The following is a 144,179-nucleotide window of genomic DNA, read 5'->3' on the forward strand; positions in this document are numbered from 1 at the left end:
TTTTTTTAGATTTCTGTCAGTATTCTTCTTATTTTAACATTATTATTTTTTTATTCTTTTCCTTTTAACATTATTAATTTTTTTTTTCTTTTCGTTTTTTTATTCAATATTTTTTTTCCATTATGTTCGTTTTAATTTTGGTTTTTTCTTTTCCTTTTTTAGTCAATAATTTTTTTTATTCTTTTCCTTTTTTTTTATTTTCCTTTTAACATTTTCATTTTATTTTTTACTCTTTTAACATTATTAATTTTGGTTTATTGTTTTCCTTTTTTTGTCATTTTTTGGTATTCTTTTCATTTGTCGTGGATCTTTTTCCGTTGTTTTCCTCTTTGTATTCATTATTTTTTTTTTCAAGCAGAGGTTGCAATTGTTCCATTATTGTTCGAAAATTGGAAACGAGTGGAACTGGTCTGCTCTGTATTTTCGAGAATACGTATTATAACATGTGAATAAAAAAAGATAAACCACGTACATGCCCAGTCATGCAAATTTCCTTTTTTTTTTTTTATGTTTTGTTTTTTTTCTGACCAATGGCTAGAAATTATTTTTTGGCATAGCCAAGTTGAGAACAAATTATTATAAAAGATATTGCAAAAACTTCCCCCATGTTTGCAAAAGGTAATTAGTGGACATACTTCCTTTAAAAATACACTACTATGAAAATGTCTACGCTCCGAAACACATGAGACTATTAAAACCAAACGTGTTTACAAATATGAATCTCCAGTTACTGATATTAACAACCTTCAATCAATATTCTTGTATTTCCAATTCGCCCCTACCGGTGTGCTTGCCGTAACAGTGCGTTAGTAATGTTCACCCTTACTGCGGCCATTGCAGGGTCCGAGTCCTCTTCCTCCATCACATCAGCAACCCGTGTGTATTCGTCGTGGTCGGGCATTTGGGGGGCCACATAATCGTCACGGTCTGGGTTACGCATCATGACCTCATCAAGTTCACTATGTCGGCGTATGAAGTTATGTAACGCCATCGATGCACATACAAATGTAACTTGATTAGAAAAACTTAACTTCTGCATATTCCGCAATGCCCCCCACCTAGCCTTCCAGGCACCGAATGTCCGCTCAATACAACTACGCAGTGACGAATGTGCCTTGTTGAACATTTCGAACTGATTCTGCGGTGTTCGATTTCGATGGGCATTTTGGTGATACCTATACCCCTTGTAGGGGGCTAGGTACCCTGTCTTGTTGCTGTAACCACTATCCACCAAATAGTATTTTCCTGCAAAATTTGTTTCATTTCATTTTCAATTTGACAGTATTCTGTACCACTTAAATTATTCTTCAATTAACTTGCATTGGTTCGTAATGTTTTTTTTTAATAACTAATTCTTTTGTTGAATAATTTCTCCATTTCTAAATTAATTTTATCCCAATTTTGTTTTCAATTACTCCTTCTCCCAATTCCTTTTGTTCTCAAAAATTATATTCCCAATTACAGCATTGTTTGTGAATTATAATAATTTTTTTAATGACAATTACATTTTCATTATAAAAATTGTTCTCATCCCAATTTTGTTTTTAATTATAATTTCATTGTGAAGTTCTTTTGTTCTGAACAACTATAATTCCAATTACGCAAACATATTTCTAATTACTTTCTAATTCATTAACAACATTTCTATTTTGAGTACTTTTGAAAGAAATTCTAAATAATAAATTATCACATCTCATTTTCATTTTCACATTCTTATGTACCAGTTCATTATTTTAGAAAACTTTTCATTTTCATTTGTTTCATTTTTTAAAGTTGTTTGCAAAAATTTTGAATTTTGGGAAATAAACTACATTAGACAACTGCGTTTGTTGACAATATAAAAAAAAGACAATAATTTTCACAATTTTGTAGCCAACAAAATACTTTATTGAAATTTTTTATATTTATAGTTTGTACATATTCATATTTCGATTTAATATTTTGTACCTGGTGCGGGGTGCGGGAAGCTATGTTTATCTTCGGTTGTCACGTAGTGCAAAACCCGGCTGTCGTGCATGCTCCTATCCCAACCGGCAGAGACAAATGTGAAGCACAAATCAAAGTCGCATACAACAATTATATTCTATGTCGGCACGCCTTTCTGGCCATAGTATGATGTGTCGTAATCCTGTGAGACACGAACCATCACGTGCGTCCCGTCCAATGCACTGATGCAGTCCTACTCAACGCACCAAAAAATAACAAATTTGAAATGTAAGTACTCAACATGCGCTATATATTCACTAGTTTGCACAATCAATGTAAGCTCTCCATGATTAGTCTATAGATGCCCAACATTATTCTGTACTTGGTTTTTGACTTGAGAAAAACCTCTCCCAATAAAAAGACAAACAATTATTAATCTTTCAACTTTATAAAATTATATTGTTCTGTTTTAAAAATATAAAAGTTAGTTAGTTGATAATACCATTGCACATCTGTTACTTAAACAGTTTATTAATAAAATATAATACCATCAGGTATATTTATAATTTACCTAACTTGTAACTATTGTTAAACAAAGTTTGAAATGTAAAATATGTAACCATAATATAATAAGGTGAACATCTATTAATACCATCAAAATTACAACTACTGTGAAGAAAAGAAAATAATTCTTTAAAGTTGACACGTTTAACGGTAATTTGTTCATTATTTGACAGATGTTAATATAATTTATCTTAAAATCAAATATACAAGCTAACTTCAACTCTTTTTGAATAAATTATTTTGGCCTCATCATGCTTTTTTTGTAAGCTTTAAAAAATTTGGTAAAAAATGAAAATTGTCACCTTGAATGGCCGGTACCACAGCTGTGACCGTAAATGTGGATGGCCCCCTTGTTGTACTTGTTCGGGCATAAGACTCCTACTATGAACCGATGTAAACGGTATCATAACTTGCATTACCTCATGAAAATTGCGTGACAATGTCTCCTTTGAGTGTTGGAACCGTTCTTGCAAATGTTTCCAGGATAGACCCTGCAACGCACAAATAAAAATGGCTACCTTCTCTTCCAGCGAAACGCTATGCTCCCGCTCTGGTAACGTCAATCCGAAACTATGAGGCGCATCACATAACAACAGCAACATTGGTTGTGACATATGGACATTATCTTCAAACCGGCCCTTGTAACGCCCCCAAAATTAACCCATTAAATATATCATTGACATGCATTAATTAAAGAAGACAATTAATTAATTCATTCATCAGAGTATTACTAAATGAAGCATTACATGTAACATCGAATCAAACGCCCTACAGGCTTACATCTTTCCAAGCCAACACTTGGATTCAAAAATATGAGTTCTAATCTCAATACAAGAAAAGCCCTAGGCTTGAATGTTTACATGTACCAATAAATAACAACTAGTAACTAAAGGTAGTCTTCTTCAATCCAAAAGCCAAACCCTCCCAAGCTAAGTCTTTGGAGGTAGTTTATCACCTGAACCTGAAAATGATGTTCCCATAAAGGGTGAGCCACAGCCCAGTAGAAATATACTAAACCACATATAAGCAATGAATAAAGCAATAGCATTCAACAGATGGTCAACCAAAATAATCAATTACTTCATTTTACAGTCTTATGACACTATTGCCAAAGATACGTTTTACTTTCCAATTTTATCAACATGGCTCAGAACCTGGCCAAACTTACAACAGTGAATCACATATATAATATTCACATCCTTCCAATATCAACAGACAAATGAGACTCAAGCTCAAATCAAACACTTCATACTTCCAGATTGATACACATTTTAGTGCTGTATCAATAAAACACTTCTATATAAATAAGCACACATAAAAGTGATGCTAATGGAGTCCCTATCTCCTCCCAAACAAAATCCGGTTTAGAGGTCCATCCCCTATCTTCCCCTAAACCGTGGAGTACATCCCCTATCTCCTCCCACACACAAAACAATGTATGCAAATGCAATGCTCAATCAATACACGTATTTTCTGTATCAATGCCATAGTCAAAATTAATGACTTAACCAATGTGATTAGTTTCAGTTATTCCTAATCCACATGCAATGTCTACAACAATCACGACTATCCTCCACCGATAGCCCAAAACAGTTATTTCTAAACTGAAAATAACTATGCCAACAGTTCAATAGACAAATGATACCAATTACCCAATTACGCCATTTAATCAATGAATTCCATGAGTTTAACCCTCTTTTCCCAATTCCATGATTTACTTATACAAATTAATTCAGTAATACAACTAGGGTTTTTCCCAAAATTTACCACAGTATTCCCAACATATCAAAATACCAAAACTTAGGACAAAACCTATAAAATGGAGTAGGAAATCCCTACCTCAAAGAAAACAACCCAAATGATGAAGACAGAGATGAGTGCCCAAATTCCAATGTGCTCCAAATCACCAAATGTTCAGATTAGAATGAAGCCCAAGCCGCCCTCTATCTTTCTTACAAAGAACTTAGGATGGATTCACACTAGAAGTAGATGAACACCTAAAGAGAAGATGAGTTTTGAGGGAGAGAAGTCGGACCTAGGGTTTAGAACCAAAAAAAATAAGAAAAGACTGATCAAAACCCGCTGCTGAAAATATATACTGGACAGGCTCGCTCGAGCGAAGACTTGGTCGCTCGAGCGACCAGACACAGAGAAACTACGCTCGAGCCAAGGAAGCCTTGCTCGAGCCAACAACCCAAAAGCTCGCTCGAGCGAAAGAATGCTCGATCGAGCGAAGAACTCAAACCCTCAGGTCTGTAACCAGACACACGCTCGAGCGAAGGAACTATAGCTCGAGGGAAGGATGAACTAACTCGCTCGAGCGAAGAAAAGCTCGCTCGAGCCAAGAATGCAAGGCTACAGGTCCAAACCAGACGCAAACTCTCGCTTGAGCAACCAAACCCCGGCTCGAGCGAAGAACCAAAAACAACAGCTCGCTCGAGCGACAAACTCCTCGCTCGAGCGAAGAACCAAAATACTGGACAGCAACACTTGATTTCTAAACCCAACCAACCTGAAACAAACCTGCCCAACACATCCTATAATTCCAAATGAGAAAATAAAGGACAACAACAACCATTATACAATGACAGAATCTACGGAACCTAAGTCCGGATACAATAATCAAATGGAAAAAGACCGGGGTCGCTATAGCCCTGGTGGCCGTTAAATAACTCAAACATCCATAAACATCCCGAAAGTATTGACGTATTTCGAGGGACTCTGTAATAATTGTTGTAATAATATCTTGCCACACTGTTATAGGCTTCTACCAAGTTGTGATCAGTTTCGACCACCATTTCCCTCACAATTTCATCGATAACTTCCTAGGTGGCAACGGAAAGTGCAACGCGGTGACTCGGGCCTACATCATTTGCCATTTGTTTTTTGAGTTTGGCAAAAAATGTGAACAACTTCAAAAACTTCCAAGCAAATAAAATAATTCAACTTTGATGGCGAGAGTGGGACAGACAGATGACCACATTGTGAACTCTTGAAGGCAAAAAATAGGCAAAAGGGGAAGAAATAAATAGCCAAGGTTGTGGGGGTCATGTTTACATAAATGCGTAGCTTTTTATGTAGGTCCATGACATTGTTGAAATATGTGCCATCACGTTTGATTTACTTTTTTGTGGGAACCAAAAAACATTTTAATAATGTCCACAAAATAATATTTTGTGCAGCCATGCTAATAAACTGAATAGCTTGCCTAATTAACAAAAACCTATTTTTCATATTAATTTTTGCCATGATAATAAACTGGACATTTTAATAATGTAAAAAAACAGAAGTATCCATCACATACAGGGTACGCACATATTTACTAAAAATGTAATTTTTACACGTTCATATTCCCATGAGCACAACAGTGTTCACGTGAACTAAAAAGACAACCTGCCATGAAAAAAAAAGGGGTACATCCATTACCAAAAAATAAAGGACAACCTGCCATGAAAAACCTATGGTCTACAATTGGAATTGGGATCCTCTCCATCAATCCTCTCCTTCACTCCCTCCTTGCAGGGCCTTCGGGCCCACTTTGAGGCCCAATTTTGATAATCCGAACCTGTCATATTTCAAGATTTATTCAGTATATCATACCTGTAAAAATTCAAGTTGATCGGATATCAGAAAGCATGTGTTCAGAGAACTATTTATTAAAAAATAGTTTCTAGTTCGTTTTTTCTAAACACATACTTTCTGATATCCGACCAACTTGATTATTTACAGGTATGATATACTGAATAAACCTTCAAATATGAACGATTCGGATTATCAAAACTGGGCCTCAAAGTGGGCCCGAAGTCCCTGCAAGGAGGGAGTGAATGAGAGAATTGATGTAGAGGATCCTTGCTCCTACAATTGTAGCATCTGTCCACAAATGGACAATATTGAAGGAAGTCCACAACAATCTTTGGGTAAATCTTTAGGTACAATTTTAGCACCAGTCCATTTGCCTACGCATTACCTCTTTCAGTTCCATTATTGTCCGAAAATGTATGTATATTTTTTACGCTTTACATCCATTATTATCATCTTTTTTACATTATTCTTTAAATTTGTGAACACACCAAATACACTTTAAAAATATAATATTTGTCAATTTTTCTACAAAAAAATTAACTAATACTAAACATATCACCTTTTTTTTTCTTACTTTGCTTTATTTTCTTTATTTTTTTTCTTTGCTTTACCTTTTTTTTAAATATAATTTCATATTTTTTTTATTAGGAATTGTTGATTTTTATATAAAACAAAAGTTTATAAAATGAACTTATAAATCACACAGATGAAATATGATTTATAAAATATTAAAAAATTGAGATGTAATCTAACCAAATTTTAAAAGATTTCAGTGTAATTTATATCAACCCCATGACAAGCACAACAACTTTAACACACAGCTGCATTCCCTTGTCCTTGGTAGCTGGGTGGGTGGGTGAGACCTTTTTAAAGCATTTATATACTCTCATTACTTTCTTTCTCCTTTCCCTGTTCTCATTGGACCCTTGACCGTGACATTATTCTAAATTGGAGCGGATTTGGCAAAAAATATCGGTATTGTTACATATAATAACTAACCTATCACCGTGTTACACAAAAATCAGACATCTCCGGAACACAGCATCACATATTGGACAGCTGAAAGTTACAAAACTTGACGAGTTCACAAAACAAGTGTTCTTGTCAAATTCCAATGCAAAAATCAGATCAAAATGTAGACAGAATATGGATTCGTAGGTTAATCTGAGAGCACCATCGCAAAATTTCCCCAATGCTGTGTTGTTAATCTGTAAAGTCCTGTAAGATCAATAGTCTTGACAGTTGGGGCAAATGACATCTCTTAAACATGAAGTTAGAATCCTCATTTATAGCTCTACATAGCCATGTTCTTTCAGCTGCTCTGCTCATGAATGTGTATTCAATACAATTTACACTTCAAACCATAACTGCAAACCAACTCATGCATAGACCACAGATACGAACAGAAAACGTCCAACACATTTATAAATAACGTGCCTGCTGCATACAAAGTAAAATAACGTCCAACACATCACACACCGATTCCGTAATTTTAAAAAAGATCCAACAACCACTGTCAAACATAGGGGAAATAATAAACATAAAACAAACATAGGAGGTAGCAACAATTAAGAAAACTCCATCTGGACATTAATGAAACATGAGCCCTTTCCGGTGACTGAGGCCGTCAAAACCAAGGGCCGTGAGTTGGCACTGATGGGCCACCCATATTCTGGCACTTCTTGATTCGCAGCCAAGTAATGACGTCTGCGTTCGTCGGAAGCTGCAACAGTATTGCCTGATTTGCCGGATTCTCCATTAGCGACATACCGTAAAGGATTAGTGGGTCTTGCCGGTCCAAGCCTTCTAGGGAGTACAACCTTGCCATACACTTGCGAATGCAGTCCGAGGCCGAATCGCCATATTCATGATGCACGCGGACTTCTCGTTGTTGTAATTTAATTGAAGACACAAGGTTTTCCATGCTACTCACCAAGAGCAATGCTCCGACACTCTGCCCTTTTTTCCGCTGCGAGTGTGTTGTACGACTGAATTTGCGTTTGCTTCGGCCACTCGTAGGTGTGTCATCAGCGTGAATTGCCGATGCCACAGCATGTACACTGACCGGGATGTCCTCATCTTGCGCAGAACTGTGGGGGACAGTTTGTCCACGCTGTGCGGATGGCTGAAAAGGGGGCAAACCACTGCTGTCTTTGCTGTCTTCTTCGTCTACCAGCAACGGATTGTCCTCCGTGGCCACAGGTTCGAACGCTGCCCCTGGTGTCCATGCGAATTTCCTGGTTGCAGTTGCACCTTCGTACACCTTTCGCATCAGCTCCATATGCTCCAATGGTTTAATTTTGAACTTCAATACATTCTTGTCAATCTGGGGAAAACCAAAACACGCAAACATAATGAAGTGAATCATGGAAGGAGGAGAAACATAACAGCAGCCATGGAAGAGATGTTTATGTTACAGGTTACTAGATTGCATGAATATTCAGCAAGTGGTTACCACATTCCAGCAAATATTCAGCAATATGTGCAACTCTTAGATAAAATTGGGGAACATACAATATGTGCATGAATATTCCAGCAAATATTCAGCAATATGTGCATGAATATTTAGCAAGTTGTTACCACATTCCAACAATATATTCAGCAATATGTGCAACTATTCAGCAACATATATCCATTCAATATGAACATACAGCAATTACCTGTATGTAATTCATTCAGAAAAGCAAATGAAGTAAATTAAAGTTGATGGAGACCAATTAAACTTTTCAGATTTTGTTTTAGATCTTGAAGAAATACAGCACAGCTGCCAATAGACGTCAACCTAACCCAACACCCAGTCTCCTCCACAGCATCATTTGTCTTCTTCCAACTCTTTGGTTTGCCCATATCCCAAGACTCTCCCTTTCCTAATCCCATATTTCACAAACCCTATCATCAAACCCAGAAATCATCAAAGGTGTCCAAATTCCCCCCTCCTCCCTCTTTCACCCTCCACAACCCAACTCACAGAAATTTTTATAACTCTCCCACAGCTACATAATCTCAATATTTATATAGAAGAAATGATGTAAGCAAAAATACTTTCTTCAACAAAATGACAATGGTGGAACCCACGTTTTCGTATGCAGAAAAGGAAAATAGTTTTCATTTTCGTATTTCTTTCATTTCCTATCAATTAAACGCAGCCAAGAGCCTTATAGAAAAGAAGATTGTTTGGAAAGCTAGAGGTGGCACCAATAAGGGAAATACAAATTGAAAGTTAAGATTGTTTGAAGAACTTTTATAAATCTGTATTGTAACATATGAATAATTTTCACGTTGGATTTTACAAAGAAGAATATGGAATTGTTACCTTTTCATAATGGGCCCACCAGTCGTCGGATGCTTGTATCAAACCAGTTGCTTCATTGTAACTTATGTCGGTTGGCCCATGCCTGCTGTCCATCAGGCGTGACCACGACTGCCAATCCTTTTTCAGTGACGCATACTTGTTTTGCAGTTGCTTCACCTCATGGACCTTATGTGTACTCTCCTCGAAGGCCTTGGCGATAGCCCTGTATCTGTGCATTGTCATTGTATGGAAGCTGCCCTTAAAACCTGAGTCCAACTCTTTGATAACAAGTTGCAAGAACATGCGCACCGTGTCGGAGTCCCAATTTGCTTTGTGAGCTAGTCTGGACTGTGGTTGAGACTGTTTACCACCACGCTTACGCAAATGTCTCGAAGGTGTGGATGGCGATTGTGAGTGCTCCATTGCGGTACTACAATGCAACAGTAATTGTGAAAATGTAAAAAAGCAACATTGTCACATATCGAAAATGGTAAATAACAATATGTACTTAAGAAATTCCCATCCATCGCCTTCTAGTTAAAACAATTGAATCAGCAAATAATTTCGTATCTGGATTTCATAGTTTCATGTTCATTCTTGATGCGGTTTTTCTTGTTCATGCCTTCTATATTGTTGGATTACTGTTCTGAAAAAGGATTTTCATATATAAACATGCATAGATATATATTCACTGCAGTGATACATCAAATGTAGCCTCTGTAGCATGATCCCAGTTAGGTAGTTCAATAGTATGGAGTTCTGCCCATTAAAATTGATTAAACGGAATCTGATCACCCAACGTACTTGTTCTGTATTTGTACATATTTTTGAATCATTCGATATTGGATTTCTACTACTATAGTGTCTGGTATTTATGCAACTTGCCTGTGAGAAAATATAGATGCATCATGAATATCCATGTATTCATTTGTCCATTCCAAACCAACTCATCCTTGTGGCTTCCATTTAGAAGAAGTTGCTAGCTACCATTACCAAAAGCTGTCAATTGTTTAATCCTAAATCTGAAATGCTATTCACCTGGAAGATCTTTTAAGCTTTGAACTGTTTATAAAATTGTACTGAATATAACTCTGTATGAAATGCAAAATCTATTATGTTTAGAGCATGAACCTAAATTTTGTCTCGAAATTGGTTTCAGAGAATTGCTTGTCATGTGCTTATTACTCGAGATAATTGGATAAGGAAAAACAGTTGTTTCTCCTGTTACTATGATCATTCATGTTTTAAGCAATGTGCACAGTTGTTTCTCCTTTTATGAAATCCACATAAGGTCTCATTCATAAAAATTATTGTCATACACAACACGATGCTGGAAACACTAATCTTCATTTTGTTTTGTAGATGTTAGAAAAAGCAAAAAAGAAACAAACCTAACAAGTTGTAAGACACATCAAGTGAGAAATTAAAATATTAGAAAAGATCAGAACGAAACATATAATAAACCCTTCTACTAAAAAAAAGAAGACATATAACAAATCCTACGAAAGAGTGTATTATAGAATTTCTTAATAATAACACGAGATGAATTATATAACATTACTCCATTTCTTTAACAAATCAAGTTAGAGGATTTTTTTAATACCATTCTTATGATTTTTTGTTTTGACCATATGAGATAATTTATAAATATGAGAAGAATTATATTATGAGTTGGACAACACTATCTATAAGCTGAACAAGTAACAGTTAACACCAATAATTTATACTCCACCTAGAACATCTATAAGGTGAACAACTAACACTTAAGACCAATAACAAATTCAATTCTAGTCAAGAAAAGGAAATTTTGAGCAACTAACAGTCTTACATGAGGGCGGAATTTTTCCACAATATGCTTTGGATGCTAGAAAAGTTTAACATCATTGAACAATTAAAGACCCAACAAACTCAAGCAACTATGAAATATTCAAACCGCAAAATTGTGAACATTACAATCATAAAGCCCGACATTACCAGGAGAAAAGAAACAAGAAAAAAATTGTCAAAATGTAAAATATTTTGTCAATGGGTATCTGAGAAAACAAAAGCTTTACAGAAGAAAAAATCCCTAACACTATCACACACCCAGAAGAAAAAATCTACAATTTTTTTGAAGGGCGGTGTGGGTCATCTTCACCGACCAAAAAGAGAGAGACCCATAAGGGTAAAACATCAAACCACGCATATTGTATGATAGAGGGGTTAGGTTATGGGGCAGCCATTAAAGACAAAAAGGAAAGTGGAGGAACAGAGAAGAGAGTGATGAAGAAGGTAAAGAAAAGAAAAGGTTGGAAAGTGGAAGTGTGAGAGTGGAGAGAGTACAGGGCGATTCAGGAAAAGTCATTGATTTTCTTCGCAACTACCAAATCGCCGAAAATGGGGAAATGCACAGATTTGGTTCACAGGCCCAAAATCAGTGACGTGGAAGAGATGTTACCCTGTTCTTTGGAGGATACGGGCCAAAGTAGTGTAGATCTGGTCGGCGGTGGTGCAAATCTGGATGAGGGATGGTCCTTCCTGTCGGTTACAGTTTTCAGGTGATCGCGTCGAGGTCTGCCTTTGGCACGGCTGTGGCGGTGGTGCAAGGTGAAGGGTGTGACGGATCTCCGGCAGTGGGCGGTGTGTCTTCGACGGACTAGACTTGTTCAACCGACTGAGGGATTTGTGAGGTTGGAGAAGGAAAGGGGTTTTCTGATCGCGTATATTCTGTGATATATTCGACTCAGATGCAATTTCAAAAAGGAAGGACAGCAACGTAATTTTACCCTCTGCAGAGTCAGACAGGGTTTTGTCGCCCAAACTTCCAAAATAAGGTAACTTTTTGGCTTTTTTGATAACTTTTTGGCTTTTTATCTTATCTAGTAGATGCCAAACCAGCCCTAAAATTTAATATTTTGATAGTAATCATATATGTTGGATTTTTTAAGGAATTTTTTAATGTTTCTTTTTAATGTATTAAAGTTTTATTATGAGGGGATTTTGACCAAATTTCTCAAAAGGTTTGGGGGTTAGAAGAAGTTAATAAATTTTTTATATACTTGTTCTTAATGTATTAAATTTTTATTATGAGAGGATTTTGACCAAAGAAAAATGTTTTGTGCCTCGAATTGGCGTCTCCCGAATGCCCCGAATTGTTGAAACGACGTCGTTTCAGCAATTCAATTTTTTTTTTCTTCCTCCAGTCTGAAACGGGGTGAGGGTGAGGGAGAGAAAGAGAAAGAGAGGGAGAGGGAGAGAAAGAGAGAGAGGGAAAGTAGATCGCGTCGCCTCCGTCGCCGATGGCGTCGCCTCCGCCGATCGTCGCACCTCCGCCTCCGTCGCCGATTGCCATGCCTCTGCCTCGCCTCTGCCCCCCGCCTCCGCCTCTAGCCCCATTTTTTAGGCCACCTCCAGTCCTTCCTCCTCCTTCTCCTTCTCCTCCTCCTTCCTCCCCCGTCTTTTTCTTCCTTCTGCTGTCTTCTTCTTCATTCTGCTGAAAAAAAAAACAAAACAAAAGCAAAAACAACGTCGTTTTTGTTTTTAGGGGCATTCGGGGGAGCTCAAATTCGAGCTCCCAATCGCGGTTGTTTGACCAAATCCTTCAAAAGGTTTGGGAGTTGGGAGAAATTAATAAATGTTGAGATCCTTTTGCTTTTAAATTAGAAAATTAAAAAATTAATATTGAGATATTAAAACTCTTACAAAATTTTTGAATTAAAAGCTGTCATTTTATATATAATGAATAGTGTTATATGCACTAATTAGTGTACATATTAGTGTACCAACAGATGATGTGACATAATTTTAGAAGTTTTAAATATTTGTAATTTGTATAATAAATAAAATTATTAATAATATTATAACACTAGTTAGTACATTAATATGTATACTAATTAGTACATGTAGCACTACGGTATATAATATATTGATAGATGAGGCATGTAAATACATTTTTTAATAGGTTCCTTGCCCGAATAAAAAGAACTGGGGCCTAACAAATACATTTTTCCAGTCAGTATGGGGTTTATAAACTTCTCTCTAGACTCTGATCCGAGTCCAAGGATTCATCCGACATTGGATTTGTAATTAATGAGTTTGGAAAAAAAAATTAAATTAAATGGGCCCAGTGAGTACAATTTTTCCAATCACTAACATATATGGGTAACGAAGGGTTCATAGACAAAAGCATAAGGTTCAACAGTTCAAAGAGTCATATTAGGCTTGAGGTTCAATGAATTTTCAAATCACGTTTGTGGTCACGCCTCCTTTTACAAGTTTGTGAGGATTTATTTGGTGTTGCTAGGCAACTATTTCGTACTATTTATTCAATCTGTGGATCGTAGAAGACAATGGAAAAATGAGTTGTGAATTAAAACTAAAATGAATAGAGAATTATATGACAATTATGAGTAATTTTTAGATACTTAAGTATGAATTTATAATATTATTATTAGAATTGAAACAAGTTATAATTTGTTGGTGATGTCAAATTTTAGAATTTTTTATGTAATTTCCTTATTCCAAATTTTCCAACCACTACGGGTTCATTAGAGATGGCAATTTGAACCCGGCTCGACGGGGACCCGACCCCCTAACCCCGAATTAAGTGGTTATTCCCCGAAAAATATTTTCAACGGGTCGGAGATGGTATTAAAAAATAAATCTCCGATGATATTCGGGCTGGGGACGGGAATACATATCTCAACCCAGACCCCGCCCCATTTGTTCCCCCGAGGTGTTATATATATACACTTTTTTATTCAATGTTCCTCTCTCTCTCTCTTTCATCATCATCTTTTATTATATAAATATATACTTTCATTCAATGTTCCAGTCTCTCTCGCTTTCATCATCTTTTATTATTATATACATACTTTTTTGATTCAATGTTCCTATCTCTCTCTCCCTTTCATCACCATCTTTTATTCATTTCTATCTACTCTCTCTTTCTCTCTATCTTCGTTAGATCTCTCTCAGACCTCAAACCAACGTTGATCTAAGCAAAGAATGAACAAACCATGGAGATAGAGTCCACCATCGCCTCTACCATTCGACGACGAGAGTCGATCGCAGCTCATCTCCTCTCCCTCCCTCACCGCTGCTCCACCACCGCCTCTACCATTCCACTACCGCCTCACCTTCGCAAATCTATCTCTCTCTTTCTCTTTCTCGCCATTTTAAATGGCAGATCTGAAGCCTTTTTTAAATATCAGATCAGATCTGGAGTTTTTGTTGTTGTTGAATATTAAATCTGTTGTTGTGGTTGAATATCAAATATGTTGTTGTTGTTGAATATCATATATGTTGTTGTTGTTTTGTTTAGTTTATTTTTTGGCTGGGGAATTTTCAGGGTCAGGGAAACCCGATCCCCGTTAGGGTGCGGCGGCGGGGGTGGGGGCGGTGATAGGTTCACCGTCGGGGATCGGGGCAGGGGACAGGGATGAGGGAATTTCCACTGTCGGGGATCGGGGACGAGGAGTGTGATCCCCGACCCCGCTCCGACCCGTTGCCATTCCTAGGGTTCATTGAGTTTTCCCTAGGGATGACAACTTAAACCCGGCCCGACGGGGACCCGACCCCCCAACCCCGACTAGAATGGTTTTTCTCTTAAAAATACCCCTGTGGGGACGGGGATGGTATTCAAAATTAAATCCCTGATTAATTTTGGGCCGGGGACGGTGATAAGTTTCCCTTCCCCGGCCCTGGCCCCGGCCCGGCCCGGCCCCGCAATTTCCCCGAAACATCCCCGTATGTATATATACGTGTCTATGTTAAATTATATCTGTCTATATAATATTATTATATGTGTTTTAGGCTTTCTGTTTAGGTTATATGATATTATATTATATTTATATATCTATCCCAGCTAGCTCTCTCTCTTGCTTCCTCTCTCTCTCTCTCATCTCTTCACTCACTTATACCTCCCACTGCTCTAAAACTATCTCCTCTCTCTCATCTCGTCCCTGATCGCACCATCCATCTCCACCGTGATGTCTTCGACTTCATCCTTTCTCTCAACCGCCGGAGTTGCTCAACCACACGATCCAGATCCACCACCACCACTGGTCGTGAGATCAGATCTGATCCGTGTGTGCAAAACCCAGATCCACCACCACCACCGCCCTACCTCATCTCTCTCTCCGTGATCTGATCTGTGTTTTTTTGTTTTTAAGTTGATGACTGTTGATGATGATGATGATGATAAAACATAATTAAAAAAAATTACTGATTTAATTTTTCTTCATCAAACATAATTTTTTTTAATTTGCTTTCATTATACACATATTTGTTGTTCTACATATTTGATTTGTTTCATTATAAACAAATTTAATTTGTTTGCATTATACACATGTTTTCAAAATTCATATTTAATCTGATTTACGCATATATGATGAAGATGATGAACATTGTTGTTGTTGATGAATATATAAGATCTGCTGTTGTTGAATATGGATGTTTTTTTTTTTTTTTTTTTTTTTTTTTGGCTGGGGAATTTTCGGGGTCGGGGAAACCCGATCCCCGTTAGGGGATGGGGATGGGGGCGGTGATAGGCTCCCCGTCGGGGATCGGGGCCGGAGACGGAGAAATTTCTACCATCGGGGATCGGGGACGGGGAGTATGACCCCCGGCCCCGCCCCGGCCCGTTGCGATTCCTAGTTTTCCCTACTCTTCAAGATTTGAATTTGGTGTCTAGAGGGTTCAATGACAAGCCCCATTATTGAGGTTCAATAGGTTCTATGTAAAGTTTGGCCGAATAAAATAAAGTGGGGCCAGCAAATACATTTTTCCCACCACTATGGGGTCTATAAAGTTCTCTGTAGACTCTGATTGGAGTCTAAAGGGTTCATTCGAGATTGAATCTGGGTTAGAAAAAAATTTAAATAAATGGGCCTAGTGAATACAATTTTTCCAACCACTTACGAAGGGTCATACGACAAAGCATTATGTTCAACAGCTCAAAGAGCTCTAATAAATGGTTCATGTTAGGCTTAAGGTTCAATGAATTTTCAAATCAGGTAACTTTCAAATCACATTTATGTTCACACTTCCTTTTTCAAGTTTCCTTCGTGAGGATTTATTTGGTGTTCTTAGGTATTCGTGATGTTTGTCTTTTTATTTTTTAAAATTAACATAAAAATAATATATTTTTTATTATTTTAATTTATAAAATACAATTAAAACATTACATACACATGTCTAATGTCGTAAATAATTTACCGTTGTGGGGTGTATATACTTGTGGATTCATATATTTAAACTCTCAACGATTCAAACAGTTAGATTGAATGTTCTAAGGTTCAAATTAGGATTAAATGTTTCTAATATGTTCTTTTCAAGTTGAGAAATGCCAAAATATCAAATGTTTATTGTAATGATTATTAATTTTTTTTAACATTTTAGAAATTAATCATCATTTAAAAATAGGGATAAATTACAAATGCGCTAAATTATTGGTAGAAATAAAATTTTGACATTATTAAAAATTGTTAATTAAATTGATAATTTATTAATAAAGATGTCACTTGTTATGATATTAGTGTGATGTAATTTTTAAAACTACAAGAAACAATTCACATTTTAAACAATCTCAACAGATATATTTATAATTTATCCTAACTCATCCACTGAAGATATCTTCATCGTCATCATCATCATCATCCTCTACTGGACAGCGGTTGAGTTGAGTATCCACATATTGCTTGAAATCGTCAGGGATATATGCTGCTAGTCTTCCCTCTTCATGGCTATTGTAGAATGTGATATTTTATCTTATTATTTATTTTTTAACTTTTTATTTTTATTTTTATTAACTTATTTTAATAAAAAAAATTAAAAAACTAATCCTGAAACGAGGCCTAAATCCAATTTTTTTTTTTTGAGGAAATAACTGTTCAGTGCAACAATAAAAAAAAGAATTACAAATCAATAAAAGAACATATACATTTTAATAATTAAAACACTATACTTTTTATGATTTTTTTTTTCTGTTCACTGGACAGTTTATTTCCCCATTTATTTTTCCGAGCCACTATATTTTATCCATTGGGGTCGGAAGGGTCAAATAAGGTTCAAATGGTTAATCCCAAACTGCGGGTTGGAAGGGTTCTAACATGGTTCAAATGGTTATCCCATATCCTGTTCAAACCCCAACGGCCTCAATCTCTCCTTACAAACCACATTGACGAAATGTACAAACTTCACAAGGACTGTTTATTTGGTTTTTAAAATTTGTGTCCGATAATTTGTTGTAACTTTTGCTTCTAATTTATTTGGTAAAAAATAACTTAAATCAATTATAATAAGTTGATTATCTAAAAGTTTAAAAAAAAAAAAGAAGTGCATTTAGCATGTTTTCAAGTTACTAACTTTTTACTTATAATAAGTTGCCTCAAATAGTTTAAAAAGACTATTTCTTCCCTATCAACTCTTTTCCACTTTCCTCGTAAATAGTATAGTAATGCTTTATCCATCAAATTTGTTTAAACTGAATTCGTCTAAATGAGTCTTTTTTGGGGAAGAATCTTGTTTAGCTTGGATTAGTCCAAATGGATTTTTTTTTTTTGAAAAGAATCAATACTTCCCGAAAAAAGACTTATTTGAATGGGCTGAACAAATTCAATAGATGTAAAGGTGTTGTAAATAATATTTGGGTTAATTTCACTAATTTCTTTTCTTTTTGGTTTTTTTTAAAAAAACTACATTAAATCTTTTAAATTCAACATAGTTATATTTTACTCCTTCCTTAGTTTTTAATTTTTATTAGGGTAATTACTCGGAGATTTTTCATTATTAGTGAATATCATTTTATTCCATTAGTTTATAAATTCATATATATTAACCACCTATAATAACTATAATATTATCTGATCAAAATATAACAGTTATCGGACTTCACAGGGCAATGATTAACAATCCGTCATCATAATCATTTAACAGATCTAGTTGCAACTCTAGAAATTTTTATAAATGAGCCACCTTACATGTACGTTAAACAAATTCTATTACAAAAATAAATAAACTAAACAACATTTAAAATTTTCAAACTTTAATTAAAACAAACTGTAAAACTGTTATATTATTGTTTTGAAAAAAGAACATAAACTTTTACAATTGCATTGGATGATATTTTATTGTTAGAATCATTATATAATAATTTCATTGTCAATGATATCAAATACATCATTTTTTTATGTATGAACTCATTCATCTATTAATCAGTCATTCAATTACATAACTGACTCTTTGTTATTAAATAAAAAGTTAGGCTTTGAACTTGAGGTTCTGTTTAATTATTTCGAACCATTCATTTTGTAATACCTTTGATTTTTATCATCTATAAAAATATTTATATTGATTTGATAATCGTAACATATTTATTTTATCTCGTTTGTCTTAAAAATAATAGACGATAAATATATATATATATATATATTTTTAAATAAATCATTCACTTTTGATATACGAACGTGATAAAATAAAATGGTTACGATTATTGGTTCGATATCTCCTTTTTTCATAGATGATAAACACTGAAAGTCTTACAAAATAAACAATTAAGATTTTTAAAATGAAACACTTGATGAGTCCCACAGGCCCTTTAAGTTCTCTCAAATTCAAATTAAACTTAAGAAAAACTCAATCTTAAATAAAATATTTAGTGAGACCCTTAGTTTTTTTTTTTAATGAGAGAGAGCCGTTGATTTTTGGTGGTGGTGTAGAGTTCTATTTGGAAGTTCTTTAAATTTTTAATAGGATTAAACTATTTTAAATGAAATATTAACAAATGAATAAATAAATAATAGCTTGATGGACATGGGACCCATGAGTCCCCACGGGCGGATTCTTAAAGGAAAATACTAAAAGAAATATCAAAAAATATTTATGAATCTTTAAAAATAATTTAATGTGATAGGCACAAAATAAGAAAAAAAAAAAAGCTTATCTTATTGTAAATGTGCTTTAATTTAAAAATCTTAATTTGCAAATGGTCATTGTTAAATAACTCAAAACATTTAAGATTTACACAACCATTGTTGGGCTAGCATTAAATTGATCTAAGTTTGTGTGAAGCTAATTTCAATTTATACGGTAATACATACACAAAACGTGTGAGTTCTACAATCAAGTCCACTCATTGTTGGTTACACTCCTAACAACCAAGCAGTCTTGGAAAAAATCAATGCATAGTTCAGTTCATTTCTAAGTTTTAAATACGAAAATTTAGGACCACGTAATAATCGGTACACAAGAAAGAAATCCCAAGTTGTAAAACACATAATATAATTTTAATCAAGTGAAGTTGGTTATTACTAAAACTTAATCACGCAAAAAATTGAAACTGAACTCACAAACATTGCATCACTAACACTACTTTGACAATGTGCTACATACATAGTAAGAGTTGTGTTGTGTGTGCACGTGTGCGCACAAGAGAGAGAGAGAGAGAGAGAGAGAGAGAGAGAGAGAGAGAGAGAGAGAGAGAAAGGATTCTTAATCCAATCAGCCATCCAGTTTAATTTTCTTGTTCTCCTTACACAAAGATTGCAATTAAAATAAATGGTGTTCCGTAAATGATAAGAAAGAAAAAGAAATAAAGTATTCAATTAAAGGGAAGCCAAAACAAAATGCTGTGAATGCACACTGCGAATAGTGAACAAATTTAACTACATTATGTGATCCTAGCATCAAGAAAAAAATTCAGCAAAACACAAGTTCAGCATCAGGAAGTTGGACCATAGAATGGTAGTAGCATTGACAACATCGAGCAACATATCTTTCACACTATTCGCTCCAACTCCCTTGGATAACTGAGTGTCTGATTCATGAGTTCCAGAGATGGTATCTGCTTGCAAGGTGCAGATTCTTTTGCCTTTTGGAAAATCACAAACCCGTTCTTTATCTCACACTCAGGATGTTCCTGGAAATAGCATATAGAACGAAGCATATCAAAGAACCCTTGCATTGGACACCAAATCAAGAACAAGGCTTCCATGTTGGTGGATTTTGGTATTATCATTAATACAAGGTTAATATGCTATCATTTAAGTATAGAATGATAAACCATAAATAATGCATATATTACAACTCCACAAAGCCCTTGCATCTACGCTCTATTTGATTCATTGATTTGGTGATTAAGAAAAAGGGAACAGGAAAATAGAAAGGAAGTCATTTTTCTTCATTTGGTTACCTTGGAAAATAGTGTAGAAAAGAAAACATGGTGAAAAAAAGGGAGAAATGTCATGTGTGTTTGATTTTTGTTTTGAAATAAACTTTAAAAAAAAATTTGGGAAAAGAGTTTGAAATTGTTTTGGTTTGTTTGGTTGAATATTTTGAAAATAGTTTTGAAATTTGGAATGATTTGATATTTTGTTATAATTGAGTAAATGTTTGTGAAAAAAAAAGTGATTGAGAAGGAGAGATGAGACAAAAAAAAAAAAGTGAATGATTGATGTGTAGAGAGAAAGCGATTTTGGAAATTTTTTTTTCAAAATATTTGAACAAAACAAAATTTTGAATTTTTTTTTTCAAAAATTATATCTTAAGATACAAACCAAACAAACCCGTCAACTTTTAATATCATTTTTTTCCCTCTTATTTTTGATTTCTTACCTTTTCTTATGATTTTTTTAATTTAATATTTATTTATGTACGACAAAATAAGGAAGAAAAATTTTAAAAACTTTTCTTTGTTAATTATTTCTCCTTTCTTTCTGCTTTCCCTCACCATTTCCAAGCACCAGACTAGGACCTAACAGACTATTAAGAGGCAAATAAAGGAAAAACAAATATTAAAACAGGATGTAGAATCCAATTTTTATTGTGTAGACACTGTAATATTCCATATCATATTACCCAACAAAATTTTGCTCAATACAGCTCTTGGCCTAGAGGGGGCAAGTAAAAATGATGGGTAATAAAGAAAAACAGAAAACAAGAAAAATAAGAATTGACTTCTAATGGTTAACAATAAGAATGAAAATGGGCTTAGCAGCAAGAATTTTGCCTCTTTGACATATTCAAAAAGTTTTTGTCAGAAGAGAACAACAATAATTTCCGGGCATCATTAATTGAAAGTGAATCGTAGGCCTTTTTGCTGCATTCAGCTATTTCATCTCTGCGAAAGACAATGAACTACTAAAGGCACAAAACTAATGTAATGCCCCTCTTTTTGTTACTCAAATTCTATTACCAAACCATTATTATAGATTCAATTTCAGAGATAACATGCGAAAACTCTTTACATTAACAAGAACACATGAATAAAGATTCTCTCATTCGAATACAATATGAATGCAACAAGAGTTATAATCAAATAAATTGTCCGTAGGCTTATATCTTTTAAATTAAAAGAAAGAGTTTAACCCTTTTACATCAATGGCATTCCGCCCACAAATAAAAGGCCCCATGGCCAACAGATAATGAGATCCTCAATCTTGAAACACATCTTGACGTTCACTTGAAAAATGATTAGCAACGTAGGATGAGCATAAAGTCCAGTAGGGATCCCAACATGATCCTAAACAATAACATATATATAGCTATGATCATGAATGCTTTATATCATATCATATACATAATGTGACGGTTTATACATAGGTACCTTTCTCAAAATCTACAAACAATTCACTTTTCTTTCTCATTTCTCATTTATAAATAACACATCACAACTGGTTATTTTTTTTTAAAAAATACTTTCACAAAACCCGATTACTTCTCATTATTTACACCCAATACGAAACATATGTTCATTTCTGATACATTCATCACATTCCCTTGGTCCTAAGTCCCTGGTCAAGAAACACTTTCAACAACTCATCCAATACAGTTATGTACATACATGTGTCCTAACACAATTACGAAATCAATATACGTACAATGATTACTACAGTATTACATAAAACAACCTGGCCTCACCCAACTATAACCATCACCTACTCATGATATACAAGGATACATCGAGACAAAATGAGAAACGAAACAATGTTCTACCTGCCTTAAGCACAGTAAGCCAAAGATACACCTTTCCATAACAAAATGTCAATTTACCAGACACAATCTGGAAGATAATGATACCTCTGCAAATTTACCAGACACCGGCTGTAAGGTAATGGTACCTTTGCCAAGTTCTCTAGGCGCTAGCTGGAAGGTACTGGTACCTCTCATTCTAAGCATGACCAATTCTCCAAGCGCTATCTGGAAGGTAATGGTACCTCATTCTCAGCGTGTGAACATTTCCAACCATCTCAACATACTATAATGCATAATAACACAAGTGTACTACACACAATATTATTCAACACAACAATGCCATCCTCTACCGATAACCATGGACAAAACTTCTAAGAATATGTATTAAATACACGTAATACAAAAATCTAATTCTCACGAGACCTTAAGTCCAATAACAAGAAGAATATGTAAAGGTTTCAAAATCCAACCTCAAATTCATTATTAATTTACAAAGGGTTATGATTTCATTTTCTTTCTAAAAACCAATTTTCCTTATTTTTCAATCCACACTACTCCAATCATTTTCTAAAAATTCATTCTCTTCATTTAAATAAAAAAAACATCCTTGATGCCAAAGCCACAACCCAACCCCACTCAACATGATTAATCCAAACAATTCCAATACCATTATTACTTCTTCATTTTAGATAAACACAATTACACAATCCATATTAACAAAATACAAAAGATTATTCAACTTCCTCCCTTTTAAATCCATTAAGTCAATAATATTAAATGAGGGCTTTCCTCCCTCTCAACATAAACATGTTAAACAACTTTCTAATTAACCTAAATAACAACTAACTTAACAACTTCAATCACAAATATCAAACCCTAGATCCCTTTTCATTACTTCCAAGAAAATTGATAATGAATATGGTTTTTATGCAATAAAATCTACCACATGTCTATCTATAGACGATGTATTACAAATGAGCAAAGAAATCCTTACTTCTTGAAGCGAAGAGGAGACAACCTAAAAATCACCAGTGACGAAACCACAAACTACTTGGATCAAAAGAAAGCCCTTGACGAGATCTACAATATTTCTCAAAGGACCAAGGTGAAAAAATAGCTCTAAGTGAGTAGATCTAAAGATCTAAGTGAAAAAGTTGAATTTAGAAAGAGAGAGAAGACATAACCACGGTGTTGAGATGAAAAAGAGAGAGAGAGAAAAGAAATAATGAGGAAAGTGCGTTTGGAGCCTATTTATAGTAGTAGAATAATAGCCCCAAAGTCATTGAAAAGAATAGGTCAAAACCCCCCAAAAGTAAGGCCCAAACCGTACCCAAAAATCTAAAATTTACTCACAGTGGTCGACCCTCAAGACAGTAGTGTCGACCTTCAAAAAGAAAATACTGCGACACTAATGTGTGCAGTGGACAAGGGTCGACCTTAGGAACTAGTGGTGTTGACCCTATATTTCAGTAGCAACACCCAGAACACAGGGCAGACAAGGGTCGACCCTGGAACCCGTGGTGTCGACCCTATAAACCAACAAAGACACTAAGAGCAAGGCAACAAGGTGGTGTCGACCCCCAGGAAGACTAGGGTCGACACCAAAACAAAATTTTCAAGTTCCCAAGGAACTTTTCAACGGAAACAAGTGCGAACGAATAATCCCAACAAGTCTAAATTGAATTGTACTCCTTCGAACCAATATACAACAACTCCAAAGACTCCCAAAATGAAGTTAAAGGAATTAAATACGCTCTCCAATAGTTTAAAGGACACAAGTGCTACAACTAATCACAATTTCTACCAAGTAGACAATGTGTGTATCTAAAGTAGTAACATACCAACCCACACTTTCCAAAGTGCTCATGCTACTAGAGTTGGAATGAACAAAATAAGAAACAAGAAGAGTGAGCGATCTCTCCGCAGTGCATATGTATACATAGAGAATGTATGCATAAATCCCACTTCTCAGGTCGCTAACTTGATATTATGAACAAATGTAGCAAAAGAGATATAAAAACGTGATAACCAAAACAAACTAACATTGGTCTCACTTAATACAATTCAAATTTAGTAGGAAAGTCAATGTTGCTACCACGCAGATAATGTGCATATGTAAAAGCAGTAATACCAACCAACACTTTCCAAAGTGCACATGCTACCCTAGTTGGAATGAAAAAAATAAGAAAAGACGAGTGATTGATCAGTCCGCAGTGCATATGTATAAAGAGAATTTACGTGTAAATCCCTGCTCTCAGGTACTAACTTGATATTATGAACAAACACAGCAAAAGGGATAGAAAAACATGCTAACCAAAACAAATCAACATAGACCTCACCATAATTCAAATGTAGTGGGATAGTCTTTGTTGCTACCAAGTAGACAATGTGCGTATGTAAAAGTAGTAATATCAACCAACGTGCATTTAATTTGCATCATTATTTTTGCCCAAATGAAATTTAACTATTGTCTGTGACTGTCCACTAGCAAACTCTCATAAATGCCCCCATTTTCCTCTAGTTAAAAGAATACTTGATATTATATGAACAGAATGAACAACTATTATCAAATAAAACACCTAAAAAATCAGCTATTATTTCAACTCTTGCCTCTCCTTTTAATCTTTGCCATAAGTAAAGTCACATGGTTTACCTGACTGTCTTTGCCAACAGAGCCATGAAATAAATTTAAGTTTCATGGGGTAAAGTTTGTCTCGCACTCAAGACACGGTTGTAAGCCCCCTCCATGAACGATTGCTCCAGTTCTACAGCATGCTTGATACAATTATTCTCCATAGCACTGGCTGAAAGCAATTCCAATTCAATGTGGAATTCAGCAATTCTATTCTGCACAAGGAGTCTCAAAAGGTTGAGACCTAAGATAGGATACTCCTGAGGAGGTGGTGGAAGGTGGCCACTACTCCATCAAAGAAAAAAAAAAGTCATGACCATTACCTTTCAAATTCAAAAGGTAAACAAGATAAATAAGATAAGTCAGCAGTAAGCTTACTCTTAGAACTAGATAGAAATCAACAATGGCCATGCTTGTCCCAATTGCATTATTGAACACTGATTACCCAATTTATCAACACATCGTCAACCACATTACCTGTAATAACCCAACCCTCGGATACGATTCTGATATATTTCCAATCCCTATTTTGTGCTTTCAAATGCTTAATGTGAAACCTCATGAGAAACTAAGTTTAAACCCATGGATCTTATGATTTGAAATCGTATCTGTTTAATAAGAAAAGTATCTGCCATGTTTAGAGTGTTGAATTCGAAATTGAGGACCATAGAGACTTGATAATCCAAAATTGAGTTTATATTTCGAATCAACGTAATTTTTTAGTAATAATAAGCATTTCTATGAAATTTCAAGTTAGGATGGTTAAACGATTGATTTTGTCCTATTTACTTTATATATATATATATATATATATGTGCTCTTAACCATTTGACTTAAGTAAAACCTAGTTCACATATTTCCTAGGAGAGGATAGAGGGAGTAGAGAGAAAGCTAGAAGGGAACTTGAACGAAGATTAAAGATTGAATAGCCTAGAGAGAATTTGAAAGATCTAAGCTCATAAGTAAGTTTATTTATCTCCTCTAACTCCTCTCTTGAATTTGAGTGTGATTCCATCATAATTGTGTAACCTAGGACTTGGAATTGAACCTAGGGTATAATTATTGCTAGACTTGGATCATGTTTTATCAATTGGATGATTGTGAACTAAGTTGATTATGCACATATGTGGAGAAACTATCTTTTGCTCCTTACTTTCTCATGAGGATCATGAAGAACTTACTTAGTATATATATATATATATGTGATGTTGATTGCGAAAGAAAATTATGTTATATTGAGGAATGAAAGAGTTAATTTATATCTAGATTGATGTGTGTGTTTGAAGATCCTATTAGCATGAATTTTAGACCATGTTCTATCAATTAAGGAAGCTAATTTGAGCCTTGTTAATGTTCACCAAAAGTTGAGGTTTTGCTTGAATTTTTGGACAGAAAATATGCAGAATCGCCGCGCGTGCGGGGGTCATGGCCACACGTGCGGGAACCACAGCCGCACGTGCGGGAGTCATGGCCGCACGTGCGGGAAATGAAGGATTTTGGCACTTTGGGTACTGTCTAAAAAGAACGTGCGGGGCATCATTGCCGCACGTGCGGGAGTCTTTGCCGCACGTACGGGAGTCTTTGCCGCACGTGCGGGGCTCACAGCCGCATGTGCGGCCCATGCTGAGAAAAACTGTTTGCTCCGTTTTGCATGCTGGACCCTCGAATATTTTAGAATTTGTATTTTATACCTATTACTGTGTGTAAAAGTCATTTGAAGTGAAATGAATCCGGAAATGATTCAATAAAGAGAATAAACTAATTTGCAAGTTATGAATGTGTGCAGGACACACTCCGGGAGGAACTAGTACGTCGGCACAACACTGTGAGTAGTAGTACGCTTTACTCTAGCTAATGTCTGTCATTAGCATTCTGTTAACTTTGTTAATTATGTAACCATGTGAATGATTTTAAAAATGAGAATGACTAATGGAAAGGATGAAACGACTTTCACATGACTATGGAATGTTGTAAGACGCTGAAATCAGTTTGCTTTGAAGATATCTGGGCCTATGGCCATTCCGTTTAAGTTGTTATGGTATGAAACAAAGTGCTACACGGAACTAAGTGCTACGATGTGAGTCACCTCTAGAATCCGTGTGAGACACCTCTTGGGTTCGTACATGTATTTTCAAGGGCTTAATGCCAACATGTTTAAGGGCTCAATGCCAACATGCTTAAGGGCTTAATGCCAATATGTTCAAGGGCTTATTGCCACTCCGTTCAAGGGCTTAAAGCCATCATGTTTCAAGATTAGGCCAAGGCCATTCTGCAATAAATACAGAATCAGATTAAACATGTAATCTTTTCATTTACGTATGCATTGATTTGTATTATAATTTAAGTTGAGCATCAAATTATAAAAGTATTACTATTCACTAAGCCTGGCTCACCCCGTGTTATGTCTGTTTCTGTAGGTAACCAACCAAGTGGTCAGTCCTAAGCCATGACGCTCGTCCTCTTTTGTCAACCTTTATGTGTCTAGGCCCTAGATGAAGCCACTCACATTTTTGTGAAGTTTGGCGAACTTTTGGCATTGCACTTTAATTATTGGCCTAAGGTTGAAATGTGTATAATACTTTCTTCCACAATGTTTTTTGTTATACGCCCAATCATAGGGCTGGGCCTATATATGTACGTGTATATAACCGATGCCCAGGTGTAGGTTTTGGATTTTATTTGCTTGTTTTGATGTTTGTGATCCTGGCATAGTAGTAGTAGTAGCTCAATGGAGTTTGTTTCTATTATTCTATGTTATCTAATGCTTCCGTTAAGGCCCCGTACGTTATGTATATCAGGTTAAATGTTTGTTTCTGAATAGATCATGCCCAAACTTTTAGGGGTGAGTTTGGGGGGTGATAAGTGGTATCAGAGCACGAGTTGCTATCTCACACACGAATCCATTGAGCTTTAGGGTGTCTAGAAAAGATTTAGGCATTGTGCATGACATCCTGGAAGTGGAAGAAAAGATCGATAGCAACATTACATGTACTCTGCTAATGCTAACAATTTTGAACTATGTCTATGTTATATAATTGATTGTTGTGTAGACTATGGTGAGAACAAGGACAAAAGACCCAGAAGATGCTACCTCTGCACGGTTGGACATGATGGAAAGAATGATTATGGAGATGGTGGAAACCTTACGGCAACAACAGCAGCAACAACAACAACCGCCACCACCACCGATACCTCCACCTGTAGTACAAGATTTTCATGTTGAAGACCAGACCATTACCCTTACCAAGGAGCTTAACAAGATGAAACCGCCGTCATTTAAAGGAGGGATAGAACCAATGAAAGCTGAGGCGTGGGTGTTGGGAATAGAAAAGTTATTTGAAGTTTTTCCTTGCGCTGAAGCCCAAAAAATGCAACTGGCTGCCTTCACTCTCGAGGATGAGGCGCGGAGATGGTGGATGCTTACAAGGACCATACACCCAGGATTAACATGGGATAGATTCCTAAAACTGTTTTATGATAAGTATTTCCCTCAAAGTATGCGAGATAAGAAGGTGACAAAATTCGACACTCTCAGACAAGGGAACAAAACCGTTGCCGAATATGAAGCCCAATTTGCAGAACTAGCCCGGTTTGCACCTCATATGGTGGACACAGATTACAAGAAGGCGCGCAAATTTGAAGGGGGATTACGGAGTGCTATCCTGGACAAGGTCAACATGTTGAAGTTGCCTACTTATGTCGATGTGTTGGAGAGGGCTGTTATAGCAGAAGGAAACCTCGTTACTCAGAACCGAATTTCTAAATGGAAAGGGAAGGGGCAGAATACTGAATGGTCAAAGGGGACAACTACTCCACCAAACAAGAAACAAAATTTAGGGACTTCAAATACTTCTACGCCTAGTCAGGATTCAATTCCTGTTTGTCCGAAATGTGGAAAGAAGCATCATGGGACGTGTTATCGGAAGTCTGGAGCCTGTTTTCATTGTGGCAAACCAGGTCATTTGATAAGGGATTGCCCTCAAAGGAATCAACAAAACATCAATAGGGCTGCTACCAGTTCAGCAGGGTCTACCCCAACTCCCAACATTAAGACAACTGCTAAACCTACTAACAATAAAGACACTGCGAGGCAAGGCAGGGTGTTCGCATTGGTTCCAGGAGATGTGCAAAATGCGGCAACAGTGGTGTCAGGTACATTTATTGTTCACGGTCATTCTGCTTATGTATTGTTTGATTTTGGCTCCACCCACTCTTTTGTGTCGAAATTATTTGCTCCTAATTTAGATAAAACTGAAGAAAAATTGTCTTATCTGTTGTGTGTGTCTTCACCTTTGGGAGACTCTATGATCTGTGCTTCTGTATATTTAGCTTGTGAACTCCAACTTGGGGATAGTCGGGTGTATGCTAATCTGTTACCTCTCGCCATGACCTATTTTGATGTTATTCTGGGAATGGACTGGCTAAGTGAATATGGTGCGACTATAGACTGTTTGACTAAGCAAATCAGTTTCCACCCTCCGGGACAATCAGAGTCTGTGTTTCAGGGACAAGAAGTGACTTCTCCACCTTATTTGATTTCTGCAGTAAAGACTTGTAAATTAATTCAGAAAAGGTGTCAGGGGTATTTGTGTAGTGTTTTGGAAGGGCAAGTGATGAATGGGAGTACCGATATAATTCCAGTTGTTCGTGAATTTTCAGATGTCTTTCCGGATGAATTACCAGGGCAATTAATAGACCGTGAAATTGAGTTTACAATTGAAGTGGCACCAAGAACTCAACCCATTTCTAAGACTCCGTATAGAATGTCGCCAGTTGAGATAAAGGAATTGAAGGTTCAGTTGCAGGATTTACTTGATAAAGGGTTCATCCACCCGAGTGTGTCTCCTTGGGGTGCACCAGTTCTATTTGTGAAAAAGAATGATGGAACACTTCGTTTGTGTATTGATTACCGGGAACTCAATAAAGTGACAATTAAGAATAAGTACCCTTTGCCACGGATTAACAATTTATTTGACCAGCTTCAAGGGGCGCAAATTTTTTCCAAAATCGATCAACGGTCTGGGTATCATCAATTGAAGGTCAAAACTGATGATGTTGAGAAGACAACTTTTCAAACCCAGTACGGTCATTATGAATTTCTGGTTATGCGCTTTGGAGTAACTAACGCACCAGCAGCATTTATGGATTTAATAAACCGTGTTTTCAAGCCCTATTTGGACGAGTTTGTGGTAGTCTTTATTGATGATATCCTTATTTACTCGAAGAATGTGGAAGCTCATGAGAACCATCTTCGCTTGATCCTTCAGACCCTCAGGGAAAAGAAACTGTATGCAAATTTGAAGAAATGTGAATTTTGGCTACAGGAGGTGGCATTTCTGGGCCATATTATAACAAAGGAAGGAGTTTCTGTTGATCCACACAAAATTGAGGTGATCGTGAACTGGCCAACTCCCACTAATGTGACTGAGGTGTGAAGCTTTATGGGATTAGCCGAATATTACAGAAGGTTTGCTCAAGATTTTTCCAAAATTGTTGTGCCGCTTACACAACTGACTCGAAAGGGAGTTGCATTGGAATGGTCAGAAGAGCGGGAATCTACTTTCCAGGAGTTGAAAACAAAGTTAAATACAGCACCAGTACTGGCCTTACCATCCGGTACTGAAGGGTTTGTAATCTACAATGATGCTTTGCCTAAAGGGCTTGGCTGTGTACTTATGCAAAATGGAAGGGTTATTGCTTATGCCTCTCGATAGCTGAAACCCCATGAGAAGAATTATCCCACGCATGATCTTGAGCTAGCAGCAGTAGTCTTTGCATTAAAGATATGGAGACACTATCTGTACGGCACTACTTGCAAAGTGTACACTGACCATAAGAGTCTCAAGTATCTTTTTACTCAGAAGGAATTGAATATGCGACAATGACGGTGGTTAGAACTGATTAAGGATTATGATTTACAGATCCATTACCATCCTGGTAAAGCCAATACTGTTGCAGATGCACTTAGTCGGAAAAATATGGGAGGTTTGGGAAATTTATTTATGAAGCAAAAGGAGTTAGTGATTGAATTGGATAAAATGAACGTGGATCTTGTGATATGTAGGCAGGAGGCCGTAATAGCAGCAGTGATGGCCCAACCGACCTTACTTGAAGAGATCAAGTTACATCAAATGGAAGATGAAACTCTACGGAAAGTATGTGATGAGTTAGAAACAAAACCAAAACCGGGGTTCAGTTTAGTGGATTCGGTGCTCAAATTTCACAACAGGGTATGTGTCCCTAATGTGTTGGAACTTAAGTGGAAACTCATGGAAGAAGCACATGCTTCAAGATTTTCGATGCATCCGGGAAGTACTAAAATGTAATGGGATTTAAAACAGAATTTTTGGTGGCCGAATATGAAGAAGGAAATTGCAGAGTTCATCTCTAAATGTTTACAATGTCAGCAAGTAAAAGCAGAGCATCAGAGACCAGTAGGACTATTGCAACCCCTTCCAATTCTGAAATGGAAGTGGGAACATCTTACCATGGACTTTGTTGTAGGGTTACCACGGACTTCGCGGGGTATGAATTCTATATGGGTCATTGTGGATCGACTGAGTAAGTCCGCTCATTTTCTACCTGTGAAGACTCCATATAATGCGGATAAACTGTTGTGATCTATGTGAATGAAATTGTAAGGCTTCACGGTGTTTCGGTCTCAATCGTGTCGGACAGGGACCCAAAGTTTGTTTCCAGATTCTAGCAAAGTCTGCAGGAAGCAATGGGTACAGAATTAAAGTTCAGCACAGCTTTCCACCTTCAGACTGACGGTCAATCCGAGAGAACGATACAGACTTTGGAGGATATGCTCTGAATGTGTGTGCTAGATTTTCAAGAAAGTTGGGAAACCCATCTACCGTTGGTAGAATTTGCGTACAATAATAGTTACCATTCGAGTATTGAAATGGCACCCTATGAAGCTCTGTATGGAAAACCGTGTCGTTCACCCGTGTGTTGGGCTAAAGTTGGAGATAAATCCTTGTTAGGGCCTGAAATTGTTCAGTTGACAACTAAAAAGGTTAAAATTATTCGGGAAAGGTTGAAAACTGCTCAAAGTAGGCAGAAAAATTATGCAGATAACCGACGAAGGGATTTGGAATTTGAAGTGGATAGTCATGTCTTTGTAAAGGTCACTCCGATGAAAGGACATCCAAGATTCGGGAAAAATGGTAAGTTAACACCGCGATATGTTGGTACCTTTCAAATTTTGGAAAGAGTGGGTCCGGTAGCTTACCGAGTTGCCCTTCCGCTAAATATGAGTCAAGTACATAATGTGTTTCATGTTTCTATGCTTCGAGGATACCTTCCGAATCCATCACATGTCATTGATTACCACCAAATTGAGTTGGATGACAGGCTAACCTATGAAGAAAAACCAATTCGAATCCTGGATCGGCAAGTGAAACAGTTACGAAATCATGAAATTTCAATGGTAAAGATTGAATGGCAAGAACATTACGGGACTGAAGCTACTTGGGAAAAAGAAGAGGAAATGCAACACCGATACCCATATCTGTTTCTGTTTTAAGGTAAAACAAGTTTGAGGGACCAAACTTATTTAAGGGGGGAGAGTATAATAACCCGACCCTCAGATATGATTCTGATATATTTCCAGTCCCTATTTTGTGCTTTCAAAAGCTTAATCTGAAAGCTCATGAGAAATTAAGTTTAAACCCATGGATCTTATGATTTGAAACCGTATCAGTTTAATAAGAAAAGTATCTGTCATGTTTAGAGTGTTGAATCCGAAATTGAGGATCTTAGAGACTTTATAATCCAAAATTGAGTTTATATTTGGAATCAGCGTAATTTTTTAGTAATAATAAGCATTTCTGTGAAATTTCAATTTAGGATAGTTAAATGATTGATTTTTGTCCTATTCACTTTATATATATATATATATATATATGTGTGTGTGTGTGTGTGTTCTTAACCATTTGACTTAAGAAAAACCTAGTTCATATATTTCCTAGGAGAGGATAGAGGGAGCCGAGAGAAAGCTAGAAGGGAACTTCAACAAAGATTAAAGATTGAATAACCTAGAGAGAATTTGAAAGATCTAAGCTCACAAGTTTATTTATCTCCTCTAACTCCTTTTTTGAATTTGAGTGTGATTCCATCATAATTGTGTAACCTAGGACTTGAAATTGAACCTAGGGTATAATTATTGCTAGACTTGGATCAGGTTTTATCAATCGGATGATTGTGAACTAAGTTGATTATGCACATATGTGGTGAAACTATCTTTTATTCCTTACTTTCTCATGAGGATCATGAAGAACTTACTTAGTATATATATGTGTGATGTTGAATGCAAAACAAAATTACGTTATATTGAGGAATGAAAGAGTTAATTTATATCCAGATTGATGTGTGTGTGTTTGAAGATTCTATTAGCATGAATTTTAGACCATGTTCTATCAATTAAGGAAGCTAATTTGAGCCTTGTTAATGTTCACCAAAAGTTGAGGTTTTGCTTGAATTTTCAGACAGAAAATATGCAGAATCGCCGTACGTGTAGGGGTCATGGCCGCACGTGCGGGAACCCCAGCCGCACGTGCGGGAGTCATGGCTGCACGTGCGGGAAATGAAGGATTTTGGCACTTTGGGTTATGATGACCCAGAATTCTTCCCTCCGCTCGAGCGGAGGAGTTTACGCTCGAGCGGACTTTTAGGGTTCTCAGCAATTTTGCAGACTACCCGAGATTCTGAGAGTGGTAGATTTCCGCTCGAGCGTAGAAGTGGACGCTCGAGCGGACGTCTTTGTTCCTCTGAGCGCTCGAGCGCAAGGTGGGGCGCTCGAGCGGGTCGCCTGGTGAGCTTGAATTTTGAGGCACGTGGGGCCGTCTGAGGCATTTTTTATTAATGTATTTGGAACCTCATTATTTTATTTTGGGGTCTTGATTGTGGTGGTAATATGATGGTAGAGTAAGATTGGATCAAAAACTTTAGTTTGAATATTTTGTCTACGATCAGCCGTCACTCTTTTGCCCTTTTCTTTTTCCACACTTTGAATTTGGATGTGAGGTTGGAACCATTGGAAAGCTTATTTTTGGGGCTTCAATTTGAGCACAAGAACGACTTAAAACGGAGTTCGGATGGGAGAGTTATGCCTATTTGAAGTTTTGACATCTGTGCTGAATGCATGTACGCTCGAGCGTGAAGATGTGCGCTCGAGCGGGTTTTTCGGACCAGCAGCTTCAAAAACGGGATTTTGGATCATTTTAGATGTTTTTCTTCTTTCATCTTCCTTCCTCTCTCCCATGTCCGAAACCCTAGTCCCCAAACCCTTGAATTCCTTTACTTTGATCACGATCCACCATGGTTTTGGCATCAAGGATGAAGAACAAAGGAGGATCAATGTTTTTACCCGATTGGAACTTGGATTTGCGAAGGCTTCTTTCCAAGCTCACTCTTTTGCTTGATTATTGAGGTAGGGGTTCTATTTCTCTTCAATACTTACATCCATGGTTAGATTTGAGGTATTTTCATTGTATAAATGTATAAATTTTCATTTTGAGCATATAGAGGAAATTATGAGATTTTGGGAATTTTGAGTTTAAAACATTAAAGGTTCAATTGATGGGTTAAAGTGATGGAGTATGATCCCTAGGTGTATAATCAAGGAGGGAATTGGGATGTAAGGTCATGATATGAGAAGTATGAATTTTTTTATGGAAAACTTTATGTTCTTGAAACCCTAGATTAATTTGTGATGATAAAGAATGATTTTGCTCAAATTGGAAATAGAATCATGGAATTGGTGGGTTGAGTTATACGTGTACAAGTTTAATTGGATTTCTGAGATGTTTTGAAATAATGTTAAAAATTTACGAATGAACCTTGTTATGGGCATTATAAATCATGTTAAATTGAGAAAGGAAATTAGGGGAAATTATTTAAAGAATTAATGTGTGACTTCATATGTGTGTAGGGCACGCTTCGGGAGGAATAAATGCTTCACCAATGCACTGTGAGTAATAGTACGGAGATGTACATTTTATTTATTATTGATGATTATTATCACTAACGCTCTGTTTCTTGTAAGTGTTACACGAACATGTTACATGAACAATTATGATGAGTAAAAGTCAATGTGAACGTTGAAAGATTGGCATATATCGGTATGACTTTGGAATGACTTCGTTCTATCAATGGAGAATAATAATTCTCTATTATCTATAAGCAAACTACGTCGTTTCTTATTGAATAAATAGAATTATGTTCATCTTTAAGCCAAGTATCTGTATGAAACTGAGATTATTCTATTGTGTTACTTATGGACCCGAGGTCATCAAGAACCTATGACACGCATGCAATGTTTAATATTATTATGTGGCCTCAGTTAATAATTGTTATGATTATTATTATTCAGTTGTTCGCGAGACACCTGTATTAATTTGTAATCAGGCCATGGGAAACTTATGTGCATTATTGCATACTGATACTTTAAGAAGACTGAAATCATTCTCATTACAAGGGCTTTGTGCCATTACAAGTTTCATGGGCTTATGCCATTACAAGTTACATGGGCTTTATGCCATTACAAGTTTCATGGGCTTTATGCCATCACAAGTTACAAGGGCTTTATGCCACTCCAAGGGCTTTATGCCATTACAAGGGCTTTATGCCATCACATGGGCTTAATGCCAATCTATGTTCAAGGGCTTCTTGCCATCTTTCAAGGGCTATTTATGCCATATGTTTCAAGGGGCTATTGTGCCAGATGTTCCAAGGGCTTTTATGCCATATGTTTCAGGGCTTTAATGCCAATGTGTTTCAAGGGCTTTATGCCGTTTTGATAAGAGCTTCATGCCACTTTGTTAAGGATTTCAAGCCGTTCTGTTAAGGGCTTAATGCCATTGTGTTTAAGATCGCCGTTCCGTAAAAGATACTTAAAATATAAATGATTTTGATGAAATCCGTATTTGGAGTTACGAAATGTTTCATATGGTAAGTAATTTCTGAAATGAGAAAAATGCTATGAACTTATGATATGTTTATAATATGATATGCTTGCTGGATAATTTTCCCCAAAATGCCGAGATGCACTATGAAACCCCGAAAGTTCAAGATATGACAAGTTTTCTGCAAAGGATACTTAGCTATGCCTACAGAAACAAATAAACCATATGTCCTCTTTATTGATAAACACACGGATATGGATTATAATTCACGTTGAGCATTGAATTGTTATGTGTTATTATTCACTGAGCTTGACTCACTCTATTTTATGTTTGTTTCTGTAGGCACTCAACCTGGAGATCAACCTTCACCTGTGGCTTTTGTTACCCAGTTGTCAAACCCTGAGTATATAAGCTCTTAGCTGTTGATCGTTCAAGTTATGGAGTTTTGCTAAGTTTTATTTTGTACCCTAAATGTCTGTTAAGATTGGCGTATATGTATATGTACATAGCTATCTTCAGGTGCTCGTCACTGTATATTTAACTGCATTATGTTCTGTTTGTGATCCTGGCATGGTAGTGGTAGCTCAATGGATATATTGTTATTATTATTATTATTATTTTTGTTTGCTATTATATACTATTAAATGCTTCCGTTCAGGCCCCGTAGATTATATTCATCAGGTTTTATGTCCGTTTTCTGATGTGGTCATGCCCAAACTTTTATGGGCGAGGTAGGGGCGTGACAAGTGGTATAAGAGCACGAGTTGCTATCTCACACACGGATCCATTGAGCTGTAGGATGTCTAGAAAAGACTTAGGCTTCATGCATGACATCCTTAGTACATACAAAAAGACGGATAGCAACGGTAAATGTAATTTGTTCACGTTAACGATTATGAGTCTTGTTTATTGTACATTCCTTGTGTGTATATTTTGATTGATTGTTGTGTAGAGCATGGCGGAAAAAAGAATAGAGGATCACCTCGGGTTGGTTAGACAAAATAAAAAGGGAAAGTGATTGGTAAGTAATGCACATGCAATTTTTGGTTGATTTTAAACTGATAGTTACCTATCATTTATTTAGATAACTTGCAAATTGCTTAAACACTAAGTATGGAATATTTATGATACAGTTATGTCTTCCTTGTCATGGTACTGTTTGGACCTATGATGTGAAAAAAATAAAATAATATTGTGATACGTACTTTGATTATCCTATTTTGTTAAGCGCATGACAATGACATGATATGACAAGCAATGCTTTATTTCCTGTTATGTTATGTTACGAATTAAGGAATGATGATCCATATATGAAAAAAATATTCATGGCATCCTTAGTATAAGGCCCTTGCCCGGGGGTAATGATACCGTGGTTTCAGTATGTTACAAGATATGTTTTGCCATCGACGGTCTTGTACGGATGGTGCCACCGACGGTCTTGTACGGGTGGATTATGATCAAGCATAAACTCCGATTTCTGTTTTTGATTCAAGTATAACTAAGAATATGTATAAATATGTTTCTATTTATCTGTTTCGTTTATGTGCAATCGGGATTGATTATGGGATTCGTGATTTGTGATTTGAAGTCTGTAATCTGGTTTGTTTACGTGTATCCTGTAATTTGCGATCATGATTTCTTGTAAAAATGATTGAATGATATAAAGGACCTCACCCACATCGCGTGTCTACTTACACGAGACAAAAAAAAAAAAAAAAAAGAGGAGTAGCTATTGACTACTTCAACGTCAAACTAAGTGATCGGTAAATAGCTGAGCTACCGCAAGAATTCAAATTCTGCATTTGTATATTAAGTGATTTAAGATTGAGAAAATCATTCCTGTGAACTATCTGTGTAACTATGCAAATGTTAGCAATTATGACATTGTCCTATATCACTTATATGGCAGTTATGATGTGAATACGAAACCTTGTGATTGACCTCGTGTCTTCCAGTAAGAAAAAGAAGAATCATTTGAAAGATAGAAAACAAAAAAAAAAAGCAGAGAAGAGGCCAAATTAATTTGTGCCATGACAAGAAAAAGTGCTAGTAAAGGAAAATATCATACCTTATGGTTATGATTGATTAATCAAGTAAGATTTTGAATTCGATTTCTAGCCTTGTTTTGATAACTGTATATATTATCCAGATTTGAACTTATGATGGCATGATCAGGTGTTTATAATGGGGATTCTTCTTCCCACCGTTCCGATCTTGTCAACAATTAGTAAATGTGGTTTTGACTCCACATAACGATATGATTTTGATATGTTTTCGGAAATGAAATATGACTTTGAGCTTATCACTGTATTGGGGACTGGTGAAATGGAATATATCGTGCCTCTTAGGCAGAACCTTACTTGATAGGTTCTAAGATCTGATTCAATGACGCAAAATCAGATTTTAATTTGACCACGTAATTAAGTTATTTTGAGAACTATATGTAACCGTAATGATCATGTACCACCGAGTAAATTGCCTTATAAGATTCACTCAAGGAATTAATGTATGCTGTAGGAATTTATAAATCATGTTTTTCAATCCTTGTTTTGTACTTTTAAATGTTTACGGTGAAATCCCCTGAGCAGTTAAGACTAAATAGTGAAACCATGTTTAAGGATGCCTATCTGTTTAACAAGAAACGTATCTGTTATACTTAGAATAATCGAATAAGGAATTGGAAGCCTTAAAGGTTTAATTATCTAAATTGATTATGTATCTGTGATCAACCTAATTTTTATGAAATCTTAAGTATGTTTACGAGATTTCAATTTCGGAATGATTTAACGATTGGATTTTGTCCTATATGTTTTTATATATGACTATCTATATGTATACCTAAGTCTTCTTACGCATGGAAAGGAATAAGGGTTAAAAAGAAGAGCATAGATCTTCTAGGGAGCAAATGAGAAAGTAAAAGAGGGTATAGAAATCCTAAAGCTTAAGGTATGTTGTTTGGCCTCTCTTGAAGTTAAGTAGGAACTCCTCTACGTAATTGTTTTTAAGGAGTAATTGTATGATGGTCATCACTGTTTTTGTTTTTTTTTAAATGTCAAGTGGACTAAAGAATTGGTGATGCCATTAAGTGAAGTGTAATTGAAAATTTGTTGTTAATTGAGAAGTTGTTATGGACTTTGGGATTATAAATGGTTAGTGTTGCTCCTTATCTGTTGAAATTCTGATGCGTGTATGTTGATCGAAAGTATTTATGATCCTTTCCTATCCCCAGTGTGGATCTAGTTTTGGAACATTACAGGGTGTGTTTCCGTTTATGTTTGAACTGTCTTCTATTTGGTTTCTTCAATTTCGAGGACGAAATTTCTTAAGGCGGGAAGGATGTGACGACCCAGAATTCTTCCCTCCGCTCGAGCGGAGGAGTTTACGCTCGAGCGGACTTTTAGGGTTCTCAGCAATTTTGCAGACTACCCAAGATTCTGAGAGTGGTAGATTTCCGCTCGAGCGTAGAAGTGGACGCTCGAACGGATGTCTTTGTTCCTCTGAGCGCTCGAGCGCAAGGTGGGGCGCTCGAGCGGGTCGCCTGGTGAGCTTGAATTTTGAGGCACGTGGGGCCGTCTGAGGCATTTTTTATTAATGTATTTGGAACCTCGTTATTTTATTTTGGGGTCTTGATTGTGGTGGTAATATGATGGTAGAGTAAGATTGGATCAAAAACTTTAGTTTGAATATTTTGTCTACGATCAGCCGTCACTCTTTTGCCCTTTTCTTTTTCCACACTTTGAATTTGGATGTGAGGTTGGAACCATTGGAAAACTTATTTTCGGGGCTTCAATTTGAGCACAAGAACGACTTAAAACGGAGTTCGGATGGGAGAGTTATGCCTATTTGAAGTTTTGACATCTGTGCTGAATGCATGTACGCTCGAGTGTGAAGATGTGCGCTCGAGCGGGTTTTTCGGACCAGCAGCTTCAAAAACGGGATTTTGGATCATTTTAGATGTTTTTCTTCTTTCCTCTTCCTTTCTCTCTTCCATGTCCGAAACCCTAGCCCCCAAACCCTTGAATTCCTTTACTTTGATCACGATCCACCATGGTTTTGGCATCAAGGATGAAGAACAAGGGAGGATCAATGTTTTTACCCGATTGGAACTTGGATTTGCGAAGACTTCTTTCCAAGCTCACTCTTTTGCTTGATTATTGAGGTAGGGGTTCTATTTCTCTTCAATACTTACATCCATGGTTAGATTTGAGGTATTTTCATTGTATAAATGTATAAATTTTCATTTTGAGCATATAGAGGAAATTATGAGATTTTGGGAATTTTGAGTTTAAAACATTGAAGGTTCAATTGATGGGTTAAAGTGATGGAGTATGATCCCTAGATGTATAATCAAGGAGGGAATTGGGATGTAAGGTCATGATATGAGAAGTATGAATTTTTTTATGGAAAACTTTATGTTCTTGAAACCCTAGATTAATTTGTGATGATAAAGAATGATTTTGCTCAAATTGGAAATAGAATCATGGAATTGGTGGGTTGAGTTATACGTGTACAAGTTTAATTGGATTTCTGAGATGTTTTGAAATAATGTTAAAAATTTACGAATGAACCTTGTTATGGGCATTATAAATCATGTTAAATTGAGAAAGGAAATTAGGGGAAATGATTTAAAGAATTAATGTGTGACTTCATATGTGTGTAGGGCACGCTTCGGGAGGAATAAATGCTTCACCAATGCACTGTGAGTAATAGTACGGAGATGTACATTTTATTTATTATTGATGATTATTATCACTAACGCTCTGTTTCTTGTAAGTGTTACACGAACATGTTACATGAACAATTATGATGAGTAAAAGTCAATGTGAACGTTGAAAGATTGGCATATATCGGTATGACTTTGGAATGACTTCGTTCTATCAATAGCGAATAAGAATTCTCTATTATCTATAAGCAAACTACGACGTTTCTTAATGAATAAATAGAATTATGTTCATCTTTAAGCCAAGTATTTGTATGAAACTGAGATTATTCTATTGTGTTACTTATGGACCCAAGGTCATCAAGAACCTATGACACGCATGCAATGTTTAATATTATTATGTGGCCTCAGTTAATAATTGTTATGATTATTATTATTCAGTTGTTCGCGAGACACCTGTATTAATTTGTAATCAGGCCATGGGAAATATAGCGATCCCGGGTTTACCCTTGTTGTACAGTGATCCGGACATGTGTCCGTGGATGAGGGTAGTTGTTTATTATCTTGTTTGCATCCTTTTTACTTCGTATTTGAGTTATAGGATGTGTTGGGCAGGTTTGTTACAGGTTGGTTGAGTTTAGAAACCAAAACTAGTTGCCCAGATTTTGACCTGTCCGCTCGAGCGGGGTTGTTGGCGCTCGAGCGGGGATTGCACCCATCCAGTGTTTTCTGTGCAGTGTTGGACGCTCGAGCGTGGTATTGGCCGCTCGAGCGGGGAGTTGGGAGCTCGAGCGGAGACCTGGTTCTGCAGAAGTTCTGGGAGTGTGTATTCGCCGCTCGAGCGGGATTGTTGGCGCTCGAGCAGGAGTCTGTGAGTTACGCTCGAGCGGAGTGTTTTACGCTCGAGCGGGGCGACTGGGTTTAAGTCCCGTGTTGTGACTTTTCAAATCACTTTTTCACTTTCTCTTCTCTCTCCTACTTTTCCAAAAACACTATTGTTGAGCCTCTCACTCTAGAACTCTACCTTCTCTCTAGGTTTTGATCTAGTAGGAGTGATTTGCTCACCTTTGGCCTTTACAAAAAAGTTGTTGATCATCGAGGGCTACTTTTTAATCTGAAAATTTCGGGTTTTGGAGCACGTTGGGTTTTGTCATCTTCTTCTTTGAGGCTCCGAATTTGAGGTAGGGATATCCTACTCCTCTCTATGGATTTTGTCTTTAAATTTTAGTATTTTTGAGATGTTGGGGTTGGTTTGGTAATTTTGTGTAATGTTACAAAAGTTGGGGTTTTATTTGTAATAAACCTAAATGCATGTTTGGCATAGAGAAATGGAATAAATGTTGAATCATTGATGAAAATGGGACCTAAGGGTTGAAATGTTAATTATGGATAATGACCTAATTACATTGTTTGATTAATTGGGATAATTAATTGTGAGAAATGAGGAAATGAAATGGAATTGTCGAGATTGGGAATGTATGGGGTTAAAGGGTGTAGTTGAATTGTTTATCACACACCGAAATGAAATGTTGATTGAATATCCATTGTGCATTTATTTTCTATTTAGAAATAATTGCTTTGGGCTATCGGTGGAGGATAGTCGTGATTGTTGTAGACAATGCATGATGATTAGGCAAACGGAAACTAATCAATGAAATGTGTCATGGAATTTGACGGTTGATAGAATACATTAACTGTATGTATTGAGTAATTGTATATAGAACCAATGTGTTTGTATACGTTATGTATAGAGGAGGAGATGGGGGATGTACTCCGCGGTTTAGGGGAAGATGGGGGATGTACCTCTAAACCGGATAGTGTTGGGAGAAGATAGGGGATGAACTCCGTAGATACAGCTCATATGCTTGTCTAGTAAAGTGAAGATAGAGCTCATATGCTTATCTTTGTGAAGTGTGGATATAGCTTATATGCTTATCTGTGGATATTGTTGTTATACATATCTGTTGTAGAATGTGGATATAGCTTATTTGCTTATCTGAGAATGTGGATATTGTTGTTATACATATCTGTTGAGAATGTGGCTAGTGCTTATATGCCTATCCGTTGAAAAAGGGAAAATGAAAAGTAACTTGGACTCATTAGTCGTATGACATAAATATGTGATTTATGTGAATGTATCAGTGTTGGCCATCTATCAATTGCTAATCTTTTAGTCATTGTTCATGGTTGGTTTAGTGTATTTCTACTGGGCTGTGGCTCACCCTATATGGGAATATCATTTTCAGGTACAGGTAGCATGCCACCTCCAAGGACATAGCTTGGGAGGTTAGAGGCGGACATACTTTTGTCGTTTTCTTTTTGATGTATTACATGTAATTTCAAGCAAAGGGCTTTATGTGTAAACGAGTTAGAACTCTATTGTTGTAACCAAGTGTTAACTTGGAAAGCTGTAAGCCTGTAAGGCATTTTGCTTTTGTTGTTAACATGTAATACCTTTGTATGAAACTCTGATGTATAAAAGAATGTGGTTATTTTAATATGTCTTATTTGATGGGTTTAATGTTATTATTTTGAGGACGTTACAACTTGGTATCAGAGCGTACCGGGTTCGAATACTTTGGGTACGTGGGAAGTGATTAGGATCACAATGGGTTTGTCTCGCTTGATAGAGACTTAGCTGTAGTATCATATGCTATGTGCTTAATTGATAACATGCTTATGTGACTATGTGGGTATGGGATTTAATTTCTAGGATGTTGATCGGATCCTTGGGTTTCTGGGAGTCTTGTTGGAAAAGCACTTGATCAATGCTGTTTCTAACCGGAACTCTAGTAACACCTCGGGACTATCATTATCCGGAAATGAAATTCATAAGTGCTTATGTGTTTATGTGCTTACGTGGAGTGAATTACAGTTGCCCATGCATTAGGACGCGAGTGTTTAGTTTTGGCACAGTTGTGAATGTGCTAATGTTCTGTTTTACCTTTATTAGGATGTCAGGACGAGGAAGAGGTGCTAGGCATGGTAGACCTGCGAGGCAGGAAGTACCGTTACCGGGTGAGATTCCGGCAGTGCAGGAGGGAGTTGGCCAGGCCAATGTGGCCGAGCCAGTGTGTCAGCAGGCCATGGGTGCCTTGGCCAGAGAGATAGCAGGAGCTTTGGGTATTCTTAGAGCTGGGAATCAGGCAGCTGAGGCAGGGCCTTCTTTCTTGAAGAGGGAGTTTTTCCGGTCAAATCCGGATGAGTTTATCGGGGATCCGAAGGAGCCACTGAAGGCTGATGAGTGGCTAGAGCAAATGAGTAAGACGTTCGAGATGCTTGGCATCGAGGACGGAGCACTGAAAGTGACCTTGGCATCCTTCCAACTGAAGGGAGATGCGGGTCAATGGTGGAAGTACGAGAAGGCTCGTGTTGGTGGTACTTGGGAGGCGTTTGTGAATGCTTTTCAGGAGAGGTTTCTGTCTGCAGCAGCTAGGGAGAAGCTGAGGGATCAGTTTAGCTGGCTTAAACAGCAGGGCTTGTCAGTGGCCGAGTTTGAGGCTACTTTTACCAGTCTGTCCAGGTTTGCACCTGAACTGGTGGCGTCCGAAGAACGCCGTTGCTATGAGTTTGAGCGGAAGTTGAGGCGTGGCCTCAAGCTGAGAGTTGGTGGGTCTTACATCCGAGAGTATAGACACCTGGTAGATGCTGCAGCTCATATGGAAATTATGATGCAGGAAGAGGAGGAAGAACAGAGGGGCTCCAAGAGGAGCCAAGATGGTCAGGGTGATGGTAGGAGGCAGAGGGGTTCTAACCCTCAGCAGTCGCAGGGTGGTGTTGCTAGATCGACCTTCCCAGTGCCGAGTGCAGGCTCGGGGAGTGGCAATCAGGGGGAGTTTGCTTGTTACAAGTGTGGCCAGCTGGGTCACAAGGTTTCTGTTTGCCCGCAGAAGGGTGGGGGTCAGAGAGCTGCTTCTTCTTCAGCTAGACCGCAGAGTCAGAGTTTGGGCAGGGGGCAGCCCTTGTCTTGTTATCAGTGTGGACAGCCTGGGCACCTGAAGAGGTTTTGCCCACAGTTGAGTGCCACTTCGGGAGCGTCTGGTTCCAGGCAGACGCAGGGTTTTCAGCCAGCTCAGTCTGTGCAGGCCTCGAGGGCCAATCCGGGAGCTTCGTCATCCCAGTCTGTACAGCAGTCTTTTGCTCCGAGAGGTGAGCAGGTAGACCAGGGGCCTACGGGGCGCATGTATGCTGTTACCGCGCAGGATTTGGTACCGGCTCCATCGGTAGTGAGAGGTACTTTTCTGTTTTGCAACTCGGTTGCTAATGTATTGGTAGACACGGGTGCATCTCATTCTTTTGTATCTGCTGCATTTGCATCTGTTTTGGAATTGGAGTTAGCACAGTTAGCATCTCCTATTTGTGTGGTATGACCTTTGGGTGGTGAGTTGATCCTGAAACAGGGTGTTAGAGGATGTGATATAGAGGTCGCCGACTATAGGCTTCCTTTTCCGTTTGTTGTCATGCCCATGAAGGGTTTTGATGTTATTTTGGGTATGGACTGGCTATCGTCATACCGGGCTGTTATCGATTGCTACCGCTAGAGGGTCACGTTATGTACCTTGAGCGGGGAGTGGTTCCATTTCTTGGGAGACCGGGTTGGTAGTTGTCACGACCCGAACCCGCCCCCGTGGGTTAAGGACGTAACCGGCCAGTAATCATGAGATTACCTACGGCCTCAAACTGTTCTAAACGTATTCTAACAGAGTTAATGGGGGCCAAACGGAAGCAAAATTAAAAACTTTGTCCATAGAGCCGTGCTTATATGCACATCAAACAAACCATACTCAGATACGTTAATAACTCACATCAAAAGTACAGTTTCACAAAATTCATTACAGACAGGATCGTCCAAAACGAGTCAACCTATAACAGACTATGTACAGACATGCACTAGGTCCTTGCCAACAAGACAAAACATAGGTACATAGAAAAAGGGCAAGGATGGTCTCATGCGCGAGGCACAAGGCTGACTCTCCCAAAACTCCTGTTGTTCCTAGCAGACTTCACTGGGGCTGGGTTTGGACTTCCCTTGGCTCACCTACAAATACATGAATGAGCGTGAGCGATAGCCCAGTGAATAATATCAAATATAACAGTTACATAACAATATGTAGAACAACATGCTCCAAACGGCCTTGGGCCCAATTCATACTTCTGTTTAACAGCAAAATATATATAACTATACGAAATGCAAGTCAAGTAACTGTAGTTCCAAACATTCTGGCCTTTGGCCCATCCGGGTTTCCATTCATGGCAAAACGGCCTTCGGCCCATTCATTCATGTCAAACGGCCTTTGGCCCATTCATTCATGTCAAACGGCCTTTGGCCCATTCATTCATGTCAAACGGCCTTTGGCCCATTCATTCATGTCAAACGGCCTTTGGCCCATTCATTCATGTCAAACGGCCTTTGGCCCATTCATTCATGTCAAACGGCCTTTGGCCCATTCATTCACGTCAAACGGCCTTTGGCCCATTCATTCATGTCAAACGGCCTTTGGCCCGTTTATTCATGTCAAACGGCCTTTGGCCCATTCATTCATGTCAAACGGCCTTTGGCCCATTCATTCATGTCAAACGGCCTTTGGCCCGTTCATTCATGTCAAACGGCCTTTGGCCCATTCATTCATGTCAAACGGCCTTTGGCCCATTCATTCATGTCAAACGGCCTTTGGCCCATTCATTCATGTCAAACGGCCTTTGGCCCATTCATTCATGTCAAACGGCCTTTGGCCCATTCATTCATGTCAAACTTTTGTCCACAATCCCAATTAACAACTCATAATATTTATAGGGGAATAACAATTGGACATTGACAAGTTTTCAAATATTGATATTACTCACAGTGATCGGCTTGTGGATGCGCCCTGGAGCTTGACCCTACACATTTCATGAATACAAAAGGGTCACTAACAGTTCAATCCGTTCTTTAATTCACATATTCCTCTTTAGGCTTTGTTCTTATCTCATTAACTCATTTACAATGCTTAACACATGCCTAAGAGTGCTTACAAGTGAAAGAGAACGGAAAACGAATCACAGAATGCATGAACAAAATTCCAGGAAACAGGGTCCCCGCTCGAGCGTAAGATTCTCCGCTCGAGCGGACCCTTAAGGCCTGCAAGGTACTGGTTGCACAAAAGATGCGCTCGAGCTGAAGGTCCGTCTACAAAGATCCACGCTCGAGCGTGAAATGTCCCGCTCGAGCGGGCATCCAACTCTGCAAAAATGCTGGGAGCACGATTTTCCCGCTCGAGCGGCCATTACCCCGCTCGAGCGGACCTCAAAAATCTGGGTTTCCCAGATCGTGTTCTTGAGCTCCAAATCAATTTTCCATCTACATTTCTTGCATGCAATGGTTCAAATTACACATTTACACATGCTAACATGTTACTAATGCAGATTACAACATTAGGAAGCTCAATTACATGAATTATCTACATGCATGTCCCAAATTGTCTCAAACCCATCATCAACATGCTCAAATTCAAACATTCAAGACTTATACTCCCATGATTTGTACATGCATGTGGGAGATGCTCATCATTCTCAACTTAGATGGTACAAATGGTGACTACAACATGAGCTTTACCCAAAACTCCACATGAATCATGTGTTTCAAGCTCAAACATGCAAATTCAAAGTAATTTCTTACATGCATGAGTTCTAAGACTTCAATCTCAACAAAATCGACTCATTACATGTTCTTGATCACAAACAACCCTTGAACTTACAAATTACAAGTAAGAGTTCAAGAAATCACTTACCTAAGAGCTTCAACACTCAAGCTCTAGCCAAATCTTGAGCTAGATCTTCAAATTCCCAAGTCTTGAGCCCAAATTACACAAATCTCTCCCTTTTTCTCTCCCTGGCCGGCCTCTCTCTCCCTCTCAATTGTCTAACTCAGATTTTGAGTTTTAAGAGAGCTAAAGGGGAGTGCAATGCAAATATACAACAAGCCCCACTAACAAATATTTTAATATAAAATAATGGGGTACTTAATTTATCAATTTAATCAGTTTAAATTGACCAGAATCAAATTTCAATTAAATTTCACCGTAGGCCCTAAAAATTATGCCAACCACAATGGCGTAGTCAATTTCGGGTTCCGTGGCCGATAAGGCCCTCAATTAAATTTCCAAAACAGACTACTCAAACAGATATTCCTACGATGAACAGATAAAATTTCAAACCACATATTTTCACATAGTGGAACACAAAATCATATCAAAATACATAATCACATCATGTTAAGGACCAATTAACATACTACGGAACAGGGGTGTCACAGTCTTCCCCCCTTTAGGAAGTTTGGTCCTCCAAACTTAACTTACCTTCGTCGGGAAACAAATGTGGATAGCGTAGACGCATTTCCTCCTCTTTTTCCCATGTAGCATCTGTCCCATAGTGTTCCTTCCATTCCACTTTCACCATTGGAATGGATTTGTTTCTCAATTCTTTCACTTGTCGGTCAACAATTCTTTCCGGCCATTCAGCATATTCCATATTTTCATCAATAGCAATCCGGTGATAATCAATCACATGCAACGGGTCTCGGAGGTAACCCCTCAACATTGACACATGAAACACATTGTGGATTTGCTCAAATCCCGGTGGCAAAGCAACTCTATAAGCAACTGGACCAAGTTTCTCCAAAATTTGAAACGGCCCAATATAACGGGGCGTCAACTTGCCCTTTTTCCCAAACCTGACTTGGCCTTTCATTGGAGAAACACGGATGAACACATGGTCGCCGACCTCATACTCAAGAGGTCTTCTCCGGACATCTGCATAACTCTTCTGTCGGTCTTGAGCTGTTTTGAGCCTTTGCCGAATAGTCTTGATCTTTTCAGAGGTGTCTTGTACAATTTCAGGCCCGAGCAAAGCTCTGTCCCCGACCTCTGTCCAACAAATAGGTGATCTACACCTCCTACCATACAAAGCCTCGTATGGTGCCATACCGATGCTGGAGTGGAAGCTATTATTATAGGCAAATTCTGCAAGTGGCAGGTAATCTTCCCAACTCCCCTGAAAATCCAAAGCACACATGCGAAGCATATCTTCCAAAGTCTGTATTGTTCGTTCTGACTGCCCATCTGTCTGTGGGTGGAATGCAGTACTGAACCTTAGTTCTGTTCCCATAGCTTCCTGCAAACTCTTCCACAATCTAGATACAAACTTCGGATCTCTATCCGACACAATGGTTACTGGAACTCCATGTAAGCGGACAATTTCATCAACATAAATAGTAGCCAACCTGTAAGCAGTAAATGTAGTTTTGACAGGCAGAAAATGTGCAGATTTAGTCAGTCTATCAACTACAACCCAAACAGAATCCATACCGCGGGAAGTCCGAGGTAGGCCAACAACGAAATCCATAGTCACATGTTCCCACTTCCACTCAGGAATGGGGAGAGGTTGAAGTAGACCGCCTGGTTTCTGATGTTCAGCCTTAACTTGCTGACACTGAAGGCACTTGGACACATGTTCTGCAATCTCTTTCTTCATTTTAGGCCACCAATAGGTTTGTTTCAAATCCCGATACATTTTATTGTTACCCGGATGCATAGCAAATACGGATCTGTGGGCTTCATCTAAGACCCTCTTCTTTAGCTCCGGAATAACTGGAACACATATTCGGTTTCGAAATTTCAACATTCCATTCTCGATACTGAACTCTGCTTTTGGGCTGACTTCAAATTCATCAATTACCTTTCTGAGGAACTCATCCTCTTTCTGTTTTTGCTTGATTTCATCAACAATTGCCGGCTCGGTTGTAATAGCGGCTATCAATCCGCCCTGTTCACACACTACCACTTCAATTTCAGACTTTTCAAAGTCTTGCAAAATCTCCCTTTGTTCAGTAAGCAAGCAAGCCACACTCCCTGTTGATTTCCTGCTCAAGGCATCAGCCACTGTATTAGCTTTTCCGGGGTGATACTGAATTTCTAGGTCGTAATCTTTTATCAATTCCAGCCATCTTCTCTGACGCATATTCAACTCTTTCTGCGTGAAGAAGTATTTTAGGCTTTTATGATCTGTGTAGACTTCACACTTTGCCCCATACAAATAATGCCGCCAGATTTTCAAAGCAAAAACAACTGCGGCCAATTCTAGGTCATGTGTTGGATAATTCTTCTCATGTGGCCTCAACTGTCGGGAGGCGTAAGCAATAACCTTTCCGTTCTGCATTAACACACAACCCAAACCCTTATAAGATGCGTCACTGAAAATCACAAAATTTTCCGTACCTGAAGGTAGTGTCAAAATTGGTGCAGTGGTCAATCTTGTCTTCAATTCATGAAAGGCTGATTCTCTTTCACTATTCCACTCAAATGGTTGTCCTTTACGTGTCAATTGGGTAAGAGGCACAGCTAATTTCGAAAAGTCCTTTACAAACCTTCTGTAGTACCCAGCTAAGCCCATGAAACTGCGAACTTCTGTCACATTAGTTGGTGTAGGCCAATTTACAATTGCTTCTATTTTCTGCGGGTCCACTGAAATTCCTTCCTTGTTGACCACGTGCCCTAAGAAAATAACTTCATCCTTTTTCTTTACAAATAACACTGGTGCGCCCCAAGGCGAAGTACTGGGCCGGATAAACCCTTTATCAAGAAGGTCTTGCAACTGTTCTTTTAATTCTTTCATTTCGGCTGTAGCCATCCTGTAGGGAGTTTTAGAAATAGGTTGGGTGCCTGGCACAGTTTCAATAGTAAACTCTATCTCCCTGTCTACCAATTCCCCTGGTAATTCATTTGGAAACACATCTGGGAATTCTCTAACGATGGGAATATCATTCAATTCAACATTCACGGATTGTTCAGTCAATACATAACACAAATAACCCTGGCATCCCTTCCTGATCAATTTACATGCTTTCATTGCAGATATCAAATATGGTGGAGGTACTACCCCATTTCCCACAAACACAATTTCTTTCTGTTCTGGTGGTTTAAATACAACCCTCTTTGTCACACAATCTATAGTGGCACAATATTTGGTCAACCAATCCATGCCCAAAATTACATCAAAGTGTCTAAAGTTTAAGGGCAACAAATCTACATACAGGGTAGCATCCTCAATATGCATGTCACAAAACCGATATATATAGTCACATAACACAGATTCCCCCGATGGAGCAGACACACATAACAAATATGGCAACAATTCTAGGGGTCTTTTCAGTCTAGATGCAAATGCATATGTCACAAATGAATGCGTTGATCCAGAATCAATTAACACAAAAGCATCCTGATTACATATCGAGATAGTACCTGAGACAACGGCATTGGCATTCCGTGTATCACCCGGAACGAGTGCAAAGACTCTCCCTTGTCTCACTGTATCCCCAGTAGTAGCAGATCTCAAAGTGTTTCCCGGCTTCGGGATCGATGCAGTGGAGCTAGCAGCTATCTTCCCACTATTCTGATTACAATCTCGGGCTATATGCCCTTGTTTCCCACACTTAAAACAGGCTCCCGATGCACGGTAACAAACTCCACGGTGCCTTTTGCTACAAGTGTTGCACATGGGAGTCGTGTCTCGGGAAGAACTTGAGGTAGTTGAGGAGCCCGTGTTCTGCTTTTTCAGAAATTTCTTCTTCAAAAAGAAGCCTTGTCTTTTGTTGCCTCTCCATTCGGTTGTTGGCTTAGCTTGTCTAGCTATATTAGCCTCTGATATGATGGCCCGGTCAAGCACCCCAATGTAGGTCTCCAATTTCAGGACATTCACCCGCTCTAGGATGTCACTTCGGAGCCCACCTTCAAAATGCCTTGCCTTCTTATAATCAGTGTCAATTACGTGTGGTGCAAACCTGGCCAACTCAGTAAATTTGGCCTCATACTCAGCTACAGTCATACTGTCTTGTTTGAGTTCCATGAACTCTGCCACTTTCCTGTCCCGGACACACTGCGGGAAGTACTTGTCATAGAAGATTTCCAAAAATTTCGCCCAATCAATATCTCTGTGGTTTTCCCTCATCAACATCCACCATCTTCTCGCTTCATCTTCTAGCATAAAGGTGGCTAGAAGCACTTTCTGTGTATCCGAGCACGGAAACACCTCAAACAGTTTTTCAATCCCAAGTACCCAAGCTTCGGCTTTTAAGGGATCTAGTCCACCATGGAACTGTGGTGGTTTCATTTTCTTGAATTCCTTGGTGAGGGCGATTATCCGATCATCATTTTGATTATCTGGCACAGGTGGTGCCGGAGGTGGAGGTGGCGGATGTGGTTGCTGCCACTGTTGTTGCCACTCCTGTTGTTGTCTCAAAGCTTCTGCCATTTCCTGAATCAGTCTTTCCATTCTGTCCAGTCTGGCAGCAGAGGATTCCTCTAACTCATCACCTCTGGTTCTCACCATCTAATTAAACTTGCATTATATTCCATACCAAAGGTACACAAGTACACATACACTAAGGAGCACATATTTCCAGATAATTCGTAATGCAAGTAGTTCACAACTTACACATATAATTATTCATAACAAAACATTTAAGCACATAATCAATGCTTCCAAACTCGTATTTATCACATGAATGCATCCTAGATCTTATCTAGACGCTTATTGCTGTTTTTGGACAAGTGTGTGAGTTATTAACTCGTGCTCTGATACCACTCTGTCACGACCCGAACCCGCCCCCGTGGGTTAAGGACGTAACCGGCCAGTAATCATGAGATTACCTACGGCCTCAAACTGTTCTAAACGTATTCTAACAGAGTTAATGGGGGCCAAACGGAAGCAAAATTAAAAACTTTGTCCATAGAGCCGTGCTTATATGCACATCAAACAAACCATACTCAGATACGTTAATAACTCACATCAAAAGTACAGTTTCACAAAATTCATTACAGACAGGATCGTCCAAAACGAGTCAACCTATAACAGACTATGTACAGACATGCACTAGGTCCTTGCCAACAAGACAAAACATAGGTACATAGAAAAAGGGCAAGGATGGTCTCATGCGCGAGGCACAAGGCTGACTCTCCCAAAACTCCTGTTGTTCCTAGCAGACTTCACTGGGGCTGGGTTTGGACTTCCCTTGGCTCACCTACAAATACATGAATGAGCGTGAGCGATAGCCCAGTGAATAATATCAAATATAACAGTTACATAACAATATGTAGAACAACATGCTCCAAACGGCCTTGGGCCCAATTCATACTTCTGTTTAACAGCAAAATATATATAACTATACGAAATGCAAGTCAAGTAACTGTAGTTCCAAACATTCTGGCCTTTGGCCCATCCAGGTTTCCATTCATGGCAAAACGGCCTTCGGCCCATTCATTCATGTCAAACGGCCTTTGGCCCATTCATTCATGTCAAACGGCCTTTGGCCCATTCATTCATGTCAAACGGCCTTTGGCCCATTCATTCATGTCAAACGGCCTTTGGCCCATTCATTCATGTCAAACGGCCTTTGGCCCATTCATTCATGTCAAACGGCCTTTGGCCCATTCATTCACGTCAAACGGCCTTTGGCCCATTCATTCATGTCAAACGGCCTTTGGCCCGTTTATTCATGTCAAACGGCCTTTGGCCCATTCATTCATGTCAAACGGCCTTTGGCCCATTCATTCATGTCAAACGGCCTTTGGCCCATTCATTCATGTCAAACGGCCTTTGGCCCATTCATTCATGTCAAACGGCCTTTGGCCCGTTCATTCATGTCAAACGGCCTTTGGCCCATTCATTCATGTCAAACGGCCTTTGGCCCATTCATTCATGTCAAACGGCCTTTGGCCCATTCATTCATGTCAAACGGCCTTTGGCCCATTCATTCATGTCAAACTTTTGTCCACAATCCCAATTAACAACTCATAATATTTATAGGGGAATAACAATTGGACATTGACAAGTTTTCAAATATTGATATTACTCACAGTGATCGGCTTGTGGATGCGCCCTGGAGCTTGACCCTACACATTTCATGAATACAAAAGGGTCACTAACAGTTCAATCCGTTCTTTAATTCACATATTCCTCTTTAGGCTTTGTTCTTATCTCATTAACTCATTTACAATGCTTAACACATGCCTAAGAGTGCTTACAAGTGAAAGAGAACGGAAAACGAATCACAGAATGCATGAACAAAATTCCAGGAAACAGGGTCCCCGCTCGAGCGTAAGATTCTCCGCTCGAGCGGACCCTTAAGGCCTGCAAGGTACTGGTTGCACAAAAGATGCGCTCGAGCTGAAGGTCCGTCTACAAAGATCCACGCTCGAGCGTGAAATGTCCCGCTCGAGCGGGCATCCAACTCTGCAAAAATGCTGGGAGCACGATTTTCCCGCTCGAGCGGCCATTACCCCGCTCGAGCGGACCTCAAAAATCTGGGTTTCCCAGATCGTGTTCTTGAGCTCCAAATCAATTTTCCATCTACATTTCTTGCATGCAATGGTTCAAATTACACATTTACACATGCTAACATGCTACTAATGCAGATTACAACATTAGGAAGCTCAATTACATGAATTATCTACATGCATGTCCCAAATTGTCTCAAACCCATCATCAACATGCTCAAATTCAAACATTCAAGACTTATACTCCCATGATTTGTACATGCATGTGGGAGATGCTCATCATTCTCAACTTAGATGGTACAAATGGTGACTACAACATGAGCTTTACCCAAAACTCCACATGAATCATGTGTTTCAAGCTCAAACATGCAAATTCAAAGTAATTTCTTACATGCATGAGTTCTAAGACTTCAATCTCAACAAAATCGACTCATTACATGTTCTTGATCACAAACAACCCTTGAACTTACAAATTACAAGTAAGAGTTCAAGAAATCACTTACCTAAGAGCTTCAACACTCAAGCTCTAGCCAAATCTTGAGCTAGATCTTCAAATTCCCAAGTCTTGAGCCCAAATTACACAAATCTCTCCCTTTTTCTCTCCCTGGCCGGCCTCTCTCTCCCTCTCAATTGTCTAACTCAGATTTTGAGTTTTAAGAGAGCTAAAGGGGAGTGCAATGCAAATATACAACAAGCCCCACTAACAAATATTTTAATATAAAATAATGGGGTACTTAATTTATCAATTTAATCAGTTTAAATTGACCAGAATCAAATTTCAATTAAATTTCACCGTAGGCCCTAAAAATTATGCCAACCACAATGGCGTAGTCAATTTCGGGTTCCGTGGCCGATAAGGCCCTCAATTAAATTTCCAAAACAGACTACTCAAACAGATATTCCTACGATGAACAGATAAAATTTCAAACCACATATTTTCACATAGTGGAACACAAAATCATATCAAAATACATAATCACATCATGTTAAGGACCAATTAACATACTACGGAACAGGGGTGTCACAGTAGTGTTTTGCCACCGGGGTATGATTCGCGAGGGCGAAGTGAGCTTAGTAGTCTACTTGCCAGCTTTGAGAGTGGTGAGAGTGGTGAGACCCAGATTGTGTTGCCGAGGGTGGTTTGTGAGTATTCGGATGTCTTTCCCGAAGATCTTGTTAGTTTGCCACCTCACCGAGAGATAGAGTTCTCTATTGATTTAGTGCCCGGCACGGCGCCGATTTCTATGGCACCTTACCGTTTTGCTCCAGCAGAGTTGGTTGAGTTGAAAGTTCAGCTCCAGGAATTGGTAGATAAGGGTTTTGTTCGCCCTAGTGTTTCACCGTGGGGAGCGCCGGCCCTTTTTGTTAAAAAGAAAGACGGTGCCTTGAGATTGTGTATTGACTACCGGAAGTTGAATCGAGCTACGGTTAAGAATAAGTATCCTATGCCCCGTATAGATGACTTTTTTGACCAGTTGAAGGGTTCCCGTTGTTTCTCTAAGATAGACTTGAGATCGGGTTACCACCAGTTGAGGGTCAGGGAAGAAGATATTCCGAAGACGGCATTCCGTACGCGGTATGGCCATTATGAGTTTCTGGTGATGCCATTTGGGCTTACCAATGCACCGGCAGTCTTTATGGACTTGATGAACCGGATTTTCCGGGAGTTCTTAGACCGATTTGTGGTCGTCTTCGTGGACGACATCCTTATCTACTCGCCTTCAGAGGAGGAGCACGAGGAACACTTGAGAGTGGTGCTTGAGTTGCTTAGAGCCCATAGGCTGTATGCCAAGTTTGGGAAGTGTGAGTTCTGGCTGAGGGAATTCAAATTCTTAGGCCAAGTGGTATCCGGGGAAGGGGTGTCAGTAGATGCATCCAAGGTTGAGGCAGTGCAAGATTGGGCACAGCCTAAGAGTGTGTTTGAGATCCGCAGTTTTCTGGGATTAGCTGGGTATTACCGTCGGTTTGTGAAAGATTTCTCCAGGTTAGCGTCACCGTTGACTAGACTGACTCGGAAGGGAGTCAAGTTTGTGTGGTGTGAGACGTGTGAAAAGTCGTTCCAAGAGCTGAAAGTTAGATTGACCACCGCTCCGGTGTTGATTATTCCGGAGAGAGGGTTGGGTTATGCGGTTTATTGCGATGCTTCGCGAGAGGGTTTGGGTTGTGTGTTGATGCAAGAGGGGAAAGTGGTAGCTTATGGCTCACGTCAGTTGAAAATACACGAGAAGAATTACCCCATACACAACCTAGAGTTAGCAGCAGTGATCTTTGCCTTGAAAATCTGGAGGCACTACCTTTATGGTGAGAAGTTCGAGGTGTTCTCGGACCACAAGAGTTTGAAGTATCTGTTTACACAGAGAGACTTGAATTTGAGGCAGAGGAGATGGATGGAGTTCATCGAGGATTATGATTTTGAGTTGCATTATCATCCGGGAAAGGCCAATGTTGTGGCCGATGCCCTTAGTAGGAAATCCATTAGTGATGTAGCTTGTATAGCCATCCGGGAATGGGAGATGTTGGGAGCACTTGGCGAGTTTGATTTGCTACTAGGCGAATCTGTTGAGGCTGCGGCCTTGTTTTCTGTTGTTGCGCAGCCTACACTTGTGACTAGAGTGTTAGAGGCACAGAGAGGTGACCTCGAGGTAGAATTCCTCTGAGAGAAGATCTCCAGTGGGAAAGTTGAGAAGGGTTTGACGGTGTATCCCGACCTGAGTGTGAGATACCGAGACCGTTTGTTTGTACCGGAGTCTTGCCGAGAGGAAGTACTCCGAGAGTTTCACCATTCGCGCCTTGCGGTGCATCCGGGAGGTACTAAGATGTATCAGGATTTGGGTCGCCAGTTTTGGTGGCGGGGTATGAAGAGAGATGTGGCGGTTTTCGTATCAAAGTGCCTTACTTGCCAGCAAGTGAAGGCCGAGCATCAGAGGCCAGCGGGTTTGTTGCAACCCTTGCCTATTGCCGAGTGGAAGTGGGAGCATGTCACTAAGGACTTCGTTGTAGGTCTTCCGAGGACTCAGCGGGGTAGTGATGCTATTTGGGTGGTTGTAGACCGGTTGACTAAGTCGGCGCACTTTATTTCTATGCGCGTGAGAGATTCGGTAAATCATCTTGCCGACTTGTATATTCGGGACGTAGTGAGATTGCACGGGGTCCCAGTGACGATCGTCTCAGATAGAGATCCTCATTTTACTGCTAGGTTGTGGCAGAGCTTGCAGAGTGCCTTGGGCACTAAGTTGACCTTTAGTACGGCCTATCATCCTCAGACTGACGGGCAGTCCGAGCGTACTATTCAGATCCTCGAGGATATGCTTCGGGGTTGTGTCCTGGATTTCAGTGGGACGTGGGAGAGGCACTTGCCATTGGTAGAGTTTGCCTACAACAACAGTTTTCAGTCTAGCATCGGTATGGCACCGTTTGAGGCCTTGTATGGCCGACCGTGTAGGTCTCCAGTTTGTTGGGCCGAGGTGGGTGATGCACCTTTGTTGGGTCCAGAGTTGGTTAGGGAGACGACGGAGAAAATTGAGCTTATCCGTAGGAGGCTTGTTACAGCCCAGAGTCGACAAAAGAGTTATGCCGACCGTAGGAGGAGACCTTTGGCGTTTGAGGTAGGTGATCATGTCTTTCTGAAGATATCACCTAGACGAGGCCTGATGAGGTTTGGGAAGAGTGGGAAGTTATCCCCTCGGTTCATTGGTCCTTTTGAGATCCTTGAGAGAATTGGCGAGGTTGCTTATCGGTTAGCTTTACCGCCGCAGTTGTCCGGAGTGCATGACGTGTTTCATGTGAGTATGCTTCGGAAGTATGAGCCAGATCCATCACATGTGTTGGATTGGACCGATTTAGAGGTAGATGTGGATGCCTCGTATGAGGAGAGACCGATTCGGGTCTTGGATAGGCGGGATCAGGTCCTGCGTGGCAAGACCATTCCTTTGGTGAAAGTCTTGTGGAAACATCACGGAGTGGAGGAAGCCACTTGGGAACGTGAGTTGGAAGTCCGAGAGAAATATCCGGACTTGTTTGTTGATATGTAATCTTGTATTTAAATTTTGAACTATTGTTGAACTTAAGAGCTTTTATATATGTCTTAAGTTGTGAAACATTGAAAATGTTTTGGTTTACTGGAAGTATGTTTTGGAACTTGCCTCATATGGAAGTTGAATGTGACACTATATGTGTTGAATGTATTGTTGAAATTGGAAAGATAATGCGTAATGTTAATGCATGTTGAAAGTACATATGTTGTTTACATATTGTGAAATGCCTCTTGTTAAAGGGAGGGGGTGACCGGTAATGGGTCGGATTGTTGAATGTTAAAGTGTAACATTGTTTAAAATGGAGGAAAACTTGTTTTGAAAACTTGTGCTTAATTTCGGGGACGAAATTCTTTAAGGGGGGGAGGTTATAGCGATCCCGGGTTTACCCTTGTTGTACAGTGATACAGACATGTGTCCGTGGTTGAGGGTAGTTGTTTATTATCTTGTTTGCATCCTTTTTACTTCGTATTTGAGTTATAGGATGTGTTGGACAGGTTTGTTACAGGTTGGTTGAGTTTAGAAACCAAAACTAGTTGCCCAGATTTTGACCAGTCCGCTCGAGCGGGGGTGTTGGCGCTCGAGCGGGGATTGCACCCATCCAGTGTTTTCTGTGCAGTGTTGGACGCTCGAGCGTGGTATTGGCCGCTCGAGCGGGGTTACGGGAGTGCCGCTCGAGCGGGGAGTTGGGAGCTCGAGCGAGACCTGGTTCTGCAGAAGTTCTGGGAGTGTATATTCGCCGCTCGAGCGGGATTGTTGGCGCTCGAGCGGGAGTCTGTGAGTTACGCTCGAGCGGAGTGTTTTACGCTCGAGCGGGGCGACTGGGTTTAAGTCCCGAGTTGTGACTTTTCAAATCACTTTTTCACTTTCTCTTCTCTCTCCTACTTTTCCAAAAACACCATTGTTGAGCCTCTCACTCTAGAACTCTACCTTCTCTCTAGGTTTTGATCTAGTAGGAGTGATTTGCTCACCTTTGGCCTTTACAAAAAAGTTGTTGATTATCAAGGGCTACTTTTTAATTTGAAAATTTCGGGTTTTGGAGCACGTTGGGTTTTGTCATCTTCTCCTTTGAGGCTCCGAATTTGAGGTAGGGATATCCTACTCCTCTCTATGGATTTTGTCTTTAAATTTTAGTATTTTTGAGATGTTGGGGTTGGTTTGGTAATTTTGTTAAAGTTTGGGACTTTTGTGTAATGTTACAAAAGTTGGGGTTTTATTTGTAATGAACCTAAATGCATGTTTGGCATATAGAAATGGAATAAATGTTGAATCATTGATGAAAATGGGACCTAAGGGTTGAAATGTTAATTATGGATAATGACCTAATTACATTGTTTGATTAATTGGGATAATTAATTGTGAGAAATGAGGAAATGAAATGGAAATGTCGAGATTGGGAATGTATGGGGTTAAAGGGTGTAGTTGAATTGTTTATCACACACCGAAATGAAATGTTGATTGAATATCCATTGTGCATTTATTTTCTGTTTAGAAATAATTGCTTTGGGCTATCGGTGGAGGATAGTCGTGATTGTTGTAGACAATGCATGATGATTAGGCAAACGGAAACTAATCAATGAAATGTGTCATGGAATTTGGCGGTTGATAGAATACATTAACTGTATGTATTGAGTAATTGTATATAGAACCAATGTGTTTGTATACGTTATGTGTAGAGGAGGAGATGGGGGATGTACTCTGCGGTTTAGGGGAAGATGGGGGATGTACCTCTAAACCGGATAGTGTTGGGAGAAGATAGGGGATGAACTCCGTAGATATAGCTCATATGCTTGTCTAGTAAAGTGAAGATAGAGCTCATATGCTTATCTTTGTGAAGTGTGGATATAGCTTATATGCTTATCTGTGGATATTGTTGTTATACATATCTGTTGTAGAATGTGGATATAGCTTATTTGCTTATCTGAGAATGTGGATATTGTTGTTGTACATATCTGTTGAGAATGTGTCTAGTGCTTATATGCCTATCCGTTGAAAAAGGGAAAATGAAAAGTAACTTGGACTCATTAGTCGTATGACATAAATATGTGATTTATGTGAATGTATCAGTGTTGGCCATCTATCAATTACTAATCTTTTAGTCATTGTTCATGGTTGGTTTAGTGTATTTCTACTGGGCTGTGGCTCACCCTATATGGGAATATCATTTTCAGGTACAGGTAGCATGCCACCTCCAAGGACATAGCTTGGGAGGCTAGAGGCGGACATACTTTTGTCGTTATCTTTTTGATGTATTACATGTAATTTCAAGCAAAGGGCTTTATGTGTAAACGAGTTAGAACTCTTTTGTTGTAACCAAGTGTTAACTTGGAAAGCTGTAAGCCTGTAAGGCATTTTGCTTTTGTTGTTAACATGTAATACCTTTGTATGAAACTCTGATGTATAAAAGAATGTGGTTATTTTAATATGTCTTATTTGATGGGTTTAATGTTATTATTTTGAGGACGTTACAACTTGGTATCAGAGCGTACCGGGTTCGAATACTTTGGGTACGTGGGAAGTGATTAGGATCACAATGGGTTTGTCTCGCTTGATAGAGACTTAGCTGTAGTATCATATGCTATGTGCTTAATTGATAACATGCTTATGTGACTATGTGGGTATGGGATTTAATTTCTAGGATGTTGATCGGATCCTTGGGTTTCTGGGAGTCTTGTTGGAAAAGCACTTGATCAATGTTGTTTCTAACCGGAACTCTAGTAACACCTCGGGACTATCATTATCCGGAAATGAAATTCATAAGTGCTTATGTGTTTATGTGCTTACGTGGAGTGAATTACAGTTGCCCATGCATTAGGACGCGAGTGTTTAGTTTTGGCACAGTTGTGAATGTGCTAATGTTCTGTTTTACCTTTATTAGGATGTCAGGACGAGGAAGAGGTGCTAGGCGTGGTAGACCTGCGAGGCAGGAAGTACCGTTACCGGGTGAGATTCCGGCAGTGCAGGAGGGAGTTGGCCAGGCCAATGTGGCCGAGCCAGTGTGTCAGCAGGCCATGGGTGCCTTGGCCAGAGAGATAGCAGGAGATTTGGGTATTCTTAGAGCTGGGAATCAGGCAGCTGAGGCAGGGCCTTCTTTCTTGAAGAGGGAGTTTTTCCGGTCAAATCCGGATGAGTTTATCGGGGATCCGAAGGAGCCACTGAAGGCTGATGAGTGGCTAGAGCAAATGAGTAAGACGTTCGAGATGCTTGGCATCGAGGACGGAGCACTGAAAGTGACCTTGGCATCCTTCCAACTGAAGGGAGATGCGGGTCAATGGTGGAAGTACGAGAAGGCTCGTGTTGGTGGTACTTGGGAGGCGTTTGTGAATGCTTTTCAGGAGAGGTTTCTGTCTGCAGCAGCTAGGGAGAAGCTGAGGGATCAGTTTAGCCGGCTTAAACAGCAGGGCTTGTCAGTGGCCGAGTTTGAGGCTACTTTTACCAGTCTGTCCAGGTTTGCACCTGAACTGGTGGCGTCCGAAGAACGCCGTTGCTATGAGTTTGAGCGGAAGTTGAGGCGTGGCCTCAAGCTGAGAGTTGGTGGGTCTTACATCCGAGAGTATAGACACCTGGTAGATGCTGCAGCTCATATGGAAATTATGATGCAGGAAGAGGAGGAAGAACAGAGGGGCTCCAAGAGGAGCCAAGATGGTCAGGGTGATGGTAGGAGGCAGAGGGGTTCTAACCCTCAGCAGTCGCAGGGTGGTGTTGCTAGATCGACCTTCCCAGTGCCGAGTGCAGGCTCGGGGAGTGGCAATCAGGGGGAGTTTGCTTGTTACAAGTGTGGCCAGCTGGGTCACAAGGTTTCTGTTTGCCCGCAGAAGGGTGGGGGTCAGAGAGCTGCTTCTTCTTCAGCTAGACCGCAGAGTTAGAGTTTGGGCAGGGGGCAGCCCTTGTCTTGTTATCAGTGTGGACAGCCTGGGCACCTGAAGAGGTTTTGCCCACAGTTGAGTGCCACTTCGGGAGCGTCTGGTTCCAGGCAGACGCAGGGTTTTCAGCCAGCTCAGTCTGTGCAGGCCTCGAGGGCCAATCCGGGAGCTTCGTCATCCCAGTCTGTACAGCAGTCTTTTGCTCCGAGAGGTGAGCAGGTAGACCAGGGGCCTACGGGGCGCGTGTATGCTGTTACCGCGCAGGATTTGGTACCGGCTCCATCGGTAGTGAGAGGTACTTTTCTGTTTTGCAACTCGGTTGCTAATGTGTTGGTAGACACGGGTGCATCTCATTCTTTTGTATCTGCTGCATTTGCATCTGTTTTGGAATTGGAGTTAGCACAGTTAGCATCTCCTATTTGTGTGGTATCACCTTTGGGTGGTGAGTTGATCCTGAAACAGGGTGTTAGAGGATGTGATATAGAGGTCGCCGACTATAGGCTTCCTTTTCCGTTTGTTGTCATGCCCATGAAGGGTTTTGATGTTATTTTGGGTATGGACTGGCTATCGTCATACCGGGCTGTTATCGATTGCTACCGCCAGAGGGTCACGTTATGTACCTTGAGCGGGGAGTGGTTCCATTTCTTGGGAGACCGGGTTGGTAGTGTTTTGCCACCGGGGTATGATTCGCGAGGGCGAAGTGAGCTTAGTAGTCTACTTGCCAGCTTTGAGAGTGGTGAGAGTGGTGAGACCCAGATTGTGTTTCCGAGGGTGGTTTGTGAGTATTCGGACGTCTTTCCCGAAGATCTTGTTAGTTTGCCACCTCACCGAGAGATAGAGTTCTCTATTGATTTAGTGCCCGGCACGGCGCCGATTTCTATGGCACCTTACCGTTTTGCTCCAGCAGAGTTGGTTGAGTTGAAAGTTCAGCTCCAGGAATTGGTAGATAAGGGTTTTGTTCGCCCTAGTGTTTCACCGTGGGGAGCGCCGACCCTTTTTGTTAAAAAGAAAGACGGTGCCTTGATATTGTGTATTGACTACCGGAAGTTGAATCGGGCTACGGTTAAGAATAAGTATCCTATGCCCCGTATAGATGACTTTTTTGACCAGTTGAAGGGTTCCCGTTGTTTCTCTAAGATAGACTTGAGATCGGGTTACCACCAGTTGAGGGTCAGGGAAGAAGATATTCCGAAGACGGCATTCCGTACGCGGTATGGCCATTATGAGTTTCTGGTGATGCCATTTGGGCTTACCAATGCACCGGCAGTCTTTATGGACTTGATGAACTGGATTTTCCGGGAGTTCTTAGACCGATTTGTGGTCGTCTTCGTGGACGACATCCTTATCTACTCGCCTTCAGAGGAGGAGCACGAGGAACACTTGAGAGTGGTGCTTGAGTTGCTTAGAGCCCATAGGCTGTATGCCAAGTTTGGGAAGTGTGAGTTCTGGCTGAGGGAATTCAAATTCTTAGGCCAAGTGGTATCCGGGGAAGGGGTGTCAGTAGATGCATCCAAGGTTGAGGCAGTGCAAGATTGGGCACAGCCTAAGAGTGTGTTTGAGATCCGCAGTTTTCTGGGATTAGCTGGGTATTACCGTCGGTTTGTGAAAGATTTCTCCAGGTCAGCGTCACCGTTGACTAGACTGACTCGGAAGGGAGTCAAGTTTGTGTGGTGTGAGACGTGTGAAAAGTCGTTCCAAGAGCTGAAAGTTAGATTGACCACCGCTCCGGTGTTGATTATTCCGGAGAGAGGGTTGGGTTATGCGGTTTATTGCGATGCTTCGCGAGAGGGTTTGGGTTGTGTGTTGATGCAAGAGGGGAAAGTGGTAGCTTATGGCTCACGTCAGTTGAAAATACACGAGAAGAATTACCCCATACACAACCTAGAGTTAGCAGCAGTGATCTTTGCCTTGAAAATCTGGAGGCACTACCTTTATGGTGAGAAGTTCGAGGTGTTCTCGGACCACAAGAGTTTGAAGTATCTGTTTACACAGAGAGACTTGAATTTGAGGCAGAGGAGATGGATGGAGTTCATCGAGGATTATGATTTTGAGTTGCATTATCATCCGGGAAAGGCCAATGTTGTGGCCGATGCCCTTAGTAGGAAATCCATTAGTGATGTAGCTTGTATAGCCATCCGGGAATGGGAGATGTTGGGAGCACTTGGCGAGTTTGATTTGCTACTAGGCGAATCTGTTGAGGCTGCGGCCTTGTTTTCTGTTGTTGCGCAGCCTACACTTGTGACTAGAGTGTTAGAGGCACAGAGAGGTGACCTCGAGGTAGAATTCCTCTGAGAGAAGATCTCCAGTGGGAAAGTTGAGAAGGGTTTGACGGTGTATCCCGACCTGAGTGTGAGATACCGAGACCGTTTGTTTGTACCGGAGTCTTGCCGAGAGGAAGTACTCCGAGAGTTTCACCATTCGCGCCTTGCGGTGCATCCGGGAGGTACTAAGATGTATCAGGATTTGGGTCGCCAGTTTTGGTGGCGGGGTATGAAGAGAGATGTGGCGGTTTTCGTATCGAAGTGCCTTACTTGCCAGCAAGTGAAGGCCGAGCATCAGAGGCCAGCGGGTTTGTTGCAACCCTTGCCTATTGCCGAGTGGAAGTGGGAGCATGTCACTAAGGACTTCGTTGTAGGTCTTCCGAGGACTCAGCGGGGTAGTGATGCTATTTGGGTGGTTGTAGACCGGTTGACTAAGTCGGCGCACTTTATTTCTATGCGCGTGAGAGATTCGGTAAATCATCTTGCCGACTTGTATATTCGGGACGTAGTGAGATTGCACGGGGTCCCAGTGACGATCGTCTCAGATAGAGATCCTCATTTTACTGCTAGGTTGTGGCAGAGCTTGCAGAGTGCCTTGGGCACTAAGTTGACCTTTAGTACGGCCTATCATCCTCAGACTGACGGGCAGTCCGAGCGTACTATTCAGATCCTCGAGGATATGCTTCGGGGTTGTGTCCTGGATTTCAGTGGGACGTGGGAGAGGCACTTGCCATTGGTAGAGTTTGCCTACAACAACAGTTTTCAGTCTAGCATCGGTATGGCACCGTTTGAGGCCTTGTATGGCCGACCGTGTAGGTCTCCAGTTTGTTGGGCCGAGGTGGGTGATGCACCTTTGTTGGGTCCAGAGTTGGTTAGGGAGACGACGGAGAAAATTGAGCTTATCCGTAGGAGGCTTGTTACAGCCCAGAGTCGACAAAAGAGTTATGCCGACCGTAGGAGGAGACCTTTGGCGTTTGAGGTAGGTGATCATGTCTTTATGAAGATATCACCTAGACGAGGCCTGATGAGGTTTGGGAAGAGTGGGAAGTTATCCCCTCGGTTCATTGGTCCTTTTGAGATCCTTGAGAGAATTGGCGAGGTTGCTTATCGGTTAGCTTTACCGCCGCAGTTGTCCGGAGTGCATGACGTGTTTCATGTGAGTATGCTTCGGAAGTATGAGCCAGATCCATCACATGTGTTGGATTGGACCGATTTAGAGGTAGATGTGGATGCCTCGTATGAGGAGAGACCGATTCGGGTCTTGGATAGGCGGGATTAGGTCCTGCGTGGCAAGACCATTCCTTTGGTGAAAGTCTTGTGGAAACATCACGGAGTGGAGGAAGCCACTTGGGAACGTGAGTTGGAAGTCCGAGAGAAATATCCGGACTTGTTTGTTGATATGTAATCTTGTATTTAAATTTTGAACTATTGTTGAACTTAAGAGCTTTTATATATGTCTTAAGTTGTGAAACATTGAAAATGTTTTGGTTTACTGGAAGTATGTTTTGGAACTTGCCTCATATGGAAGTTGAATGTGACACTATATGTGTTGAATGTATTGTTGAAATTGGAAAGATAATGCGTAATGTTAATGCATGTTGAAAGTACATATGTTGTTTACATATTGTGAAATGCCTCTTGTTAAAGGGAGGGGGTGACCGGTAATGGGTCGGATTGTTGAATGTTAAAGTGTAACGTTGTTTAAAATGGAGGAAAACTTGTTTTGAAAACTTGTGCTTAATTTCGGGGACGAAATTCTTTAAGGGGGGGAGGTTATAGCGATCCCGGGTTTACCCTTGTTGTAGAGTGATACGGACATGTGTCCGTGGTTGAGGGTAGTTGTTTATTATCTTGTTTGCATCCTTTTTACTTCGTATTTGAGTTATAGGATGTGTTGGGCAGGTTTGTTACAGGTTGGTTGAGTTTAGAAACCAAAACTAGTTGCCCAGATTTTGACCAGTCCGCTCGAGCGGGGGTGTTGGTGCTCGAGCGGGGATTGCACTCATCCAGTGTTTTCTGTGCAGTGTTGGACGCTCGAGCGTGGTATTGGCCGCTCGAGCGGGGTTACGGGAGTGCCGCTCGAGCGGGGAGTTGGGAGCTCGAGCGAGACCTGGTTCTGCAGAAGTTCTGGGAGTGTATATTCGCCGCTCGAGCGGGATTGTTGGAGCTCGAGCGGGAGTCTGTGAGTTACGCTCGAGCGGAGTGTTTTACGCTCGAGCGGGGCGACTGGGTTTAAGTCCCGAGTTGTGACTTTTCAAATCACTTTTTCACTTTCTCTTCTCTCTCCTACTTTTCCAAAAACACCATTGTTGAGCCTCTCACTCTAGAACTCTACCTTCTCTCTAGGTTTTGATCTAGTAGGAGTGATTTGCTCACCTTTGGCCTTTACAAAAAAGTTGTTGATTATCGAGGGCTACTTTTTAATTTGAAAATTTCGGGTTTTGGAGCACGTTGGGTTTTGTCATCTTCTCCTTTGAGGCTCCGAATTTGAGGTAGGGATATCCTACTCCTCTCTATGGATTTTGTCTTTAAATTTTAGTATTTTTGAGATGTTGGGGTTGGTTTGGTAATTTTGTGAAAGTTTGGGACTTTTGTGTAATGTTACAAAAGTTGGGGTTTTATTTGTAATGAACCTAAATGCATGTTTGGCATATAGAAATGGAATAAATGTTGAATCATTGATGAAAATGGGACCTAAGGGTTGAAATGTTAATTATGGATAATGACCTAATTACATTGTTTGATTAATTGGGATAATTAATTGTGAGAAATGAGGAAATGAAATGGAAATGTCGAGATTGGGAATGTATGGGGTTAAAGGGTGTAGTTGAATTGTTTATCACACACCGAAATGAAATGTTGATTGAATATCCATTGTGCATTTATTTTCTGTTTAGAAATAATTGCTTTGGGCTATCGGTGGAGGATAGTCGTGATTGTTGTAGACAATGCATGATGATTAGGCAAACGGAAACTAATCAATGAAATGTGTCATGGAATTTGACGGTTGATAGAATACATTAACTGTATGTATTGAGTAATTGTATATAGAACCAATGTGTTTGTATACGTTATGTGTAGAGGAGGAGATGGGGGATGTACTCCGCGGTTTAGGGGAAGATGGGGGATGTACCTCTAAACCGGATAGTGTTGGGAGAAGATAGGGGATGAACTCCGTAGATACAGCTCATATGCTTGTCTAGTAAAGTGAAGATAGAGCTCATATGCTTATCTTTGTGAAGTGTGGATATAGCTTATATGCTTATCTGTGGATATTGTTGTTATACATATCTGTTGTAGAATGTGGATATAGCTTATTTGCTTATCTGAGAATGTGGATATTGTTGTTATACATATCTGTTGAGAATGTGGCTAGTGCTTATATGCCTATCCGTTGAAAAAGGGAAAATGAAAAGTAACTTGGACTCATTAGTCGTATGACATAAATATGTGATTTATGTGAATGTATCAGTGTTGGCCATCTATCAATTGCTAATCTTTTAGTCATTGTTCATGGTTGGTTTAGTGTATTTCTACTGGGCTGTGGCTCACCCTATATGGGAATATCATTTTCAGGTACAGGTAGCATGCCACCTCCAAGGACATAGCTTGGGAGGCTAGAGGCGGACATACTTTTGTCGTTATCTTTTTGATGTATTACATGTAATTTCAAGCAAAGGGCTTTATGTGTAAACGAGTTAGAACTCTTTTGTTGTAACCAAGTGTTAACTTGGAAAGCTGTAAGCCTGTAAGGCATTTTGCTTTTGTTGTTAACATGTAATACCTTTGTATGAAACTCTGATGTATAAAAGAATGTGGTTATTTTAATATGTCTTATTTGATGGGTTTAATGTTATTATTTTGAGGACGTTACAGGAAACTTATGTGCATTATTGCATACTGATACTTTAAGAAGACTGAAATCATTCTCATTACAAGGGCTTTGTGCCATTACAAGTAACATGGGTGTAGACACCCCATTTTTGACCGTCCTCAAGACTTGGACGTCACTGTTTGAACACACGGTGATCTTCCTTGATTGTGTTCGTTTGGAGTTCCCGGAGGTCTCGGCTCGCGCGCCTTGCCTCAGGATCCCCGAACTCGACTGTTTAGTGTCTGGTTTCGCACCAAACACTTTTGTTTTGCCTTAGAAGGGCAGGGAATGCCTTGTGAGACATCCCCGTACACCACCGGCAGTAGCTGGAGGCTACCGGCTGGTCTTTTTCTTCCATCGGCAATTTTGTTTGCCGGTCGGCACACTTTATTGCCGGTCGGCATAATTTGTTGCCGGTCGGCACTGTTTTTTGCCGAAATAGCTTTTTTGGGCAGCCGACCACTGTTCCTCCACTTTATGGAGATATTTTGTGCCAGCTGTGATAGCTGGCACCAACTCCTTTCCCCTCCATACACGTGTATGGAGGGATTTCCCTCTAGCCAAGCTTGTTGAATAAGCTTTGCAAGAGGGAGTCCTATAAGAGAGAGGCTTTCCTCTTGGTTCTAGGTTAGAAAAACAGAAGCAAAAATCAGCCTTTAGAGATATAGATACATATTATCTATATACCTCTCTCCCTCTCCCTTCTTGTGTGTGTTTCTTGGCCCAAAATGTGTGTTTTACCTTACTTTTGCACCATTACACACACCATTACACCTTATTCCGAGATTGAGGGACTTAGAGGAGTTGTTTCTTGAGTTTTGGACTGGTTTTGATCCAAAGAAGGAGGCTAGACCATTTGTTCTTCAAGGGTTCTTCAAGGGTGAGCATCTTCCCTTTTATTCCCCAAACTTGCATTGGTTTTCTACCTATTTTGTTTATTTTTTTGGCTCTTGTGTATAACATAAAAAAGGCTCATATATTCCTGCTCTAACACTTTCATTAAGGTCACTTTGTGGTTAGATTGCAAACTCACCCTCATAGGCCTTGTTTGGCCTATTTTGGTGCCTCTTTGATAAGGTTTTGTTCACTTCAGCATTTTGATCTTTTCATCACTAAAAATCAGTGTATTTTAGTGTCAAAAAAGTTGGTTTGAAGTCTTGCATAGGGGAGGGACACCCCTCTCCCTTTATAGTTTTGTTTCTTTGCTTTTTGGGCTCAAGAGGGTAGCATGTGTGCTTGATGTTTCTTGGCTTCATTCCAGCATTTTTTTAGGCATCTTAGGTCATATATAATCTCTGTTTTTGGTCAAACTTGTGCCTCCTTGCATGCTTGTAATACTTGTTTTGTATTGTTCTACTTTGCTTAGAAGTGCACATCATGGTTATGCCATGATTCTTGTGAGAGTTGGCTTAGTTCCATGAAGTTCTTGGTGATGTTTTTCCATGCTTAAGGTTTATTGGTTATTCATTTAGCCATGCTTGACATGTTTGTTAGGGTTGCTTTGTATTTTAGCTTAAAAGCTTTGAGCATGATGGCCTCTAGCATATATGTTTGTGACTACCCTCTTGGTTTAATATCAGCTAAGGACTTTCTTTTTAGTCTAAGAATCATGCTTACATGTGTGCATGCATGGCCTTTTTCATGTCTTGAGGGTGTGTCCTCTTATGCCTAAGAATGAGCCTTAGTGTATTTGCTTCATGGGGGATATCTTAGTTGCCATATTAGGAGTTTTTGGGGTCCTATTTTGCATGCATAGATTCTGTTTTTACTTGTTTTGATCATGCCATGAGTGGTCATGTCAATGAAGGTAAGTTGTCTCCTTGTGTGCCTTAGTTTTGGGACCATGAATTTGCTTGTTAACATGAGTTGATTGTTTATCATTTTGAGCACTTTTGGCCACTGTTTTGAGAAGGGTGAGGGCCTGCCCTTTTGCCATTTTTAAGCCCTCTTGCATGCTTGCTCCATGTTTGTTGCATAGTTGTTCCATTAAGCTTTGTAGCACATCAATCCCATAGTCAATTTGGTCCATGTTTATATCATGTTTGTACCTTGTATACTTGATATTATACATTTATCATGTTGGTTGCATAATGCTTGTTGTGCTTTACATCTTGATGGCATGATCCATTTGAGCCTTGTTGAGCATTACATGCATTGCATTTACTTGGTTTGGGGTGTCAAACTAAGTGTGGGAATCAAGGACCATTCATACTTCAAGTGATGCAATGTGCCTCGATTCCCGGTCATCGGGACCTTTGACTCCACCTTGATAAGGCCCCGGTTTTCATGTTATTTATTGCATACATTCTCATATCAAATGGCAAATTCGATCCTTTGACTCACCATGTACCATTGATGGTTCAAGGATCGAAAGTTATGCTTCTTTGAGTTCAAAATATGATAAGAAGTAGGACCATGCTTACATGTGTCCAAAAACTCCATGCTATGCACTGTCTGTTCTCTGTTTGCTGTCAGATTGTCTTCTGCAGGAAGTTTCTGCCGACCGGCAGAATTTAGTGCCGACCGGCACTATCTGGAATGTCGATGAATCCGATAAAGTGTCGATGAGAATTTTGAAGTGCCGGTGGCAATTCTGTCTGGCCGGTGGTGCTCTGCAAGATGCAAGGAGCTTGTTCCAGTACTTTGGCAATTTTCAGAAGGACAAGGCAGTACAAAGAGAGGCGACAAGAGTATAGTACGGGTTTTCCGGGCAGGACGGACTCGAGCATGCATCATCCGCGCACCCCGAGGCAAAGGCTGTGGCTACCCTCTTCTTTCCTTTTGCTCCTTTTTTTAATTAATTAGAGAAATTTTGTAATAATTTTATTTGTTCATTATTTTGGGACTGTAATATTAATTCGAACCCTCTGAGTGAGGGTAAACATGTAATAAGTGTGGGTGAGTGTGTGTATGTCTTCCAATCCCCATTTCTTTCTTCCCTTTTATTTATCTGCTTATAATGGTAGATTAGGGCATTTTTGAGATTAGCACACCTTATGATATGCATGCGTGCATTCATGCATCTGTTGGCATGCACCGGGCTCGGTACATCATACTAACCGCATTCGTATTTTCAAATTCCAAAATTGAATACATGAAACAGTTGGTTGCATATCATATGCCATATTTAGGATAACCGAGCCTAACTAAAATTGCATCTTGTATGTGTTGCATTAGGCAAAATAACATGAACTAGGACACGCATATTTGCTAACTAGTTTATTGTTTTGGCACGGAGTACAATGTAAGTGGTTATGCTTTAGCATCCAACATGCGTGTGAATGTTGCCATAAAAGTATGCTTGCCATGCGGCTAAGTGTTTACGTGAGATAAATTGCTTGAATGCCTGTGGGTGGAGGTCAAACTGCTTAAATTGGGATAATGCGTTAAAACTATATTTGTTTTAAGCCTACTAGATAGTGGCAAAACCAACTTTTCTAAAAAAAGCCCACTTGGGGGTTGCAAAACCTGCATTTTAGCCTACTTACGAGTAGCAAACCATTTTCAAAATGAACATAGAATGTTTTGTTCCAATTTGGGCAATTTGGTCTATACTTGTTTGCTGCGTGCATAACATAGTAATCTTAGGCTAATAATTGGAATAAGAACACATAACGTTTTCAAAACTGGATATCATGGTTAGTAGAGGCTGGTCTTCGGACCGGGTGAAAGGGGGTGCTCATAGCTGACCTTCCCCGATCATACCCAAGCTCCTGAGCCGAGACAACTCCGGTGATGACGGACATGTGGCCTTCGGCACCGAGTCAGGGTTTCCTAAATTCTCCCATTTTAAAATATTTAGGTGGCGACTCTGTATCTGGCAAAGCAGTCCATGTTTGGCACTACTTTTTCAAAAATCTGTTTCTCAAAACGATTTGCCAGATTTGGACTCTTTGGTTCAGATTAAGAACCGTGACACAAATCGAGTCCGAACTGTAGCATGAGGCCCACGGGCACGTCTACAATGGGCTTTATGCCATTACAAGTTTCATGGGCTTATGCCATTACAAGTTACATGGGCTTTATGCCATTACAAGTTTCATGGGCTTTGTGCCATTACAAGTTACATGGGCTCTATGCCATTACAAGTTACATGGGCTTTATGCCATCACAAGTTACAAGGGCTTTATGCCACTCCAAGGGCTTTATGCCATTACAAGGGCTTTATGCCATCACAAGTTACAAGGGCTTTATGCCATCACATGGGCTTAATGCCAATCTATGTTCAAGGGCTTCATGCCAACTTTTCAAGGGCTATATGCCATCTTTCAAGGGCTATTTATGCCATATGTTTCAAGGGGCTATTGTGCCAGATGTTCCAAGGGCTTTTATGCCATATGTTTCAGGGCTTTAATGCCAATGTGTTTCAAGGGCATTATGCCGTTTTGATAATAGCTTCATGCCACTTTGTTAAGGATTTCAAGCCGTTCTGTTAAGGACTTAATGCCATTGTGTTTAAGATTAGGCTTAAGGCCATTCCGTAAAAGATACTTAAAATATAAATGATTTTGATGAAATCCGTATTTGGAGTTACGAAATGTTTCATATGGTAAGTAATTTCTGAAATGAGAAAAATGCTATGAACTTATGATATGTTTATAATATGATATGCTTGCTGGATAATTTTCCCCAAAATGCCGAGATGCACTATGAAACCCCGAAAGTTCAAGATATGACAAGTTTTCTGCAAAGGATACTTAGCTATGCATACAGAAACAAATAAACCATATGTCCTCTTTATTGATAAACACACGGATATGGATTATAATTCACGTTGAGCATTGAATTGTTATGTGTTATTATTCACTGAGCTTGACTCACTCTATTTTATGTTTGTTTCTGTAGGCACTCAACCTGGAGATCAACCTTCACCTGTGGCTTTTGTTACCCAGTTGTCAAACCCTGAGTATATAAGCTCTTAGCTATTGATCGTTCAAGTTATGGAGTTTTGCTAAGTTTTATTTTGTACCCTAAATGTCTGTTAAGATCGGCGTATATGTATATGTGCATAGCTATCTTCAGGTGCACGTCACTGTATATTTAACTGCATTATGTTCTGTTTGTGATCCTGGCATGGTAGTGGTAGCTCAATGGATATATTGTTATTATTATTATTATTATTTTTGTTTGCTATTATGTACTATTAAATGCTTCCGTTCAGGCCCCGTAGATTATATTCATCAGGTTTTATATCCGTTTTCTGATGTGGTCATGCGTAAACTTTTAGGGGCGAGTTAGGGGCGTGACATGGGTACTGTCTAATAAGCACGTGCGGGGCATCACTGCCGCATGTGCGGGAGTCTTTGCCGCACGTGCGGGGCTCACAGCCACACGTGTGGCCCATGCTGAGAAAAACTGTTTGCTCTGTTTTGCGTGCTGGACCCTCGGATATTTTTAGAATTTGTATTTTATACCTATTAATGTGTGTAAAAGTCATTTGAAGTCAAATGAATCCGGAAATGATTTAACAAAGAGAATGAACTAATTTGCAAGTTATGAATGTGTGCAAGACACACTCCGGGAGGAACTAGTACGTCGGCACAACATTGTGAGTAGTAGTACGCTTTACTCTAGCTAATGCCTGTCATTAGCATTCTGTTAACTTTGTTAATTATGTAACCACGTGAATGATTTTAAAAATGAGAATGACTAATGGAAAGGATGAAACGACTTTCACATGACTATGGAATGTTGTAAGACGCTGAAATCAGTTTGCTTTGAAGTTATCTGGGCCTATGGCCATTCTGTTTAAGTTGTTATGGTATGAAACAAAGTGCTACACGAAACTAAGTGCTACGATGTCAGTCACCTCTAGAATCCGTGTGAGACACCTCTTGGGTTCGTACATGTATGTTCAAGGGCTTAATGCTAACATGTTTAAGGGCTCAATGCCAAAATGCTTAAGGGCTTAATGCTAATATGTTCAAGGGCTTATTGCCACTCCGTTCAAGGGCTTAAAGCCATCATGTTTCACGATTGGGCCAAGGCCATTCTGAAATAAATACAGAATCAGATTAAACATGTAATCTTTGCATTTACGTACACATTGATTTGTATTATGATTTAAGTTGAGCATCAAATTATAAAAGTATTACTATTCACTGAGCCTGGCTCACCCTGTGTTATGTTTGTTTCTGTAGGTAACCAACCAAGTGGTCAGTCCTAAGCCATGACGCTCGTCCTCTTTTGTCAACCTTTATGTGTCCAGGCCCTAGATGAAGCCACTCATATTTTTGTGAAGTTTGGCGAACTTTTGGCATTGCACTTTAATTATTGGCCTAAGGTTGAAATGTGTATAATACTTTCTTCCATAATGTTTTTTGTTATACGCCCAATCATAGGGCTGGGCTTGTATATGTATGTGTATATAACCGACGCCCAGGTGTATGTTTTGGATTTTATTTGCTTGTTTTGATGTTTGTGATCCTGGTATAGTAGTAGTAGTAGCTCAATGGAGTTTGTTTCTATTATTCTATGTTATCTAATGCTTCCGTTAAGGCCCCGTACGTTATGTATATCAGGTTAAATGTCCGTTTCTGAATAGATCATGCCCAAACTTTTAGGGGTGAGTTTGGTGCGTGACATTGCCCCCACTATATGCTACTAAAAATAGAAAAAGTCGTTCACAATCACGAAATTAATGTGTAGGATGTTTTGCCTTTATTGTTAACTGCTTGAGGACTCTCTAAAAGCGGCACACTTCAACACATGGATTTGGCAGGAAGGAAGACAAACAGACATGTTCCAAAAAAAAATTTTTTAGCCCATATTTTAGCCAAATAGCTAAAAAATTACTAAATTAGCCTGTTCCCAAACGAGGGCTAATTGTTTGGATAAGTTATTGTGCACTGTGTGTCATACGTACACTAGCTCCTCCTCTATAACCGCAACTAGGATTAGCTAATTCAAATTAATACATATATGAAGCACATAGAAGTTATAGCTTGAAGGCAATGCATTTAAAAATATGTTTCTCATCCAACACAATAATTCATCACATAGGTATGCAGCAAGACACCATAAACTGAAGGTGGTGTTTTTGTCCATCAAATCCAACTGCTACTACTTGCACCAACACACACACACACACACACACACACACACACACACACAAACACAAAGAAAGAAAAAGTCTGGTAAGAAAAATCTGGTTTCAATCTGAAGAAACAAAAATGTTAACATAATAGCCCACAAAAATTTGAACATTTAAACAATTCATTGTCCGGTTTAGTTTTCGGAGGTCATCTAACCTGTGAAGGGGGCAAAGAAGATAACTAGAAATTCGCCTAAAAAAATGACTCCAAATCAACTCAAACATGGAAAAAAAGTATATGACCTTTTTAATACAACCTGGAAACATGTGGTCCTAATTTAATCTTTTGCCACCCATTTTTGTCAAGGGTATTTAAAATATTAAGGTCATTTAAAAAAAAAAAGGGGAGGGGGGGGGGGGGGAAAGACATGAGAAGCTATTGTGCATCCGTATAGTAAGGTTTCAACTAAAAAAAATCCCTTTCAAAGGCACCCTTATCCTCAATCTTCACACTTAAAACAACTGCATGCTCACATATATCCCCTGCAAATTGAAAGTCAGAAACATCATCAGTGAAACAACTTAGGACTTGAAAATGGAAGTAATTTGACAAAATTTGGTACAAATAATATTCCAATTTCCTTAGAATGTAATAGTAAAGCTTATACATAAGTCATGACCAGCATGCCACATTAACCAAATCAGGTATTCTAGTCAAAATGCTAGGACTTGAAATAATTAATCTTTTTTAAAACAAACTCAGTCATCAGTGATTTCCATCTTTTAATTTTCCTGATCCAATTTGCAAGTATGTTTCACAAGAACATTCACCTAAAGGGCTGCGAAAACTTGTCTTATGCAATCTTCACTTTTGATAAACTTTTCCAAAGTGGACATCACTTTTCATACCTCAGTGCATATTGTTATTATTATCGTACCTCAACTGAAGATAGAGCTAACAGCGCTCTTACATGTCACAATACTTGGCCAACTCATGTTGCATGAATTGCACACAGGGACATGTTGGATCTTGTGGACCCCGATAAGTATTGTACACTAAGCCCTGGGTCTAATGGCGGGTTTGGGGGGGGTCCCCCAAAGGATGAGGGGTCCAAATATTTTGGGTACTTTGGTAATTTCTTGTTACTTTTGCGTTGTCATAATTTTTATACTTATAAATAGATGAAAGGAGCAACTCTTGTACTGTATAGAGTCAGAGTTGAATCGTTTTCTGATCATAGTGAAAACAGTAGTAGCCATGAACGTAATCCTATTCTAGGGTGAACCACGTAAATCTCTGTGTTTTTGTGTGTGTGATTTCTTCAATTCTTTTTATCTTTCTTGTGCTATTTTGTGTCTCACTGATCCTTGTTAGGAAGAGACGATTTCTTAACATGACGGACAGAACAATCTAACTTTGGTGGGGGCAAAACCACACAACTCCTAAAAGTAAATAATCAATGGGTTCAAGCAACTTGTCAAGCTTTTCTTTTTTAATCCAAAATTAAATTCCAGCCTCTTGTCAAAGCCCGTCACTGAATCACCTAATTTTCAAGGCATGACAACATTTAAGTTTATAAATAATTTAAAAACTATATACAAAAACTCATTTGGTGCCTAATTTTGTTTCTAAAAATTATAGACAAACTACACAAGATTTTTTATAAAAAATAAAAAGTTTATTTTACTCGTTTCAAAAATAAGTTTTCATTCTTTCCTCTTTCTCCTACCACCTTTGGTCACCACCACCAACAATCATATTCAGCCAACACAGGACTCAAAAATAAAAAGTATTAGCCAAACCTTGTTAGAGATATGATATGAATGACGATCTTGTACTATTGTTAGATGAGAAATTACAGAGAATTTTTTTTATTACGATGTATCTTAATACAGTGAAATGGAATGAATTTATAATTACAGCATAAAACAGAATCAGCTCTCAAAATGGGAGAGACATCCCAAACAAATACAATAATTACAGCATAAAACAATTGGTAGTGTTTGGAAACATTTACGTTTTTGGTTTATGTTTACCAAAATTTTATAAACTAGTTTTTGTTTATTTTTAGAAAAATATAAACTACAAACGCGTTTGGTTTGAGTAAAATGTTTGAAAAATTTTAAAAACACAACTAAAAAATATGTTTGTTCAGGCCTAAAATATTTATATTTATTTTTTATTATTTAAAACAATGGGATCATACACATTACAATTGAAAAAAAAAATTAATTGGAAAAAAAAATAATTGAAAAAAAAATTATTTGAAAAAAAAAATTTCTTAGTCAAAATTTTAAATTTCTGTTTAAAAACCAACATAAACTCATTTTTTGAGTTTATATTTTTTTTCCTCAAATTTACAAACTGAGACAACCATTTATAAACCAAAAAAATTATCAAACAAGTTTTTATGACAGTTTTCAAAATTTTTGTAAATATAAACTGAAAACTGAAAATGAAATGGTTACCAAACAGGTAAACTCCCAAAATGGGAGTGACATCTCAAACAAGTACGAGGGGAATAAATTTCACATGCAAGTGTGAAAATTCAAACTCTTAGGGCATGTTTGATTAGTAGGATTGTAGCATAGGATTGGGATTGTTACTCCATGGACTCACAATCTCATATTTGATTGCAAATTTTATTAACTAGATTACATGTACAACGTACATTCAATCCGACAAAATTGGTGAATTTTTAATATTGAGAGGGGTTAGGGATCATAATTTCAAGTATGAAAGGAAAAAAAAGAAAAAAATGAATAGATAATAAATGGTTATCTCAATAATTTAATTAGATAACTAATCCTACACTAATTCATGAAATTATTAATCATGTTAATCACACAAGGCCTTAACCTTCTAATAAGGTGTAAAAGCTCTGCCCAACATACTAATCTCTATAAAGAGAGTAGCTTGAAAGGTAAAACTGTAAACAAATATTATACTATAGTATTGTAAAATTATAATTGCATAATGTTTTTGTTGGAACCAGATGCAAGTAAACAGTCTTCAAGTCCAAGTAAGAGGGTTTAGCAAAAAATCAAAGGATTCAGTGAACCTATAATTAATTTGAGCAAGTAAAATTCATTTGTTTAAATAAATAAACAAATTTAAGTGGGTTCAACTGAACCCTCTCAATTGAGTGTAGTGTTGCCCATAAGCACACTCCATTGATTATCGTGCAACATTACTAGTTTTCTTTTTTCAACCCTCAAAAGACCTCCTATTGCTATCCCTTCAAAATGTCCATAGAACACCAAACACTACAATCTACCACACCTTTTTATCCAAGTTCTTGGGAAAAAAGAACTCCAACAAGTTAGAAGCCCACCTATTGAGAATGGCATCACCCACTCAACCCCAAAAACTGAGAAGATCAAACTTCACAGCTTGTTAGCGACAAGGCAATGAATAAGAAGGGTGATTGGCATTCTCCCTGCCTCACGTATATCAATATAACTAATTAATCTCTTCTATATATCTTCATAGTTTGGCAAAAACAACGTTGTTCCATGCATTATATAAACAAAATAAAAATAGAAATAAATCATACTGAATTGTAAATTGAATCGTACAATTAAATCAATTTTTTATTCAACATGATTCGAATCATTTTTGTTGAAACTCGTATCGAATCATATGAATCGAATCGTGAATCGTAAGATTCTAACAATCATGAACACGATATCACCTCCACATCACAAATCATGGAAAAAAGAGCAAACTGAAAACACTCCCACCTTATGTACCAAAAAATGCTAATACCCCAGCGAATTACATATTGATACACATGTTCCGAAACATGGTACACTTCTGTTTCAAAACAGTAAATTTAGTGATCCAAAGTGATCTCAAAAGTTTTTTTTTTTTTCAATAAATGTCCTTAAATGTTACCCTAGGAGGAAAAAAATCAAATATAATGAACTAAAATCTAAGGTGAGTTAAGTTTTGACAAGACAAAAAATCAAAAAATAGGTCATAATGTTCATAGAAAATATTATATTTTATTGGATGTCTAATAGTTAAAAAAAAAAAATTATTCTAGAAATACCTTAAATTCTTAAGTATAATATATGCAAGTCCACCCCTATCGTATCACATTTTAGAGCCCGTTCCTGTTCCATGTACCGGAACAATCCATGTTCCAGGTAACATAGCTTCCGCCTAGAAAGTCTCCAAGACATGCATTTTTTCTCTCCTCAAAATATCAAATAATCATAAAGGTCAAAATAAAGCTGTCACAGACTAGATTTTCCAAACTTCCAAGGCCCTCCGAAAACATGTATTTTCAAAACCTTAGTTACAAGAATCGTGCAACCAGATGACGAATCTTAGTAAGAAACGCGACGCGTTTCTTAGAAAGAAACGTGATCTTGTCCAAGATGGGATCGTTAGTGGCTATGAACAAAAACCCTAGCCTATTGGTCGACAAAGAGAGAGAGGAGATAGAAGGTGAAGAAGAACCTGAACATGTTGAAGCTTAAGAAGGTGAAGTTGAAGCCCTAGATCGAGGTATGTCCTTCTTTGTTTCAATTTTCTTCTTCTTCTTTCATCACTTCGAAGGTCGTCTCTCTTTCTCTCTCTCTCTCTGTGTGTGCGCTTTTTGTCTCTCTGTTGCAATTCATCTCTCTAGCAGATCGTCTTTCTCTCTCCCTCTCTTGCAGTTCGTCTCTCTCTTCCTCTCACAGATTGTCTCTTTGTCTCTGTTTTTCGTCGTCTCCCCATTCCCTCTCTGTTCTTGTTGATCGTCTCCTCTGCCTTCGTCTTTGCCTTCTCTCTCTCTCTCACTCGCTCTCTCTCTCCCTTTCGCCTTCTCACAATATATATATATATATATATATATATAATAAGTAATATATATAAGATAAAACATATATAATCATTATATATATATTATACATACTAATAAAAAAACACAAACACATATGTAAAATAAAAAAATTAAAAAAAAAAATTAACAACAACACAACTTCTATCGGCTCACGCTTCCTTGCTCCCGTTCCTGCCCTTGCTCCCACTTCGTGCAACTAAATTCAAAACATTGTTTGAATACTTTGCACTCCCTTAGTTTTGTCATCCAAACCCATCCAAATGCAATATAACTGCCACCTAACAAAAAACAGTGTTTATAACTATGATGAAGCTTTTTTATTAGCATGGAGAGGAATGACATGAAAAATTTTGCCTCACTAGCTTAGCTATTACATTGCTTCAGTCACTTAACAATGCAGTATATATAGGCAACATAGAAAGAGCTAAAACAACATGTTGCTCACAAGCCAAGTCAAGAACAATGGAAGAGATAAAATTCAAGAAGCAGCAAAGAGGAATAGCAATAAATGGGTTTGCTTCTCTGTTCATATCCCAGTCTTGCACAAAAACACACAACCCAAGAGGCTAGAATCATGCGAATCAACAAAAGAGTAAGTTTATCAACAAATAGCAATACAACTAACTAAAGGAACACAACATATTTGAGGGGGACTTACGTGTAGGTCCTAATAGGGAGACTTATTGTCCAATAAATCATATGATAATTAATGGCATTTTTAATCAAACAATATTAAAAAAAAAAGTCATTAATTGTTAATTTTCAGCGATAGTTTGAAGATTTTGTACAAAAAAATGCCATTAATTTTCAACTTTCAAGGATAGTTTAAAAAATTCATGACAGAAAAATATCACTATTTGTAAATTTTAGCAATAATTTATCAAAATCGTTGACAAAAAAAAAAGTCACTAATTATCAATGTTTAGCGACATGCAAAAAATCGCCACAAATGGTAGAGTATCCTATATTTGATAGATAAGTCAAGTAAGTTACTTGTTAATGTCAACTCATGAACTGCATTGGGAGTTTCTTCAAACAATGGTGGAAGGCTTCTAAACTTTGTCAGCAAGACGTGCAAAATAAAAGAAGATGACTAACACCATACTGCACCCAATCGGAAATCATCTTTGATCAAATATAGAGATTAGGAGGTTCCATTCCCTCTAATTCCATCAATTCAATTGAGTATTAGGCATTTATACAGACAAATACATCTTATCTCTGATACATTGCATAATTTCTTTAGCCATGGTATTGAAATACTTGTAACTGTTTTGAAAAAAAATTCACTGTCCAAATCATATACAAAAGATTTGAACAATTGTGCCCAAGGCAGACCTACTTCCATACAATGCCACTAGAATAGCAGCATTATTGATAAAAAAAAGTATACCGAATACCATCCGAATTCGACCAATACATAAACAAAGATGTCCAATTTCATACCGAATACCATCTAAATTCGACCAATACATAAACAAAGATGTATAATTTTCTGGTTTTGTATCAAAGTCCCAAATGTTACTGGCTATTGTCAATAAACATGATATAGAATAGTTCAAAACTTACCTATCAAAAATAAAAATAAAAATAAAAAACTAGATAACAAAAATCAGTAATTAACAAATTTAGGCCTCACGAAAGTGTAAGAGGTTCTCAGAAAAAAAATATTAAAAACATGAAATTGAATATGATACGATATAAAAATTAGGGTTTTGGGAATTGTGACCTTGAGCTGAGAGAGGAGTTTGGAACAAGTATGGAAATCATTCCGAATAAAAGCGGCTTTAACCTCTCGAATAGCTGCGAAACCTCTGTGAGTTTCGGATCCATCTTTCTCTCTCTCTCTCTCTCTCGCTTTGAAAGCTTCTCTTCTTTGTGTGCAAGAAAGGATTTGGAGGGAGCTCGGGCTGGTTTGATCCAAGTAATGTTTGGATGGATCCGGCTCTCTTTTCTTTTACTTTTGGGTAAATTACACTTTGCCCCCTAAAGTTTTACCCATTTTCTATTTTGGCATTCTAAGGTTGATTTTTTTTTCCATTTTGGCCCTTTATGTTTGCAGTCATTCCCATTTTGGCCCTTTAAGTTTAATTTTTTCCACTTTGGCTCTTCATATTTGCAATCCTTCCCACTTTAGCCCTTTATGTTTGCAATCATTCTTACTTTATTCATAGACTAACTTCCATAAAAAAATTAACAGAATTTACCACATCACCAACACATCACCTCCATGTGTAATGTAAAAAATTCACTAAAGATACAAAAATAAAAAATAAAAAACAAAAAAATTGAATTTTTTTTTTTGGTCTTTAATGAATTTTTCTTCAGATTTATTCATAAACATTATTACATTATAGATGTATCTAGATTAGATTCACCTAAAAGCTAAAAAACAAATTTAACTAAAAAAAGAAAAAACTTCACTAAAGACCAAAAAAAAAAAAAAAACGATAGTAAACTTTTCATCAAAATTAACAATACAGGTTTTTGAATCAGTATATTTTCATTTTTTTTCGTCCTTAATAAACTTTTTTCTTTTTTAAGTTCAATTTATTTTTATTTTTTTAGATGCATCTATAATGTAATAATATTTATGAATAAATTTGAAAAAAAAAGTTCACTAAAGACTAAATTTTTTTTTTTATTTTCTTTGTTTTCTATTTTTCATTTTTTGCATCTTTAGTGAATTTTTTACATCACACATAGAGCTGATGTATTGATGATGTGGCAGATTCTGTTAGTTTTTTGGATGGACGTTAGTTAGCAGGAAGGATTGCAAACATGAAAGGCCAAAGTGAGAAGGATTGCAAATATGAAGGGCCAAAATGGGAAAAATCAAACTTAAAGGGCCAAAATGGGAAGAATTGCAAATATAAAGGGCCAAAGTAAGCAGGATTGCAAACATGAAGGGCAAAATCGAAAAAAAAAAAAACTTAAAAGGCTAAAATATGAGAAATGGATGAAATTTTTGGAGGCAAAGTGTAATTTACCCTTTACTTTTTATCAAATAGAGTAAATTAAAAATACAGTAAATTACACTTCACCTCCTTAAGTTTTAGTTTTTTTTTTTTCACTTTATCTTTTAAAATTTATATTTTTTCACTTTGATTCTTTTTAATATTTATTATTTTTCTTAATTTATTCCAACGGTTAATCTCTTTCAATTTTGAACAAAAAAATGCACCATTATCAGCCACATGGCACTATATTAAAAGCCACAAAGCATAATATACTTTTTTACAAATGTAAGTAAATTACACTTTAACTTTTTAAGTTTTAATATTTTTTCACCTTTGACCATTAAAGTTTGAAAAAAGGTGAGTGTAATTTATCCTATAAAAAAATAAGAGTCTTGTTAATACTATCTGATGGGTATGACCCAGAAAGGCCCAACCCATGGTTCCCCTGGGCTACCCAGACAATCACTTGGTTAGCTATCACTATAAAGCCTAGCTGATAAGGTCCAACAGAGAACTCGTAGTGGTCCAAGCCCAGTTGCAGTTAGGTATGTATCGAACAGAGAATTAGCTGCGTGGCAGACAAAGATTTTACAGAGTTATTAAGATCACGCGCCAATCATTAAATGAGATAATCAACGCATTAAATAAAACAAGACCCCTTACTTTGGGGCGTGGTGAAACCACCATGGCTGATGGCAAGTAGGTGGTAGACTTTCGGGCAATGTGGGACAACATGAATGGACAAGGAAATTATTAGTAAGGGATACAAGGAAACTTCTGAGGAACATTTCGTAACACGTCCTTCACTCTCTCTTTTTCTTTACTCTCAACTTCTTCTAAGTTTTCATTACCTCTATACACTCAGCTAACTTGACCATCGGAGGATCCATAAGAAGGAACCACCTCTATTTCGGAACCTTCTTACTGGACTTGTTGCAAGCGTGACTAGGAAGGCGAAGGCTAGTCAACCCGTGGAGTGCTTGGATCAGTTCGATCCATCTTTTGCCGACCAAGCTGCATCATCAGTTGGCGCTGTTTGTGGGAAATCGATTCGGCTGACAATTTTGTTTATCGTCACCGAAAATGATTTTCTTCTTACCCACCTTCAACATCAGAGTGAATGATTACGACGCGATCCATGGCTTTACAACATACTACTGGGAATCCTCAAGCTGAGTCCTCTAACCCAAACAACCCACCTGCATATTCCACGGAGCTCACCAACAGCATCAACCGCCTGGCTGAACAAAACCAAGCCCTAATCAATGCTTTACGGCAGCGTGACCTACCTGCTAATCCACTTCCACCACCACTAAATATTCCCTCAAACCAAGATCAACCCACCTGCATATTCCACTAAATATTCCCTCAAACCAAGCAAACCCTTTCTGATCCATTTCATTAGTGCTTAACGTCAATGGCGCCCAGCAACTCAACTGCTGAATATTCACCAAACTAAAGGGGAGTCCTTATGCATCTTTGTCACTTGCTGTAACACAAAAGTTTTATAAGTTGAGGAGAATGATGACAAGGTCATCCTCACAGCCTTTATGGCTGGTCTACGCCCATCTGATTTCCTTGTTTTCCTCTCCAAAAATCCTCCAACCACTATGGCAACCCTTATCGCTAAAGCCCAAAAATACATGAATGCTGAAGATGCTTTGGCAGTTTGCCAAGATTCTATCCTCAAACCCTCACAATCTAAAGAAAAATGAAAAGAACCTAAGCTTGGACACTCTTAATATTCCAGCCAACCTCCCCGCTATTCCGATCAACCTCCGCACTCTGACCGACCGACTCCCCTTCGTCCATACGGTTGGTTTGAGCGGTATACTCCACTTAACTCACCAATAGAATAGGTGTTAAACCAAATCTAGCACAACTATAACCTTACATGGCCTCAACCCCTAAAAACCTCTTTAGGCAGATGCGACCAGTCTAAGTACTGTTGTTTCCACCACGACCATGGCCATAACGCTGAGGAATGTATCAATCTTAAGGACTAGGTAAAGGAGCTAGTTTGCCAAGGTCGTCTGAGTCGATTTACCACGGACAGACCCCACTAGAGGGCAAGAATCGATCCTCAGAGGCGGAACGACAGGAGAACTCTTCTCAAGCATGCCTAACAGCACAGGCGGAATGATAATGTGGCTTAGTAACAACCTCGAGCCTAAGGCGGACCCCCACCACCTTTGGGGGAAATCAGAGTCATTGCAGAAGGACTCGCATGCAGACCCTCGAGGTCGGCACAACGAGTCGAGCTCAGGAAGATTAGACATGGGTCAGAGAAATGGTTAGAGGTAACAACGGTCGACCGACCCCATAAGCTGCCCAAGCAACGGTCGGAACCCATCACTTTCACAAATACAGATACCCCTATGACGACCCCCTAGTCATTTTCTTTCTTGTCTACAACTCAAAGTCACGCGAGTATTTGTTGACAATGGCAGCTCATCAGATATCATCTTCCTCAATGCTTTCAAGCAGCTTAAGATTGAAGAATAAAAGTTATCGTCGCTGCAAACCCCGTTAGTTGGTTTCACAGGTGATCGAGTGACTCTTGATCACTAAGCAGGCCACTAAGATCCTTACCTTCTTGGTCATTGATTGCCCCTCCGTCTACAGCATCATACTTAGGCGCACAACTCTCAATGCCTTCTAAGCTGTGACATCCACATATCATTCGACGATGAAATTCCCGACTGGCCATGAAGTCGCCACAATGCCCGGAGAGCAGACTATCTCCAAAAAATGTTATGTTGCTTCCTTAAAGGAGGTGAAATTGAAGAAGGCTATGATCATTAAGGGCCTCGATGTTAGAGATGAAGAAGAAATAATCTTGGGTGAACTGGTAGAGAAATTAATCGAAGTACCCATTAATCTCCTTGACCTCGCGAACACGGCCAAGATATGTAGCCAGCTAAGCCCTCAGGCCAAAGTCGACCTTACAACTCTCCTCATCGAGCACAAAGACGTTTTTGCTTGGACTCACGAAGATATGTCCTGCATTGATCCTTCCATCATTACCCACCGCCTTAGCATCGAGCCCCAATTCAGACCAGTCCACCAAAAGTAGCATATTTTCCACCCAGAGCGGAATAATCTCATTGCCGAAGAAGTGAACAAGCTGTTGAGGGCCAAATATATCTAAAATGTGGACTATCCTAGATGGTTGTCTAATGTTGTCTTGGTCTGAAAAAGTAATGGCAAGTGGTGGCTCTGCTCAGACTATTCAGACCTTAATCGAGTTTGTCCAAAGGATAGCTACCTGCTCCCTAGAATAGACCTACTGGTTGGTGAAACAGCATGTCACCAGATGCTTAGCTTCATGGATGCTTTTTCGGGATATAACTAGATCCTTACGCAGGCCAGAAATCAAGAGCATACATCATTCATTACAGATTGAGGGACCTATCACTACTGAGTGATGTCATTCGGCCTAAAGAATGTAGGGGCTATTTACTAGCTGTTGGTGAATGCAATGTTTAAAAATTAGATAGGTCAAAACATAGAAGTCTACATTGATGACATGCTGGTTAAAAGCAAGCTTGCTTCTGATCACCTATTTGGCTTGCAGGAGATCTTCCAGACCTTGTGCAAGTACAAGATGATGTTGAATCCAGAGAAATGTACCTTTGGCATTGGGTTTGGCAAATTTTTGGGTTTCATGGTTAGTCACAGGAGAATTGAGGCCATTCTAGAGAAAACCAAGGCCTTAGTAGAAATGAAGTCTCCCAAGACTGTAAAGGAGGTTCAACGGCTTACTGGTAGAGTGGCCGCCCTCAACTACTTTATTTCTAAGGCAATGGACACGTGTTTTCCATTCTTCAAGGTGCTCAGGAAAGCTTTTACTTGGAATGCTGAATGCAATGGGGGCATTTCAACAGCTAAAGCAATGTATGGCCAACCCTCCTCTTCTCTATCAAACAATTCCAGGGAAGACACTCTTATCTACTTGGCCATTTCCAACACAGCAATTAGTGCTACCCTGATTAGAGAGAAAGATTCAGTATAAAACTCGGTTTATTACATCAGCCGAGCACTCAGGAGGGCAGAACAGAACTATGATTTGTTGGAAAAACTGGTATTAGCTCTCGTCATCGCCTCCAGACGACTCCAACCATACTTTCAAACTCATTCTATTGTGGTTCTTATAGACTAACCTTAAAAAAAGTCATACAACAACCAGAGTCCTCTGGTAGGCTCATGCAATGGTCTGTTGAATTGAGCCAATATGAAATCTCTTACCGACCTCGGACAGCTATCAAGGGCCAAGCCGTTGTAGATTTCATCCTTGAGTTCACCAATGTCACCCCAAACATGCCTCCCCCACCAGTCAGCATAGTCCCTGAGGAGATTGACCCCTACTCCTAGATTCTGAAAGTTGATGGCTCTTCTAGGAAGGAGGGAAGTGGAGTCGAATTAATCCTCACCACCCCAGAAGCTGAGGACTTTAAATACGCCCTCCGATTCCAGTTTGAAACTAGTAATAACAAAGTCAAATATGAAGCTTTGATAGCCGGTCTCAGATTAGCTAAAGACATTGGGGTCAACCATATCCAAGTGGTTAGTGACTCACAACTAGTGGTTGGTCAGATAAATAGGATGCAGGGACATTGCTCTACCTGTCACATTTCTTTTTAATAGTTTCCACGTCAGGTACATCCCAAGGTCTGAGAATTCCAAAGCAAATAAGATGGCCCAACTAGCTTCGGCAGACCAGTCAAACCTCAATCACGAAGTCAGAATTGAGTATCTGGCACACCCGACAATCGCGCAAGACCAGCAAGAAGTCCATCTACTTCAAAATGAACAAATCTCTTGGGCATAAGACATAGTCCATTTTTTAGAACAAGGGGTATTGCCAGAGGATAGAAAGGAGGCAGACGAGGTCAGAGCTCGGTTAGCTAACTGTGTTATCATTGAAGGGGTCCTGTATAAGTGAGGGTTTTCAAGACCATACCTCAGGTATATCAATGCCGACCAGGCAACCTATGTTATGAGGGAAATTCATCAAGGAATTTGTGGAAACCACTCTAGCGGACGGTCGTTGGCTCATAAGATTCTTTGCATAGGTTACTTTTGGCCCACACTTGGCTAAGAGGCCAATGACTTCGTACTAAAATGCGACAAGTGCCAGCGCTTCGCCAACATACCTTACGTCCCTTCAATAGAACTGATCACACTTAGTAGCCCTTATCCCTTTGCCAATTTGGGAATCAATCTCATAAGCCCTTTGTTGACTGGTAAAGGCTAAGTCAAGTTCACTGTGGCCGCCATTGATTACTTCACTAAATGGGTAGAAGCAGAGTCTTTTGCCAAGATCACCAAGAGAAATACCACTAGGTTCATCTAGCAGTCCATCGTGTGTATATTTAGAATCCCTTAGGCCAGTGTGTCAGATAATGGCAAATAGTTTGACAACACCAAGTTTAGGGAATTCTGTGAGGAGTTCAATATCAAGAAGTGTTTTTCCTCTCCAGGCCACCCTTAAGCTAATGGGCAAGTTGAAGTTACCAACAGATCTTTGTTGAAGATTATCAAGACCAAGTTGGAGGCTGCTAAGGGTCTCTAGGTAAAGGAGTTACCAAATGTACTATGGGAATATCGGACGACAGTACGAACCCCTACAGGGAAGACTTCTTTTCGTTTAACATACGGTGCCGAGGCGGTCATCCCATGGTGATCGGCCTATCGACCTCTTGAGTAATACATCCAAATCCAAAACTGAATGAAGAGATGCAACGGGTTGACCTAGATCTTATTGAAGAATTACGAGAACCAGCTGCCGTTAGACTGGCCTTTTACCAGCAGAGGATGATGAAGCATTATAATAGTAGAGTCAGACCTAGAGAATTCACTATAGGCGACCTCATTCTGAGGGAAGCAACTCTGGAAACCAAAAACTCAGTCAAGGGCAAGTTAGCATCTAAATGGGAGGGAACCTACATTGTCAAATCTAAACCACACCCAAACACTTACCGCTTTAAAGACATGAAGGGCAGAGATCTTTTTCATCCATGGAACGCTGAGCATCTCAGGCGGTATTTTCAATAAAATGTGAAGTCTTTTTCTCATGTTTTCATTTATTTTATTGTCCTATTTGGCCCAAGTCATTTATTGTATTTTTCCTTGCTTTTCACTGCAATGTACAAGTTGACTTTGGCAGGACCCTACATTAATGAGAAAAGCCATTAACTTCTTTACCTATGTTGCATATCTTGTACATTTTAAATTAAAGAAGCTGGCTAAGAATCTCAGCATGACTAAGCACGAAAATCTCAGCAAGATTGAGTTTAGAAAAGTCTCAACTAGACTGACCATGAAGACCTCAGCATGATTGAGCACAAAAATCTCAGCAAGACTAAGTCCAGAAAACTCAGCTAGACTGAGCATGAAGACCTAATCTCAGCAAGACTGAGTCCAGAAAGTCTCAGCTAGACTGAGCATGAAAACCTCAGCACAACTGAGTGCAAAATTCTCAGCTTGACTGAGTGCAGAATAGCCTCAACCTCATTGAGCACCAAAAATCTTAGCATGCTTGAGTCCAACAAATTTTAGCACAACGGAGTCTAGGCCAGGATGGTTGACCAGGAACATTTCATGGATTTACGCCCGGAATAGGTTAGCTGACCGACTAAGGTGCTCGGCCACCCTACCTTGTAACCTTTATCCTTAACTAATTTTTTTTGTTTTTTCTGAGTCAAGACATTGATGCCACTAGAAGTTTCAATTAATTAAGTTTGCCTAATTAACGATCAGGCCAATACACTTTCCATTTGCACTTACATTTTATAAAGTTCAAATTTAATGTTGGCTCCCCAATGTTGATTAATTTTACATAAGTTTAAATGCTCAGTCCAGTGCACCCACTTTTAGTGCTGGTCACCCAACTTTACCAATTCAACTTTTGTTTTTGCACAAGTCTAGTTTTTATGCAATTGTTCGCGTGGTGGCCACTCCAGAGCACCTTTCTAAAGATCACCATGAAAATTTACTCTTAAGCCTAACTTGGAATATTGATTGAGCCCTTGGTGCTCAACACTGATACATACATTTTATGAAGCTTTACTTTACTCAAAGTTCAATTTTGATTTTGATATTGGTTGAACCTTTACTTTTGATTTTACATTTTACATTTTTTAAGATCCATTTCAGTCTCAGCAAGTCCAATTTTTACAAGTTTACACTTAGCCGTTGGTACCAAGTTTTCATTCTTCACTTCAAGTACTTCACATACAGGCATAAATGGACACACATAGACAAGCCAACTTGTGTTGACAAACTTATTTACAAGGCAACTTTTTGTATCACATAAAAGTTTATTACAAAATGTACACTTTTTTATAAAGAAAAAGTAAACTAAATTATAAATCAAGTAGAGCTCAGGCTCCCCCCCCCCCCATCTCTTTTTTCTTATAAGGATATTAGATCTTCTTCATCTATCCCTTCATCCAGTGGAGTGCAGGCAACATCTCTATCCCCTGGCTGAACGAAGTCAAAGTTGATGTCTAGAAAGATTGCCTCACCTCTCTGCCTGAACTTCACCCAGCCACTATTTCAATACTCGCTGAGCAAGTGTTTGAAATAGTCGAACCTGTTGGAAGTTTTCAATTATTGCTGACTTAGTCTGCCCCTCCACTAGTTCGGTAGTCGCTACATTGGATGGCCCAGCGTCACTCCCCACCTCTCTAGGCAAGCTTGTTATCATATCTGTATCCACCGCTATTTGAAATTTAGTAGAATGCTTAAACTCCTCAACAGTTGCGGCATAGAGGTCTGGGTAGACCGCTCTTTTCGAAGCCGAAGTCTTGGCCAACTTTACCATTTTGGCCCTCTCCCTTTCTAAAGCCTTCTTCTTTGCAGTAAGCACCCTTACCAACTCAGTAACTCGTGCATCTGCCTCTTTCTTCTCCTTTAGAGACAGCTTGCGCTGCTCTTCATTGTTGGTAAGGGCTTCTTCAAGTTGTTCCTTGGCAGTGGTACAGGCCAGCTGCGTTCCATTAGTCTTCTTTCACTTCATTGCCACTTCGAACTCCTCTAACAATACCACCTTGCAGCAAGTGATTTCTAGCTCAGCTGCCAACTGGCCGAGCTGAGCCTTGACTTCCGCTAGTTTGGCAGCAACCTCAGCTTTATCCACTTATGTGCACTTCGCCATACGGCTCTACACCACTGTCAATCTTCTTGGAATTCTGAGCATGCAAAAGGACTTTTGCATAAGCAATTCGTGCTGCCTTACGCCAGCCCAAGATTTCTAGCTTGGCCTTTTGCAGCTTAGATTGAGTCTTCTCTAGTTAGGTTTTGAGAGGGCTCATCTCTATTCTGGCCCTCACTCCCTTGCTCAGTAAAGCAGCTGCTAAGGTTAGTGACTCTATTTGGGCAGAACCAAATGCTTTCATGAGTACAGCCTCCCCAAATCGAGAGACGTCCCTGATGGCCACATCATCTATGGAACCAAGTAGGCGTTTGGCGGCAGCTTTGGCATTGCACAACACGTTGGAGGGCCCCACAGCTTCAAACAGTAGCAGACCGACCACGGAACTCAGATGACGAGCGACCGTGTTCACTGTTCCAAAGGTAGTGCTCCCCCCAAATGTGCTTTATTGTGTTGCCGTTGGGCACTCCATCTCCACCATTTGCCCTAGCACGTTAACCTTCCGCTCTACAATGCCTGTTTCTTCAAAAGGGGGGAGGTCTGCTACTCGGTCAGTTTTTCCTTCTCCTTCAGACTCCCCTAAGTCCACCAACTCAACGACTATGAGGTCTTCCTCCATCTTCTTAGCCTCTGACCTCTCAGCCTCTACCTCAGGCCTTGGCACCTTTTCAACCCTTGTTAAACTAGCTACCTCAGTCGCCCATTCCTTAGCTCTTTTGGCCGTTTTCCCCTAATTTCCATTTTTTGGAGCAACCCTTTTCTTCTTCAGCTGCTCCAACTCTGTTTTTTCAGTGGTCGCTAGGGTTAGGGACTCCATTTGGGCAGAACCGAATGCCCTCATGAGTTTGGCCTCCCCAAATCGAGAGATGTCCCTGACGGCCGTGTCATCTATGGAACCACGCAGGCGTTCAACGATAGCTCTGGCATTGCACAACACATTGAAGGGCCCCATAACTTCAGATAGTGGCAGACCGACCATGACACTCAAATGACCAGTGACCATGCTCACTGTTCTAAAGGTAACGCTCGCCTCAAGTGTGCTTGAATGTGTTGCCGTTAGGCACTCCATATGTGATAACCCTGTCCCGTGTTATGTTAATTACTGTTAATTATGATCTTGATTATGTGCTTAATATGATTTTGAGTGCCATTTATATGATTATATGTGTTTTTGAATTTCTATCTGTTCACTGTCGGAAAATCTGTTCAATTTTTTGCTATAAAATTTAGTTAAAGGCCGTAGAGGTGATTGAAACTGAAATTGAAATTGACTGTATTTTTTGCGATTAGCATAATTTTTAGAGCCTACGATGAGATTTAATTAAAAATTGATTCAGATCAAAATAATTAGATTAAACTGATTGAATTAGTCACAATTAATTAGCCTTAATCAAGGTTGATTAGGCAAGCATGTATATATAGGCCTATTTATACTTAAGCTCCCCATTTGAGCTCAAAATTTGAAATACATTGTAGAGAGAGAGAGAGACAGTTCTAGAGAGAGAAGAGGGCACAAATTGTGGATTTTGGCTCAAAGCTTGGGAATTTGGAAGCTAGACTCAAGAAATTAGCTGATTTTGGAAGGATTGGAGCTTCTAGGTGGGTAACCAACCCTTAATTCATGAGTTTGAGTTTGTTTATATGAATTCAAAGAGAATTGGTAATCAAGAACAAGGTTTAAGTTATATATGATGAATTTGAAGTCAATATACACATGCATGTAAGAATTATCATGGTGTGAAACTCAATTCTAAGGACTCATGTTTGTATTTAGATGATGATCGTTGGAACATGAAGAATATGGCATCAAATCATACATGCATGCATAATTTTCATGAGTTTCATGATTATAAGCATCATTTGTACCATTTGAAATGGAATTGGAGTCAAAAATTAACATGCATGCATGATTCATGAAGATATGAAGTTTGTATAATGTTTGAATGCATGAGTTTTGAAATTAACAAGGAGAATTTGGAATGATTTTGAAAATGAACCATGATTTTGGACCATTGGTCTCAAATTATCCAAGTTTATTTTATTTTATTTTATTTATGATACACAATGTTTTCCTATGATTTGGCATTGATTTGAAAACTTTGGAGCCTTTGGGGTTCTGTTTTGAAGCTTAAACAACTTGCTGGAAAACCTAGAATTCGACTAGTCAGCTCGAGCATGAAAATTTAGCTCCCAAAAGTTTTGCAGGGATTTACACAACGGCTCTAGCGGCAGATTTTACACTCGAGCGGACCCTGTTTTGCAAGACTCCTCGCTCGAGCGACCAAAGCTGCGCTCGAGTAGAGAGCTCTGTTTCAAAAAATTTGAAAAGTTGTTTTATGCTTTGTTTTCCGTTCTCTATTACTTCTAAACACTCTTAGGCATGCATTGAGCATTGTAAATGACCTAAAAAGATAAGAAAGAGGCCTAAGAGAAGTAAATAAATTAAGAGCAGATTGAATCACTTGTGACCCAATATGTTATATAATGTGTAGGGTCAAGCGCAAGGGCAAATTCATCGGCAGAGCACTGTGAGTAAAATATCTTAGTAAGAATGTGTTGAAGTATGCTACTTTCCAAATGCTTACTTTTGTATGAGCTCTACAGATTTGTTAATTTTAATTGATTATTCGCTATACCAATGATTGAATAAGGCCATTAGGATATGATTATGATTATGATGTGCTTATGATCTCAAGTATGAAATGCGCATAAACATGAATGATTGGGCCAAAGACCATTTGAATATGAATGAATTGGGCTCGAGGCCGCTTGACATGAATGATTGCGCCAAAGGCTGTTTGAATATGAATGAATTGGGCCCGAGGTCGTTTGACATGAATGATTGGGCCAGAGGCCGTTTGACATGAATGATTGGGCCAGAGGTCGTTTGATGTATTAGATAGAAACATGAATGGGCCTAAGGCTGTTTGATATGTTTGTTACGAATTTCATTCACGTCACTTCTTTATTTTGATATTATTCACTAGGCTTTCGCTCACTCTCATTTATATGCATGTAGGTGAGCAAAGAGATGTCCAAACCTAGCCACAGTGAAGAATGTGAGATAAAGTCAGTTTTATGGAGTCAGCCCGAATGTCTCACGCACGAGACTCTATCTTTATTCTTTCGTTTACTTCTTTTTTGCTATCTTGGTGAATATGTTGGATCACTTATGTACATAAACTTTTGTTTGGCTGGCTACATGTTTGAAGTTCCTAGATGTACAAGATGTTAATTCTGTTTATATGTGTGAGTTATTATGGAATGCTTTTGGAATGATTCTGCTACGCCATATAAGCACAGCTCATTGGACACAATTTTTAAGTCTGTTTCCGCTTTGGCCCCTTATTTCTATTAAAACATGCTTAATCCAGATTGAGGCCGTAGGTAATCTCTTGATTACTGGCCGGTTATGACCTTAATCCATAGGGGCGGGTTCGGGTCATGACACTATCACCATCATTTGCCTTGGCACGTCGACCTCCCATTTTGTAGTGCCTGTTTCTTTAGAAGGGGGGAGGTCTACTGCTCGATCAATTTTTCCTTCTACTTCAGAGTCTCCCAAGTCCATGAACTCAGCAACCAAGGGGTCTTCCTCCATCTTTTCAGCCTACGCCCTCTCAGCTTCTGCCTCAAGCCTTGGTACCTCCTCAACCACTGCTACCATAACTGCCTTGGCCGCCCATTCCTTAGCTCTTTTGGCCTTTTTTTCATCATTTTTATCTTTTTTAGCTGCTATTTTCTTCTTCAGCTACTTCAACTTTGCTTTGTTTTTCTTTTTCAAGGGGTTAACGAGGCACTTTAAGTGGCACAAAGTTTTTTAAATCTCGTTTGGCTAAGGCCTTACGATGGGGGCGAGTGGCCCTGTGCATTTATGGCTTTGTGGGGAGGCCCAACTCCTTCTCCTTAAGTTTTTTCGTTGCAGCAAAGGCTCGCCGATCGTCTGCTTCTTGGGCTTTCCTCTTCGCTTTCACCTCTTCAGGAGCGGGATCTCCTTTAGTGGGCTCAGGACCCAGCTTAAGAGTGAACAAGGAAGAAGGTTTGACGAGATCATCCCATTTAAGTCCCTTCTTCTTCTTTCACCTCTTGACTTATTGCACCTTCTTCTCCGTAGCAGCTGTTAGGTTAGGCTCCAGCGACTTAGTGGGGATTTCCAGATCATCCACACCCCTCTCGCCATAAATGGATACATAGAACCACTTTGTCCTCCATCTCTTCAAAGACGAGGGCAACCTGTCACCAATCCTTTGCCAGACACCACTTGTAGGGCTACCCATGTCTCATGTTGCCCAGATGCCTTATAGCACCAAAAGAACTCATCCACTGACATCTCCCCCCCCCCTTTGGTAGCTCAAGGCCAAGAGATTGCCTAAGCAAAGATAGTTTTCTAAGCATTTGGCACTAGCTAACTTGGTGCTACCTCTAGGCGATTCAGAATGTCGATGGCAAGTTGCGGGAGTGGAAGCCTCAAACCCCCGTTCAGCGCCTCTTCATATAGTGTGAACTCTATTGGCCTAGCATTGCAAGTTCTCTCATCTGTCATTGGTAGCCTCAGTTCTATGTTTTCGGGGATTTGGTATTTATTTTCGATCTCTTCTAACTTCTCTGGAGTCAGTCTCAATTTGTCCACCTTTATGTACCAGTGGTCTTGCGCCACCTGGTTGATGAGTTGAGCCATAGAGATCATGGTTGATGGGATTGGGTAGGATGGCCTCTCGGTCCTTCTCTCCACCATCCTCTTAACCCTGTACTATTCTGCTAGAGCTACTTCGTTGTCATCCCTATATGGGTCAGTCATCAAAGCAGAAGCTTTCTTTTGGGCCATCTCTCTCATGTTTCTGTAAACTGATTTGGAAGTTAGGAAAGTTGGAGATGTGGAAGATAGGAGAATCAGGCGAGACGAAAGAAGAAAAGTTTGAGATCTTTTGGTTTTTTGCAATCAAGTATGAAAAGTGAATAAGAGAAAAAAAACCCAAGGTTTGTTTGTATTCCAGGTATCGTAATTGAAATTTGCCAGTCTAAAATTTGCTAAGTGTGGAGGTAAAGCGACAAACATACAAGTTAATACCCAAAACCTTTTGAATTCACCCACTTTCGAAACCCCTACGCCTCCATAACGCTTCAAATCTATATCCATTGCCTGGATTCTTCCCCGTGGACAGACAAGATTAATTCTTTCAACCACCAGCCCTCTTTTTTCACCCCACGTCTAATTCACATCACGTCATCACATGAATCCCCACTCTTCGAGCCCTGCACATCACAGAAGCATTCCACTACTCAGCCGTCACACTATATTTTATAGCCTAATCAGCCACCTCTCGGTCGGTCAGGTCCATCGGTTCTTCAATCCCTCAATTGGTCAGGTCCATCAATCGGCCAACTCTTAGTCGGACAGGTTCCTTGGTCAGCCTGCCCACAAGTTGGACAATTTTGGTGTTTAGCCATTTTCGCAAGGTTGGTCAGCTTCGGTGTTCGGCCATCTTCAGTGATCTAGTATCCATCCTCACCCGGCCAACCCCGTTCCCACTGTCGGTCGTCCCTTGCATTTAGATCCCTTCGTCCCCTACTACCAGAAGGTCAGTTGGTCGGTATCTTCTCCTCAACTTTGGGGACTTCACCCCATTTTCTTATTCCCTTTGCTGGACTAAAGTTGCGCTTGGGAATGGGAGACTCCTGATGGGCCCAACCCATGGTTCTCCTGGGCTGCCCGGACGATCACTTGGTTAGTTATCACTATAAACCTCAGCAAATAAGGCCTAGTAGCAGGCCCAACAGAGAACCTGTAGTGGTCCAAGCCCGGTTGTAGCTAGACACGTGTCTAGTAGGAAATTAGCCATGTGGTAGACAAAGATTTTGCAGAGTTATTGAGCTTATACGCCAAGCATTAAATGAGACTGGCAACACATTAAATGCAATAAGACCCCTCACTTTGGGGTGTGGTGAAATCACCATGGCTAACGGCAAGTAAGTGGTAGACTTTTGGGCAATGGAACGACATGAATCGACAAGGAAATGATTAGTAAAGGACATAAGCAAGCTTCTAAGGAACATTTGGTAACAGATCCTTCACTCTCTCTCTTTCTCTACTCTCAACTTCTTCTAAGTTTCCATTACCTCTATACACTCAGCTAACTTGACCGTCGGAGGGTCCACAGGAAGGAACCACCTTCATTTCAGAACCTTCCTACTGGACTTGTTGCAGGTGTAACTAGGAAGGCGAAGGTTAGTCAACCCATGGAGTGCTTGGATCAGTCCGACCCATCTCCTACAGACCAAGTTGCATTATCAAATATCATAACCACTATCACAATGTGTTATAACTAATAATAAAATAAATCATAATAAAAAAATAAAAAAAATTATGAGCAAAAGTACATATGGTATATACCCAATAGAATTTCCATTTTATTAGTTTTTTCTGTTTACTTTGACCATGCGAAGCAAAATTTTTTTTTTAGACTGGACAACGTGAACCTCTTGAATCACTTGGGCAGTGTTTGGTTTTTGTTTAGAATTATGATTTGAGTATGGAGTTGTGTTTTGAGTTTGTGAGTTTTGAGAATTATGATTTGAAAAGAGAAAATTTGTTTGGCTATGTGTTTTGAAAAGAGTTTTGAATTGAGTATTGAATTTTTAAAATGAGTGTTGAGTTTGTGAAAAATTATTTGATTATGAGTTTTGAAAAAAGTTTTCAAAACTTAATTTAAAAACTCATAACTCATAACCAAGCACACAACTTAAAACTCTATTGAAAATTCTATTCAAAACTCATATCCAAACTCCTTTTAAAATTTAATTCAAAAAAATAATTATTGAAAGAAAAAAAAATTATTTAAAAAATTTCAAAAATTTCAAAAATAATTTTGAGTGTGGAATATTAAAAAAATTATTATTATTTGTTAAAAAAACACATTCAACTAGTGCTTTAAAATTACTTTTGATTATATATTTGGTTGGAAATTTTTTTAATTGTTTTGTTTAAAAAAATTTTTTTTAATTTTTTAAAAATTACTGTGACAAATATTTTTTATTAATTTTTTTGTTAATTTTAAATAAATGTTCAAATAATTTGTCATTTTGGTCTGAAAAAAATAATTTTTATATTTAAAAAATATCAAAAACAAATATAATTTTTTCTTTTAGATAACATGTGCCAATTGCAAAAAAAAAAAAAAAAAAAAACATTGCTGTGGTCAGCCAGTCGGACGTCCGGAGGACGACCGGGTTGACCCAAAAATTCAAAAACTGTTTGTGAGGATGTCTGGACGGACAACCGGGTAGACAAAAAATTAAAAATTATCTGATTTACCAAATATGTTTTCAAAACGTGTTTTAAAATGTGATTTGCAATCATAATTTGAAGACTATAAACAAACTGATGGTTGATTATTAGTGTAGAATCATTGTTTGACCATTAAAATAGACACAACGTTGACTTTTCTGTGTAGTTTCCTTCGACCTCTTCTTTTAATTTTATTATTTTACTACTATTATTAGTATTTTAACGAGGCAACTAGGCATATAAGAGGTAGACTTTCCCTTTGTGCTGGGAAGTATAGAAAGAGAGAATGGTAGATAATCGATGGCTGAGATTCGTAATATTTATTTTTTGAGTAGAGCCGAGTTTGATAATACAATCCGTGACTTTCCTCACGATTTCAAATCATATGTGAAGAACCACCAACTGTTCTGCCAGCGTGGAAAGTGCAAGTATGGCAGAGTGTTTTTGTAGTGTAGAAGATGACCCTCGCGAGTCGCGAACTTCCTCCTCCACCTCCCTTCTCCGGTTAGTTTCTCTTCTATCTCATAACATATATTCCTATTACTTACTAGTTGGCTTTGACTCCAATTATTCTCTATTTTTATTGTTTTTGCGGGGTCAATTATTCTCTATTTAACCAGTGTCTTATTAAAACACTTACTATTAATTTTCTTTTTCTTTTTCTTTTTCTTTTTTTAATTTAAAGGGTAAATTCACTTACATCCCTAAGGTTTGGGTTTATTACATATCACCTGACATTTGGGAAATTACACTAACCCTTTGTCATTGTAATTATTTAGACGGAATAAAGACATTGAAGTCATACACTCTCTCTTTTTTTGTTTTTCTTTACTTGCTCTATTTTTTCCCCCCATTTCCTTTGTTTTATTTTATTTTTTTCAATATAATTTTCTCTATTTTTCTACTAGGATTTGTTGCCTTTTTATATAAATAGGGGTTTATGAAATGAGACTATTAACCACAAGGGTGGGAATGTAATTTCCAGAACATCAGGGGTGAAATGTAATTAGACCAAACCTCAGGGTTGTCAATGTCATTTATCCTTTTTTAATTAAAAATTTTAATTTTTGTTAGTTATATCTCTGAGAAAATCCCAACTCCGATTGTCAGTGTTAAAATATAGGGAAAATGTCAAATAGGTGACACAAAACAAAATAGTAATATATAGCATTTCTAATGAAGGGGTTGCGACTTTAATATCCATGGATTTAGCTTTGTGAAATGAAGAGAATGAATTTGGATAAAGATTGGAGTATGTTAACTTGGAAAATAAGATAATTGATTTTTGAAAAGAGAAGGAAATCAAAACACTTTGTAAATTTTAGAAATGAACATGAGGTTGGATTATGAATGTTTTATTTTCCTATTGTTGTGGTTGGACTTAAGGTCTCATGAAATAAATTGGATTATTGTATTACGCGTATTAAGTACATACATTTATGAAACTGTTGTGTTGAATCGCTTATGTGTATGTATTACACTTGTGTTATTTGTGCATGTAATATATTGTGACGGGTGGTAACAAATATTGTGCTGAGAATGAGAGATACCATTACCTTCCAGCTAGCGCCTGGAGAATTGGCTACACTTCGAATGAGAGGTACTAGTACCTTCCAGCTAGCGCCTAGAGAACTTGACAGAGGTACCATTACCTTCCAACCGGTGTCTGGTAAATTGGCATTTCATTATGGAAAGGTGTATCATTGGCTTACCGTGCTTAAGGCAGGTAGAGCATAGTTTATTTATCACTATTGTCTCAGGGTATCTATGTATATCATGCATTATGATGGTTATGGTTTAGGAAGGCTGAGTTCTCACATGTTGAGTAGATAGTTGTTGGGTGCTTGTTGTTTTTGTTTTTTGTATTGGATGTATATATGTATATTTGAATGTGTTGGAAACGGACATAGGTCATGTATTGAGTTTGTAAATAATATGAAGGAAATCGGAGATTTGTGAACATGTTTCAAAAACAAAATGGTTGTTATGTAGATGGGAAATGATAAGGAAATGTGGATCGTCTGTATTGTTGAAAGAATTGAATGATTTTGGGAAAAAGTACTTATGTAAATATTCTTTGGTTATAAATCATCACATTATTTATATAGTATGAGACTAAACATTCATGATCATAGTTATCTGAAAGCTGTTATTGTTTAGGATCATGTTGGGACCCCTATTACAACAAAAGATTTGGTAATGATATCCGTGAAATATAAAGTGGGGCGTTACACATTTGGCCACTTTGGCCTAATGCTCACTGTAAAGTTTATTTGTATATGATGGTTAACATAGAATTTAAGGATCATGACTAGACGAAATAATCCAAAAAAACCATCATGGTCTCAGAACTCATTGCTTATTTTGTGTCCACGTATGCACTCAAAATTACAATTTAAGATATTGTTGTAGCCAACAATATGATAGTATACACCTAATTCTTCGAATTAAATTCACATACTATATTCATAATTAGAAATCTAAGTTACGGACTGGTGTGATATGTGGAACGGGAACAGCGTATGCTCTATGCCCTCTAAAATATGGCATGATGTGGAGACTTATATAAAATGCTTAGAATTCCAGGTGTTTCTATATTGATTTTTTTTTCTTTTTTTCCTTCAAATTAATCATGTTATAAAACATTTATATGAGCATTATAACCAACTATTCATGGTTTTTCCTAGCAAAACTTTCATTTCCTTAGATTTTGCTCACTATATTTGATTTTTTTTTTCCTCCCAAGGAAACGGTTTAGGAAATATATTGGAAATTTTTTTTGTTATCACTATGGATTCACCGTTTCGGAAAGAAAATATACCATGTTTCAGAACATACGTTTTAAAACCTAAATCTCTAAGGTATTAGCATTTTTTGGTAGCACCGTTAGAAATATTTCAATGAAATTTGGCTCCTAACCAAGTTAGCTAGACTCATGCAATTAAATAAGTTAGCATTTTCACTTCCATTATCTAATCTAACCTACATACAGATACATCTCTAACATAATCCTTGTGGAAGATCAAAAGAAATGTAGTGAACTTCCCTACTTGATAGCAATAGAAATTTAAGTACAAAAATGTGGAAAATAAAACCAAACCTTGTTAAAAAGGGCACCTAGTTGGATCCTTTCCAAAATACTGAGACAATGAATCTGCACTTTTTCCTTGCAAGATAAATGTGTCAATAACCTTAACTAAACAAGAACCTGCAGATTTTAATAAAAGAAAAGACTGAAAAGAAGGCTCACCACTTCAGAATACAAGGAGACAAGTGACCTTACTTCAGCTTCAGTAGTATCAAGGAAATTCTTCAAGACCTGAAAGGTCGAGCACTAACTCTTAACTTTGCATTAAAAACAAACATTTTTTTTTTCTTTTTGAAATTCTACTTCTATGCAATTTAAAGACTCGACATTCAAAATCAAGGAGAACCGATACCAGAGACCACGATAGTTTCAAGGAAAAAACAAACATTTTGTTTTTCTTTTCGAAATTCTACTTCTATGCAATTTAAAGATTCGACATTCAAAATCAAAGAAAATCGGTAACAGAGACCATAATAGTTTCAAGGTAAAAACAACTAAATTCCATAACTAGAAAACACAAGCTTACATGACATGAATCTAAAACACACGAACAAATGATGCTGTTAAGATTCTTGTGCAAGCCATATGGATATGATTTCATTTTCAATAATTGTTTAAAAGTGATGTTTTACTTTGATAACAGTCACCGAGCCTCTGTACCATAAAGATGATGATGATAATGATAGAATTTACTTTGTATGCGACACTCTCCCAACCTCAACTAAGACTTCCACTAAAAATTTCTGCTAAGTCCACTTTTCAATTATTCTAATCGATTACCGCACCATCATCAACTTAATGTCAGCACGACTAATATTCCTTAGCAAAATGAAACCAAATTTACTGCTGAATTTTCCACTGAGATTAAAATTTCAGTATTGGCAAATTCCCTTTATTTTATATCTCACCATCATCGTCAACAAACAAACACCAGATTTGTCATCAAACTAGAATTATATACATCTATGAAGATCCAACATAAATCTGGAAAAAAAAGAAGAAGAAAGGGAGTGACCTTGTGTCCCAAGTATGTCCCCTACCTTTTGGAAGCCTGTAGAGATAGCACCATCATTCTTTGAAGTAGTGAACTCTTGCTTGACCTTTTCGAGATCTTTACTCACAGCTTGCATTTATTCAGCTAAAGACTTCAATTGGTTCTGCCCATTTGATATGTAGATGGAACAAGCAATAAATTGTACAACTCCACTAGAGACACCCCATTCACGTATTACATTAAGAAAAATACAAACCTTAGAGGCTGCTTCCAAATGAACGGGATCCTTATCAAAATCCAACAACTCTGGCATCTTCTCGAAACTAAGCTAATGAAGGCAGGAAAGCAATTGACATAGCATCACACAAGAATTCAAAGAAACATTGGAAGAATAAAATACAAAAATGTTGTTAAAGATGCACACGAAAATAGAAGTTGTTAAACAAATATGGTGAACTATTCAAGAAGAGAAAATAGTTAATACATGCAAAGCAATTTAAAGAACCATTATAAATTTGTACATACAAAATTACTCTCTAAAAACTCAAGAATGTCAGATAAACAAATTTTGTTTCATAAAGAAAACTTCAGTGTTATGTGTTATCAGACAACTATCTAGCAACTAGTAACCAAAAATTCCTTTACAAAAAGAAGAGTCAACATTTTTCCTTTCAAGCATATTTCTAAATTGTTCTGTTTTACAGAAAACATCGTATGCCTACTCTTGGGCATAAATCAAGCTCTTGATGTCGCTATCATTGAGTGATTACTGACTTAAATCATGGTGAGCTCAGCAAGATAAGTCATCATTAACTATAAAACAATTCATATATATGCAAATAAAAACTCAACGAGGCCTTTTTTTAATTGAGAATTTTGACATTCCGACGTTGCACAAACAATGCATCAATGACACACGAGTATCAAACAGCTTAAGTAGGCTGTCCAATTTGAGTCTTACAGCAGATCCTAAAATACAAAGGAGGACATCAATGCCAAAATCTTTCCACCAAACAAAATTTTGCAGAACATAACAAACTTCATTCTCACAGAATAATACCTCGAGTAGAGCAGTGCCTTGGTTCAACGTGTTTCCTAAAGTGAGAATCGTCTGCATTACTTGATGCAATTTTGTAGATTCTTTTACCTATAATAATGGGTATGATATTAAGGTACTGAAAATGATTTCTAGCTAGTATTAACTTCACAAACCCTAAACAAAAGGAAGTACCTCTCTAGCAGCAGCATTAATTGTGTTCAGGTTATATCTTAAGTCATTCATCTGAACATGTTCGAAGCTATGAGCACAAACGGCTAGAAATAATTCTTAGATAATACACCAAAAAAAAGTCCCAGATCAATATACCTGATTGGAAAAAGTAATTCTGAACGCAAATACTCGCAGTGGACTCCACCTATGGGACATTCATCAACTCCTAGAAAAAACTGAAATGTTCATCAAAGACAAAATTTCTTAACAATACATATATAGGATTTTTGCACTTCCCCTCCCTCTATCATCAAGACAAAACAAAAACATGTTCACATTTTCCAAGCATGTAGTTCTGAAAGAAAGAAAAATTAGCAAGAAGCAAATAAAATCGTTAAACATAATTTTGAAATCATCTTAAGAGAGAAGAAGAAATGAGTACACTTGTAATAACCCAACCCCCGCATGTGTTTCGGGTATATTTTCAATCCCTCATTTCGTGTATCTATGTGCTCATTATGAAATTCCATGTGAAATTAAGTTTAATTAAGTGAATCTTATGATTCTAGAGTCCTATCTGTTTAATGAGAGAAAGATCTGTCACACTTAGAATGTTTAGATCAGAAATTGAGAGCCTTAGAGGCCTAATAATCTGAAATTGATTTTACATTCGAGATCAGCATAATTTTTAGGTAATAATAAGCATTTCTGTGAAATTTCAATTTAGAATGATTAAACGATTGATTTTTGTCCTATTTGCCTTTTATATATTTGTCTATGTATCAAGACCCTTTAAAACACTTGATTTAGAAGCTTCATTGGAAAAAATATCTTCTAAGGGAAAAGAGTAGAGAAGGGTTTGAAGGAAAGGGAAGGAGATCAACAATAAGAAGATTGGGAATTGAGTGACTTAAGCCTCTAAGGTAAATTATTTATCATCTAGGATTCTTTCTTTGAATTTGAGGGAGGTTAGTATTTGATTCCTGCTTCATTGGGATCATGGTTCATCACTTTGGTGTTTTGGAACTAAATTGGTGTTAAATGCATAAGAAGTTACACTCTCTTCGTTCTATTAACATGTTTGAACTCAATTATGTGGGCATGGCCATGTGTATATGTATATGTATATGTTTATGTGTGTACAGAGTTGGGATCTCATGAATTGAGTTATGTTTTGGGTTATGGAATAAAGATCTAGTTTATATTTAGATCATCATATGTTGTACCTCCGAAATACATGATTTTTGAACCATGTTTTAGCAATTAAAGGATCTATTTTGGACCTTATTGATGCTCACCAAAAATTGAATTTTGCTGGAATTTCGGACTGCTCTCTCACTGGAATCGCCGCACGTGCGGGGGTCATGACCGCACGTGCGGGACCAACTGCTGCACGTGCGGGGCTCACAGCCGCACGTGCGGCCCATGTTGGAAAAAATGACTTGCTCCGTTTTACGTGCTCGACCCTCTAATATTTTTAGAATTTGTATTTGATACCTTTTTGACGTATGTAAATTCATTTGCAGAGAAATGAGTCTGAAAACGATGCAACAAGGAAAGGAACTAATGTGTGAGCTATGTATGTGTATAGGTCATACCTCGGGAAGGTCAAGCACTCCGTTGTTGCACTGTGAGTAATAGTACTTCAAATGTACATTATTTACCGTTAATACTTCTTACTATTAACATTCTGTTTTCCGTGAGCAATGATATGTGGATTGGGAATTAGTGTGAACTTGTGTGGTCATTGAAAGATTTGGCATACCTCGCTGTGATTCAGAGACTATTCTGTATTTCGAGACTATTCGGTATTCTGATTACGGATAATGATTATCGGTAATGTGCTACACCCTATGAATGATCTATAATTCCGAATAAGGATTTCGCACCAACTATCCATGTAATAGAATTAGTTAACAAAAAGAGTTCGTGGGAGTACACTCCGCTTGTCAGGAACAAGATATGCTGAATGGAACATGATATCCCGAGTACCCTGTTAGGGATTCCTATAGTCTGTTGGGTAATACATGTCTTACAACATAGGTGTTTGCCTATAATAGATGAACATAATTGGGATTGCTTACTGTTGAAAGGCATGATTAACGTTCTGTTATCTGTACATTACCTGTATTGATTTCTAGTGAACAAGCGAAACAATGATGCTCATGTATTCCGAATCATTCTGTTTTGTCAATGATGAATCAAGACTGTTATGAGGTAAATTACTCCGTTCTTATTGATCGTACTGTAATGATACTTGTGACGTCTATCAAGGAGTGTTGTTAATGTTCTGACAGACGTAAGATGATTATGCCCATTTGTAATAAACTATGAGATGATTTATGTACATTATTCTGTGACGATATTCATATGAATTTTGGATTATTCTGTTCGGTTTATTCGTTCTGTTTATGCATCCTGTCTTGTTAATTCTTTCCGTTTATGACGTGATATAATATGAAATGTTTGGTGTTTAAAACCTATTAATTTCTGGTATGGAACAAAATGATGTACGAAACTAAGTGCTACACTTTGGTGGGAGCCACCTCTAGAATCCGTGCGAACCACCTCTTGAGTCCATACATATATGAACTAACCTTAAAGCCGTTCTGTTATTTCTAGGCTGATGGCCGTTGTAGACGTCCCCCGAACGCCCCGGGAGGGTGAGCTCCCGTTCTGTTCATTTTGGGGTCACTACAGCTCGGACTCTTAAAATGTCACGGTTCCTAATCTGAACCAAAGAGTCCAAATCCGGCAAATCGTTTTGAGAAACAGATTTTTGAAAAAAGTAGTGCCAAACATGGACTGCTTTGCCAGATACAGAGTCGCCACCTAAATATTTTATTTTGGGAAATTTAGGAAACCCTGACTCGGTGCCAAAAGGCCACGTGTCCGTCATCACCAAAGTTGCCTCGGCTCGGGAACTTGGGTACGATTGGGGAAGGTCACTTCGTGAGCACCCCCGCTCGCCCGGTCATAGACCGGCCTCTACTAACCATGATATCTATTTTTGAAAACATTGTGAGTTCTTATTCCGGTTATTAGCCTAGGTTACTATGTGATGCGCACAGCATATAAGTATAGACTGAATCGCCTGCATTAGAACAAAACATTTCATGTTTATTTTTGAAAGAGTTTTTGCTACCCGCAGGTAGGCTTGAAACATTTGATGATCTATTCCAATTCAGATAACCCAACCTTCACCCACAGGCATTCAGGCAGTTATATCAGATAAGCACATAGCCTCATGGTAAGCATGTTATTCATGGCAGTCACTCACACGCATGCAAGGATGCTAAAGCATAAAGCTTACCGAGTACTCCAAGCCAAAATAGGAACTTCATTAGAAATCATGCATGATCCTAACTATACGGAAATGCCTAATGCAACACATGCAAAATGCGATTATAACAGGCTCGGATATTCAAAGATGGCATATGAAATGTTACAACTATCATGTATTCAACTTTGAAATTGAAGGTACAATGCAGTTAGTATGATGCGCCGAGCCCGGTGCATGTAATACAGATGAATGATGCAAGCATGCTGTCATACTGTATGCTAATTTAAATATGCCCTAATCTAACCATTATAAGCGGATAAATAAAAGGGAAGAAAGACGTGGGGTTGGAAGACATACATCACACTCACGCACACTTATTACAGTTATGCCCTCACTCGGAGGGTCCGAATAAATATACAGTCCAAATATTACAGTCCCCAAATAAAAGAATATTACAGTCCAAAATATTACAGAATTCTAATTAATTGATGAATTAACTAAGAAAGCAAGTAAAACTGGCGTGCAAGCCAGGGACTGTCTTGCTTCTGGTAGATGATGCATGTCCGGACTGCCTTGCGCGGAAATCCACCGGAATGCCCCAATTAGCCTCTGTTTACACCTGTTCTTGAAATGCGTGCCAAGCCCCAAAAAAGTTGCTGATTCCTGATTTTGCTGCAACAGAGAGCAGGAAAGGGGCATAGCAATGTATTTGCACAGATATATGCATGTCTCGATCCTCGTGCCACCAATCACGCATACCGAGGCATGATGGCCGAGGAGTCGAAATGCACAACTCAATATAGGATGAATGCACATGAAACTACAGCTAAAACCTAACTCCATCATGGATAATCCGGAGTGTCGGTGACTGGGGAATTGAGACACATTCCGTCACTCGGAGTATGAAATGTACCTCGTTTCCCGTGCCCGGGCTAACTTCTATTCCGGACATGATGCAATATGCATGATATGCATGAAATGCCCTAACATACTCAATGTTATGGAAATGAAATGCCTCGAAATGCGTGCACGCAGGCACGCAAACCGAGAAAATGCACGAATGCAATGAAAATGATATGCCTCGAAATGCGTGCACACGGGCACGCAAACCGAGAAAATGGCAGAATACGATGAAAATGAGGTGTCTCGAAATGCGTGCACACGGGCACGCAAATCGAGGCGACGACAGAATGCTATAAAAATGAGGTGCCTCGAAATGCGTGCACACGGGCACGCAAACCGAGGCAATGACAGAATGCTATGAAAATGAGGTGCCTCGAAATGCGTACACACGGGCACGCAAACCGAGGCAATGACAGAATGCTATGAAAATGAGGTGCCTCGAAATGCGTGCACACGGGCACGCAAACCGAGACAATGCCAAAATGTGATGAAATGACATGAAAACATGATATGGGCTTATACCAACATGAGTGAGCCTCAGCCACACTCACATGGGATGCCGGCGGATAAAAATGGAGTGCCTCGAAATGCTTGCACACGGGCACGCAAACCGAGGCGATGGCAGAATGTGATGAAATGACATGGAAATGACAAGTGGGCTTACACCAACATGAGAGAGCCTCAGCCACACTCACTTAGGATGCCGGCGGATAAAAATGAAGTGCCTCGAAATGCGTGCACACGGGCACGCAAACTGAGGCGATGCCAGAATGCTATGAAATGACATGGAAATGACAAGTGGGCTTACACCAACATGAGAGAGCCTCAGCCACACTCACATAGGATGCCGGTGGCAGAAAATGAGGTGCCTCGAAATGCGTGCACACGGGCACGCAAACCGAGGCGATGCATACGCAATGCAAATGACATGGAAGTGACATGCAAACATGCTAATGAAATTTCAGCACTGAAATGTGGGGGAAAACAGCCCCGAAATGAGGCGAAAACACACCCGATGCATGAAAAAGTCCCGAAATGCGAATTTAGGCACCTGAAATGGCCTATAGCTATGCTAAACATGCACAACATGGACATGCAATGCAAAGACAGAAGCTAGACAGTCCCAAAAGATGCACTTTCACAGTTATAAACATGGCCAAACAGCAAGCATAGGTATGGTAAACATAGCATGCAAGAATAGGGGCCAAAAGAGGGGTAATGAAGCAAGTGATATAAGAAAAATTCAAACTGAAAAATTTCCTTCTACAACACTGAAGAGGGACCAAAAATATGAATATTTACAGTATATGGCAGCCTCAAAATCAGTATACAAACATGATAGAAATATGATGCAAAATTAGGCTCAAAAGTGGCTATAACATGAGGTATGCAAAATAATCACCAAACAGCCAAAGACCCTAATAAAATATGTAGATTGGACCAAAATAAGCACTTTTTCAGAACTGTAAAATGGCCAAAAACAAAAGCATGGTAGGCTAATTAAACATGCAAGAATGGGGAATAAAAGGGGGATATAACATGAAGTGACCTATGGAAGCCCCAAACCATGAAAGGACCTAAATGAAACATGAAGTATGGACCAAAATAAGAACTTTTTCAGAACTGTAAAATGGCTGAAAACAAAAGCATGGTAGGCTGCCATTGCATGCAAGAATGGGGAAGAAAAGAGGAGTATAAAGGTAGGTATAACATGAAAATCCCAAATGGTGTTGAGCCCTTCTTCAATGTTGAAGAGGGGCTCAAAATAAGCCTCATATCAGTTTACCACATGCTCGAAAATAAATTACTCATGGGTCAAAAATAGCATGCAAGATTGTGACATACAAGAGGATCAATGAAGCAAGTGTGTCATGGAGGGCTCAAACAGGGTTGAGCCCTTAATGAAAAGTGAAGATGAGCTCAAAATAGGGCCATTTTCAGTTGGGGCTGGAGCTTGAAATAAAAAAGAAGTGGGGCTTACAAATAAATCAAGGAAAAGGGTCAAAAGGGTAAAAGTATTACTCACCCTTGAAGACTCAAACTTTTGTTGCTTCTTGGATGAATTTGCAGCTTCTTTAGCCTTCAAGAATCTTTCCTTGTTGTTGGAAATGAGATGGTGGTGGTAGAGCTTGGTGGTGTAGAAGGAATGATGGTTAGGGGCTTAGGGTTTTTTGAAGAATTGAGAAGGATGAAGATGGAGTTGAGTATGGATGCTTGAAGGAGAGTTTTTCTAACCCTTGTAAGTGAGGCCACCAGCTGGTTATAAGGGTTCAAAAGGGGGTGTAAAGGTGGGGGAGAAGGACAGCAAAACTCCCCCACAAAATATCCCCCGGATACAGATAATATCTGGGGGATATTGCCCCACAGCTGTAAAGTGCACAGTGCAAGGAACACGGCCGGCCTATCACTTTTGTTGGAGGTGGCCGGCCGGCCACACCCCCTAGCCGGCCGGCTAGGGGTCAAAAGGTTCAATGAGATTTTCTGGCCGGCCAGCTACTGGGGAGGTACTCCTATGTGTGTACAACACAACCATGTGGTTGAAATTCCAAGAAAGTGGGTCCAAGGGGTTCAACATTGGCTCGAAAAGAGGGGGTCAAAACGGTCAAGTTGAATTACTGGCCGGCCATGAACTTTTAGGAGCCTCCCATGTGTGTAGATCACAGATATGTGGTTGAAAGTTCAAGAAAAAAGGTCCAAGGGGTTCAACATTTGCCCGGAAGAAAGGGGTCAAAAGGGTCAGGTAACCTTAATGGCCGGCCATGAACTTTTAGGAGCCTCCCATGTGTGTAGATCACAGATATGTGGTTGAAAGTTCAAGAAAAAAGGTCCAAGGGGTTCAACATTAGCCCGGAAGAAAGGGGTCAAAAGGGTCAGGTAACCTTAATGGCCGGCCATGAACTTTTAGGAGCCTCCCATGTGTGTAGATCACAGATATGTGGTTGAAAGTTGGCAACACTAACTCCAAGGTGTTCAACATTAGCCCGGAAGTTTGAAAAACGGGCGCCGGGAGGCTCCGGAGGAGAGATAACTGGTTGCTGTAACAATTGATGGCCTCCCACCCTTCAGTGACCTTCCCTGTGATAAAACAGAGGTACCTGCCAAAAATGAACGAAAACCGTTACAAAACGAATGTTCGGGAGCCAAAACACGCAGTTCGGGATCCCGAAAATGGGCTGTTAAGCACCGAAAGTGGCATTCGGCCACGAAGTGGGTTTCTCAGACCCCAGTGTCCCTCAAAAGGGAGCAAATAAGATGTATGCCAAAAATCAGAGCAATAGGAGATGGTTAAGCGGTCCCGAACCGAGGCACACGGCCAACGGTCCTGAAAACCGGGAACCGGACTCCGAAATGGGCAAAATGGCCTACGGCCACCAAATGTAGCCTACGGACATTGAGAGACGGTCTACGGGACCTCTCTCTCCCCTCAGGAAAAGAAACAGAGAAAACCGAGTCTGGTTCGCAAACCGAGACAAGGCACAGAAGAGGGTTCGGAAGTCTGGAGGCAGGGCTCACGGCCGCGACTCTGAGACTTCTGAACAAGCACGATATGCAACATCACCAAGCGCTCAATCGGTGACGTCTGAGTCTTAAGGTTGGTCAAAAATGGGGTGTCTACAGTTGCCCCTCTTTGACAGAACTCGGAAGTCACAAGTGACGGGAGTGAATGTCAAAGCCCAGAGACGACCCATTTTTGACAAGGCCGAAGACTTAGACAAACAGACAGGATAAACGGAGATGCGCTCGCAGGCATGCCCGCAGGCAGGGGGGCAAAATGCAAATGATACGCAGAAAGCCGAAGGTAACCCAATGATCATGCAAATGCAGCAAGCTGTAATGAAACAAGTATTCGCAAATAGATGCAACAGTTTTAAGGAAGAATGCAAAGCAACAACTACATTTCATGCAGTTAAGAATGCGGAGGACTATTCAATCCCCGCCACGTCTCACACGGAGAAGATACGATACCTGCGCAATTCGTCTGGTCGCACCAGCCTCAATTGAACCGTACATACAATATCGTGCCTGCAAAAGAGAGAAATGCAACAAGCACAATATGCTAACAACATATATTTAATGTAATTTCGAAAGTTCGACACACGCAGCGTCGGTGAGTGAATGCATCGTAATGCAAGAATGGAACATGCGTGACAACGCATGCTCAAACATGGAGGTATGCCAATATCAAGAAATGTACATGACAAGGCAAGTATGCTCATGAGAATGCAAGTTATGCGCACGATAGTACAAAACGAGCATAAATTGAGGTGTTCATTTGTTATGAAACAACGAGTACGGAAATGCGCGTTTCGGCGAAGGCGACTCGACCATGGCCTCCGATCTGCTTCCCTGAAAGGTTACAACTCATTCAAAAAGGATATACTTTGATTTCGATGAATGATGATGAGACACATGTCAGAACTTGAAGCCGAAGTCCCGGCGGACCATTTCGCGACCGGAAGTGTACTTTTCTTGAACTTTTTCAGGTCCCGGGAACTCCGATCTTCCTTAAAATTTGCAGAGAGCTAGGTGAGCATGTGGGGAGCATGGCCGGCCATTTATCTTCCCAAGGGGAGGTGGCCAACCGTTTTCCAATAAAGCTAATGGCTGGCCGGCCATTTCTGCAAAAAGCAGATAGTTGGCCGGCTAGGAATAGGGGCCGGCCGGCCATGTGCTTTTTCCGGGGCTATTTTGGTCTTTTTCCCTCCTTTTTGCATGCTTCTTCAATCAAGGCTTGAGGCCTATAAAAGGCAGCCGAGTCCCTCTTCTTTTCTTGCATTCTACAACACTTTCCTCTCCAGATCTGAGTTTCACGCGCGTTTTCCAACGCCCCGCGCAAATTGTTTCCGCAAAAATACTCAGTTTCAAGCACTTTGAAGCGATTAAATTCCGGTTTCGGAGCTTCTTTTTGCATTTTCGCCACTTGAGGTAGGTTTGTCTCAATATTTGGAATATTTTCCCGGGAGTTGACTTTTGTCGACTTTTCATTTCCTGAGAGTTGACTTTTGTTGACTTTTTCCAATTTTTGCTCATTTTGCTCATTTTTGTTTCCTTTTGCAGATTCTTCGGAAATGGCAGGTAATTCTCCTCATGGCGGAGGTTTTCCGGGTGCTGGAGATGATTTCGATCCCATGACTCTACCTCCGAGGACCCGACCTTTCATTCCCGGGAGGTACCGTCCGCCAGCACACGTTCTTCCGCGCGCTGTCTTCCGTCATTTTACCAGTTTTGACGAGCGAGCATCCGGGGATCTGCTTCTCAGAGAGCCGGAGCAGCATCTCTCTCACGAGGCCCGAGAGGTATTTATCTCATTTTCTGTTCTTTACATTAGATTTCACACCTTTGCCATGCTCGAACACGCAGTTTAGCTTATGACATAGTACTTTTCTTGCATCTCGAACATGTAGTTTCAACATTCGAATTTCTGAACACTCGGCTCATTAAATAATTGCGAACACACAACCCACATTAGAACACACGGCTCAAACACTGATCTGTCGAACACACAGCCCGGATTCGAAAGTGAACACACAGCCCACACTTTAAATTTTCTGAACACGCAGCTCAGATTAGATAGTGAACACGCAGCCCACACTAGTTGAAATTTTGAACACGTAGCCCAAACTTCAAATTCTCTGAACACGCAGCCCAGATTAATAGTGAACACGCAGCCCACAATTTAACTGAAAGTTGAACACGCAGCCCAAACTTCAAATTTTCTGAACACGCAGCCCAGATTGTTAGTGAACACGCAGCCCACAATTTCACTGAAAGTTGAACACGCAGCCCAAACTTCAAATTTTCTGAACACGCAGCCCAGATAAATAGTGAACACGCAGCCCACAATTTAACTGAAAGTTGAACACGCAGCCCAAACTTCAAATTTTCTGAACACGCAGCCCAGATTGACAGTGAACACGCAGCCCACAATTTAATTAAAAGTTGAACACGCAGCCCAAACTTCAAATTTTCTGAACACGCAGCCCAGATTGATAGTGAACACGCAGCCCACAATTTAACTGAAAGTTGAACACGCAGCCCAAACTTCAAATTTTCTGAACACGCATCCCAGATTGATAGTGAACACGCAGCCCACAATTTACTGAAAGTTGAACACGCAGCCCAAACTTCAAATTTTCTGAACACGCAGCCCAGATTGATAGTGAACACGCAGCCCCCAATTTACTGAAAGTTGAACACGCAGCCCAAACTTCAAATTTTCTAAACACGCAGCCCAGGTAGATAGTGAACACGCAGCCCACAATTTTAACTGAAAGTTGAACACGCAGCCCAAACTTCAAATTTTCTGAACACGCAGCCCAGATTGATAGTGAACACGCAGCCCACAATTTAACTGAAAGTTGAACACGCAGCCCAAACTTCAAATTTTCTGAACACGCAGCCCAGATTGATAGTGAACACGCAGCCCACAATTTACTGAAAGTTGAACACGCAGCCCAAACTTCAAATTTTCTGAACACGCAGCCCAGATTGATAGTGAACACGCAGCCCACAATTTAACTGAAAGTTGAACACGCAGCCCAAACTTCAAATTTTCTGAACACGCAGCCCAGATTGATAGTGAACACGCAGCCCACAATTTACTGAAAGTTGAACACGCAGCCCAAACTTCAAATTTTCTGAACACGCAGCCCAGATTGATAGTGAACATGCAGCCCACAATTTACTGAAAGTTGAACACGCAGCCCAAACTTCAAATTTTCTGAACACGCAGCCCAGGTAGATAGTGAACACGCAGCCCACAATTTTAACTGAAAGTTGAACACGCAGCCCAAACTTCAAATTTTCTGAACACGCAGCCCAGATTGATAGTGAACACGCAGCCCACAATTTAACTGAAAGTTGAACACGCAACCCAAATTTCAAATTTTCTGAACACGCAGCCCAGATAGATAGAGTTTGCATGTAGCTTATTTCACTTCATCGGCACACAGCCCATTCATTTCATTGGCACACAGCCCATTTCATCTCATTGGCACACAGCCTATCCATTTCATTGGCACACAGCCCATTTCATCTCATTATTGAAACATGTATTCATTCTGAATGCAGGTTTGCTCCCGCAGTGTGCGGGGGTATGGTTCCACTGCCGCGAGGGATTGGTACGCTGAGCTCCCGGAGGGTGTTCGAGACTTAGTCGACTTGGCAGGGTTCGGGCCCTTCTGTGTCGGGTTGTCACGTTGTCCTGCCAGGAGGACGCTGATGGCAGCTCTGGTAGAGAGATGGTGGGACACCACCAATTCCTTTCATTTCTCTGCTACCGGGGATATGACCATGACCCCTTTTGACTTTGCTGTATTGACCGGTTTAGACGTCGGAGGTTGGTCCATCCCCTACGATGAGGATATGGGCGAGTGGGAGGCCGCCTGGATGTACCTGTTGGGGGCTCACCCACCTGTTGACAGGGTCTCTGGGAGAGTCCGATACACTTGGTTCTCTTCCCATTTCCGGCGGGCGGAGATGGTGCCTGAGACTCCCGAGGAGACGGAGCAGTATGCCCGTGGTTTCCTGATGTTCCTCTTCGGGACTACCCTGTTCGCCGACAGAGGGAACACCATTGGGCTATACCTGCTGAGCGCTCTGGTTGACCTATCACAGGTCCATCGTTATGACTGGGGTGGCGCCGGCTTGGCTACCCTTTACTTTTATATGAGCGCGACCTCCCGCGGGCGGGGCGACTTACTTGGCGGCTACTGGAGAGCCTGGGAGGTACTTTTCTGTCCCCTCGATTTACATTTCTGCTTCTCATTACTTGTACATTGCACACACAGCGCACTTTTACAGTCTGTATTTTGCTCTCAGCATTTCATACTTACATTCTGCATTGCTTTTCTCAATTATGGGTCTATGTATACTTCCCATCATTAGCCCCAGAGCTGGAGGTGGTAGGGATTCTCGTGACCCCATATTCATTGATATTCGAGGGCCCGCACCGGCCGAGACCTCAAGAGACCCTCCTTCGCCTGCGACAGTACTTCGACACGGTGCGACATTCAGAGGTATCTCAGAACTTTCAGTTCCTTTCATTTTTATCTTTGATTTGCTCTGTATATTCTCGATTTCTGATTGGTTTATGCATTCATCATCCGCAGATTACATGGCAGCCCTGGGTGTCCCTAGGTGACGGCCTCCGTCTTCAGTATACCGGAGCGTCGGATATCTCCCAATATAGGGTCCGGCTTGAAGGGCCGGTTGGCAGGGCATGGTTCCTGGGAGAGCGCTTTCTGCGCCAGGTATGGGGGTATCTTTCTCAAGATATTCCTGAAGTACCTCCAGCCAGTATGCGGACCGCTGACAGACTCTCTTACTCAGAGGTAGTCGGCGCCATGTTGGGTACTGATGCTTTACTGCATGTTGAGGAGGGGGACTACGCCACTTACCGTCACATATACTTGATGCCTCCATTGACGGAAGCTCGTATTCCGATGATGAGGCCTGCCGGTATGTCATCCTCGGACCAGGCTCGGGCTCGGGCTGCAGACGCCCCTTCTACTAGCAGGGCCGGTACGTCTAGAGGTGGGAGTAGACCGGTTCCTCCGGCTCCGTCGGTTCATCCTCATCCCGGATGGCCAGATATGCCTACTGAGTTGATGGCATGGCAGTATGGGGCTAGCTTTCCGACTCCGATTCCACTAGAGCCTCCGATGCCCAATGATCGATACGCCATTGATCCGGACTCACCGCCGGTATGCTCCACTTCTTTTCATTCATCATTCAGATGTTTAGATACTCTTCTGTTGACTGATGATTATGAGCTCATTTTTGCAGCCATCGCGAGGATACATGGAGGAGGTGGTTGGACTGGTGGCCACACTCGAGGGCATGATCCTGCGGAGGGAGGCACAGTTGTCTGTCGCGGGCATCCAGGTACCCTTCAGTTTTCTGGCATTTATCATACTTCTGATGACATGCTGATTTCTACTGCATCGATAGACCACTTGTGTAGAGCACATCTGACACACACCCCACTTGTACACTGTATTTACATGCACCCACTTCACGTAGCCTTTGTTTGCATCTGCATCTGCTTGTATCCGCATCTGATGTATATATTTGGACTGATGTATTTGAATTGAACTCTTTGTTTTCAGATGCCTTCATGGTCCGGTCAGCCGCAGACTAGGCCACCTGGGCCTCATTGGGGAGCTGGGCCATCTGGGTCTTTTCATGGAGCGGGGCCGTCTCGGCCTTCCCGAGGAGCCGGGCCTTCTAGGCCTTTTCGGGGAGCTCGAGGAGGGCCTGTCCGCAGACGCAGGGCTCATGTTGTGGAGGTGGAGCCTGATGAGGAGGAGGCCACAGATCGTCAGTCCGAGACGTTCGCCGGGGAGGAGGAGGAGGAGGCTGAGGGGAATCCTGAGGATGACGGCGCTGACTCAGATGATGATGATGATGCTGTGGAGATTGTCCCGCAAAAGAGGACGAGGCTTGCTTCTCGTTCCCGCTCCCGAGGACTTTGATGTTATTATTTCCTGCTTTATTTTTCTTTTTGCTAGTAGTTTGTAGCACTTTGCACATTGTTAGGCAGTTTCATTTTTTGTAAAACTTGTACCTTTGTTTGTTGTAAAGCATGATGAAATGAAATAGCTTTTGAAAAAAGTGTTCGTATTTTAAACTTTTAGCATCGTATCGCATCAATTTATTTCGCATGAAAATGAAATTGAATGGAAATGCGCATTGTGTAATCACCAAGTCAGGTAGTGAACCGACGCAACAAACTAAGCAACTCAACTTACTAAGATATAACAGAATCTTTAGCAAGTTTACAACTCGATAAGCAAAATGCAACAACGTAAATAAACAAGACTTTAACAACAATTGCTTAAACAGAGAGCAATGACTCAAAAACACAAAACACGTCCGCTCGACAAACAACTCGATAAGCAAAACAACAACTCGATAAGCAAAACTTAACAATAACAAAGTGTACTTCTGACGATCTGGGCATCGGAACGCATCCGGAATGAAGGCCTTTGACTCTCCCGTTGCATGGAAACGCTTGGAAATCTCCCTCAAAGGGTAAAACAGGGCCAAGGAGATACACTGCAGCATTGCCAGCCATCCCTGGGAGCCGGCCGGCCATTTTTGGTGGAGAGAGACAGCTGGCCGGCCATTTCTGAAAAAGTAAATGGCTGGCCAGCCAGAAAAAGTGGCTGGCCGGCCATTCAGTCCTGCAGCCACCAGGTTTTTGACACGTGTCCCCGTGAATAGTGTTTTTCCTTCTATAAAAGCCCCAACTTCGGGAACATTCATTTAATCTTGGTTTTAGACAAAGATGGAAGCGTTTCTCACAGAAAATATCACATCTTGGATCTCTTCTCTAGATGGCTCGGAAAAGTTGAATTTCCGGGGTTTCGGCTTGAATGCACTATTCACGCTGAGCCGTACTCCGCTACATCTTCCTTTTCTCCATGCCGCGGAAAGGTTCTGGAATCCAGTGACGCACGTTTTTAGCTTTGGCGGCCAAGAGATGTGCCCCACTTTCGAAGATTTTCAGGTTTTGATGGAATCTGAATGCTCTGAAGTGATCTTGCCCCAGCTCTGTTTTGGCCATGCTCAGGCTTTAGGGCAGATGTGTGGGCTCACGGCGCATGACGCTCGATCTCTGATCTGTAGTGGGGAACTGGACATTCTCGGCTTGATCCATCGTTTTTCCGACGCCGGTGACCGCAGCAACCATTATTGGCAGGGTTTCCGGCAACACGCCCTCTGCTTATGTTTGTTGTCTCACTTTCTGCTTTCCTCGGGCTTTGGCGGAGCTAGCATTCGCCTGATTGAAGTCGCCCAAGGTTTGAGAGAAGGAAAGAGCTGTATTGCCATGACCTTGGCCGAGACACTGATGGGCTTAGATTTTGTCTATCGCCGGGAGGCGACTAGGTTCGCCGGGAGTCCACTGCTGCTGCAGGTAATGTTTCCCACCCGACCTCACATATATATTTGCTCACATCGCTCGGCCCTCAGGCTCGGTTTTTCTCACAAAACCCTTGTCTTACTTTTCTCTCATCGTACATCTCTCTGTTCTTTATTCTCTCATTTTCCATCCCTCCCCTAGGTATGGTTAATGGATAAGTTGCAGGTTGTGGACTCTTGCCCGGCCTATTCAGCTCGAGGCTACTTCTTTCGGCAGCGCCTAGTCAATGCTCTTGACGAAAGGTGGTGGTTCGATTGGATGTGCAATTTGTCCGCAGACGGCATTGCTTGGCGTTGTCCTTGGCTCAACCTCCCGACAATGAGCTATAGTATGTCTCGACTGATTGGGATCCAACTAGTTGGTCTAACCCACTGCGTATTTTACTTTCCGTTCCGGTTCCTGCGTCAGTTTGGTCATGATCAGACCTGTCCACCGGAGGGGATTGAGTACCCAGCCGCTTTCCCGGTCCGGGGTGCACACCTTGCCCGATATGCCACGGCATGGAGGACTAGAGAGCTCCTGGCCCTTGCTTCTACTTTCAGTTGCACCTTGTCTGATGAGTACGTGGATTGGCTCAATGAGGAGGCACAAGTTGGGCCTAGCTTGGCATCAGATGCTCCGTCCAGCTCTGGGAGGGGACGCAGAGATACTTGATTCAACTATGCCCCAAATTTATTGCTTATTTAGCATTTTCAAGTTTTCTTTATGAATGTACTAAAAAAAGCAACCTCGATTGTAATGCAAGAGCAGGAGAACTCAGTTTTGAAATTAATGAAATTGAAAGTTGTGGTACTAAAAATTTTCCGTTTTTGGTCCAAAAATGGTCTTAGTCGTAAAAAGATTGATTTGAACAAAGTCAAGTTTTATTAAAACTTTTCAAAACTATTTTCGATGTGGATCAGAATTGGACAAGCCGAAAATCTGTCACTGAGATGCACAACCCCAGATCCTTGCAACTGGAAAGTTGCCCCTAGTTTGAAGAACAATGCGGCACCACAAAGCAACGGAAAGTTGCCCCTTGTCTGAGTAACTTTGCACCATCGCGGCAACGGAAAGTTGCCCCTAGTTTGAACAGCACTGTACCGGAGATCACGATAAATGCTGATGGATAAAGATGACTGAGATGATCAAAATGGACAGAGTTGATCGGGGAAAAGTTTATGGCTGAACTTCAAGGTGAAGTTGCCTACGTATCCCAAAGATGGGAATCAAGCCTTACGTAGTTCAGGCTAAGGTTCACTCGAGTATTTTCACTCTCCTTTTGCGCTCTAACTTTTGCCAAGGCCGCCCTTTGCGGGTTTTCAACCTTGCGAGCTCAGTTTTTATATTTTCTAATTTTTTGTGCTCTGAATTTTGCCCAGGTCGCCCTTTCGGGTTTTCGGCCTAGCGAGCCTCTCAAGGATAGTATTTCTTCAACTTGTCCATATTGATCGGTTGTGAGAACTCCAAGCCATCTAGATCCATCAGAACCACAGCTCCACCTGACCAGATAGCTTTGATGATGCAAGGACCAGTCCAATTGGGTTTGAACTTGCCCCTTGGGTCGTGGATGGGAGCTCGGTTGTCTTTGAGCACCAAATCTCCTTCTTTCAGATTCCTGGACTTAACCTTCTTGTTGAAAGCCCGGGCAATTCTGCGTTGATAGCCTTGGATGTGGTACAGTGCTTTCAGTCTTCTTTCATCAAAGAGCATGAGTTCTTCGAATTTGCTTTGCTGCCAATCTGCTTCAGCTATCTGGCATTCAGCCAATACTCGCAATGACAGAACCTCAATCTCAATGGGTAGAACAGCCTCCATTCCATAGACCAATGAATATGGAGTTGCTCCAGTAGAAGTTCTGATTGAAGTCCTGTAGCCCCACAGAGCAAATGGCAGCTTGTCTGGCCAATCCCGATAGGTTTCCACCATCTTCTGTAGTATATGCTTGATATTCTTGTTGGCGGCCTCAACCGCTCCGTTGGTTTGCGGCCGGTATGTAGATGACTTATGGAAAGCCACATTATATTTCTCCAACAGGTCTATCACTTCTTTCTTGAAATGGGAACCATTATCTGAAATTATTTCGTTTGGCACCCCGTAGCGACAGATGATGTTGTTCCTGATGAACTTTGCGACATGCGACGCCTTCAACACCGCGTAAGATTGGGCCTCGACCCACTTTGTGAAATAATCTATCGCTACTAGGATAAACTCATGCCCGTTTGACCCCTTCGGGGTAACTGCCCCGATCACATCAATTTCCCAGACTGAAAACGGCCACGGCGAAGTCATGTTGTACAGTTTTGACGGCGGGATGTTCATGCGATTTGCATGGATTTGACACTTGTGGCATCGCCGAACAAAGCTAATACAATCCTCCTCCATGGTTGACCAGTAGTAGCCCTGCCTGAGGATCTTCTTGGCCAGCATTACTCCATTCATGTGTGCACCGCACTCCCCCCCATGGATGGCTTCCATCAGGCGTTTTGACTCTTCAGCTTCAACACAGAGCTTATGCATTCCCAGATGCCCCCTTTTGTACAGCTTTCCCCCGCAGATGATAAATTGAGCAGCCATTCTTCTGACAGCCCTCTTATCTTTGGCATTTGCCCCTAGTGGATATGTCTCCTTTTCCAAGAAGTTCCAGATGTCGTAATACTAGGGGTTGCCGTCTTGAACCTCATCTATGGCGGAAATCGACTCGTATGCCGGCACGAACTTCTGATCAATAATGACTGGACGCATCCGGACTCCGGACGAGATGTCTATCATAGAAGATAGAGTTGCTAATGAATCTGCAAACCTGTTGTTCTCTCTTATGAGGTGGGTGAAATTTAGCTTCTCAAACCGAGGAATTAACAAATCCAAGGTTTGGTGGTAGATTATCATCCTTTCCTCCTTAACTTTCCAATCTCCTTTTGCTTGAGACACAACTAGGTTCGAGTCCCCGATGACGTCCACTCGTCTTGCCCCTAGTTCCAGGGCTGCTTCCAAGCCAGCAATACATGCTTCATACTCTGCTTCATTGTTGGAAACTTTGAACCGGAGCTTGAATGCTAAAGGAATACGGGAATCGTCAGGCGCTATCAGCAACACCCCTATCCCATACCCATACTGGTTTGACGCTCCATCAAAGTACATCGTCCAAGTTTCATCTTCGACGTGCAGAATAGCTTCATCTGGGAATAGATACTCAACCGCTTCATCCCCCTCAACCGGGTGGTCGGCAAGGAACTCCGCTACCGCTCTGCCTTTTACTGACTTGCGCGTTACATACTTCAAATCAAATTCGGAGAGCAACAGCAGCCAACGAGCTAGCCTACCCGTAAGTGCTGGTTTTTCGAAGAGATATTTGATGGGATCCAAACGCGAAACCAACATTACAGAGTGGGCTAACAGGTAGTGCCGCAGCTTCCTGGTTGCCCATACCAAGGCCAAACAAGCCTTCTCCAGCGGTGTATAGCGGGTCTCGTAATCCAGCATCTTTTTGCTCAGATAGTAGATGGCTCTTTCCAATTTGTCTTCTGACTCCTGCGCAAGCATGCAGCCCATGGTAGTCTCAGTTACCGAAAGGTACAATATCAACGGTCTCCCCGGCTCTGGTGGCGACAACACGGGTGGGTTCTGTAGATACTCTTTGATCTGCTCAAAAGCTGCTTGACATCGGCCGTCCCATTGGAATTTCTTTCCTTTCTTCAGGAGACCAAAAAGTGGTTCACAAGTCAAGGTTAATTTAGAAATAAACCGTCTTATGAATTGCACTTTACCCAGAAAGCCTCACACCTCCTTTTCAGTCCTTGGTGGTGGCATTTCTAAGATGGCCTTAATTTTGGAAGGGTCGACCTCGATGCCCCTTTGTGTGATCAGAAACCCTAGCATCTTCCCTGCTGTAACACCAAACGTGCATTTCTGAGGATTCAGTCGCAGCCGAAACTCTTTGATCCTTTGAAAGAATTTTTGTAAGGCGGTGTAGTGGCCCTCTCTATCTTTGGACTTGACAATCATGTCGTCCACATACACCTCGACCTCCTTATGGATCATATCATGCAATATTGTAGTCGCTGCCCGTTGATACGTAGCTCCAGCATTTTTCAACCCGAATGGCATCACTCGATAACAATATGTACCCCACGGGGTAGTAAACGCAGTCTTCTCCCGGTCTTCGGGTGCCATCACTATCTGATTATAGCCTGAGAAACCATCCATAAACGAAAGCAAGGCATGTCCTGCCGTGAAGTCCACCAATTCATCGATGTGCGGCAAAGGGAAGTCGTCTTTCGGACTGGCCTTGTTCAAATCTCTGAAGTCTACACAGACCCGAATTTTGCCGTCCTTCTTTGGCACCAGAACTATGTTGGCCAACCAAGTTAGATATTCAGATACCAGCAGGAACCCTGCGTCAATTTGCTTGGTGACCTCTTCCTTGATTTTGAGAGCCCAGTCCGGGCGAATCCTTCTGAGTTTCTGTTTGACAGGGCGGGCCTCGGGATCAAGAGGGATCCGGTGCTGTACAATCTCAGGATCGATTCCAGGCATGTCTTCATAGGACCACGCGAAAACATCTTTGAAATCTTTTAATAAAGCGACTAAGCGCTCGCGCTCCTCTGAAGACAACGTGGACCCGATCTGGACCAGCCGCGGGTCCTTCTCAGTACCAACATTCACAGTAGTGATTTCATCCATTAAAGGTTTAACAAATCTTTCCTGCTCTTGATCAATTAATCGTTGCAAAACTGGGGGAATTTCTTCCTCGCTGTTTTCATCAAAATTTTGAAAATCCTGATTTAAGCAATAAATCAAAGGCACAGAAAAATACTCGGAAACCACATCCACATCATTCTCATTAAATATTTCCAAGCCGTCAGATTCCTCTGTTACAACAGACTCAAAAGAAAATGAAAAAGACGACCTAGACAGGACTGTGGCATCCGGGTTATCACTCCCAGGAATACCGGACTCAGACTCAGTCGAGCTGGAATCTGATTCCGACGTACAAGATTCGAAAGAATCAGATTCCGGCTCACTACCTGACCCGGAATTGCTAGATAAAAAGCCTTCTTCATATTGCCAGATGAGAGAAGGTGCGATAGATGCATCCAAGATCGGCGCTGGAAAGCCTGCAGCTATTTCATCTCCAATCACAGAAACTGAAGAGTTATCCCCCAAGCACTCTTGGCCGATCGGAGGATCTGATAGTAGACTCGCCAGTGCTACCCCCATTTCAAGCTCTGTGCTCTCAGGATCCACTGTTTCACATTGCTCAACCTCAGTTGGTGGGTCTGTCTGCGCTTCGGCAACGTCATCCCCAGATAATTGTATGTCGAAGAAGATTTCAAAACCAGGCACGCGCGTCCCCTCCGCGTTTAGCCATGGCTCCGGGAAGCCGCAGAATGGAAAATCTTCCCCCTCCCGGACGAAGCGTCCGTTTAGGGTACCCCAGATGGGCCTGTGCATTAAATCAAATGGCTTCCCGGCCTTCTTTGCTCTGGCCCTTCCGGCCATTTCTTTTCCTTTCCTTACCCAATCCTTTTTGGTGGGCAGATAACCCAGTCCAAAAGCATGAGGGTTGTGTGGCACTTCGGCCAACACTGAGACGCCCTTCCGGCCACTTCTCCCTAATCCCATCCCAGGGGTATGCTTTAGCTTGTTCATGAGGTATATGGATTGTGCACTCACATACATGCCCTCATTCGCAGCCATGACATTCTGCACCACTTGAGCCTCGGCCAAAGTGAACCCCGATAGAAACACATCCTCCGTGCCGTGCTCGATCTCCAAGACGGGTGTAGACACCTCCGGCGGCGGATGGATTGATGAATTTTCGAAAACTATCGCTACCCCTTTCCCGTGGGGGTACTTTAGCATTTGATGTAGAGTGGAAGAGACTGCTTTGACCTGGTGCAACCACGGTCACCCCAAAAGTAAGTTGAAGGTTGCGGGAACGTCCAAGATATGAAATTCGATGCTGTGTTGTCCTGGACCAACCTTGGTTTGAATTTTAACAGTCCCCATCACTTCTCTGCTGGTATTGTCATATGCTCTGATCACTTGGGTGGTTGGGACGAAATCCACGGGCTTCAACCCGATCGCATATGCCGTTCTGGTTGGGCAGACATTAATCGCAGACCCGGTATCAACAAGTACCACCGGTATCCACTTATCTCTACATTCCACAGAAATATAGAGAGGTTTGTTATGATTTGTGCCCTCAGGCGGTAGTTCCTTGTCCGAAAAGGTTAATGCCGGGGAACCTCCTCCCGGAAAAACCAGCCCAACCAGCTGTTCAGGCGTGGTGTCTATGGAGAGTTTGGACTTGTCCATAGCAGATAGGACAGCTTCTCTGTGTACTCGTGATGCCATTAGCAGTCCCCAGATGGAGATGTCTGCTTGTATCTTCTTTAATTGTTTCAGCACACCTTCATCTTCAATCTGCTTTTCCTTCTGTCTCTCTGCTTCTCTATCTTTCCCGGATGCCTCGGGTTGATCCAGGTGTGGGGGTTTGAAGTACCGCCCACTTCTTGTCATATGGTCCACTTCATCAAGATACCAAGTATCATCCGGCTGGCCGCTTCCCCAGTCTTCATCGGTGTGGGCAAGACACAAGTCGTCATCTTCCCACCACATTCCGCTGGCAGCCAACAGACACCTGTCTGGCTCCGGTCCACTCGCACTCTCAGTGCTCTCTGTCCATATGTTCGCAGCATTGTCTGTCTTCGTGCACACAACACTTTCAGTCCCCTCAGGGCCTTTAGCTTTTCTAATTCTCTCAGCCTCCTCAAACTTTCCTTGTTCCAGCTGTGTCAGTACATCTGTTTGTTCAACAGTTCCCATATCTATAATGCCCGTGTCCCGAGCGGAATTCTTAACACCGGCGCTCTCCGGCGATACAACTTGACTTTCGGCCGTTCCGGCCACAACTGATATTTCTGCCCCTGCCGGGCTCTGTTTTGGTTGGGTTTCCCCCACTGCATCCGGTTGATCTTCGAGCCAGCCCGTGGCCTCCTCTGATCCCTCATAATCATACCAGTTAATCGACGCATCTCCCAGTTCCTGGTCCTCGAGAAATTGCAAGTTAGCAAAGTCCTCCTCTACGGCTGTCAGCTCATCTGCCCATAGCCCAGATCCATCCCCCCGGATCATGCATAGCTCTCCTGTCTCTGGCAATTCTACACCTAGCCCAATTCGGCTCGTTGATAGGATGTACTTGCTTGGATCATAGGCTCCCGCAACAAAATTCTGCCCAGTCTCAGATTCAACAATCTCATTTTCTCCCAAAATCTGCCCTGCCCTGTCTTCGACGGTCACCACCATCGGTTCTGGTTGGGTTTTAGAGATGTCCACCATGCACAAGAAGTCAGTGCAATCGGGAAGGAGCACCTCCGGCTTGGGTAGGTGGGTGGGCGTAATATAGATGCTAGGATCGTAAGATGCGACCCCAGTCTGGATAAAGTTAATTCTTTTGGGAGGAGGAGCTTGGTTATGTGATGGGAGAGGGTTGGTTGTAACATTGGGTTGATCGGGAGGTGCGATCACCTGTTTGTCAATAAGATCTTGGATCTCATGACGCAATCTGTAACAACGGTCGGTGTCATGACCGTGTTGTTGGTGGTATGCACAGTATTTTGACGGGTCGTATGAGGGGGGGAGTGGATTCGGCAATGGCTTTGGTTCTAGGGGTTTTAAATGATTCTTTCTGATCAGTATTCCCAGAACTTTGGTCAGAGGCATATATAGTGGGGTAAAGGTTCTTTGGCCTCGTGGTTGGAATCGGCTGTTGGCTTGTGTGTTGCTTCCGGACGCGCCGGAAAAGGGTGTGGCGGTCATGGGCCTTGGAGGGGGAGGGGGAGTGGTGGTGACCATACCAACTTCCGAGGCTCTCGTATTTGCAGCGCCGCTCGGGCCCGCATTGTTGTTACGGTTAAAGGTCCTCCTCGGTTGTTCTCTGTCATGGTCAAACAGACCTTGTTTCATTGCGTCTTCAATTTGCACCCTCATATCATGTAAATCTGCGAAAGTAGGAAAGGGGACTACAATCATTCTCAGCATCAGTTTTGGGTGGAGATTGCGCACAATCATCCGGATTTGATCTTTGTCCGTGGGCCTTAAAGTCATTGTTGACGCCTTTGCCCTCCATCGGATCACAAAGTCCGAGAAAGATTCTTTGGGCTCTTGCCTCGTCGTTTCAAGATCACGGGTTGTGACCTCGATCTGAGTGTTGTATGAATACTGCGTGACAAAGGCCTCAACCATTTCGTCCCAATTCTTTTTCACTTCATCTTGTAATCTTGCGTACCAATGAGAGGCCACACCCGACAGGGTTCGGCCGAATAATGAGAGCTTCTGTGGTCGTGTTAGGCCCATTGGCCGCAAGACGTCTGCAAACAGTCGGATATGGACCATGGGGTCGCCGGTACCATCAAAACGGTCGATTTGTGGCATTTTGAACCTATCGGGGAGTGTTACGGCCTCCTCGGTATATCCATCTCCGATATCCGGCATAGCCTTGACCCCTTGGGATTTCTTGAAGAGCTTCTCCAATTTGCTCAATTTCAGAGCTGTATGATCAACCTCGACCTCGAATGGAGAGTCCGGGTGATTGGATGTATGGACCTTGGACAGTTGTGGTGGAAGCGGGGGCGGAGCTGGCCCCGTTGGAAGACTCGTGTCCTCTTGTAAGTTTTGGACATGCGGCAGGGTATTCTGGGCATTTGGTGGGGCGTTCTGAACAGTAGGTGCCTGCTCAGGTAACGGAGCCCCTGCTGGAGGAGGAATTTGGTGTGAAGCAGATGCTGTATTCTGCTGTTGCAATCTGGCGATTAGTTCGGCCTGTTGGGCCATGATCGCGGCCTGCTGTTTGGAAAACTCCGTTTGACGGGTGGCATCATCATGCATCTTTCTCATGCTCTCCTGCATCTGGCGCATTAGAGCCTCCATCCCTGATGTATTCGGTTGATCCATCTGACTGACTGGTATGTCTACTCTTATAGCACTAATCAGGACTTCACCTCTGTTGTCCTCTGACGGGGTAACCCACTGTTCTGACAACCTTTGTTCTGACGTACTGCGCCTTTTCGGCTTCCTTCTGGTAACAGGGGGTAGAGAATGGAACACTGGCTGTCCGTCGATTAGATCCTCAGATCGGTGGAGTCGACGACCTCGTGTCCACGGTGTTTGGGGAATGCCTGTTGGGTTGGAAGCAATCGTGCTAAAACTGACCTAGCAAAAGATAAATAAAGCGAAAAGGAAATAAATAAACAGATAAACGGACAGCACAACAGCTTAAAATAAAATGCATGACACGCAGTCGGGCATACCAACACACAGTCAATAAGCTGAAAACACACTGTCCTCAAACACTGATTATTATCCCTGTATCACTGTCCCCTAAAACAGAATCTGATATCCGCAGATAACTAATTCTCAAATACTGGCTGATGCCCTCAGGCCTGATACCCATAATACTGAACTGATGCCCGTAGGCCTGATGCTGACAATACCGAACTGATGCCCGCAGGCTTGATACTGAAACTCATATACTGATCTGATGCCCGCAGGCTTGATACTGTACTGATGCCCGCAGGCTTGATACCCAAACTCATATACTGATACATGCATTCCTGTAGAGACGCACTCTAAAGCACATAGCAGATAAATGAGAGCCAAAACACCCCTATGTTGGGGTAGGGTTTCCCTGTCCTATTGTGTCAGGAGCTAGGGTTTCACTACGCACACAGCGGTTTCAAACAATCTATAAACGGGTAAGTAACCTGTCCTAATTTGGAATGGTCACTATGGATCCGAATATGCACTAGGTCGAATGGTCAAAGAGGGTGCCCCGGTAAAACCGGGGTTTGTGTTCCCATACTGGCAGAGCCCACAACCGGTCAGCCTTATGGTCATGCCTTGACAAGACAAGCCTCCGGCAAACCGTTCAGGAATAGCAGATGGCAAACACAGTGTCCTAGGCGCACCAATGCAAATGCAATGCAAAGAAACACACAAATGTAGTCAAAAACATATATCATGAGTTCGAGTCAAGTTCTCTAATTCCCCAGCAGAGTCGCCAGAAACTGTAGACGTCCCCCGAACGCCCCGGGAGGGTGAGCTCCCGTTCTGTTCATTTTGGGGTCACTACAGCTCGGACTCTTAAAATGTCACGGTTCCTAATCTGAACCAAAGAGTCCAAATCCGGCAAATCGTTTTGAGAAACAGATTTTTGAAAAAAGTAGTGCCAAACATGGACTGCTTTGCCAGATACAGAGTCGCCACCTAAATATTTTATTTTGGGAAATTTAGGAAACCCTGACTCGGTGCCAAAAGGCCACGTGTCCGTCATCACCAAAGTTGCCTCGGCTCGGGAACTTGGGTATGATTGGGGAAGGTCACTTCGTGAGCACCCCCGCTCGCCCGGTCATAGACCGGCCTCTACTAACCATGATATCTATTTTTCAAAAAATTGTGAGTTCTTATTCCGGTTATTAGCCTAGGTTACTATGTGATGCGCACAGCATATAAGTATAGACTGAATCGCCTGAATTGGAACAAAACATTTCATGTTTATTTTTGAAAGAGTTTTTGCTACCCGCAGGTAGGCTTGAAACATTTGATGATCTATTCCAATTCAGATAACCCAACCTTCACCCACAGGCATTCAGGCAGTTATATCAGATAAGCACATAGCCTCATGGTAAGCATGTTATTCATGGCAGTCACTCACACGCATGCAAGGATGCTAAAGCATAAAGCTTACCGAGTACTCCAAGCCAAAATAGAAACTTCATTAGAAATCATGCATGATCCTAACTATACGGAAATGCCTAATGCAACACATGTAAAATGCGATTATAACAGGCTCGGCTATTCTAAGATGGCATATGAAATGTTACAACTATCATGTATTCAACTTTGAAATTGAAGGTACAATGCAGTTAGTATGATGCGCCGAGCCCGGTGCATGTAATACAGATGAATGATGCAAGCATGCTGTCATACTGTATGCTAATTTAAATATGCCCTAATCTAACCATTATAAGCGGATAAATAAAAGGGAAGAAAGACGTGGGGTTGGAAGACATACATCACACTCACGCACACTTATTACAGTTATGCCCTCACTCGGAGGGTCCGAATAAATATACAGTCCAAATATTACAGTCCCCAAATAAAAGAATATTACAGTCCAAAATATTACAGAATTCTAATTAATTGATGAATTAACTAAGAAAGCAAGTAAAACTGGCGTGCAAGCCAGGGACTGTCTTGCTTCTGGTAGATGATGCATGTCCGGACTGCCTTGCGCGGAAATCCACCGGAATGCTCCAATTAGCCTCTGTTTACACCTGTTCTTGAAATGCGTGCCAAGCCCCAAAAAAGTTGCTGATTCCTGATTTTGCTGCAACAGAGAGCAGGAAAGGGGCATAGCAATGTATTTGCACAGATATATGCATGTCTCGATCCTCGTGCCACCAATCACGCATACCGAGGCATGATGGCCGAGGAGTCGAAATGCACAACTCAATATAGGATGAATGCACATGAAACTACAGCTAAAACCTAACTCCATCATGGATAATCCGAAGTGTCGGCGACTAGGGAATTGAGACACATTCCGTCACTCGGAGTATGAAATGTACCTCGTTTCCCGTGCCCGGGCTAACTTCTATTCCGGACATGATGCAATATGCATGATATGCATGAAATGCCCTAACATACTCAATGTTATGGAAATGAAATGGCTCGAAATGCGTGCACGCAGGCACGCAAACCGAGAAAATGCACGAATGCAATGAAAATGATATACCTCGAAATGCGTGCACACGGGCACGCAAACCGAGAAAATGGCAGAATACGATGAAAATGAGGTGTCTCGAAATGCGTGCACACGGGCACGCAAACTGAGGCAACAACAGAATGCTATGAAAATGAGGTGCCTCGAAATGCGTGCACACGGGCACGCAAACCGAGGCAATGACAGAATGTTATGAAAATGAGGTGCCTCAAAATGCGTGCACACGGGTACGCAAACCGAGGCAATGACAGAATGCTATGAAAATGAGGTGCCTCGAAATGCGTGCACACGGGCACGCAAACCGAGGCAATGCCAAAATGTGATGAAATGACATGAAAACATGATATGGGCTTATACCAACATGAGTGAGCCTCAGCCACACTCACATGGGATGCCGGCGGATAAAAATGGAGTGCCTCGAAATGCGTGCACACGGGCACGCAAACCGAGGCGATGGCAGAATGTGATGAAATGACATGAAAATGACAAGTGGGCTTACACCAACATGAGAGAGCCTCAGCCACACTCACATAGGATGCCGGCGGATAAAAATGAAGTGCCTCGAAATGCGTGCACACGGGCACGCAAACTGAGGCGATGCCAGAATGCTATGAAATGACATGGAAATGACAAGTGGGCTTACACCAACATGAGAGAGCCTCAGCCACACTCACATAGGATGCCGGTGGCAGAAAATGAGGTGCCTCGAAATGCGTGCACACGGGCACGCAAACCGAGGCGATGCATACGCAATGCAAATGACATGGAAGTGACATGCAAACATGCTAATGAAATTTCAGCACTGAAATGTGGGGGAAAACAGCCCCGAAATGAGGCGAAAACACACCCGATGCATGAAAAAGTCCCGAAATGCGAATTTAGGCACCCGAAATGGCCTATAGCTATGCTAAACATGCACAACATGGACATGCAATGCAAAGACAGAAGCTAGACAGTCCCAAAAGATGCACTTTCACAGTTATAAACATGGCCAAACAGCAAGCATAGGTATGGTAAACATAGCATGCAAGAATAGGGGCCAAAAGAGGGGTAATGAAGCAAGTGATATAAGCAAAATTCAAACTGAAAAATTTCCTTCTACAACACTGAAGAGGGACCAAAAATATGAATATTTACAGTATATGGCAGCCTCAAAATCAGTATACAAACATGATAGAAATATGATGCAAAATTAGGCTCAAAAGTGGCTATAACATGAGGTATGCAAAATAATCACCAAAAAGCCAAAGACCCTTAATAAAATATGTATATTGGACCAAAATAAGCACTTTTCCAGAACTGTAAAATGGCCAAAAACAAAAGCATGGTAGGCTAATTAAACATGCAAGAATGGGGAATAAAAGGGGGATATAACATGAAGTGACCTATGGAAGCCCCAAACCATGAAAGGACCTGAATGAAACATGAAGTATGGACCAAAATAAGAACTTTTTCAGAACTGTAAAATGGCCAAAAACAAAAGCATGGTAGGCTGCCATTGCATGCAAAAATGGGGAAGAAAAGAGGAGTATAAAGGTAGGTATAACATGGAAATCCCAAATGGTGTTGAGCCCTTCTTCAATGTTGAAGAGGGGCTCAAAATAAGCCTCATATCAGTTTACCACATGCTCGAAAATAAATTACTCATGGGTCAAAAATAGCATGCAAGATTGTGACATACAAGAGGATCAATGAAGCAAGTGTGTCATGGAGGGCTCAAACAGGGTTGAGCCCTTAATGAAAAGTGAAGATGAGCTCAAAATAGGGCCCTTTTCAGTTGGGGCCGGAGCTTGAAATAAAAAAGAAGTGGGGCTTACAAATAAATCAAGGAAAAGGGTCAAAAGGGTAAAAGTGTTACTCACCCTTGAAGACTCAAACTTTTGTTGCTTCTTGGATGAATTTGCAGCTTCTTTAGCCTTCAAGAATCTTTCCTTGTTGCTGGAAATGAGATGGTGGTGGTAGAGCTTGGTGGTGTAGAAGGAATGATGGTTAGGGGCTTAGGGTTTTTTGAAGAATTGAGAAGGATGAAGATGGAGTTGAGTATGGATGCTTGAAGGAGAGTTTTTCTAACCCTTGTAAGTGAGGCCACCAGCTGGTTATAAGGGTTCAAAAGGGGGTGTAAAGGTGGGGGAGAAGGACAGCAAAACTCCCCCACAAAATATCCCCCGGATACAGATAATATCTGGGGGATATTGCCCCACAGCTGTAAAGTGTACAGTGCAAGGAACACAGCCGGCCTATCACTTTTGTTGGAGGTGGCCGGCCGGTCACACCCCCTAGCCGGCCGGCTAGGGGTCAAAAGGTTCAATGAGATTTTCTGGCCGGCCAGCTGCTGGGGAGGTACTCCTATGTATGTACAACACAACCATGTGGTTGAACTTCCAAGAAAGTGGGTCCAAGGGGTTCAACATTGGCTCGGAAAGAGGGGGTCAAAAGGGTCAAGTTGAATTACTGGCCGGCCATGAACTTTTAGGAGCCTCCCATGTGTGTAGATCACAGATATGTGGTTGAAAGTTCAAGAAAAAAGGTCCAAGGGGTTCAACATTAGCTCGGAAGAAAGGGGTCAAAAGGGTCAGGTAACCTTAATGGCCGGCCATGAACTTTTAGGAGCCTCCCATGTGTGTAGATCACAGATATGTGGTTGAAAGTTCAAGAAAAAAGGTCCAAGGGGTTCAACATTAGCCCGGAAGAAAGGGGTCAAAAGGGTCAGGTAACCTTAATGGCCGGCCATGAACTTTTAGGAGCCTCCCATGTGTGTAGATCACAGATATGTGGTTGAAAGTTGGCAACACTAACTCCAAGGTGTTCAACATTAGCCCGGAAGTTTGAAAAACGGGCGCCGGGAGGCTCCGGAGGAGAGATAACTGGTTGCTGTAACAATTGATGGCCTCCCACCCTTCAGTGACCTTCCCTGTGATAAAACAGAGGTACCTGCCAAAAATGAACGAAAACCGTTGCAAAACGAATGTTCGGGAGCCAAAACACGCAGTTCGGGATCCCGAAAATGAGCTGTTAAGCACCGAAAGTGGCATTCGGCCACGAAGTGGGTTTCTCAGACCCCAGTGTCCCTCAAAAGGGAGCAAATAAGATGTATGCCAAAAATCAGAGCAATAGGAGATGGTTAAGCGGTCCCGAACCGAGGCACACGGCCAACGGTCCTGAAAACCGGGAACCGGACTCCGAAATGGGCAAAATGGCCTACGGCCACCAAATGTAGCCTACGGACATTGAGAGACGGTCTATGGGACCTCTCTCTCCCCTCAGGAAAAGAAACAGAGAAAACCGAGTCTGGTTCGCAAATCGAGACAAGGCACAGAAGAGGGTTCGGAAGTCTGGAGGCAGGGCTCACGGCCGCGACTCTGAGACTTCTGAACAAGCACGATATGCAACATCACCAAGCGCTCAATCGGTGACGTCTGAGTCTTAAGGTTGGTCAAAAATGGGGTGTCTACAGCCGTTCTGTATCCGTTAGGCCTATGGCCGTTCTGTACATTACTAGGCGGAAAGCCACTTTGTTAAGAAAACTAGACCCATGGCTGTTCTGGAAATAATTATAGAATGTAATTAATCATGTGCCTCTACAGTTATATGCTTTGTTATTTGAGTTAACTATTACTTTATGTATGTCCTATTATTCACTGAGTCTTACTCACTCTGTATTTTGTCTGTTTCTGTAGGTAAACAACCGGGAAGCTAGTCCAAACCTTTAAGGCTTGTCTCTCTTTTGTCAACCTCAGGGTGCCCAGGCACTTAGGATGAAGCCCGTGCATTTTGTAAAGTTTGTTAAGTTTTCGGTTTATGCTTTAGTTGTCAGTCTATGGTTGACTGTATATAAGCCCTTCTCATTCATGTTTTTGTTATGCGCCCGATTAGGGGGCTGGTTTTAAGTGTGTGCATGTATGTGAATAACGCCTGGGTGTATGTTTTTTGTATATCATTTACCTAATATGATGTTTGTGGTCCTGGCATACTAGTGGTAGCTCAATGCAATAGAGTTTGTTTTGTTATCAGGTGCTTCCATTCAGGTCCCATATGTTACTTATGTCGCTTTTGATGTCTGTGTCTGAAATAGTCATGCCCAAACTTTTAGGGGCGGTTTTAGGTCATGACAAGTGGTATTAGAGCACGAGTTGCTATCTCACACACGAATCCATTGAGCTTTAGGATGTCTAGAAAAGACTTAGGCATCATGCATGACGTTCTTGTGCATATGAAGAAATTGATAGCAACAATAACGGTGCATGTACTATCGCTAACCGTAATTGTTATCATTTATGTTGGTTGTACATTTCTTGTGTATATTGTGTTGATGGCTATGCAGAACATGGTAAGACCTACTGATGGGATTAAATCAATAAAGTTGCGTAGTGGCAGCGTGGTGAGGATTCGAGCTGGTCGGTAAGACAAGTTATCTGCAAATGATTAGATGAAATGTGTGTTATCAGTTGAGAGTTATCTATGAGAATAATGATAATATGATTGGGTTTTAGTATCTACTTAGGTGAGTTGGTTACACTCTGGGTATGGAATATAATTTAAGATCAAAGGAAATGACATATGCGTGATACTCTAATTTTTAATAAGATGTGTTTTGCATAATAATTGAGATTGGCTGTAAGAAAAAAGTTATACATACAGTGACCCCCTAAAGTTGAGAAAAGAATCAAATAATTGTGATTTTATTTCTTGCTGATGGTTTAAATAAATAAGCTATACTAAGGAATTGGGTATAGATCTTGAAATAGTGTATAAATAACATGATTTCATGAATTGAGGAAATTACCGACGACTTCTGATATGGAATTATTGATGAGATCTAATGAGTATTGTTTGTGCGTAATTGGAACTTGATTATGGAAATCTGTAATCATAATTGTGTTTGTTCATAATTAAGAAATCTGCAATCTGTACTCTGTATTTTGACATCTGTAATCTAAAATATGAAATTCTGACATCTGTAATCCATTTTGTTTGTATGTAATATGTAAGCTATAATCGGGACTTTTTGCAGGAATGATCGAGGGACATGAAGGATGGGTAGTTATTGATTACCTTGAGACTAAATTAAATGATTGGTAATCTGACAATTTACCGTAAGAACGAAAACCCTGCCTAGATATATGAGTGATTTAAGATTAAGAAATCATTTTTGTAATATATTTCCGTGTAGATATGTAAATATTGGATATTGCAAATTGCCAATCCAGTCCTCTATTTTATGTTGGAGGCTATAATATAAACTGTTTTGTATGATGTGGTGAACCTTGTTAAAACAAAGGGACATGGAATTATGCAATATTGATGGTGGGTTAATGACGTACAATACTCATGATATAATTACGAATTGACTTACTGTCATATTGCACCGACCTTGCCAAGAATTTTAACTCTGATAGTAATAGTCAAATCATTTTGTCGTTATATTATTGGCTTTCTAGATATTAGGGAACCCAAATGGATGTGATTACTGTATATTTACTGAAATTATGACCCTATAATTGGACCTAGTAAGACTTACATATGTGGAATAACTGGATGCCCAGTTTTTGTTAATTGACTGAGCCAGATGAATGGTTTATGATTTTGGTATAACTATTTGCTACCCCACTGTAATTATGAGTTGTAAATACGAAACCATGTGATTGATCTCGTGTCTTCCAATAGAAAAGAAAGAATCGTCTGAATAGTGGAGTACTAAAATGATTAAAAGTGCGGCCAAATTAAATTATGCTATAACAAGAAGAAATGTTTACTAAACTGATTAATTGGGCGTGATTTTGAATTTGATTTTTGGCTTTATTTTTGAATGACCCCCTTTACCCGAAATGATGGTTGTTATATTCATACGTTTCGCTCAAATTTGAACTCATGGCAGTATGACTAAGTGTCTATAATGATATGTCTGTGTGAAATTGTGAAACTGTATGATGCTCGCTTCGATATTATCATAACTTTTTGATTCGTAGTATGATTCTTCTTGTAGTACTATACTTAAAAGTAATGTCATGAGGAATCAATGATGTATATTTGTTATACTACTCTTGTTAGAACTATTATATATCATTCTGAACCAAGATAATGACATGCCTTGGAATGTTAAGGGAATGTTAAGAATAATTGGTGAAGCTAGTGGCTACATACTAAAGTAGTTTGCTTATGATTGATAAGATGATGATGATGCATACCTCATTAATAGGCAAAACCTTGTTGGTGGGCTCTAGCATCCGATTTTATTATGCATAAAATGATTTGAATCTAATTACATAATTGATTTCTTTAAAGACGATGTACAGCTTGGGTCACCAACTTATCTCTAAGTGCCTTATAATCTGTGATTTACCAAATAGTGGGATTTGCATATGAACTACTAATACTGGGTCGGTCTAGATAGGAACATAGTAAAGAACATATCGTGATTGAAATTAATGTAAGCGATGGAGGATATGAATGATGTGTGTTAAGAAACGAAATCTACTCTATTTCTGCATTTAAGCATGGTATGTTCTGTATTTGAAAATTGACATTATGGAATTTTTGGCAAGAAAAAAATAGATATAAACTCCGTCTAATGAGAATTTTATGTCTTAACATCCTGCACTGAACCCTTGTAATCTTATCTTACTCGATACAGGATCCTATGAAATGAATATATGAAATTGTTCTCTTTTATTTCACATACCTAAAAGTAGATATCGAAATGATCAGTTGGATAAAGCTATGAGATACTCATTATGTTGAGAATTTTGGAATAACTATGAGGAATATCTGGTTAACCTGTGAATTGTTTGGACTGAAGAATTACATGAGTATCTATAACAGACTTACATGGTAAAGCAAGTTTGAGGGACCAAACTTATTTAAAGAGGGGGGGGGGGGAAAGTGTAATCACCCATTCCCCTCATGTGTTTCTGGTACATTTTCAATCCCTCATTTCGTGCATCTATGTGCTCATTATGAAATTCCATGTGAAATTAAGTTTAATTAAGTGAATCTTATGATTCTAGAGTCCTATCTGTTTAATAAGAGAAAGATCTATCACACTTAGAATGTTTAGATTAGAAATTGAGAGCGGTAGAGGCTTAATAATCCGAAATTGATTTTACATTCGAGATCAACGTAATTTTTAGGTAATAATAAGCATTTCTGTGAAATTTCAATTTAGAATGATTAAACGATTGATTTTTGTCCTATTTGCCTTTTATATATTTGTCTATGTATCAAGACCCTTTAAAACACTTGATTTAGAAGCTTCATTGGAAAAAAATATCTTCTAAGGGAATAGAGTAGAGAAGGGTTTGAAGGAAAGGGAAGGAGATCAACAATAAGAAGATTGGGAATTGAGTGACTTAAGCCTCAAAGGTAAATTATTCATCATCTAGGATTCTTTCTTTGAATTTGAGGGAGGTTAGTATTTGATTCTTGCTTCATTGGGATCATGGTTCATCACTTTGGTGTTTTGGAACTAAATTGGTGTTAAATGCATAAGAAGTTACACTCTCTTCATTCTATTAACATGTTTGAACTCAATTATGTGGGCATGGCCATGTGTATATGTATATGTATATGTTTATGTGTGTACAGAGTTGGGATCTCATGAATTGAGTTATGTTTTGGGTTATGGAATAAAGATCTAGTTCATATTTAGATCATCATATGTTGTACCACCTAAATACCTGATTTTTGAACCATGTTTTAGCAATTAAATTTCTATTTTGGACCTTATTGATGCTCACCAAAAATTGAATTTTGCTGGAATTTCGGACTGCTCTCTCACTGGAATCGCTGCACGTGCGGGGGTCATGACCGCACGTGCGGGACCAACTGCTGCACGTGCGGGGCTCACAGCCGCACGTGCGGCCCATGCTGGAAAAAATGAATTGCTCCGTTTTACGTGCTTGACCCTCTGATATTTTTAGAATTTGTATTTGATGCCTTTTTGACGTTTGTAAATTCATTTGAAGCGAAATGACTCCGAAAACGATGCAACAAGGAAATGAACTAATGTGTGAGCGATGTATGTGTATAGGTCATACCTCGGGAAGATCAAGCACTCCGTTGTTGCCCTGTGAGTAATAGTACTTCAAATGTACATTATTTACCGTTAATACTTCTTATTATTGACATTCTGTTTTCCGTGAGCAATGATATGTGGATTGGGAATTAGTGTGAACTTGTGTGGTCATTGAAAGATTTGGCATACCTCGCTGTGATTTAGAGACTATTCTGTATTCCGAGATTATTCTGTATTCCGATTACGGATAATGATTTTCGATAATGTGCTACACCCTATGAATGATCTATAATTCCGCATAAGGATTTCATACCAACTATTCATATAATAGAATTAGTTAACAAAAAGAGTTCGTGGGAGTACACTCCGCTTGTCAGGAACATGATATGCTAAATGGGAACATGATATCCCGAGTACCCTATTCGGGATTCCTATAGTCTGTTGGGTAATACATGTCTTACAACATAGGTGTTTGCCTATCATAGATGAACATACTTGGGATTGCTTAATGTTGAAAGGCATGATTAACGTTCTGTTATCTGTACATTACCTGTATTGATTTCTAGTGAACAAGCGAAACAATGATGCTCCTGTATTCCGAATCATTCTGTTTTGTCAATGATGAATCAAGACTGTTATGAGGTAAATTACTCCGTTCTTATTGATCGTACTGTAATGATACTTGTGACGTCTATCATGGAGTGTTGTTAATGTTCTGACATACGTCATATGATTATGCCCATTTGTAATAAACTATGAGATGATTTATGTACATTATTCTGTGACGATATTCATATGAATTTTGGATTATTCTGTTCGGTTTATTCGTACTGTTTATGGATCTTGTCTTGTTAATTCATTCCGTTTATGACGTGATATAATATGAATTGTTTGGTGTTTAAAACCTATTAATTTCTGGTATGGAACAAAGTGTTGTACGGAACTAAGTGCTACACTTTGGTGGGAGCCACCTCTAGAATCCGTGCGAGCCACCTCTTGAGTCCATACATATATGAACTGGGCTTAAAGTCGTTTTGTTATTTCTGGGCCGATGGTTGTTCTGTTATTTCTGGGCCTTTGGCCATTCTGTATCTGTTATGCCTATGGCCGTTCTGTACATTACTGGGCAGAAAACCACTCTGTTAAGAAAACTGGACCCATGGCTGTTCGGGAAATAATTATAGAATGTAAGTAATCATGTGCCTCTACAGTTATATGCTTTGTTATTTGAGTTAACTATTACTTTATGTATGTGCTATTATTCACTGAGTCTTACTCACTCTGTATTTTGCCTGTTTCTGTAGGTAAACAACCGGGAAGCCAGTCCTAACCTTTAAGGCTTGTCTCCCTTTTGTCAACCTCAAGGTGCCCAGGCACTTAGGATGAAGCCCGTGCATTTTGTAAAGTTTGTTAAGTTTTCAGTTTATTGTTTAGTTGTATGTCTATGGTTGACTGTATATAAGCCCTTCTCATTCATGTTTTTGTTATGCGCCTGATTAGGGGGATGGTTTTAAGTGTGTGCATGTATGTGAATAACGCCTGGGTGTATGTTTTCTGTATATCATTTACTGAATATGATGTTTGCGGTCCTGGCATACTAGTGGTAGCTCAATCGAATAGAGTTTGTTTTGTTATCAGGTGCTTCCGTTTAGGCCCCATATGTTACTTATGTCGCTTTTGATGTCTGTGTCTGAAATAGTCATGCCTAAACTTTTAGGGGCAGTTTCGGGTCATGACAACACCAGATAAAAGTGTACCACAGCTCAAGAAACCGACAGATGAGTAATTTTGAAGTTAATACAAAACCTTTTCATTTTTTAACATATGCCTAAGTTACGTACATACTATGACAACAAAATATCACATAATTACAACTTAAACCCAACAAATTGAGAGAGAGAGAGAGAGAGAGAGAGAGAGAGGTATGGGAGTGTACCTTCAGCATTGTCATTTCTTCTTTTGTAGGACAAAAAATAATGAGATTTTCTATTTGATCAATGTCTCGGGTTGAAGAATCCAAAGCTAGAACAACATTATGGAAATAAAGCATTAGATCCCCCCCTAAAAAAATCTAATAGAAATTTGATGCAGATGAAATTACCATGCTTTCCACACACACACACACACACACACACACACACACAACCACAAAACACGTTCTGAATGTTTCATGTTCCAACCAAGTGTATAGATTTCAATGAAACTCAAGGACTTTACTTTGTAGCATGGAAGTCCATAATGGAAGGATCTTGAAAAATCAAACTCAATCAACGTGGTGACTGACAGGCAGTTCAAATTAAAGAGAGAAGAGGACCAGCTTGTTGGCAGTCCACTTTTATGGCTAGGATATGGACATAGACATTACATGCTTATTAAAGTTGTGATTAAATGCCTTTAAATCAGACAGAGCAAAAGACATGGACGCTGCAGCACTAGCAATTTTAGCTACATTCTTAGACATGATCAAATTAAGTGAACTTTATGATTAAAAAAAAATGATAATAAAGGGCACTCCAAGTGCACAACTATATATTATGGTATGACATGTTAGCATTAGCAACTCATTCATCAAATTCACACAATAATGGTTCTGATAAATATTCATTTTCCTTTTAGGTTTTGTAAGTGAGTGATTCATTTTTCTCTATTTTATATTTTTCTTATTTTCTCTCTGAAGATGTTTTCTCCTTGAGCAATTATTTCTATGGTCATATAATTTAACTACAATACTAGAAATTTTAAATGCAACTTTAGGAGCCTCTCGATGAACAATTTCAAGAGTCTTTTTTATCCACTACGCAACTTTCGGAAAATCAACAAACTAGCTAAAAGAAATGCCAAGAGGGACCAACCCCTTCTCTCACAATGAAACAAAATAACATTTTGGTGATTCCCACCTGAGAGCCAACTTTCACAAACACGAAGGAAATGGTGAATCAATTTTTTTCTTTAGCTGTAACATTATTTTGAGATATTTAGTTATAAGCTTTTTGTATTTAATTATAAAAATGATGAATTTATGTTATTTTTTCCCATGGTGATAAGGTGATTATGTGAATATAGTACACATCCACAATTTCAAATCATATGTGAAGAACAACCGATTGCTCTGCGAACTCGGAATCTTTAACAGAGGCTGTGTTTTCTTGACTCTAGAAGAAGAGAATCCATGCGAACCTCCTCATTTTTCCAGTGAGTTTCTCTCTCATGACTCCCTATTATTACTGCTTCAATTTTTTTAAAACACTAATTAATTTCCTTTTTTTTTGGTGCAAAATCATACAAAGATAATCGATTGGATTCAAAAGCCCTAATTGTTGCTAGTCAGTAGCTTATACAGAAGATAAAATCAATTATGAGATGGATAGTATTTTACCCTGGACAATTTCTAGTTCAGGTTTGGAAAGTCATCGAAATTGGGGGCAAGCGTTTACTTACAACTTGAGACCAACCTTTTGGCCTTTCCACAACCCATGAAGGACTCTGTTTTAATAGATTGATATCACTTGATTATCAATTTTATGTGGATAGGGGGAGGGAGGCGGACCTTGGCCTTCTTCGCCGTGTTTTTCAACATCAAAGGCTTGAGTCTAGCCCAAATGTGTTGTATTACTCTTGTAAAGAGTATCCAGAGTGCGATCATGATGTGATTAGCATTTTTAGGAGATCTTGGGCTTTGCCGGTGCATGAACTTCTAAGAATTTTTTCCTAAATATGGCTTAATCTGGCTTATACATGATTATAATAGATTCATCTCATTAAGCAAGATACATGTACATCAATTAGATGGTGACTAATTGTTGATGAATGCACCTATATATACATAATTTATAGAAGACTAATGGAGATGTGTAGACGCGCCCGCGTGGGGCCCTCGCTATTACAGTTCGGACACGATTTTGTGTCACGGTTCTTAATCTGAACCAAAGAGTCCAAATCTGGCAAATCGTTTTTGAGAAAACAGATTTTTAGAAAAAGCAGTGCCAAACATGGACTGCTTTTCCAGATACAGAGTCGCCACCTAAATATTTTTTATGGGGGAATTTAGGAAACCCTGACTCGGTGCCGAAGGCCACATGTCCGTCATCACCAGAGTTGCCTCGGCTCGGGAGCTAGGGTACGATTGGGGAAGGTCAGCTATGAGCACCCCCTTTCGCCCGATCCGAAGATTGGCCTCTACAAACCGTGATATCCGTTTTTGAAAACATTATGTGTTCTTAATCCAATTATTAGCCTAGAATTACTACGTTATGCGCACAGCAAACAAGTATAGACTAGATTGCCTAATTTGGAAATAAGCATTGCATATCCGTCTGTTTTGAAAAAATATTTTGGAATTTGCTACTCGCAAGTAGGCTAAAATACGGATTTCAACGAGTTTTTCCAACTCAAACAATCCAACCTTCACCCACAGGCAATCAATCAATAATATCACGTAAGCATTTTGCCGCATGGAAAACATACTGTCATGGCAACACTCACACGCATGCGGTATGCTAAAGCATAAATACTTACAATGTACTCCGTGCCAAAACAATAAACTAGTTAGCAAACATGCGTGATCCTAGTTCATGTCAAATTGACTAATGCAACACATGCAAGATGCAATTAGAGTAGGCTCGGCTAACCTAAACATGGCATGTGAAATGCAGCCAATTGATGCACGTATTCAATTTGGAATTGAAATACAAATGTAGTTAGCGTGATGTACCGAGCTTGGTGCATGCGGGACAAATGTATGGATGCACGCATGCATTGCATAAGGTATGCTAATTTTAAAGATGCCCTAGTCTACCATCATAAGCGGGTAAATAAAAGGGAAGAAAGACGTGGGGTTGGAAGACATACACCCACTCACGCACACTTATTACACAATTGCCCCCACTCGGAGGGTCCAAATAAATATTACAGTCCGAATAACAAATACATTAATTATTACAGAATTTCTGATTAATTAATAGAAAGAATGCAAAAAAAAGGGAGCAAGGTGACCACAGCCTCCGCCTCGGGATGCGCGAATGATGCATGCTCGAACCCGCTTTGCCCGGAAAGTCTGTACCATACCAAGGCTGCCTCAGTTTACACTACCCTGCTTCTTTGAAAAATGCCAAAGTTCTGAGACAAGTTTGTTGCATACTGCAGAATACCACCGGCTGGGGGAAATGCCCACCGGCCGTGTATAATTTCCATCGGCTGCTGTTGGAGTTATCGGCCATTTAACTATGGCCGATCGGCATTGAATACTGACGGTTTGCAGAAACTTCCTGCAGGAGACAGTTTTGACAGCAACAGAGGACAGACAGTATATGGCATGGGATTTCAGGCACATGTGAGCATGGTCATGTTTCCCATCATGTGTTGAACTCAGGGAAGCATGGCCCTCGATCCTCGAGCCATCAATGGTGCATGATAGCCCAAGAGATCAAGCTGGCCACTTGATGTAAAAATGCATGCAACACACAAATGAGGACCAAGACCCTATCATGCCGAAGTCAAGGGCCCCGGTGACCGAGAGTCAAGGCGCATTACATCACTTATAGTATGAACGCTACTTAACCCTCACACTTGGTTTGACACCCCTAACCAAGTAATGCAATGCATGTTATGCAAACGTGACTCAAAAATGCAACATGAGATTTAAGATGCGAGGCATGCCAAATGCTATGCAACTACCATGGCAAGTATGCAATGCTAGGCATGCAAGATACAAATGCAATGCAAACATAGATGGTTTAAGCGATAGGATCATCATGTTACAACACCCTATGAAGCAATTATGCAACAAACATGAGACAAGCATGCAAGGGTGGCTTTAAACCATAAAGGGGCAGACCACAATCCACCTCAAAACAGTGGCCAAAAGTGCCCAAAA

The 144,179-nt window shown here is 40.2% G+C and overlaps 1 protein-coding gene, 1 long non-coding RNA gene and 1 pseudogene across 2 annotated transcripts; all 3 read right to left on the bottom strand.

The window, feature by feature from the left end:
- Positions 1-7,469: 7,469 nt before the first annotated feature.
- On the bottom strand, positions 7,470-9,218 carry LOC114299986 (uncharacterized). The gene is made up of 2 exons (XR_014357565.1): positions 8,733-9,218; positions 7,470-8,398 (listed from the first exon to the last, which is right to left on the bottom strand). It is a non-coding gene; the product is annotated as an uncharacterized LOC114299986 (long non-coding RNA).
- Positions 9,219-9,358: 140 nt separating this feature from the next.
- Positions 9,359-9,787, bottom strand: LOC114322507 (L10-interacting MYB domain-containing protein-like). The gene has a single exon (XM_028269832.2). The coding sequence runs from the start codon at positions 9,785-9,787 to the stop codon at positions 9,359-9,361; it is 429 nt and encodes a 142-aa protein (XP_028125633.2).
- A 10,333-nt stretch (positions 9,788-20,120) lies between these two features.
- On the bottom strand, positions 20,121-81,554 carry LOC114299989 (26S proteasome non-ATPase regulatory subunit 8 homolog A-like; annotated as a pseudogene).
- Positions 81,555-144,179: the final 62,625 nt, after the last annotated feature.

Source organism: Camellia sinensis, unplaced genomic scaffold (genome assembly GCF_055761805.1).
Source record: "Camellia sinensis isolate YWXY unplaced genomic scaffold, ASM5576180v1 Unanchor1, whole genome shotgun sequence".
NCBI classification, from domain to species: domain Eukaryota; kingdom Viridiplantae; phylum Streptophyta; class Magnoliopsida; order Ericales; family Theaceae; genus Camellia; species Camellia sinensis.

What these genes read in the sequence shown, in the direction of transcription:
- LOC114322507 (XM_028269832.2), bottom strand. Translation starts at nt 9,787, where the DNA reads ATGGAGCACTCACAATCGCCATCCACACCTTCGAGACATTTGCGTAAG.